This window comes from Thalassophryne amazonica, chromosome 10, assembly GCF_902500255.1.
Source record: "Thalassophryne amazonica chromosome 10, fThaAma1.1, whole genome shotgun sequence".
Lineage (NCBI taxonomy): Eukaryota > Metazoa > Chordata > Actinopteri > Batrachoidiformes > Batrachoididae > Thalassophryne > Thalassophryne amazonica.
In genome coordinates, this window is record NC_047112.1 from 81663759 (window position 1) to 81792102 (window position 128344).

Genomic DNA, 128344 nt, shown 5'->3' on the forward strand with positions numbered 1-128344 from the left:
TGAGAGCTTTGTGAGTGACTGACATGATACCCCCCACCTTTTCTTGTAATAGTGTATGGTGATCCTCGGATCCCCGGGTTCTTAGTTTTATTTTCAAGTACAAAGATGAACTCCACATTGAGCCGACTTTGTGAAAATGTAGCACCTACGCCGTACATGCAGTTATTTTTCTTTCTTCGGTCTCAGCAGCTCAGACGCATTTGCTCGAGCCCTCCAACCTAAATATTACTGAACTTTTTAAATTTTATTTTAACAATGTGAACCTTTTGCTCTGTTGTTAAACATCTGCAGTCTTTGCAAAAAAAAAAAAAAAAAAAAAGACATTAAAAGACTGAATCTGCTGTTGAACTGTTTCTTTGTAAAGTTTAATTTCTTATCTTGGCAGATGACAAAGAAACAGTTCTTTGACACATTCTGGAAAAGCACCCGATCTATGTCTTATTTGTGAACCGCTTTCATAAAAATTATAAAGGTAAATATTGATAAGTCATTTTATTCTCACATAGGATCTCACGAACGGCGGAACGTGTGACAAGTCGAGCAAAACCAGTTTGTCTACTCAGTTACAATCACAAAGGAAAGTTTCTGTGTAGGCTCTCAGTTGTCCAGGTGGTTTCCATAGTAGAGAAGCTTGAATCTTCGACTGGACTGGGTTGCTTGACGTGAGGACGTTTCGCTTCAAATCACAGAAGCTTCCTCAGCTAAAATTCTTGCTGGTAGTCTGACTTCTGTCTTGACTCTTGTAGAGAAGAATAAACCAGAAGCCAACAAAAGCTGGAGTTTTTTTAACCTAACCAGACCCCACCTACCGAGAGGCTGACTGCTATAGGCTAGTGACTAAACAGTAGCTCTAATTAGCCCTATTGTGCTCTAGTTAGCACTCTCCTAATGACAGGACGGAAGCCTCCCCTGATGGCTCCCTTGACGACTCTCTCCTGATGACGTGAATGACTCATTACCATGAACAAAAGACTGAAACTGCTTAGACCTGAGTACCACATTGTAAACAGGGGACAAAGCGTGTCTGAGACCCGCTCCGCGGTTAAGGCTGGGTTTCAACTGTTTTACAAAGAATGCTTCCTTGACACCTCTCTCAAACCATTTCTTCTCTCTGGCTAAGATTTTAACTTCCTTGTCCTCAAACATGTGGTTAGTGTCTTTCAGGTGGAGATGAACTGCAGACTGAGGTCCACTGGCGACCTCTCTCAACACCCAGCTGTAAATGGGTACCGGTCTTAGCTGGGGAAGTAACCTGCATTCAGAGCTCTCAAGTCTCACTCATTCACGGTGAGACTCACGCTTTAAAACGGTCCTGTCAGGTCTCATGCACTCAGCGTGAGACTCAATATGTTGTCACGCTCTCATGATAATGCATGACATTCCACCAAAATGACCTGCAAGACAAGATTTGTTGGAGCGTATCTCAACTTGAGAGCTATGTGCCTCAGACTGGCATCCTATCCATGAGGAATTGGAGATTCTAGGCCAATTGACGCTATGGAATCCGGAGATGAGCACCGTCACCAACAGGCCTCAGCGCCTATTTATTGGACTTACTAGGAATAAATGTAAGAACAGGTTTTTATGATGTCATAAAGTGGGAACAAATTAGTGTTTAAATGAGGGAGATGTACTTTAACATAATTTAACATACAAATACTTCATGAAGATATCACATTTTTTCCTATAGTGTGAGTTTTATGGCAATGACATATCCCAAAATCTTATTACTCTATCTTTTTTTATAAACTTGAGTTGTTCTTGTCACTATTATCTAAAAATTGCAACGTTACTCTTAAACGTTTTTAAATTTTTTAATCAATACATTAAAACTTCATTGTTGAAGTCGGTAACGGTTCTGCCCGGTGGCTGTGGCAGCAGAGCTGGTGTTCTCTGTGATGTAAGTCAGTGCTGTGTCTCGTAGAACAGGGTGGTAGTGGTGTAGGAGAACGGGCTGATCAACAGGGCTATGGTGTAGTGACGGTGACCTTCAGCATGGGCCTCAAACACCACCTATACACACAAACGGAGAAGATCGAATCACAAGCTGTAGGACACACACCCTACTGGGCTGAGCACCAAACCCATAACCCTCTGGGTACAACCCCACTTCTATAGTTCTTTATCTTTTTGGTGTTTCATCACAATGTCACATTCTGTGATTACATTTCAGTATTTAGTCAGAATCACCACTTTATCAGATATGTAACTGCTTTCTACACGGGAACAAATCGGTTCCTTATGTGTGTGGGTCCAGTGTTTGCAGTGAAGGCACCGTCATGTCACTCGATGGAAAAACTACAGCACAGCTGATGATCCATCTTTTCTGTGTGCCATATAATTACATATATTTGTAATAAAATGCTCACAAAGGAGGCATTTGCTCGTGCTAACTTTAGCTGTTAGCATGATTTGTGCTTTCATGCTAGCCACTTCTAAAAGATGACTAAAAGATTTTCAAGATGTTTTATTTTACAAATTAAAAAAAATCCACCTTCTTTGTGTTTATTGGCACATAACAAACCAGCTTTAGAGGTGCATACCACCACCTACTGTGTCTGAATACGAATCATGGCATTAATTATTTTAAGTCAATACAATACAGTACATGAAAGAATAATATGAAAAATAAAACAATGAAAATGTAAAATAAACCGGTTAATGCTATTAAGAAATGCAAATTTGATTAATTAAGTAATTATATAATATGAAAATATTTGAGTTGACTTAATGCAACCTTTAGCATGGGCGTTGGCTAAGTGGTTAGTCCGCTTGGTTTCAGAGTGGAAGGTTTCCGGTTCAAACTGCACCCCTGCCACTTTCCTCCATGTAACATGGAGTTGCGTCAAGAAGGGTCTCTGACGTAAAACCTTTGCTAGCTCAAAAGACAGATCCACTTTTACTTAACACTTTAATTGTAATCATGAGGTGCAAGTAGCATATAATCAAACTTTAAAGTTCTGGGAACAATTCACTTTTAGTATTCACAGTGTAATAGCTCTTGATAACTGATGATTTTATCCATTCCTCACAGTGAATGCAAACAAACACTGGAACTTCACAAACACCTGGTTGTCCACGGTGTCTTGACGTGTTCAGTGGGTTTAAACTCACATCAGCTCCTTCGTAGAATGGTGTACTCCCTGCGTTCTTCCAATAAGTCTTGGTATCAAACCAAACTCTATATACTCCTGTTGTGAATGCCTCCTCCGTGACTAAATTATGGACTTCCCCGGTCGTGTCTGTCACTCTGCAGTGAGGAGAGGTGAAATCTTAGAAAGTCCATCTGCAGCCTGTCCTTCAAACCCTCTGTCTACTGTGCGTTGTGTGTTCATACACACCCTTTAGTGATCTGTGTCCATTCACCATCTGCACCTTTCCGAGACACCTTCAGTGCCACTGAAGCAGCTGGTGTCCCTTTGACAGCATCCAGGATTTTCACCGTTAGAGGACAGTGTGTGTCTGGGTCCCCATGTGCGTCCTGCAGAATAAACACATTCCTTGTTCTCACCATGTCTTTCAAACAGGTCTTTGACTATGCAGGTACTTTTAGTACTGTTTGCTAATGTAGAACTAATGTTGTGTGTCTAGGAGTGTTGACAAGAAAGCAGTGTGTGTGTGGGGTCGCTTTTCTTTTTTATGAGCGGGACCGGAGCGGCAGGTGTTTTTCCATCGGCGATGCATGAGCATGTCCAGCCTGCAGCGGTCAGTTGTACGAGTGTTTACTTGCCTCGAAAAGTTACAGCTAGTTAACAGACTGAAGCTGTGGAGTGTCTGTGTTGCTGACGTTTGGAAATAAAGTCCAAGTTCAAGTGAGAAGCTGTGTTGTGCATGCAAATCTGTTGGCATCCATGTGGTGAGTGCCATAATCCGTACTGCCTACGTACGGATTTGGTTAATTCAATAGTAATTGAATGAAAATGTGCTGCTTTGAATCCGAACTGAGGCAGTACTCAGAGCGTGCGTCATCTGTACTGCTGGTGAATCCGCAGCCTGACCGCAGCGAAAGTTCTGCATGCACTAAAACCTCTACGGCGTGTCTGCGTGCTCCTAAATTCGTACTGAGGCAGTACTTACGACGTACGAATCTCCAAATTTAGCCCACGTTTTTGCAAGTAGACTGCACGGACGTGCAAGTACGGCGGGTTGTGACCACGGCTTTAGCAACACAACATCACAGTACTCAAGATTGTAAGCCTATCTGTGCACATGTGGAAATAATTAGTGGTTACTTATGTATATATTTCTAATCATTAGTGACGGATAAGCCGAAGCGTTTTGATGGTTCAGTGTTTCGAAGCATTTGATACCATTAAATATGGCGACATCTGCTAGCCAATCTTTAACATAGCAAGATGTCATGAAACAGACACTGTCATGTATGTTTAATAATAGGTTATTATAGGTTTAATAAGGTTCTATGTGCATCTTTAAATTTTTGATTAAAGACAAATATACAAAGACATTAATAGTATACTTGTGTTATAATGTGATTGTGCCATCATAAAATACTGTATGTAATAAAAATATAAATTGAGAAATGCTTGTGCAACTACGGACTTACGAAAAGTTTTACAAAATGATAGTAATTTGGGCCCTTCAAAGGATTTTATTTAAGCACAAGATCATTTCAGTCATGTTAGGTTTGAGTCTGTTCTTCTTTGTTACCACCTCTCTAGTTTTGGAGAAGATTCTCTCACACAGCACAGAAGTTGTTGGCATATGAAGATAGATTTTGTCCAGCTTGTAAAGAGTTGGATAAACACCTGCCTCCATCCTCCCTATCTCTTTGCAAATTCACTGCAGAAAATGCTTCTGGGGAGCATTAGCATAGCTAAAACCCTTCGGATTCTGGGGGGCAAAGCCCCCCGACCAGGTCCCTCTTGACCCCCAGCCATTTTAAGCATTTCTTTATTTTCCTCTCACATGCCTGTAAAAACTATAAAAATAAAAAACGTCTGTTATAATGTCAGTAATGCAGAATGAATTATTTCGAGAAAATTGAGAGACCATGTAGACATAGATCATATAGATATGGGGACATTTAATATTTATTTTATTTACTTATGTTTCTTTTGCTGGTGTAGGCCATACTGATCCCATTTAGAAACCGCCATGAACATCTACCCATCCTCTTCCAACACTTAATCCCCATGCTACAAAGTCAGCGGTTGCAGTTTGCCTTCTACGTCATTGAACAGGTAAAGCCTGTTTTCATCTGGTTTTGGTTGCTTGGTATTGCAATATTAAGGCAGCATTGAATAATTAACCATAGATCACTAGGAATCAATTATAAAAATGCAAACAGTACTTTCATTATAAAAATACAGAAAGCATGCATCGACTAAGTGGACTGGTGAAAAGGTGCAGAAGGTTTTTACTGTTTTGTCTACACTCAGAGGACTCAGTCATCTGTGTACAACATCAGGAATCTGAATGCGTGTTGCACATTTTGGATAAACTAAAAATGGTGTTTTAACATGAGTAGATATCATTAAGCAAAATTAACATTTACTGAAATTTATTGCATCTTCAGCTGACTACTAGTAAAATTTGCACAGATTGGAAATATGATGACCATGACCACCTACACTATGGTTAAATGTATATTTAACAAAAAACAAGTTGATCAGTAAGAACATTAGCCCATACTTTGACTTTTGTTGCTTAGCTAGCTTGAGGACCCCTCCCTTAATTTCCATGATGCCTTTGCCAGTTCCTTGTTGAATTATCTAACATTGACTCTGGCCCTCAAATCATTCACTGTACAGATTTTATATTGTTTTATATATTCTCTTCAAGAATAAAATTCCTCCACCTGAGTGGTGTAGCTAATGGCATGCCTTGATGCATTTATGCTGACTAATTAGCTTTAGAGGTTGGTGTTTCATTTTCCTTCATTATCCAGGTAAAGCATTAAGGACAATTATTTTTTACAGCACTGGCCCCCGCCATGATTATTCTGTTGTATTGCATTGTGCCTTTTATGTTTGGTGTATCATCATGGATTTTTATTTTTTGTCTTGTTTTTCAACAACAGTGTTCGAATGTTCTTGAGGCAGGTTGCACAAAAGTGTTTCACCAGTTTTCCTATTCAGAGTAACTCATGAATTGGATTACTATTAACCAATGGTGTAAATAGATTTGGATGTCATATGTTTAATTTCAGAAAGCTTGCAGTTACTCAACTTTTTCACTGGTTTTTGTTGGTATTAGAGTGGGAGCCAACCCTTCAACAGAGCAATGCTGTTTAATGTGGGTTTCCTCGAGGCCATGAAGGACTCGGACTGGGACTGCTTGATTTTCCATGATGTCGACCACATTCCTGAGAATGACCGCAATTATTATGGGTGTGGTCAGATGCCACGCCACTTTGCTGCCAAATTGGACAAATACATGTACATGTAAGTCTGTTTGCTACTAGTGGGTTTTCACCAGATGTCGCTAACAACCCAAGTAATCCACATATAGAAAGAAATCTAACTGTAGATGTCCATAAATTAAGTTATGTGTAATAATATGAAATGACACAGGGAAAAGTATTGAGGTGCAAAAAGGCATGGAAAGCCAAGGCACCAGGCATGGAAAGCCAAGACACCAGCTGAAATCTATCTAATTAGAAAGCAATCCTGCCCCTTGTCAGGGCAAATTAATATCAGCTGGTTCAGTCTGATGGCCTATAAAAATTTTTCTCATTGCCAACGTGTCACACAAGAAACATCTCATGATGAGCAATAGCAAAGAGCTTTCTCAAAATCTGCGCAACGTTATTGTACAACATACTGATGGCATTGGTTACAGAAGTATTTCTAAACTTCAGAATGTTCCAATGAGCAATGTTGGGTCCATAATCTGGACAGGGAAAGAACATCATTTCACCATAAACTGGCCACAACCAGGTGCTCCTCGCAAGGCTTCTGACAGAGGAGTGAAAAGAATTACCAGAAGAGTTGTCCAAGAGCCAAGGACCATTTCAGAAAGACCTGGAATTAGCAGGTATAATTGTTTCAAAGAAAACAATAAGTAATGCACTCAACCACCATGTCCTGTATTCACACTCAACACGCAAGACTCCATTGCAGAAAAAAAAGCACGTTGAAGCTTATTTAAAGTTTGCTGCATAACATTTAAACAAACCGAAAATTGAACTCTTGGATGCCATAATACATGGTCCCTCGTTTATCGCGGGAGTTACGTTCTAAAAATAGCCCCGCATATAGGTGAAATCCCTCGAAGTAGTCAGCGTTATTTTTTAGCAATTATTATAGACGTTTAAGGCTGTTAAAACCCTCACTACACACTATACACTTTTCTCAAACAGCCTTAACATTTTCTCACTTTTCTCTCGTGTATAAACACTCTCAAAGTTCAAACCTTAGTAGAAAAATAAGACCAACCTGTTTTCAGGCCCAAACATTTTTTTGAGAAATAAATCCATCCATCCATCCATTTTCTTCCGCTTTTTCCGGAGCCGGGTTGCGGGGGCAGCAGCTCAAGCAAAGCCGCCCAGACCCTCCGATCCACACACCACTCCTCCCAGCTCCTCCGGGGGAACCCCAAGGCGTTCCCAAGCCGCCGAGAGATGTAGTCACTCCGCGTGCCTGGGTCTTCCCCGGGGCCTTCCTCCCAGTGGGACGTGCCTCTCCAGCGAGGCGTCCAGGGGCATCCGGAAAAGATGCCCAAACCACCTCAACTGACTCCTTTCGGTGTGGAGGAGCAGCAGCTCGACTCCGAGCTCCTCCCGAGTGACCGAGCTCCTCACCCTATCTCTAAGGGAGCGCCCAGCCACCCTGCGGAGGAAACTCATCTCGCCGTAGATCGATCGGTAAATCGAGAGCTTTGCCCCCCTACTCAGCCCTCTCTTCACCACGACGGTCTGACACAGCGACCGCATCACTGCAGACGCTGCACCGATCCGTCTATCGATCTCACGGTCCATCCGTCCCTCACAGTCGTGAACAAGACCACAAGATACTTAAACTCCTCCACTTGAGGCAAGGACACTCCACCGACCTGAAGAGGGCAAAGCACCTTTTTCCGGTCGAGAACCATGGCCTCGGATTTGGAGGTGCTGATTTTCATCCCGGACGCTTCACACTCGGCTGCAAACCGCCCAGTGCACGCTGAAGGTCCTGATTTGACGAAGCCAACAGAACCACATCGTCCGCAAACAGCAGAGACGAGATTCTGTGGTTCCCAAACCAGACCCCGTCTACACCCTGGCTGCGCCTAGAAATTCTGTCCATAAAAATAATGAACAGAGCCGGTGACAAAGGGCAGCCCTGGCGGAGGCCAACGTGCACTGGAAACACTGGAAACAGGGACTAAAAATAGAACATTTTCCCATAAATAATTATGATGGCTTTTAGAACTAACGAATTTAATTTTAATGCTCAACCTACGAGGTGGACACATAAGAACTTATTAGTAGTAACTGACCAGTATTTCACAGTTCCTCTGATCGCGTCTCTTCGTCCTGGCACCGCGCCACTGTCGCGCCTTTTTCCACTGAGTAACACCTCGGTGCAGGTTGTCTTTTTCCGAGTGAAGAACACAGTTATGGGTAGTTAATGGCGCTCTTTTTTCTTCTGGGCGAGAAGTTTCTTATAAACAGACACGCAGAACACAATGCGCGTACTCTCCCTTTTTTTCCCTGTCATTCCAGCTATTATTACACATAGCTTATGGATGTCTGGTGAAAATTTCATGTCAATAGCACCTTTAGAAATAAACTTACTGAGAAAAATTGTGACGTGTTCAATACTTATTTTACCAGCTACAATGGACATGGTGCTGTGATTTGTTTTTCAGGTTTATAACTGTTTTATCTGTCTATCATCTAAAACCTGAAGATAATCAATTTGCACTGATTAAAAAAAAAAAAAATCAAAGGCACAACATTATTTTTGGAAAACTCAAAGAAGACAATGTTTTAGATTTTATATTTGACAAATTACTTAAATCATTATCAGTTTAGTTAATGATTTTTTTTGGGGGGGGGGGCTGACTAAGCAATGTGTAGTTCAACAATGCATTATCAGCCTTTACAAAAAATATATTTTTTTAGTGTGTAAAAAGGTTATCCTTGAACAAACAAGTGTGGGCGTTGAGCTTTTGTGTTCTCAGTTGGACTCCCAATGGAGCACTGATCAGACTTTCATTTTAATATGTCATGAAGGAGTGGGGACCTTCCATCGCCATTAAACTTGTTTTTGTTGCTTTCAGTCTTCCATACAGTGAATTCTTTGGTGGTGTGAGTGGACTTACCGTGGAGCAGTTTCGCAAGATTAATGGGTTTCCCAATGCATTCTGGGGATGGGGAGGAGAGGATGATGACCTGTGGAACAGGTGAGTCGACTAAAATTGGATGTAGAGTGATGTCAGTACTTCAAAACATATTTTAAGTCTTTATTGGTGTTGGCTGTATTTGATAGTAAGAAGCTTGTGATATATCCAAACAAGCTGATTGATTTAATTGGACTGACTGAAATTCAGCATGATTAGCACTCTACATGTCCTGTATTTCTGCTAGAAAAATGTACAGTCTTTCCATAAGTATTTTAATGGTGTCACAGATTTTGTCATTTTGTACACCGCCTCAGTGGTGTTGAAATAACAGTCAAGCTGTACTGTAATCCTTTTAATTCTAGGGTTTAACAAAATATAATCCATTAACCACTTGGCAATTACAGTCATTTTCATACATCATCCCACCATTTTTTTTTTTCTTTGGAGATCACAAGTAATTGGACAAATGAAATAAAGTGTTATTGTTAATCCCAATGTTTATTTTTACAGGGCAGTTTTTCATTGATACAAGTCAGGGAAAGGATACGTAAACATTCTCACTGAACAGTAACAGTATGGAACTGTATGGTAAATTTTTCAACATTAGGCAGTTGTCAAAAACTGAATGACTGTGCTAAAAAAAAAAGGAAGCCACCAAAACACCGGTGACAAATCTTAAGGAGATAGAGTTCTATGTCTTTGATCAGAGGAACTATGCATCACAAAAGTATGTAGTTGTTCATGACAAAGCAACTGTTTTTTTCACTCTCACAGTCCTGAGTTTACAAGTAAACCATGTGTTGGTGGTGTAAGTGGACCACAGCATATGTACTCCCAGGTCTACCGAAGACCATGCCTTTGTCACTGTATATTACATGTAACAATTGTCCTCTGTGTTTAATCCATCGTAATAACAATTAGATACCATGCAACCACCAGGAGTAGTGATATGGTAATTGGCAGGTCAGGGACCAACTCCAGGTCTACAAAAAATGGTCATTGGCAGTCAAAATGAGCATTTTACCTAATGTGTATGTGCTGATGGTGGGATGAAACCAGATAGACAGAACAAAAAGTAACTGTGTATTGGTGGAATTGAACCTTAGACCTTTTTGCTATGATGCAGGAGTGCTAACCATTCTGTCACTGCACTGCAGTATTGAAGAGGTGTAGGTTGTTGTTTATTCCAGTGTCAGAAACTGAGCAAGTTAGGTTTCTTAATGCTGAAGCAAACCATAAATAAGTACATGGTTCTGTATTGGCAGCTAATGGAATTGTTTTACCGGATAGCTGGAAAATTCAATTTATGTTCATCTTGTGTCTGTCTGTAGTCAAAATTGGTGGAGGGCACCCTACTGAACATTAAAAGAAATTACATTTATTTGGAGGCATATTTCCTGTTTGTCTTGGTACACTTTAATCAGTGCCATTCTAGCAATATTGGTATAACTAATTGTTTATGAGCTTCATGGTTCGTTTGTCTGTGGCTGGTTTAATCCTAACCTTGAGGGAGTAATGCATCATGGTTGTTCTGCAGGGTGCACTACGCCGGTCTGAATGTCACGCGACCCGAGGGAGAAATTGGAAAGTACAAATCAATTCCTCATCACCACAGAGGAGAGGTGCAGTTCCTGGGGAGGTGAGAGATGTTTTATTCTGAGATTCACAAGATATGCTCGGTTCCATTACAAGCATAAAATAATAGCATCCATGAGAATGCAGAAAAATCAAAGATTCATCTTTCTAAAGTTGGGTGGACACTGTACGATATTTTCAATCATTGTACTCAGCCCCAGCTCAAACTGTACGACAGAACCGCAGGGTGTAAAAGTTCAGAGCGCACGATTTATGTTCTCACACTGTACGGCCCGATGCTCTGATGCGATCTGACTTCTCACATTGTACGTTCAAAAAAACCACACGTCGGACTCGTGTTTCCAGAAGCAAAACGTGAAGAGAAGCTTCTTCTTTTTTTTTTTTTGGTCACACTTTATTTACATTTCTTGTTTTTCATCAAAGTTTAAAAAATAAAAAATACGAGACTTTACGTGAGTTGAAGAATAAGGGGGAAAAAGAAACAGAAGCTGCTCTCCCAAAGAGATGATCACTGTTTATGCTCTCTCCGGTGTTTTGCACAGGCACAGTGCGAGAGGTTGGGGTAAATCAGCGTGTAGACACTTGTAGTGCTGCTTCAACAGCGGGATACCCTCACGATGGCCGACCAGATTATCAAACAGGTTTGATTTTCATACGATTGCCGATCGGGAGGTGGTCGTGAGAGGTTAAACGCAGCTCATTACTCCATGTATACTACACAATGCAGATTAAACTGAAATGCGATCCAGAAACGAGTGAAAAATCGGCTGAAAAAGGGCCAAAACTCGCACAGTATAAGACCAGCTTAAGTGGGTAGCATTAGGCTAATGGAAGTAAAGTAGCAAGCAAAGTACAACAGTGCCCTCCAAAAGTTTTGGGTCCCTTGATATTTCACACATTTTAATTTGTTTATGGCATTTCAAATACTAAAAGTAAATCAGGCTTCTCATTATAAAAATTCTAAAATTATCTTCCTTAAACTCAAAGTAAATTTCTACAACTTGATATAATAAAAAAAGCCAAGACACCTGTAAATAATCTGTTTTACTGCCAGATTTCTTCAGACAAGTCAGGGGATGGATATGTGAACATTTCCAAGTTATATATTTCCAATATATATATATATTTTTTTTTTTTTCTTCTGTATGTATGAAAAACAATTCTCAAATGATACCCTTTAAACATACAGTGAAAACTAATCTCTACAACATGACATATATGAAATAAAAATATAAAAGCTAAAATAATGGGTTGCATAAGTAATTGCACCCTTTAGTTTAATACAAGTAAATCATCACTTTTCCAGGTAGTTTTCTTCAGAGAGGTATGAGGATGGACACATGAACATTTTCAAGACACTGAATATGAATATTTATATCAAGTAGAAAGAAATACAAACAGCACGGCACTGTGTGGTAAATCTGTCTGGAGGAGGTAGCTCTCAAAAAGTGAGTGACCAAGCAAGAAGGTGACTAGCGAGGAAAGCCACCAAGACACCCAGATAACCCTGAAGACGTTCTAGGCGTCTTTGGCTGGGATTGGAGAAACTGTGCATACTGCATGTTTTGCATTTGCATCAGCAGTTATACAGCTTAAAGCTACAGGGCCTTTCAAAGTTCACAAAATTGAGAAAATTTAGTTTCTACTGAAATCCAAGCACTTTAATGTAGGCTTATTTTTGTAACATGTTGCAAAAAATTACAACTCATTTGAATGAAGAGGGCATATTTATCGGTGGAAAATTCCATAGTGAATATTGTCTTTTCCTTCATCGCCATTGTTACTGAGGCTATAGCAGGATGCTAGTTCATTTAAGGGTTAACTGTAGACAAGATGGTGTGTCAGTCAGAACACAGGGATGAAGATACCAGACTCCAGCATGTCCTTCAGCAAGCTTTACTCCAGCTCATATTCATCAACATATTTCCAGATATATACAGATAGGGAGTCTGAAAGAACAAACCAAATAATAGATAATTCAAAACATTACAGCTCTGTTATTATAAACAAAATACATGTAAAACCCATACATCAACGCAGAAAGCTGTGAAATGGCGCCACCAAGTGATGCTGAAAAATAGCTACAACATGAGGACCATATGGACACAACTTATACCATAACTCATCCCTGCATAAACATAACAAAGAGTAACAAGTATTATAGCGTTAGATGACTCTGTAATATGCGAATGCACGTTTACAGGTTCCTACCTATGCATTATAAGGACCGCGACCGGTCACACAGACTAAACTTACATTTACAGCATGTTACCAGCACACAACATACACTTACTTTTTGTCAGTAACTCAGTGCTGAAAACATCAGCGATAGGAGGTGAAAGGAACTTATATTTAGCTGGACTACTTGGCTGTATCATGCTACACGTCTGAGAATACCAGGGAAATCAGAACTCAGTAACAACATGAGACCATGAACGTAACCTCGTGATGCTGAGCCTTTATTACAGCTATCATGTAGACTAAAGGCCCAGTCACATGGCACACAAGGATTCCTGAACGAAGGGGGAAAAAAAGTCACAATTTGTTGAGAAAAGGTGGACGTAAAGAGCTTTATCACCAAATAGCCTGCGAAGCAAGAGCGCAAAAGGGATGAAAGAGGAACTTAACAAAACGTAAGCTAGCGATCTCAACGCTTTAAACGAAATGCACCTGGAGCCACAGCTGGAGGAGTGTGTGTCTGCATCTCTGAGTTCCAAGACTCGGCGCTGGGTCGGAGCCATGGAGCTGTATATAAGAACTAGAGAGCGCAGTAGCGCTGAGCCGTGTGCCGACAAGGAGGCCATTTTAATTCCGGGCAAGTTAGTGATTTGCGTGCATAGACGTTCACTTAGTCTCGTCAAGAAACAGGTGGAATATGCCGGAAAGCTGCGCATGTTGGCAAAGCCACAAACAGAGGAACAAGGGAGACAATATTTCCTTCCATAAGTAAGTGGTTTTGGTTATTCTTGTCACTTTGTCCGTGATATTTGGATGATAAACAGCTGTATGTTTCCTGCCGTACCTGTGTCGCCCAATGACACAGACCATTAACTCTTCACTTATGTCTAGTTGATATTTTCCACTGCTAGACCAATGTGTAGTTAAAATATTTGTCGTTAGTGATTAAAATTGTTCGACAAGACTGGGGATTTTTTTTTTTAATTTGCACCTTAAAATAATGAGATTATAATGACCCGCACTGTGCCGCTCACAGTCTCCACCCACACAGAGAGATGTGTACCCACACCACTGACTTACCACTGACTTCATGAATGAAACTATATAGTAATGGTTTTAGGAGCCGCGCTAAGTTGAACACAGCAGCAGCTCAGCCTAGCAACATAGCTTAACAGCGCAGATCCGTGTAACTTTCAACACTAATATTTGAGAATGTGTATGTGTCAGAGTAAGTTTAATACTTTCCTGACATAATTTATGTAATTTAATTTTACTGGCTCAATATCCAGGTCAGAATGGCATTTTAACACGTATTTTGCGAGCATTTTTCTGAGTGTGTTCAGTCGCGAATCTCCATTGAAAATGCATTAACATCCGGGTACTTCATCAATATTTTGCCCGGTTACGAGACGTCATGTCGCTTTCCATGAAGGGATGTTTTCGTTTAGTGTGCAGCATTGGGACTGCACTCTCTTGTACTCATATACAGCTCCATGGTCAGAGCTCATAGCCCCTGAGTCCTGGAGAAATTGCAGACAAGCTGTGGAGATCTGTGTGCACGTCGGTGGACCACCTGCTTTGGTTCCTCGTCCAGAACAAAAGAGGGATCATCTTCATCATCAGAAGCCACAGTGTCTGTCGACACCCTGCACACTCCGTCTTGCTCCAATTTAAAAAAAAAAGGGTTAGGGTTAAAAAAAACTCTGGCATGCTGTGGTCATTGCTGTATCACTGTATTGTGTTAACTAAGCTAGATATATATTGATTTACAACAGAAAACTGTCAAAAGGGGGAATAAATATAAGTGTAAAGATGATTGAATATGTCAGAGCAGTAAATTGATCATTCCGTGTGAACGCGCATTGACTCCCCATGTGCGGTTATTTCAACCAGCTGCAGCTGATCCACAACATGAATTCTGCCTTCCAGAACAGTTCTTTATACAACCCCTGGCAAAAATTATGGAATCACCGGCCTCGGGGGATGTTCATTCAGTTGTTTAATTTTGTAGAAAAAAAGCAGATCACAGACATGACACAAAACTAAAGTCATTTCAAATGGCAACTTTCTGGCTTTAAGAAACACTATTAGAAATCAAGAAAAAAAGATTGTGGCAGTCAGTAACTGTTACTTTTTTAGACCAAGCAGAGGAAAAAAATATGGAATCACTCAATTCTGAGGAAAAAATTATGGAATCACCCTGTAAATTTTCATCCCCAAAACTAACACCTGCATCAGATCACATCTGCTCGTTGATATTGACTCTATGCCATGACATTGACCCTATGTGTCTTTTTGCAAGGAATGTTTTCACAGTTTTTGCTCTATGGCAAGATGCATTATCATCTTGAAAAATGATTTCATCATCCCCAAACATCCTTTCAGTTGTCCAAAATATCAACGTAAACTTGTGCATTTATTGATGATGTAATGACAGCCATCTCCCCAGTGCCTTTACCTGACATGCAGCCCCATATCATCAATGACTGTGGAAATTTACATGTTCTCTTCAGGCAGTCATCTTTATAAATCCCATTGGAACGGCACCAAACAAAAGTTCCAGCATCATCACCTTGCCCAATGCAGATTCGAGATTCATCACTGAATATGACTTTCATCCAGTCATCCACAGTCCACGATTGCTTTTCCTTAGCCCATTGTAACCTTGTTTTTTTCTGTTTAGGTGTTAATGATGGCTTTCGTTTAGCTTTTCTGTATGTAAATCCCATTTCCTTTAGGCGGTTTCTTACAGTTCGGTGACAGACGTTGACTCCAGTTTCCTCCCATTCCTTCCTCATTTGTTTTGTTGTGCATTTTTCGATTTTTGAGACATATTGCTTTAAGTTTTCTGTCTTGACGCTTTGATGTCTTCCTTGGTCTACCAGTATGTTTGCCTTTAACAACCTTCCCATGTTGTTTGTATTTAGTCCAGAGTTTAGACACAGCTGACTGAACAACCAACATCTTTTGCAACATTGCGTGATGATTTACCCTCTTTTAAGAGTTTGATAATCCTCTCCTTTGTTTCAGTTGACATCTCTCATGTTGGAGCCATGATTCATGTCAGTCCATCAGGGTGATTCCATAATTTATTCCTCAGAATTGAGTGATTCCATATTTTTTTCCTCTGCTTGGTCTAAAAAAGTAACCGTTACTGACTGCCACAATCTTTTTAACTTGATTTCTTATAGTGTTTCTTAAAGCCAGGAAGTTGCCATTTGAAATGACTTTAGTTTTGTGTCATGTCTGTGATCTGCTTTTTTCTACAAAATTAAACAACTGAATGAACATCCTCTGAGGCCGGTGATTCCATAATTTTTGCCAGGGGTTGTATAATCATTTGAATTATCTACCTGTTGCCACATGTATATAAGGGCTGGATTGCCATTTCTACACTCATATTGTTATATTTAATTTTAAAAAAAAGTGCACGCAGGAGCTGCTGCGTTCAAGTACCGTTGGAAATTACACAACTTTTTTGTTGTTTCAAATTCAGCAATTGCTTGTGGCAAAATAATTAATTGTATCCATGCAAAAGATTAATTTTGGCCGATATAAGGTGCCTGAGCCCAATGAACCTGACTCTCCACCCAGAAAAAACATCCAAGCAAATAGGCTGAGTTTGCCCTATAATTTCCAACGGTACATTAACGCAGCGGCATTAGCAGTGCACGCAAACCGGCTTCTGCACTGTGTGAAAACATTCAGCTGGTCGAATGAAGTCAATCTAAACACTAACGTTACAAAACCTAAGCAAACAATTAAAAAAAAACATCAAGAACGACAGCAAAAGGAAATACGGACGAACTGAGATTTTCATTGCCGTTCGTTCAAATTTTTCAGCGGTTTAAAAATCCTGACGAAGCGCCAGCTGCAGAACGAAGCTGAACAAAGGTTAAATGATGCCGTTGAAATTCAACAAAAGTCCAAATTTCTTGTTTCATTAGGGCTTCTTTGCCCTTCGTTAAGTGCCGTGTGACTGAGCGATAACTACAGAAGGAAGCACATGTGTGATGTTTTGAGATTACCTGTGACTCATCTTACGTTAACATCCAAAAGATTTCTTGTAAATCACCCTAATCTACCAGATGTTCATCATAGCATCTGATCCCTTGAATGCTTCCCACTCAGGTGTTGAAATTCTAATTTGTTTCCAGACAGCATGAATTTTGATAATATTGGCAATATAATAATATGTATATGTCACGGACATGAATGAGCAAAGCTCTTTAGCATCTCACCATGTCATGTAGGTAATTCAGGCCTTATTACCAGGAAATGCTTCTGGACAGCATTAGCATGGCTAAAAACACCTAAAACCCCCCAACTACAGCCTTTTGGCCACTCTCCATTTTAAGCATTTTTCTTTATTTGCATCTCACATACCTGGTAAAGTCCTCACTATCTCATTTACATCCTTCAGACTTTATTTTCAGTAAAGGCTTCCGGGTAGAATTAGCATGGCTAAAAACCATCGTCCAATTTACAGACTAAATAATCACTGACTGACCTCATGTGCTGTCAAGGTGTGCGCTGCCTCCCACTTTATTGTTCCCGGATTCAGTGTCAACTCAGTATTTAGTATTTCGTGTTTCAGTGTCAACTATGCACTGAATTCCTGTGAGATCTCCTCTTTTCACGTGAGATCACCTCTTTCTTTTTTTTATTTCTTTTCTTCTTTTTTTTTTTTTTTTATTGAGACAAACAAAATGTCACACAAAAACCTTATGGAGGATAAACATAGCAACGCAAAACAACATAATGAAAACGGAGTGGCTATTCGCCCAACCGTTGGTTCAATAAAGTAAATAAACATATATGCCCAACCACAACCAACCATTGAGCACGCTTGTAAGTTAACTTCCGCTTTCAACGTGGGGAAAAAAGGCGGATATTTTCTCGCCGGCTGTGGGAGGGTTCGCAGCCCGCGGAGGGGATGTGCTCTAAAGCGGATCTGTTTGGCTCATCACACCCAGGGAACTGTGTCAAACTAACACCATCTTACAGGCAACAAGCAGCATTTTGTTCATAAAAACAGTTTCGTCGTCATTAACAGGCTTCCGTTCAAAATACTTATGATGTTTGTCTGCTTTCATCCATTGCGGTGTTTTTTGCAGTAGTTAAAGATGCCACCGTTAAATGTGTCAAACATATGCCGCTTTTCACACCGCAATAGAGCCTTAAAAAAGTGGTGTAAAAAACGTAGTTTAGATGCGCAAAATGTGTCAAATACACAATCATGGTTGGGCGAATAAGGTGAGACATTATATTTATCTGCCCAACGGTTGGGCGAATAAGGTGAGACATGTTTATCTGCCCAACGGTTGGGTGAATAAGATGAGACATTATATTTATCTGCCCAATGGTTGGACGAATAGCCTTTGCCTAATGAAAAACAGGTAAATATCTTATGTTGTAGTTCCAGGAAGTGTTCAACATTTGACATTTCCTTTTTCACTGTGGGCTCAAAATTTGGCACTTAATGTTTCAGTGTCAACTTGCTACTGAATTCCCATGAGATCCCATGAGATCTCGTCTATTATTGATCCGGGAAGTGTTCAACATTTGACATTTCCTGTTTTTTGTGCTTAAAATTTGGGACTTCCTGGGACACAGTGTACCATGAGTGAGCTTCATGCCGCTGCACTTCGCTTCACTCCTGTTATGAATCCCTTATCTGAATGCTAAAGGGATAAAATTATAGTGGCACCATATAAAATTATTTTTATGGCTTAAATCAACCCAGTGGCACTATACAGTTTTGCTCAAAAGTTTACATACCTGGCAAATTCACTCATGGTTAGTGGTTGGATGAAGCCATTTATTGTCAAACAAACTGTGTTTACTCTTTTTAAATCATGATGACAACAGAAACTACCCAAATGAAACAGCGGTTGGCCAAATTGTTTCCTCAGGCAGTGTCACACCATCACCCGCTGACGTCTGCACGTAGAATTGGCGAAACTGATACAGTCACTTGCCCAGTTCCGGATCATTGCCAGTTCCAGATCAGTGCTGTAGTTTTTGCGCCGCCGTTTCTCATAATCAGCATGAATAAGCTAATACTTGGTACGAATGGAAAGATTGATGTTTTGTCTACAAACGACCACAAGCTCGACCGGATCCAGCCGTCCTTGTGATCAGCAGAGGAATCAAAACATCCCGGTGTCTGCGGTGTGCGCACTTTTTCTGACTCACTCATTCCTGCAAGTTTTAAAGTAACGATCTCTAAAACGTAGCAAAGGTGAGTTAGCCGTTTGGTGGTGTTGGTTCTAGAGTGGGAAAATACTTACTTACTTGGGTAGAAAATGTCAGTGTGTTATGTCTTGCTGTTTAATTGCTGCGCGCATTTTTCTCCGACGCAAAATTTGCCAGTTGCGGATCACTGAAGCAGCAGCCTCGTGTCTGTAGTTGTGAGCCATGTGGACTTTGGGGGTCATCTCATCATCACGAATGGACATGAATCTGGGGGCTTTTACTTTTTAATTCGGGAGAAATCTCACCTCCACACTTCATTTTTTGCTCGTAAAAACGTATAACGGCGCTTTTCGAAACGAAGGAAATTCTCATTTAATAAGTATAATTTATATCATTTTGTGTTCAAAACACATTCTCGGGCACAGTGTGTATCATTCTGCATTAGAAGGGCTCCAGCCAGATGCCAGGAATGCCACCAAAGTGAGGCAGAGTGTCGTGATCCGGAACTGGCAAAAGTGATCCATTTCTGGCAAATGTTTGCACCACACATAATGCGACTTCACACTTTAAGTAGAAGCGCTACTCCACCCAGACTTTTTCAGCTAAATAACATCCAAATACCCAATACAACAATACACAATAAAGGACATTCAGTTGCATTATGGTTCCGTATAGCGGGACTTTAAAAAAGGTGATCCGGAACTGGGCAACCGATAAGGTGCGGTGAACATTACTGCAGACATAATGTGTTGTTTATGAGCCACATTGGAGCATGTGTGAGATTGGTCGACCACTTGAGTCTGCAGGTGTTACCGCCATAGTTTACATGTTAGAAGATCTGTCATAAAAACTGAGTGAAATACCTCGCTATGGTTGCCTTCATTGAAAAGGGGTGAGGGTGCAGGCAGTTTCCTGTGCTGACGTGGATGAAGCTGGTCTGATTGTGTGTCTGTGTAGGTATAAGCTGTTGAGATATTCCAAAGAGCGCCAACACCTGGACGGCCCTGAACAACCTCCGTTACAGCCCCACGTGTCCCTCAGCAGCCTCTACAAGAACATCACAGTGGACCTGAGCCCCGAGCTCGCCCCCATTGCAGACTACTGAACTGCCCCGCCTCCTGCACCCCTCCGGTCCGGCCTCCCAGCGCCCTCTTCAGCTGCACACAGGCAGAGAGCTTGTGTGGCAGAGGAGGGCATTGGGGTACAGGAATAACATGTAATGCTGCCAAGAAAAGCTACCGGGGGGGGAGGAGGGGCTCCAAGCAGGGGTAAAAAAAAAAAGGCAGTGGCAAGTCTGCTAAGGTGAACTGGTGTGTGTGTGTGTGTGTGTGTGTGTGTGTGTGTGTGTGTGTGTGTGTGTGTGTGTGTGTGTGTGTGTGTGTGTGAGAGAGAGAGAGAGAGAGAGAGAGATTAGCTGCATGTCTTTCTGTCTGCCGGCTTTACTCCTGAAAGTGACATCAGTCTGGGTTTAGGGTGAAAGGAGCAGCAGCATCAAAGCCTTAACGTGGCAGAACCACAGCTCCTCGGGCTCGGCACCGCTTCACTTTTGATGTATCACTGTCACCTTAGAAGCCACCAGACAAGTTTCTGTTTCACTTTGTTGATTTATATATATATATATATATATATATATATATATATCATTTTGTTAGGTGACTGTTCTCCTTAAATACAAGAGCTTGTATATTTTTTTTTTCCTTTATACATTTCGAGAACATATTTATTTCCTGTGAGTCACTCAGTTGGATGAAGCACTCCCATCACACTCAAGTGTTTGCCGTTTGTTTTTCTGCACTGCTGCTGAATCCGCATGAACGTGTATGTAAATACTGGCCTCCAACTGCTCGAACACAAATATGTAAATATTGGCCTTTAAATGCTCGAGCGTATTACAGCGATATTCCAGTGAGGTTGAATTTTTATTTTGGCAGCTACCTTCTTTCTGAGGACTTAGTAAGCGTGAGTGGTTTTCTTCCTAACAGGAAGCTGTTCTAACAAATATGCGTATAGTATGGCTGGCTTAAAAGAAAAAAAAAAGAGGAAAGGGGAAAAAACAAGAAAAACAGACTGAAATATCCAAATCTCAAGATTTGACATTATCTTTTGCATGCCTTAATTTATTTTGTTTACCAGATTTTCTTTTCAGAGCTAAATCATTTCATCAAAGATGTGTATATTTTTATTTTGCCTTCGGTTGTGCATTTTCTTCTTTTTTGAGGTGCACTGTGTGAAAAGAGTTGCTGCTCAATAGTGAGGAGGCGTAACTGGACGCTGAGCTGCTTCACGTCTTTCTTCCACAACTGTGCACACAGCAGTGTCAGGTGTGTGTTGAAACAACATACTTCAGTGCAGGCTATTGTGTATTGGGTCACGTTCAGCTTTTTATTTTATTTTTTTTATATCCATGTGTGCGCGTGCTTGCTGGTCCGTGTGATAAAGCTCTTCATTGTACTGTACCGTGCACTATAGCATGGGGATTTGTGCTGGATGCTCTGGATGCCGTATGTGTCTGGAATACCCCCACCCCTTCCCTAAAAGCTCGTGAAGCCGGAATGAGAGAACGTCAGCTGAAGCGCCCAGCTGAAGCTAACCCTGTTCTTGAATGGCACCATAAGAATGTTGGGCTGTGAAAACTTTAATTTCTTAAAGCTTTGAGCACATTTAAGATCGCGAGTATAGGGAGATTGCTTTTCAAGTAGTTTGAATTTTACTGACGTTTTGTTGATTGTGTGTGTATATATGTGTATGTGTATATATATATATATATATATATATATATATATATACACACATATTTTATTTTTCCTCTTGTTTCTGAGTCAGAGATTCAAATCACATCTGCCTAGATTTGGCTCTCCAAACATTTCAGTGGAGTGTTCAGGGCTGCTGTTGGAGGGGAAAGGAATGTTTGAGATTTTAAGAATAAAGTTCCATTGTTAGGACAATATTTCAAAATTTAAACATTAAATAAGTATAATTTTTTTTGAAAGAAATTAATATTCTCTGGTGGAAAAATAAGGTAGCATTTTTGCAGTCTTTTTAATTGAGGAAAGACTTGTAATTTGAGAAATTGTTGAATTATTGCTTTGTTTTTTTTACTTCTTTCTAAAGTAGAATGTTTATTTTAATATATTGCAGTATATTAAATTATTAAAACTAAATTTTGATGGCCCTTTTTCAGAAATCAAATTGCATTACTCAATTGTAGTAAAGTAATAAAACCACAGCACGTTACAGACAAATAGACACAAAAAGAAATTGAAGCCCCATCCCTCAAAATCAGTGCATTTGTTTGACTTTTTGTGGCTCGGTTTTCTGAACGATGTTTTCCAAAGAAAATCGCAAGTTGGTTCTCACAGCAGTATGGCTATTATCGACATTTAAAGCTTTATTCTTTGAATATCTTTCGTTCTTTTTTGGGCTGGCCCTGGCGCTCTGTTGTTCCAAAAATATTCACACTGTCTTTTGTTTCAAAATGATCACATACACAGGACACTGAGATATAGATAGCTGTTTGATTTTTTTTTTTTTTTTATATACTTTGTGGACTCGTTTGTCAAAGCATTTCATTTGCACCATGTAGGTGTGTGTGTGTGATTAGCGAGCAGGTTGTACGTTTTGTGTGCCATTGTGGGGGTGTGAGGCACACTTGCGTAACTATGTTCTTAAATCAACTTGTTTGGTTCACAGTCAAAGTGCTTGATGGATAAAACCGAGAAAATGGAGGTCATGTTTGAACAGTCAAGGCCGGATTTATTTATGTGCAGTTTATTTTGTACGTATCACTCGAAATATTGAGCATGAGTACTGCAAGGACTTCTGGGAAAGACTGTGTTTAAAGCAGTCCCGGAATTGTATATTGACAGTTATGTCCCCAAAAGTGGATGGGGTTGAACCTGCGCACAGAAATCTGGCTGAGATTCAGCTACAGGATGGTAACTGCTGTGACACCACCATAGTGTATGTGTCCACTGAAATCAGAAAGAAAAATAGACTGAAATGTGGGTTTAGGTCAACTGTTTGTGTAATTCCTAACATGTCCAGCAGTCTAATCTTGGGAATGAATGGATGAAGCATTCACTGCTACTACACGTTTCTTACCTTCATGCCATACGTTTCTATAAGGCGATTAAAACGCCTTCTTGGGTAGACATTTGTATTAAGCAGGTACTGGATGGTGCTGTGAGTGAACTTTCTGGAGCAGTTAAGCTGGTGTTGATCTACTTCAGAACCCGGATTGTTGTCTTGGCGATAAGCTGGTTCAGGCCGATGCAATTACCACATAATATCACCACCGTGATATTTGTCCATATGGTATAATCATAACAGAGTTCTTGCACAGTAAATTTGATCATACTTTTGGTAATCTGGTGCTGATTTATCAACAGTGTAATAAAATAATGACCAGATTCAGCAACACGCTGTTTTTCTGCTCATGTATTCCGTGACAATTACGCAACATTGACTTTCATTGTTTTAACACTAAGACTGTTGTAAAATTACAACTTTATTCCTTGAAAGTGATTTTGTTGTGATATTATGGCTTTACTCTCACAACAGTCTTTCAGGGTAAAATTTGTGAAAAATTGAAGTGCAGCATGATTTACGGTATCGTTCTTTTAAGCCTTCACTTTGCTTGTTGTTGGCAACAACTATTCATTGTACATTACAGCTGGTGATACTTTCAAAGTTGTATCAATCGCCACCTCAATGCCGGTGTTACAACCCACTTATCCCCTCACCTCTTACATGTTTTAAAAGTATATCACAATTTGAAGACAATCCCTGAAGCACTTATTCTTGAAAACAAGTCCGTAATAGAAGTTATGTATCAGTTGAATAGCCACCAGGTGGCTGGTAGACATTCCCACTCCTTCACCTGGGCTTGGACAATTGCTTTGAGCCCTTTCAGACAACTTTTATGCATCTCCTTTGCAGAAAAAGTTCCCTCACAGCTCTGTTCAGACACCGCAGAAGTTTTACCTAAAAAGGATTGAGACACAATGTGCAAAGCAGAATGTTACATGTAATATTTGAGGTGCATCTTTCCACTGGTTTGTGTAAAGCATTTATCTCATTTTGGCATTGGGCAACTTCTCAATCACTTTACATAATGTGTTGGACAGTTTTTGCAAACGTTTGAAAAGCATCCTTTGAAGTGTCATTTCATTGTGTGCTTGGATTGATTGCCTTTTCAAAGTGTCATGAAAAATGTTTTGAAAACATTATTACTATGTCACACTTTCTGAAATTGTTGATGAAACATTTATGGAAAAGTTAACTTGTCACTTTTTGTTTGTTTTTTTTATATCACAGTGGAGTCTTCATTGGAGTACTGAAAGCAAAGGTTGCTTGTCCTGAGTAGTGGGTGAAGTCAGTTGAGGTTGCGTAACCAAAAATGGACATTGACCGATAAGGTATCCAGCAGGGAACATATGGCCAAATCTATCAGAGTTACTTAATTCTATGGTTTGTTCTGAAATCAGGGATCAACACCACAGAGACAGCATGGAGACAAAGTGACAGGGTGGTTATGCATGTAGCATTTAATTTCAGGTCATTCGAGAGTTTTCATGTTTTGGTTTTTTTTTTGTTTGTTTGTTTTTTTGTCATTTCACACTGAAGCCAAAACTGTGGCCCTGATGCCAAGTGCTAAATTGTTGAAATCAGTTTCTTGTTTTTTTTTGTTGTTGTTGTTTTGTTTTTTTTTTAGAGCAGAATTCTGCCCGAGTTGCATCTGTTCAACTATCTCAAAACATTTCATGTTTTTATTATACGACAGTTGTATTGATGTTTTTGTTTCCCATTTTGCAGTATTATTTGTGCCTTCATTTTTATTATAATTTTTTTTAATCTTTCACACTTTATGTTTTAAAGAAGAGATTAAAAGCTGAATTTCTGAAACTGGTGTAAATGTTTTTCCCTTCACATTCATAATGGAATGGAGTCAGTGTGAAACATTTTCATGACAGCTGGCCAAATAAAAATCCAAAACATGATCAACGACCCTCTTTGTACAACTACTCAAACTTTGGGTTTGGGTGCCTTGAGGACCATGTGCACAGTTATCAACAGAAAGACCCAGATACGTAATCTAAAAGACTTACAGTGGGGTAAAAAAGTATTTAGTCAGTCCCTGATTGTGCAAGTTTTTTTAACTTAGGAAGATGAGAGAGGTCTGTAATTTTCATCATTGGTAAACTTAAACTTTGAGAGACAAAATGAGAAATAAAATTCCAGGAAATTACATTGTAGGATTTTTAAAGAATTGTAAATTATGGTGGAAAATAAGTATTTGGTCAATAACAAGCAAGATTTCTGGCTCTCACAGACCTGTAACTTCTTTAAGAAGCTCTTCTGTCCTTACCTGTATTAATGGCACCTGTTGGAACTCATCTGTATAAAAGACACCACAGCCTCAAACAGTCAGACTTCAAACTCAACCATGGCCAAGACCAACGAGCTGTCGAAGGACACCAGGAAGAAAATTGTAGATGTGCACCAGGCTGGGAAGAGTGAATCTGTACAATAGTCAAGCAGTTTGGTGTGAATAAATCAATTGTGGGAGCAATTGTAAGAAAATGGAAGACATACAAGACAATTGATAATCTTTGATCTGGGGCTCCACGCAAGATGTCATCCTGTGGGCTCAAAATGATCATGAGAACGGTGAACAAAAATCCCAGAACTACACGGAGGGACCTGATGAAGGATCTGCAGAGAGCTGTGACCAAAGTAACAAAGGCTACACACTTAGAGAGGGACTCAAATCCTGCAGTGCCAGGCGTGTCCTCCTGCTTAAGCCAGTACATGTCCAGGCCCATCTGAAGTTTGCCAGAGAGCATATGGATGATCCAGAAGAGGATTGGGAGAATATCATGTGGTCAGATGAAACCAAAATAGAACTTTTCAGTAAAAACTCAACTAGTCATGTTTGGAGGAAGACGAATGCTGAGTTGCATCCCAAGAACACCATATCTACTGCGAAGCACGGAGGTGGAAACATCATGCTTTGGGGCTGTTTTTCTGCAAAGGGGACAGGATGGCTGATGCGTGTTAAGGCAAGAATGAACAGGGCCATGTACCGTATGCTTTTAAGCCAAAACCTCCTTCCATCAGTGAGAGCATTGAAGATGCAACGTGGCTGGGTCTTCCAGCATGACAATGATCCCAAACAGGAAACAAAGGAGTGGCTCTGTAAAAAGCATTTCAAGGTCCTGGAGTGGCCTAGCCAGTCTCCAAACCTCAACCCCATAGAAAATTTGAGGGAGTTGAAAGTCCATGTTGTCCAGCAACAGCCCCAAAACATCACTGCTCTAGAGATCTGCATGGAGGAATGGGCCAAAATACCAGCTACAGTGTGCAAACCTGGTGAAGACTTACAGGAAATGATTGACCTCTGTCATTGCCAACAAAGATTATGTTACAAGGTATTGAGCTGAACTTTTGTTATTGACCAAATACTTATTTTCCACCATAATTTATGAATTAATTCTTTAAAAATCCTACAATGTGATTTCCTGGAATTTTTCTCAATTTGTGTCTCATAGTTGAAGATGATGAAAATTACAGACCTCTCATCTTTTTAAGTAGGAGAACTTGCACAATCAGGGACAGACTACTTTTTACCCCACTGTAGTTGAGGACACTCTTTTTTGCATGATAATTTTAATTTTAGATAACGTACTTTGTTTTTTAACATTGCACACAAATGATTCTGAGCAAGCCGATAACACGACATCCTTCCCTATCAATATCAGAACATTGTTTTCACAGTAAAATTAACAGTATTGTTGAAACTTTTGTATATTTTGTAACATTTTGTATATTTACAAAAAAAAAAAACCTTTCAGATCTTTATTTTCATCTTGTTAGTATTAAGTATTTTGAATGTACCATCCGGCCTGTGGAGACCATATACCACATATTCATAAGTGATCAAAACGCATGTCATCAGTATCTTGGGGATGTAGTGCCCAGTAAATCACAGGTCATAATAGGTATGTTTTGATTTAAAGCTCTTTCATTCTCCCAAAATGTGTGGTATTTTGTCATTTACAGGAAGCTGGCCCCAGAATGGGTGTGAGGGAAGTTCCTCAAAACACTCCTTTCACTTTATTTAAAATATATATATCCCAAAGATCAGCAGAAGGAAGTCGGAACCACCATATATGAAATCATTCTCCCAACGTTTTCCACAATTTGCCTTATTCCAAAATGGATGTTTTTTTTTTTCCTCAAAATTCTATACACAGTACCCCATAATGACAATGTGGAAAACATTCATTGTGGAATTTTTGCAAACTTATTAAAAATATAAAACTAAAAATATGTACATAAGAATTCACAGCCTTTGTCATGAAGGACAAAATTGAGCTCAGGTGCATCCTGTTTCCACTGATCATCCTTGAGATGTTTCTGCAGCTTGGAGTCCACTTGGGGTAAATTCAGTTGATTGGGCATGATTTGGAAAGACACACACCTGTATATAAGGTCCCACAGTTGATAGTGCATGTCAGAGCACAAACCAAGCATGAAGTCAAAGGAATTGTTGTAGACCCCCGAGACAGGATTGTTTGGAGGTACAATTCTGGGGAAGGGTACAGAAACATTTCTGCTGCTTTGAAGGTCCTAATGAGCACAGTGGCCTATCATCCATAAATGGAAGAGATTCGGATGCACCAGGACTCTTCCTAGAGTTGGCCGTCCATGTAAACTGAGTGATTGGGGAAGAAGTGAAGGAGGTGACCAAGAACCCACTTGTCACGCTGTCAGAGCTCCAGTATTCCTCTGTGGAAAGAGGAGAACCTTCCAGAAGGACAGCCATCTCTGCAGCAATCCACCAATCGGGCCTGTATGGCAGAGTGACCAGAAGGAAGTCACTCCTTAGTAAAAGGCCCATGGCAGGCCACCTGGAGTTTGCCAAAAGGCACCTCAAGGACTCTCAGGCCATGAAAAACAAAATTCTCTGGTCTCATGAGATAAAGATTGAACTTTGGCCTGAATGTTAGGCATCATGTTTGGAGGAAATCAGGCACCATCCCTACAGTGAAGCATGGTGGTGGCAGTATCATGCTTATCAGTGGCAGTATCATGTTTTAATCATTATTTTATCATGTTCAGTACCTGTCACACTGTGTGTGTGTGTGTGTGTGTGTGTGTGTGTGTGTGTGTGTGTGTGTGTGTGTGTGTGTGTGTGTGTTGTGACAGAATGAATGAATATGATGCATGCAACCTACTGATCAAAATCAAATATCTGTTACATCAACATAGCTTTCTGTCTTGAAATTTAGTTAATTTTGTACCAGTTATTTTGTTTAAACTTTCTGCTATCAAGTCACCTGATTTTGGTTTTAAGAGAAATTTTCCAATTTAAACTATAAACTTAACATTATCACCAACATTTTTAACACTGTAATATAATTGCACAGTACTTCAAAGTAAAAAAAAAAAAAAAATGTTTGAAGATCTTCTCAATAACTCCTTATGTACGCTCTTGGCTTTGATGGACTTGCTTTCTTTCGAAGCCATACCATTGAGACATGTTTACACAACAGTAGATAAATAACTGTCGTTCTATCAAACAGGTTTTTTTTTTGGTTTTTTTTTAAAGATGAGTTGTCACGTAACAATAAGAATTTGTTGTTTGGATAGAATGATTCCATGTTTATTTTTGGCCTCTCTTAGCAAGATTACCTGGAACCAACAAAACAAGTTTTAGGAATGCCTTGTTAAAAAAAAAAAAAATTGTTCTGGTTGGCCATGACCTGAAAATGGGCAATTCAGATTTTTTTTCATGTAAGGCCATATGGTTCCTGGATAGTAGTACTATCAGTTTATTCTCCTGAAAGTGACCACCATTTCCAGAAAGGTGCACCATGCTTCTGGATTCCCAAGAAGTCAGCTGAAGTCTCAGCCGTGCAGCAAATGTGTACATGACTTCATCTTAAGGTGACTAAACAACACTTTGAATCCAATCTCAGTGTACCATGGCCTCCACAAAAATGTTTCGCAGCCATCTCAGGGTAGCACGTAGGGGTCAATGAAGATTCACATAGACAGTGGCGGTCCTAGAGTGATTTACTCCCCGGGCGAAACCCCCTGTGTGCCCCCCGCGCACACTAACATGGCCACCACCTCCGCCCCACCACCCATGAAAACACTAACTTCGTCCAGAACACCCACAATCCCACAAATTAACTCACAACAGCTATTTTCAAGAACAAATTTCCAGTTTTAATGACTACTGCAATAACAAACACAAAGAAATTGGCACAGTCTAATGTGTCATCATCCATGGACTTATCTGCAATGATCATCTCAAAAGTTTGCAGGAGGGCATCATAATTGTTTGTCACAGTGCTCACTATCCGTGATGTGAAATTCCATCGAGTAGGAGCATTTCTGGGCAACCTTGAGCAGCCTGCAGACTCAAGAAAAGACATCCTCTTTGTGGATTTTGAGAAAAATGTGGCAAACCCAGAGAGTGATGCAAAAAATATTCTGCACTCAGATAAGAATTTAGCCCCCTGAGACAGAACCAGATTCAGTCTGTGTGCATAGCAATGCACAAACATTGCACTGGGGGCTATTGCTTTAACTTTGGCCTGCAAACCATTGAGAGCTGAAGCCATGACAGCAGCCACGGCTTCTTCGTAAGGAAGACTATCAAATGACTTCGCCAAAATCCGGTCCACAACATGCTAGCTCGCTAGCTGGAACTGCTGCGAGGCTAGTGTGAAGTGTGTACGCCTGTGAGTGCTTTGTGACGGTGGAGGAGCTCAGCAGCACCCGCTGCTCGGTAGGGATAGAAACTGCGATAGAAGTCAGAATGATAGAATGTCAATGTCAGTGTCAATTTTATTTATATAGCACATTTACAACAGCAGCAGCTGCCCAAAGTGCTTCACAGTAAAAACAATATCAAAAACCATATCACCAAAACAGAGCATTAAAATTCCAAAATATACAAAAACACATAAAACCAGACACACACAGCTTAAATTGTATTAAAAGCCAAAGCATAAAAATGAGTCTTAAGAACAGATTTAAAAGACTCTAGAGATGGAGCGGCTCTGATGTGCAAAGGCAAACTGTTCCAGAGTTTAGGCGCAGCCACCGAAAAAGCCCGATCACCTCAAGTTTTTAATCGAGATCTGGGCACATTTAATAAAAGCTGGCTTTCTGACCTCACTGATCTGACCGGAACATAAGGAGCCAAAAGCTCAGAGAGGTATTCTGGAGCCAAACCATTTAAACACTTGAACACAAGCAGCAGGATCTTAAAATCAATCCTAAATGAGACTGGGAGCCAATGGAGCGAGGCTAACACAGGGGTGATGTGCTCTCGTTTCCTCATCCCCGTGAGCAGTCGTGCAGCAGCGTTCTGAACCTGTTGCAGATGCTTTAGAGACAACTGGTCCAGTCCACAGTAGAGTGAGTTACAATAATCTAAACGAGATGTTATAAGCAAATGAATAACTCGCTCAAAATCACACGCTGGGAGGTAAGCCTTCACTTTTCTCAAAATTCTAAGTTGGTAGAAACTGGCCTTTACCACAGAATTAATTTGGCTTGTCTATTTTGAAGGAGCTGTCAAAAATAACCCCCAAATTTCTGACAGAATCATGCACACAGAAAGACAAAGGACCAAGCACATCATATGAGCCAGTTGACCATGCAGGGCCAAAACTAACTATTTCAGTTTTATTCTCATTGAGAATTAGAAAGTTTTGAGCCAACCAAGTTTTCACTTCCTGCAGACAATTTACCAAAATAGTAAGAGAATTTGATGGGAGCTTAAGTGGCAGAAGTCAGTCTGCAAACACAAGCAGCTACAAAAAAAAAACACACCACAAATAGAAGCTAGATTTGTCGCTAGTCGTTTTTAACAAAGAAAATGCCGCTAAGAGGATTAGGAAAGTCTCGGATTCAACTCAGAACAGAATGAAAATGCTCCCATGGATGTTTACACCAAAAGATCGCTGATTCGCTCATTTCGCTGTCAATCAAAAAGGGATTCAGCCTCAGACAGATCATCCAATCATCATGCAGAAGCTGAGCGTCCGGGCCAGCCGAGGCCAGCCCACTGCCCCATAGACCCCCAGACATGCTGAGCGTCCGATGGACGGGACAAAGCCCAGCATTTATCCAATGACTCATCTCGTTTCGCTGCAGTCTTTGTGTCAATATTGAACTCTGTGGACGCTCAGCGTTCACACTGTTTAAAGCACTGTGAAGCTGCGGGAATGAGTGAGGGGAAAGCCGCGTCGTTACCAGTGATAAGAAGCTGATTCTGAACAAAAGTTGAGCGCGTTGTAACCACGAACCTCCCCGTCAGGACAACCCCCCCCTTTTTTTTTTTTTTTTTTTTTTACTGGAGAGGAGAATTTGACCGATGGTCGAACCTCGGATTCAGGAGGAGCAGTGTGGTTTTCGTCCTGGTCGCGGCACACTGGACCAGCTCTACACGCTCCATCGGGTGCTCGAGGGTTCATGGGAGTTCACCCAACCAGTCCACATGTGTTTTGTGGATCTGGAGAAGGCATTCGACCGTGTCCCTCGGGGCACCCTGTGGGGAGTGCTCCGGGAGTACGGGGTCCGGGGTCCTTTGCTAAGGGCTATCCGGTCCCTGTACGACCACAGCAGGAGCTTGGTTCGCATTGCCGGTAGTAAGTCAAACCTGTTTCCAGTGCACGTTCCAGTGCCCTTTGTCACCGGTTCTGTTCATTATCTTTATGGACAGAATTTCTAGGCGCAGCCAGGGTGTAGACGGGGTCTAGTTTGGGAACCACAGAATCTCGTCTCTGCTGTTTGCGGACGATGTGGTTCTGTTGGCTTCATCAAATCAGGACCTTCAGCATGCACTGGGGCGGTCTGCAGCCGAGTGTGAAGCGTCCGGGATGAAAATCAGCACCTCCAAATCCGAGGCCATGGTTCTCGACCGGAAAAAGGTCCTTTGCCCTCTTCTGGTCGGTGGAGTGTCCTTGCCTCAAGTGGAGGAGTTTAAGTATCTCGGGGTCTTGTTCACGAGTGAGGGACGGATGTAGCGTGAGATCGATAGGCGGATTGGTGCAGCATCTGCAGTGATGCGGTCGCTGTATCGGACCGTCATGGTGAAGAGAGAGCTGAGTAGGGGGGCAAAGCTCTCGATTTACCGATCGATCTACGTTCCGATCCTCACCTATGGTCATGAGATTTGGCTCATGACCGAAAGAACAAGATCGCGAGTACAAGCGGCCGAGATGAGTTTTCTCCGCAGGGTGGCTGGGCACTCCCTTAGAGATAGGGTGAGGAGCTCGGTCACTCAGGAGGAGCTCGGAGTTTGGACTATCTGTGACTGAATGTTCTGGAGTTATGAGCTAAAAACTGCAAGTTTCAATTACAGGGGTCACAAGTTAAAGTTGCTCCAATTTCAGTAAAAAAATTATGCAAATTATTGGTTGAAATAAAAGGATTAATAAATCGAATAGTTTTGACTGGGTTGAATGCTTAGTCTGGAAATTAAAGGTCAAGCAAGGTTGACATCCGTTGGATTATATGACATGTGACATATGTTACCCTGTAACAACTAAACACGACAGATGGTGCAAACTTTTCCTTTTTAGAACCCTATTAACCCAAACAATAATTTGTATAATTTTTTATTTTACTGAAATTGGAGCAACTTTAACGTTTGGCCCCTGTACAAACTGAAATTGACCTTTGTCACCATTTTTGCCATTTTTACCACATAACTCCAGAACATTCAGTCATAGTTGGTCCAAACGATACCTTTTTAGACTTGTTATGATGAGACAAATAATGTGGTGTATTATTTAACATGATTGGAGCATTCTAAAATTTTAACTGCTGTAATTCAGCTGCCACCCTGGGATGGCTGTAAAACACTTTTGTGTAGGTCACAGTACACTGAGGCTGTATTCTAATTGTCGTTTTGTTACCTTAACTGGTATCGAAAGCCTGCTTGATCCATGGATGAAAGTGGTTATGATGATCATGAGCTGTAATTTCTCTGAAATGCACAACCAAATGCCCCCCAGTGGAAGGCCACCCATGCCCTGTTCTCAGTGTATATCTGGAGTTGTGTCAGGAAGGGTGTTGAGTGTAAAACGTGTGCCAAATCACTGTATGGTCTATACCAGATCTGCTGTGGGTGAATCTCAACAAAAAATGGGCAACCAAAAGCCCAACGAACTTCTACAGAATCAGTCAATTCCCCACTGTTGCAACCTGTTGAGATGTAGGCGTTCCCTTGGCATTTTGCAGGTGCTGAGGCACCTATGTACATGTTGGATCGTACTCAGGAAAACTAACACTGCCACACAGCGCAAGTGATACTTGTCTTTTGAGTCTCCCCCTCAAGTGAGTATTCGATGTCTTTGGTACAAGGACAAGGTATCTTCAGAGGAACCACTGGAGTTGTAAACATTTTAGAGTCCAACGTTGTCCCACCTTCAATGTCAAAGTTTCCAGTTTCAGAATAAACATTACGACACAATCTGGAAAATTTGAATGAACTGTTTTGGGGCACACAGTTAGTCCACTTGGCTGCCAATGAGAATGTCCCCAGATTGAAAATACCTGTGTTCCTTTCACCTTGTATATCTGGAGTTGCATCAGGAAGGGGATCCAGCATTAAACTTGTGCCAAATCGACAAGGAGTAGCCAAAAGACATAACTTCGACAGAGTCCCCTTGATGTCTCACTTGTTTTGTTTTATATAAAAGATCCATTAGATATTTTGATGACTATTGTGGCTTACGTTGTATGCAGATTGTAGGGGCTGATTTTAAAAAGGTGGCATCTTTTACATGAAACTTGGATATAACCTGGAAATCCATCAATTTTCTATACCCGCTTACTCCAATTAAGAGTCACGGGAAGGCTAAAGCCTATGCCAGCAGTCATAGGGGAACACCCTGGACAGGATGTCAGTCTGTCACAGGGCTACCCTGATGTTATATCAATACAAGCAGAAATTGTCACCTTGTAGAATCCAGATTATCTTCACTTTTCCCAAGTGCATTATAAAAAAAAGAAAAAAAGACGCAGGCTGACGTGGACTAGCTTGGTGTTCCTTTGTGTTGCATGTTGACTCATTAAACTGAATGTGAGAGCTTTGTGAGTGACTGACATGATACCCCCCACCTTTTCTTGTAATAGTGTATGGTGATCCTCGGATCCCCGGGTTCTTAGTTTTATTTTCAAGTACAAAGATGAACTCCACATTGAGCCGACTTTGTGAAAATGTAGCACCTACGCCGTACATGCAGTTATTTTTCTTTCTTCGGTCTCAGCAGCTCAGACGCATTTGCTCGAGCCCTCCAACCTAAATATTACTGAACTTTTTAAATTTTATTTTAACAATGTGAACCTTTTGCTCTGTTGTTAAACATCTGCAGTCTTTGCAAAAAAAAAAAAAAAAAAAAGACATTAAAAGACTGAATCTGCTGTTGAACTGTTTCTTTGTAAAGTTTAATTTTCTTATCTTGGCAGATGACAAATAAACAGTTCTTTGACACATTCTGGAAAAGCACCCGATCTATGTCTTATTTGTGAACCGCTTTCATAAAAATTATAAAGGTAAATATTGATAAGTCATTTTATTCTCACATAGGATCTCACGAACGGCGGAACGTGTGACAAGTCGAGCAAAACCAGTTTGTCTACTCAGTTACAATCACAAAGGAAAGTTTCTGTGTAGGCTCTCAGTTGTCCAGGTGGTTTCCATAGTAGAGAAGCTTGAATCTTCGACTGGACTGGGTTGCTTGACGTGAGGACGTTTCGCTTCAAATCACAGAAGCTTCCTCAGCTAAAATTCTTGCTCTGGTAGTCTGACTTCTGTCTTGACTCTTGTAGAGAAGAATAAACCAGAAGCCAACAAAAGCTGGAGTTTTTTTAACCTAACCAGACCCCACCTACCGAGAGGCTGACTGCTATAGGCTAGTGACTAAACAGTAGCTCTAATTAGCCCTATTGTGCTCTAGTTAGCACTCTCCTAATGACAGGACGGAAGCCTCCCCTGATGGCTCCCTTGACGACTCTCTCCTGATGACGTGAATGACTCATTACCATGAACAAAAGACTGAAACTGCTTAGACCTGAGTACCACATTGTAAACAGGGGACAAAGCGTGTCTGAGACCCGCTCCGCGGTTAAGGCTGGGTTTCAACTGTTTTACAAAGAATGCTTCCTTGACACCTCTCTCAAACCATTTCTTCTCTCTGGCTAAGATTTTAACTTCCTTGTCCTCAAACATGTGGTTAGTGTCTTTCAGGTGGAGATGAACTGCAGACTGAGGTCCACTGGCGACCTCTCTCAACACCCAGCTGTAAATGGGTACCGGTCTTAGCTGGGGAAGTAACCTGCATTCAGAGCTCTCAAGTCTCACTCATTCACGGTGAGACTCACGCTTTAAAACGGTCCTGTCAGGTCTCATGCACTCAGCGTGAGACTCAATATGTTGTCACGCTCTCATGATAATGCATGACATTCCACCAAAATGACCTGCAAGACAAGATTTGTTGGAGCGTATCTCAACTTGAGAGCTATGTGCCTCAGACTGGCATCCTATCCATGAGGAATTGGAGATTCTAGGCCAATTGACGCTATGGAATCCGGAGATGAGCACCGTCACCAACAGGCCTCAGCGCCTATTTATTGGACTTACTAGGAATAAATGTAAGAACAGGTTTTTATGATGTCATAAAGTGGGAACAAATTAGTGTTTAAATGAGGGAGATGTACTTTAACATAATTTAACATACAAATACTTCATGAAGATATCACATTTTTTCCTATAGTGTGAGTTTTATGGCAATGACATATCCCAAAATCTTATTACTCTATCTTTTTTTATAAACTTGAGTTGTTCTTGTCACTATTATCTAAAAATTGCAACGTTACTCTTAAACGTTTTTAAATTTTTTAATCAATACATTAAAACTTCATTGTTGAAGTCGGTAACGGTTCTGCCCGGTGGCTGTGGCAGCAGAGCTGGTGTTCTCTGTGATGTAAGTCAGTGCTGTGTCTCGTAGAACAGGGTGGTAGTGGTGTAGGAGAACGGGCTGATCAACAGGGCTATGGTGTAGTGACGGTGACCTTCAGCATGGGCCTCAAACACCACCTATACACACAAACGGAGAAGATCGAATCACAAGCTGTAGGACACACACCCTACTGGGCTGAGCACCAAACCCATAACCCTCTGGGTACAACCCCACTTCTATAGTTCTTTATCTTTTCGGTGTTTCATCACAATGTCACATTCTGTGATTACATTTCAGTATTTAGTCAGAATCACCACTTTATCAGATATGTAACTGCTTTCTACACGGGAACAAATCGGTTCCTTATGTGTGTGGGTCCAGTGTTTGCAGTGAAGGCACCGTCATGTCACTCGATGGAAAAACTACAGCACAGCTGATGATCCATCTTTTCTGTGTGCCATATAATTACATATATTTGTAATAAAATGCTCACAAAGGAGGCATTTGCTCGTGCTAACTTTAGCTGTTAGCATGATTTGTGCTTTCATGCTAGCCACTTCTAAAAGATGACTAAAAGATTTTCAAGATGTTTTATTTTACAAATTAAAAAAAATCCACCTTCTTTGTGTTTATTGGCACATAACAAACCAGCTTTAGAGGTGCATACCACCACCTACTGTGTCTGAATACGAATCATGGCATTAATTATTTTAAGTCAATACAATACAGTACATGAAAGAATAATATGAAAAATAAAACAATGAAAATGTAAAATAAACCGGTTAATGCTATTAAGAAATGCAAATTTGTTTAATTAAGTAATTATATATATATGAAAATATTTGAGTTGACTTAATGCAACCTTTAGCATGGGCGTTGGCTAAGTGGTTAGTCCGCTTGGTTTCAGAGTGGAAGGTTTCCGGTTCAAACTGCACCCCTGCCACTTTCCTCCATGTAACATGGAGTTGCGTCAAGAAGGGTCTCTGACGTAAAACCTTTGCTAGCTCAAAAGACAGATCCACTTTTACTTAACACTTTAATTGTAATCATGAGGTGCAAGTAGCATATAATCAAACTTTAAAGTTCTGGGAACAATTCACTTTTAGTATTCACAGTGTAATAGCTCTTGATAACTGATGATTTTTATCCATTCCTCACAGTGAATGCAACAAACACTGGAACTTCACAAACACCTGGTTGTCCACGGTGTCTTGACGTGTTCAGTGGGTTTAAACTCACATCAGCTCCTTCGTAGAATGGTGTACTCCCTGCGTTCTTCCAATAAGTCTTGGTATCAAACCAAACTCTATATACTCCTGTTGTGAATGCCTCCTCCGTGACTAAATTATGGACTTCCCCGGTCGTGTCTGTCACTCTGCAGTGAGGAGAGGTGAAATCTTAGAAAGTCCATCTGCAGCCTGTCCTTCAAACCCTCTGTCTACTGTGCGTTGTGTGTTCATACACACCCTTTAGTGATCTGTGTCCATTCACCATCTGCACCTTTCCGAGACACCTTCAGTGCCACTGAAGCAGCTGGTGTCCCTTTGACAGCATCCAGGATTTTCACCGTTAGAGGACAGTGTGTGTCTGGGTCCCCATGTGCGTCCTGCAGAATAAACACATTCCTTTGTTCTCACCATGTCTTTCAAACAGGTCTTTGACTATGCAGGGTACTTTTAGTACTGTTTGCTAATGTAGAACTAATGTTGTGTGTCTAGCTCATTATGTGCTGTTAAAAAAAGAAAAGAAAAGTGCATTTTAAAATATTACGGCTAGCAGTTGCGCTATCATTTGGACTTAAATTATTTATATTTTCACTCGGTGCAAAGTGGTGGACACCCTAACGCAAGTGTCACTGCTAGTTTCCCCCTGACATAGATGTCATTTTTATGCCCAAGTGAGTGAATCCTCTAAATCACAGTGCCACTTGTCATTCTGTGGGCAATTTATGAGGCATGGTTGAGCACAGAGCTGGTGCATTGATATTGTCCGTCAACAGAAACTGTTTGCACCTTAGATCAACAAAAACTAGGTCTAAATTCCAGTGCTGTGTAAACAGCATTACCCTAAGACATCCCTTACATAAGGGGATTCACAATGCATGTACGCTCAATGGTGGGGAGTAACACAATACAGGTGAGCCCCGTTAACACACGCGAGGTGGGGTCCACAAAATCGGGCCATGAGTCATCTGAAACCACGAGTTAAGTTGACCAAAAAAAAAAACCAACAACCTTAAAATCAGCTTACCTTGCCATATTATAATACTTTCCACCATTTGAAGTGTGATTCCTTCCTAGATGGTGATGAGTTCTTCATCTGGAGTGGCTTCGGAGTCTTTTTTTCTTCTTCCGGCTGCAGATCAGTGTTGAAGGCTTCGTCAGTGAGGAAGATTCCTGATGACTCAAAGTTATTGGATGTGATTCTTTAGATCCTTACTGCCTGTTCAGATTGGGCCGAAATTTATACACGCGCCCATCTCACATATGTGGCGGGTGCGTGTATAAAGTCTGTATGCCTTTCCAAATCATTTCCAATCACCTCAATTTACCCCAGGTGGACTCCAATTGGAGCTGTAGAAACATCTAAAAGATGATTAGTGGAAACAGGATGCATTTGTGCTAAATTTTGAGCTTCATGGCAAAGGCTGTGAATACTTACGTACATGTGATTTCTTTTCTTTTTTTTTAAATAAAGCTTCAAAAATCTAAAAAAGAGAAGTTTTTTTTCACATTGTCATCATGGGGTATTGTGTGTCGAATTCTGAGGAAAAATGAATCTCATCCATTGTGGAATAAAGCTGTAACATAACAAAATGTGGAAAAGTGAAGTGCTGTGGATGCACTGTACATCCATTCCTGCATTTAAGGACTGCAACACATTAAAACAAACAAACAAACAAACAAACAAGCTAAACTTTAGATTTGGGCTTTTTAGGGCTAGTAATGAGGTTAAAAATAAATAAATAATGCTTCAAACAAGGGGCATCCACAGGTGATGGTAATCATGATTTAAAGCAGTATCCATAAAAGGCCAAGTCTTTGAGGAACAACAGTGGGCAGATGTTTGCCATTTTGCTAACAAATACATGGCATAATATTCAAGAAGACGTGGCTGTAATTGCTGCCAAATTTACATTGACAAAGTATTGAGCAAAGAGTGTGAATATTTGTGTACATGTGATTTCTCAGTGATTTATTTTGAATAAATTGAGGGGGGGGGGAACAAAACAAAACTTTTTTATGTTGTCATTATGGGTTGTTGTGAGGAGAATTGTGAGGGAAAAATAAATTTACTCCATTTTAGAATAAGGCTGTAACATAACAAAATGTGGAAAAAGTGAATCCCTGTGAATACTTTCTGGATGCACTGAATATTAACAAATAAAATGAAGCTGACCAGACAAAACATGAAATGTCTTGGATTCATATTGTCTGCAATGAAATAGAAGTCAGAGTAAATGTATGGATTGTGTTTTCCATATCTTCTGACTTTTCTTCATTTGGAGGTGCAGAACTGTAATTCCTAGCCAGTGTTGCCACAGTTACTTTGAAAAAGTAATCCAATTACTGATTACTCCTTGAAAAAGTAACTAAGTTACTTTACTGATTACAACCCCTGGCACAAATTATGGAATCACCGGCCTCGGAGGATGTTCATTCAGTTGTTTAATTTTGTAGAAAAAAAGCAGATCACAGACATGACACAAAACTAAAGTCATTTCAAATGGCAACTTTCTGGCTTTAAGAAACACTATAAGAAATCAAGAAAAAAAGATTGTGGCAGTCAGTAACGGTTACTTTTTTAGACCAAGCAGAGGAAAAAAATATGGAATCACTCAATTCTGAGGAAAAAATTATGGAATCACCCTGTAAATTTTCATCCCCAAAACTAACACCTGCATCAAATCAGATCTGCTCGTTAGTCTGCATCTAAAAAGGAGTGAACACACCTTGGAGAGCTGTTGCACCAAGTGGACTTACATGAATCATGGCTCCAACACGAGAGATGTCAATTGAAACAAAGGAGAGGATTATCAAACTCTTAAAAGAGGGTAAATCATCACGCAATGTTGCAAAAGATGTTGGTTGTTCACAGTCAGCTGTGTCTAAACGCTGGACCAAATACAAACAACATGGGAAGGTTGTTAAAGGCAAACATACTGGTAGACCAAGGAAGACAGAAAACTTAAAGCAATATGTCTCAAAAATCAAAAATGCACAACAAAACAAATGAGGAACGAATGGGAGGAAACTGGAGTCAACGTCTGTGACCGAACTGTAAGAAACCGCCTAAAGGAAATGGGATTTACATACAGAAAAGCTAAACAAAAGCCATTATTAACACCTTAACAGAAAAAAAAACAAGGTTACAATGGGCTAAGGAAAAGCAATCGTGGACTGTGGATGACTGGATGAAAGTCATATTCAGTGATGAATCTCGAATCTGCATTGGGCAAGGTGATGATGCTGGAACTTTTGTTTGGTGCCGTTCCAATGAGATTTATAAAGATGACTGCCTGAAGAGAACATGTAAATTTCCACAGTCATTGATGATATGGGGCTGCATGTCAGGTAAAGGCACTGGGGAGATGGCTGTCATTACATCATCAATAAATGCACAAGTTTATGTTGATATTTTGGACAATTGAAAGGATGTTTGGGGATGATGAAATCATTTTTCAAGATGATAATGCATCTTGCCATAGAGCAAAAACTGTGAAAACATTCCTTGCAAAAAGACACATAGGGTCAATGTCATGGCATAGGGTCAATGTCAACGAGCAGATCTGATTTGATGCAGGTGTTAGTTTGGGGGATGAAAATTTACAGGGTGATTCCATAATTTATTCCTCAGAATTGAGTGATTCCATATTTTTTTCCTCTGCTTGGTCTAAAAAAGTAACCGTTACTGACTGTCACAATCTTTTTTTCTTGATTTCTTATAGTGTTTCTTAAAGCCAGAAAGTTGCCATTTGAAATGACTTTAGTTTTGTGTCATGTCTATGATCTGCTTTTTTTCTACAAAATTAAACAATTGAATGAACATCCTCCGAGGCCGGTGATTCCATAATTTTTGCCAGGGGTTGTACTCTTTTTTAAGAGTAACTAAGTTAGATTACTAGTTACTTTCAGTAACTGCCAACAACAACCTGTCTGCCACCTCAACATGAAAATGATAACCAGTTTTGCCAATACTCACCTTTTTGGAAGTGCATTTTTAACAGTAAGGTAAAGTAAAATCCTGGCATTTTAAGTTGAACGTAAAAGCTATTTCCTGAAAAAAAAAAGTTGTAAAACATGAAACAAAGTCAATCTTTCTCGACTTCAATGAACATAAATACTGACAGCACTGTGATGGTAAACCTTACAATTTATAATCTGTATTGTTTATAAATGCCACAATTAAATTATTTCTGCCATTTTCTACCATTTAAATTCTTTCTGAAAATTTTAATTGTTGAAATTATAATTATAATAAAAATAATAATAATTATTATTGTTTTTATAAGTAGTAGTAGTATGAAAAAATGTCTTCAAAAGTGAACCTTTAAGCTAGGGGTGTTGTGGGGGCTGCATCCCTTCACCCCACCCACCCCCTTTCCGTCTGGATTTGCCCCTGGTTTGCCATCTGAGCAGGAAGAATGGATAATGTGTATTTATGCAGAAAACACGGCCAGATTGACAGGTAATAACGTTTTATCTGTGTTTTTTACATCACGTCATCCTTAGAAAGAGACTTTAGGCACATTTGGGTGGAACAGCATCAGTATTTGTTGTTAAGGCATCGCGGGTCTTTCACTGTTTATAGCAAAGACACTCAAAGCGGCACAGAGTTTTAAAGAAAAAAGCATAAACATGTCTTTATAAAGCTCAGTACAAGTGTGCTGCCGTGACCGCTTTTTGAGAAACGGCAACTGTTTTTCAACTCGGAGCTGCTGCACAAAACAGCGGATGAACAGCTCGCAGCATCAAAAGCTAAAAGTGGGTCATGTGTAGGGTTCAGCCGAACTCCCGACCGCTCCCTGCCCACGAGCCAGTTTAAATGCTGCGATCGACCCACACTGTTTCTGCGATCAACCCACACTGTCTGCAACTGACCGGTCGATTGCAATCGATGCACTGGACACCCCTGATTTATACTGTATAAAAATACAAAAATAGTAGTGACGCACAGTGACTAGCAGAAGTAACTTTAATCTGATTACTGATTTGAAAATATTAATGCATTAGATTACTTGTTACTGAAAAAAGCGGCCAGATTAGAGTAGTGTGTTACCGACATCCCTGTTCATAGCAATGCAATCTCTTCACCCTGACTGACAAGAGTATGAAATGCTGACTTAAAGGTAAATATGAGTTGCTGTGCTTATGTCACAGTACATGCAGATAAAAAAGGTTCACCCCATTTGTAAACTGTACTTTGAGCTGGCTTTAGACTGAATGTGGCAACACTACATCTGACTATGTAATTCACATCTTATATGTGGCTTTTAACTTAGGTTGTGTTTTTTAATCTGAAAAAAGTTTGTTTTTCTCATATTTCATCTCAAGCTACTGCTTAAAGTCATTTCTCATTTTTTTTCCAACACTTGTTCAAAGGATGTGACAGACTGGTGTCCTGTCCAGGGTGTACCCCGCCTCGTGCTCTATGACTGCTGGGATAGGCTCCAGCCCCCCGTAACCCTTAATTGAACTAAGCACATTTTCCCAAAGTTTGCTCAAGAAAGGCAATAAAAATGCTTATCTTTGTGTTATTTGAACTGCTGAGTTTATAGTTTGTTATTTGCAACCTGCATCTTCTCTCCTTCACCCCATGGCCGCCTGCTTGTAGAAGCTTGTTCTACATAAGAACTCTGCTGCACAATCAGGCCTACAAATGCACGTATTTGTCAATCTTACTTACGAGGGCTGTCAATAAAGTAACGGTCCTTTTTAGTTTTTTTCAAAAACTATATGGATTTCATTCATATGTTTTTACGTCAGACATGCTTGAACCCTCGTGCGCATGCGTGAGTTTTTCCACGCCTGTCGGTGACGTCATTCGCCTGTGAGCACTCCTTGTGGGAGGAGTCATCCAGCCCCTCGTCGGAATTCCTTTGTCTGAGAAGTTGCTGAGAGACTGGCGCGTTGTTTGATCAAAATTTTTTCTAAACCTGTGAGAGATATCGAAGTGGACACGGTTTGAAAAATTAAGCTGGTTTTCAGTGAAAATTTTAACGGCTGATGAGAGATTTTGAGGTGATTCTGTCGCTTTAAGGACTTTTCACGGTGCGAGACGTCGCTCAGCGCTCTCAGCCGCCATCGTCAGCCTGTTTCAAGCTGAAAACCTCCACATTTCAGGCTCTATTGATCCAGGACGTCGTGAGAGAACAGAGAAGTTTCAGAAGAAGTCGGTTTCAGCATTTTATCCGGATATTCCACTGTTAAAGGAGATTTTTTTTAATGAAAGACGCGCGGACAGGTCCGCGCGTCGGGACGCAGCCGACGCGACGCCCGCCACAGGAAAAACACCTCTGTTGAAAGCCTTAAGGACAAGTTGGAACATGTCCTGCTGTTAAACAATTTCTCATATACTCACTCCACTGAAAGCCATCAAAAGCCGCCTGGATTTTACAAATGGTTATCAACACGGAGGTGTTTTTCCTGTGCCGCCGCACCGCGTCGGCTGCGTCCCGACGCGCGGACCTGTCCGCACGTCTTTCATTAAAAAAATCTCCTTTAACAGTGGAATATCCGGATAAAATGCTGAAACCGACTTCTTCTGAAACTTCTCTGTTCTCTCACGACGTCCTGGATCAATAGAGCCTGAAATGTGGAGGTTTTCAGCTTGAAACAGGCTGACGACGGCGGCTGAGAGCGCTGAGCGACGTCTTGCACCGTGGGAAGTCCTTAAAGCGACAGAATCACCTCAAAATCTCTCATCAGCCGTTAAAATTTTCACTGAAAACCAGCTTAATTTTTCGAACCGTGTCCACTTCGATGTGTCTCACAGGTTTAGAAAAAATTTTGATCAAACAACGCGCCAGTCTCTCAGCAACTTCTCAGACAAAGGAATTCCGACGAGGGGCTGGACGACTCCTCCCACAAGGAGTGCTCACAGGCGGATGACGTCACCGACAGGCGTGGAAAAACTCACGCATGCGCACGAGGGTTCAAGCATGTCTGACGTAAAAACATATGAATGAAATCCATATAGTTTTTGAAAAAATAAAAAGGACCATTGCTTTATTGACAGACCTCGTATACTGGCCTGTTGAAAAATGTCTCCTGTGGATTTAAAAATCGCAATATCATTATATTCATTATTTGATGGCATGTGAATGACTCTTGTGTATTTGTTCATCACAAATACTGAACAATATAATGATAATAATACGTATGTGAAAATCTATATAATTGGCTCAGTACAGCACAGATAATGTATACAGCTTCAACACCAGAGGGCTACTGCTTTCGACACCAGAGGGCAGGCCTCACTGGGCAGTGGCCAGGCACATGGTGCCACAGTGATTCAACAGCAGCAGCAGTAGCCACAGCATAGACATGGTCAATCAAACTGCATTGTTCCCTGATATATTTATGGAATTCATCCTTTCACACTCATATTAAGGAGACTATGAGATACTTTATTCATCTATATCTCTGTATGTTCATGTTCTAGTGTGTTGGTTTGTGTGGACAAGTTCTAATCTTGTGGTATTGTTTTTGTAGTATGATATATTATACTTAGTAGCATTAGATTAGATTTATGTTGTCTCTTGTCTGCTGATTCTCTTTATATACACTGTGTTAGGTTGCCAGTGTCCCTTGTCACTAGATTGATTTGCATATAATCTTGAAAATGTTAGGTAGTAAGATAATATAGTTGAATCTTTGTGTTCTTTAGCATTTAGGTTTAGTTTGCATTCATCACTTCAATTGTGGAGTGACTTCCTCTTGTTAGCACTTTCTCTTGTTGCATACTTCAGTGGTGATCTAAACATTTTGACTGTTCTCAATATTATCTTATTTAGTTAACAATCTCTGTTGTCTTGAATTGAAAAATGGAGGCCTTGGGCAGCATGAAACGAGATTCTTCAGTGGATGGTGATGTCTGCATCATTTGTCAGGACTGCACTAGAAAGAAAATCTTGTTCAGGGTAGTGACAAAGGAAGGGCTACATTGCAGGATAGTGCAAGAGTCCGTCACAAGCTCAAAGATATGGAGAACAAACTCACAACTGAGAGGATATTGAGTTCTGATGAGACTTACTCTCAAATGGCATAGATCCTGTTGCAGTTGGTTCACCAACAAGACAAATATTAGGAGACTAGAGAAAAGGTCAATGTCTCAAGACACAGAGGAACCCATTGCAGGTCCCTCCACTGGTCCAGCTGCAAGACTCAGAAGTGCCTCCAGTACTTTCAAATGGGCTCTTTGCATATTCTGCCAGGAAGTGAAGGCTGACAAGACTCTGCACAATGTTGAGACCTTCAAGATTAATGAAAAAACAGAGGAGGCTGCAGAGTTTGATCGTGAACTGCACATTGCTCTTGCTGCTTGTGGTGATATCATGGCAGCATAAGCAAAGTATTAGAACAGTTTTACCCACATACGAACTTTAAAGACTTGCATATTTATCCAAGAAACGTGTTTCATTTCAAGCTATCATGCTTTTTTACTTCATTTTGCTCATTTGCTTGCCGTGGTCAAATCAAAGATGACTTCCTTTTTTTAGCGGTAACAATACCAGGCAGTCTCTAAATTAATTAATTTTTTTGCTAATTATGGTGTGAAGGAGTAGGGATACAGCTTTCCAACAGCAATATTTAAATTCAGCAGGTCAAATGACATTGAAATATAAGTTGTATTTTCTCATCCAAAGCAAATAGCACCACACTTCTGACAAATTTGATGAAGCGGGCAGCCATTTTGTTTTATGCAAATTAGGAGTGAAGTAGTAAATATACCGCTTGCCAACAACAATAATTGAACTCAGCATGTCAAATTGCATAGAAATAGAAGTTTATTTTTTTCTTCTAATGCAAACACAAGTAGACTTTTGAAAAGCTTCATGAAACGAGCAGCCATTTTGTTTTATGCAAATTAGGGGGAATGGGTAAAGATGGAGCTTGCCAACAACATTTGAATTCAGTGGGTCAAAATACATAGAAAAAGATGTTTAGTTTGCGTTTATAGCACATATACAACCAAAATTGTGCAAATTTTGATGTAATTGGTGGCCATTTTGCTTTATGGAAATTATGGGGTGAAGGGGTAAAGATACAACATGCCAACAGCAATTTTTGTACTTGGCAGGTCAAAATGCATAGGAATCAGTCTGTTGTCTGCTTTTAACAGAAAATGCCTTGGGCATGTTATACAAGCTTTTTTCTGAAAATGTAACCTTACTATTTACTATTGTAAACATTACGGATCTTTGAATATGTTATGGACTTACCCTGCAGATGTGGGCAGTTGTACAGAGATGAACAGTAGATACCAGAAGCAGACAGTGCAGCAGCTGAACCATGTTGGACCCTGAGTGACAAACCATCACACAGACTCAGACCTGTTATGATAGTGGTTGGACTCATCGTCCACTCCCTCACCAATCCAGCTCTGTTGACCAAGTCAATACCTGGATAATGAATAACTAACAGCTGGGAACAAAACAAAGCACAACCAGTCCAAAGGTGTTAACAGGTCTAGGAGTAATGTTTGTTTGTCTGGTAGGCCATGGGCCAGCATGGTCCTGCGTGCACCTACCCCCAACCCCACAACCCTATACATTTGGTGTCATTAGAAAGCTTAGGATGTCTAGATTACAAAAATAATTGTTATATACTGGGCCTCACTATGACATAAGACAACATTGGATTACTACACTGTCATTAACCGCCCTATTATGGAATACAAAACTATCAAAGAATGCCTGCGAGTAGCAAAAGAGGCCACACATGAAGTAGGTCAAGAGTATATCAATACATCCTTCGACATGGGAATTTGTATGAAGGCATACGACACAGGTGATCCAGATCCAGATTGGCGGATGTCAGAAATCTGTGATTGCTCTTGTTTCTTAATGTATGACCTTAAAGTGAAAGCACATACCATGGATTTACTTTAATGCAAAAAAAAAAAAAAAATACAAATACAAATATCAGATCAGGACTTGGTATCAATAGATACTCAATATTAAGTCCCTCAGACTGGGATCAGGCACAAAAACAAACAAACAAAAAAAAAAACACCAAATGACCATGCTTGAAGTCATGGCTAGTGAAGGAATCCAACAAGACACCTATAATAACTCTCACTGAATTGATGTACAATACAGTACCACATTGTTTCTATTTTGGAATGATTGCTTTGTATGAACTCCAAGAGATTTTTTTTTTGTTGTTGTTGGAAATTGTCTCGTTTTCATCCCAACCTGTTCAAGCAAAACGAGCCGTAAAAGTGAGAATATATTTGTGTTATATTAAAAAGTTCATATACTTATACAATCCATTATATTAGCTTTTATATTTTTATTAAAATTAAATCACAGTGGAGAGGTCTGTTTTCACTGAGAGTTTAAACAGTTAAATTTTAGGAACTGTTATTCTACAATGACTGGATTTTATTTTATTTGTCAATGTCAAAATGAAATTACAATTTGTAAAACATCCAACATATTCCCAAACTAAGTTAATGCTCAAGTCTATCTGACAGTTGATACTAGAGGTGGGACGAAGTCACCATCAAATCACTCTCAAGTCATGAATCAGCAAGTTCCAAGTCAAGTCTCAAGTCATAATGACCACCAATTGTTTGCAAGCTGACTTGAGACTTGACTTGGGACTTGCAGATTGATGACTTGAGAATGACTTGACAGTGACTTTGTTCCACCTCTGGTTGATAGTTACACTGTGCAATAGGTTTGACAGGCACCGATAGATCAAAGAGTTTTTCATCAATTAATATGTACAGAACAGAACAGCCGTTAAAAGATCTCTGGGCCTGATAGTGTTCATGATAAACATACCATGTACGTTCCCTGTGTGGACACAAAGCCAGGTGTTGGCGTGACACTATAAGTAAATGCATCTCATGTCTTCAGGCCAAAACAAATTCCTTCAAAGTGCCATGAGAACAAGACACCTCAGACATTCTCAACATTCAGTACATTACGAAAAGAAAATGTCACACACCTGTTTAGTATAAAACAACGAGCCATCTGTTTTCATATCCAGGCATGTGTAAATCACAGTGACACAATTGAATGACATATTTAAAGCCTGCAATTAAAAACTGAAATCAAAAGAAACCCGCCAAACATCACTGATGATCTCCTCATTATTGCCTGATGTTATAGTGCACCTACATTTCAAAGCATCAGGCATATAGAAAAATACTCCCTAACAATAAAATATCTGGAACAAGAGCAAACCGAGATTTCTGATGTCTGCCAAGCTGGATCCAGAACACCTCTAAAATTCAGTGGAGTCTTCCATGCCCTAATATCTATATTTGGTGCAAATTTGGTGAGAATCTGTGAAGTAGTTTTTTAATGTAATCCTTCAAAGCCTATATAAAGTGAAATCGTGATCCAGCATCCAGATCCAGTTCACCTCTAAAATTCAGTGGAGTCTTCCATGGCCTAATATCTATCTTTAGTGCAAATTTGGTGAGAATCCGTGAAGTAGTTTTTTTAATGTAATCCTTCAAAGCCTATATAAAGTGAAATCTTGATCCAGAATCCAGATCCAGATCCGGATCACCTCTAAAATTCAGTGGAGTCTTCCATGCCCTAATATCTATCTTTGGTGCAAATTTGGTGAGAATCTGTGAAGTAGTTTTTTAATGTAATCCTTCAAAGCCTATATAAAGTGAAATCGTGATCCAGCATCCAGATCCAGTTCACCTCTAAAATTCATTGGAGTCTTCCATGGCCTAATATCTATCTTTAGTGCAAATTTGGTGAGAATCCGTGAAGTATTTTTTTTTAATGTAATCCTTCAAAACCTATATAAAGTGAAATCTTGATCCAGAATCCAGATCCAGATCCGGATCACCTCTAAAATTCAGTGGAGTCTTCCATGGCATAATATCTATTTGTGGTGAAAATTTTGTCAAACTCCTTGAAGTAGTTTTCACATAATCTTGCTAACAGACAGACACAAATAAATAATTTTAAAAATAAATAATTTTATTAGGCCCTTGGCAAACATAATACAATCCATAAATTGAGCCCTTTTCCTATTTTAGCACAAGGCTGGAAAAGTTTACCATGACCTCTGACCTTGATGATTGACTAATTTTAACCCAAATGAAATTCCTTATTCCCATCCAAAAGCCCAATGTACCTGCCAAGTTTAGATCAAAATCAGATGTTAATATGATAGTTACATACATAGTTACACCGAGACCAACATGATCACAAGTACAGTGTACACCTACAGGTGGTGTTGCAAGTGAGTCTACATGTTGCAAAAAATTTTTTAAACACTTTCAAAGGTTTCCAGTAATATTTTTAAGTACAAATGCAAACCATCTTGAATATGAGGAAAAGTACAGGGCCCAAAAAACAGAACCCATAAAAATTGTAGTAAATCCTACAGTCTTACTTAATTGATCAAGACATTTGAAATCAATCATGACTTTTATTTAAGGTATCTCAAATTACATTTTGACTTATGTATATCTGAATTAAAGATATGTGAAATTACATTTAGACGAGTACGAATGTCACACTAATTTACATGCATGCAGAAACCAATAACCGATATCTATAAGGGTACTTTAAAAAGTTCTCGGCGTTTACTTAGAAAGTAAAGTATCTGGCGGCTCAGGATGTGACCTTCTTCTGTAAAGGGATAATAAAGCTTGAACCAAGTGCTTTTAGGTTCAGAGAGACTATGTTGAAACATAATGAAAGAACGATGTTCCTCCTGTGACATTTTCTAAGTGAGACCAAGAACTTTTCAAAGTGCTCTTGTACAATTCTGTAAGCCTGAAATTCTGAAAAATAAATCCCAAATGTCTGAATGAACTTGTGGAACTGTGAACTGGGAATATGAGTATGTAGATGTGAAAACGTAATTCTAGATGGCTGCTTTGCGCTCGCTGTCATCAAATCTTAGTGGTTAGCACTGTTGCCTCACAGCGAGAAGGTCATGGGATCGATTCCCATCTGTGGCCTTTCTGTGTGGAGTTTGCATGTTCTCCCCGTCTTTGCGTGGGTTCCCTCCGGGTGCTCCGGCTTCCTTCCACATCCAAAGACATGCAGGTTAGGTGGATTTGAAACTTTAAATTGTCTCCGTAGGTGTGTGTACATGCGGGTGTGAATGTGTTTGTTTGTCTATATGTGGCCCTGTCCATGGGTCAGAGACGCCAGTCAGAGATTGTTTCCAGCAAAACATTTTCTCATAAATACAAACAGTGGAAATGCCTCATGCCTTAAGAGCACTCAACAACTTCAATGGGAAAACAAAACAAAACATGGAATGTTCCAACTATAAATTCACTATATCCAAATCAGAATTTGCAACACACTACCTGATCATACGGCTGTACAAGTAAAAACACAAAAATAAAACATGCATTCCAAAGAATTACAATCTATTACATCATACAACATGCATAAAACCCTCAGTAATTAAATAGTGTCCTGACAAATTTGCTCATTAAAGACACAGATAGATTTCAAATTAAACATTTAACCTGAATAATGATTTAGCCAGTGGGGCAGCATGCTATGGGCACTGCAGTTACTAGATCTCAGTAGAAAAGAACACCTAGAGACATGCTCTCTCCATCAAAATGCCAAATAAAGGAATATCTTTTCATATTTGAGGTGGAGGCGATGGTCTAGTGGTTAAGCCTTGGGCTTGAGACCAGAAGATCATCAGTTCAAATGCCAGCCTGACCGGAAAATCACTAAGGGCCCTTGGGTAAGGTCCTTAATCCTCTAGTTGCTCCTGGTGTGTAGCGCGCGCCTTGCATGGCAGCAGCCTGACACTGAGGTGAATGTGAGGCATTGATGTGTAAAGCGCTTTGAGCATCTGATGCAGATGGAAAAGCACTATATAAATGCAGTCCATTTACTAATTATCATTTTAATGCACTGACTTCTCCATGCACGTGTTGACCCATATGGTTAAAAAATAAAGTAAGTCCCTTTGGCTGCCCTCTTGTATTTCACTCAGGTTCAACACAACAGATGTTGAACTGGCACAAGTTTTACACCGGATGCCCTTCCTTTATGGTATGTTCTCAAACTAAATGTTTTCATTGGCTTATCTTTTGAACCAGTAAAATATGTTCTGTCAGGAAATGACAAGGTACATGGTTAAACGGTTCAATTCCGAGTGTTGATTTAGGTGCCCGATTGGCTCAATAATACGTAGCTTAGTTCCGTCTAAACTTTGAATATATATATATATTTTTTTTTTTTTACAGACCAACCCTTCAAACCATGTTGTTTTTTTTTTCAATTGGCCCTGGCCCTCGAGTCCCACAAAAAAATCTGTAAACCAAAAAATAAACTAACTCTGGCCTTAGAGTCCAAGTCTCACAAGCATACAATCAAAAAGAAAGCACCAGGACCCTAATGACTCTGTCCATCAAACTCCTACAACAGTATTGGCATTGGCAAACACTTCTGTCTAGGGACCTCATGAGTCCATGAGCTCTCTCCAAGCGTCTCTCCACCTCAAAGCTGAGGACCCAGAAACATGAATGTCACTATTGCTTTCAAGGCATTCAGAAACACTTCTCATGGGTCTTCTGACTCCAGGAAGTCACTGAAATCCTGGATCTTAGACTTGACCAAGGACAATCGCAAAATCAGACACTCTGACTAATCACTCAGCTTCATAGATTCAAAAAAGTTCAGGACTGTCTGCAAAATCAAGGTCAGTAAACCTTTCCTCACTAATAGAGGTGCCTTAGCAACTGATCTTCACAACTCTTCCACTCCATGAAAGCACCAAACAGAGCTGATGCCAGAAGACATCCCTGACAACCAAAAAAAAAAAAAAAAAAAAAAAAAATCACTGGCATAAAATCAAAGACTGCCCTAAACCAGTTCTAAGAACTAACCCTGAATGAATGTTAAAAGGAGATTTGCACAGGCAAGACTGTGCCTGCAAAATAAAAGCATGAAACACTTGTTTGTACACCAGCCCTGTTATGAGATTATATATTGCATATATTACAAATCCACCTTGACAGCTCTGACCTTGGAGAGAACTGTGAAGATCACACACATCTAACCTTTTTTAACTGTCTTCTTTTTTTTTAACACATATACTTTGAAATAGCCAGCTTTTAGTCTAGTTTTAATTTTGTACACATTTTTGCTAAGGGCCTGACATGATAGCTACAACCAAAGGTTTGAATACAACTGAAAAGCCATCGCTACGTCGACATCTCCATTGTTTCATTCGGAGTTGCCACAGCAGATCCAAGGTGGAGTTTGCCCTTCCTGACATAACTTCACATTACGTGGAGAATGGGCAGGGGTGGCCTTGAATTGGGAACCTTCCACACTGGAAACAAGACCACTTAACTGCTTGGGCACCCCCCCGCCCCATCAATCTGGTCATTAGTATTATTTGGGATTTCTTTAATACATAGGTACAGTAGTGTTCAGAATAACAGTAGTGCTATGTGACTAAAAAGATTAATCCAGGTTTTGAGTATATTTCGTATTGTTACATGGGAAACAAGGTACCAGCAGATTCAGTAGATTCTCACAAATCCAACAAGACCAAGCATTGATGATATGCACACTCTTAAGGCTATAAAACTTGGCTATTAGTAAAAAAAAGTAGAAAAGGGGGGTGTTCACAATAATACGAGGTCTGTCCAAAAAGTAATGGACCTTTTTATTTTTTTCAAATCTATATGGATTTGAATCACGTGTGATTGCATCAGCCAAGCTTGAACCTTCGTGCGCATGCGTGAGTTTTTTCACGCCTGTCGGTTGCGTCATTCACCTGTGGGCAGGCTTTGAGTGAGCACTGGTCCAGCCCCCTTGTCGTATTTTTATTGTCAGGGAAATGGCAGAGCGACTGCCGCTTTGCTCCATGAAATATTTTTCAGAAACTGTTAGAGACAGCCAGTTGGAAACCATTCGAAAGATTCAGATGGCTTTCGATGGCTTTTCAGTTGAGTGAGTATCCGAGAAATTGTGTAACAGCTGGACATGCCACAACATGTCCTGTGAGACTTCCAACACGGAGGTGTTTTTTTGTTGTGCGCCATGAGCGGCTCCGTGCCGACGCGTGAAATCCTCCACACGTCTTTCATTACAAAATCTCCTGTAACAGTGGAATGTGCTGCAAAAGTGCTATGTCCAGCTCTCTTGCCATTTCTGTGGTAGTCACACGATGTCCCGGATCAACACAGCATTCAGTTTGGAAATGATCTGGTCGTTCCAGCCTGTCGATGGCCGCTCGGTGCGCCGCGTGCCCTCCGCCGCTGTGGGCCGTCTTTAATCCGGTTGTAATAATCCTTAATCTGTGTGACGCTGACAGAATCTTCACCGAAAGCCATCTGAATCTTTCGAATGGTTTCCAGCTGGCTGTCTCTAACAGTTTCTGAAAAAAATTTCATGGAGCAAAGCGGCAGTCGCTCTGCCATTTCCCTGACAATAAAAATCCGATGAGGGGGTTGGACCAGTGCTCACTCAAAGCCTGCCCACAGGCGAATGACGCAACCGACAGGTGTGAAAAAACTCACGCATGTGCACGAAGGTTCAAGCTTGGCTGATGCAATCACACATGTAGTTTTTGAAAAAAATAAAAAGGTCCGTTACTTTTTGGACAGACCTCTTAGTAGTGTGGCATTCGGTCAGTGAGTTCGTCAATTTTGTGGAACAAACAGATGTGAATCAGGTGTCCCCTATTTAAGGATGAAACCAGCACCTGTTGAACATGCTTTTCTCTTTGAAAGCCTGAGGAAAATGGGACGTTCAAGACATTGTTCAGAAGAACAGCATAGTTTGATTAAAAAGTTGATTGGAGAGGGGAAAACTTATACGCAGGTGCAAAAAATTATAGGCTGTTCATCTACAATGATCTCCAATGCTTTAAAATGGACAAAAAAAAAAAAAAAAACAAAAAAAAAAAACCCAAAACAAAACAGAGACGCGTGGAAGAAAACGGAAAACAACCATCAAAATGGATAGAAGAATAAGCAGAATGGCAAAGGCTCACCCATTTGTCAGCTCCAGGATGATCAAAGACAGTCTGGAGTTACCTGTAAGTGCTGTGACAGTTAGAAGACACCTGTGTGAAGCTAATTTATTTGCAAGAATCCCCCACAAAGTCCCTCTGTTAAATAAAAGATGTGCAGAAGAGGTTCCAATTTGCCAAAGAACACCTTAACTGGCCTAAAGAGAAATGGAGGAATATTTTGTGGACTGATGAGAGTAAAACTGTTCTTTTTGGGTCCAAGGGCCACAGACAGTTAGTGAGACGACCCCCAAACTCTGAATTCAAGCCATGTGCATATCATGAATGCTTGTGTTATGTGTCGGACGCAGCCCGGAGAACCGACCAGCGTTTGAAGGACCCAGTATGAAATAAGCAGAGCACGGTACAAAGGATAACTAAATTTAATTACATAACAGTGATGTGGAAAAATACAACAAATGAGTGCGCGGTCTGGCATGGTGGAATGCCGGTGTGCTCCCAGCAGCACTAACGGTCCGGAGCCAGAAACAGTTCGGACCCAAGGACCCCGCCAACACCCCCCAGGTGGCTGCGACACCCATGGAACACCCTGTTCACATACTCAAACTGCAGTGGAAGCTGATTAAATGACTAACATAACAGCTCAATACCATAAGGTGTGAGGGACACCACATATACTGACTGTACAAATGTTAGTCACAAAATCTAACGTACCTCAGGAAGTGTGCTGACGAGCGTGAGACCTCACCCCCTCCTCTTTCACAGACCATGGTGTCAAACCTGGTACAGTCTCTGCATCCACTGATGATGAGATGGCTCTAGAGACGACGATCTCACCCGTCTGGTCACAAGATCGAGTCTCTGGCAAATACACACTGTGTACTCCAGACTTAAATGCCACCATGCTCCAATCCGTGTAGATGCACCACAGCTGTGAGTCCTGACGAGCTGCACATGATCAGCCTCAGGTGATCAGGGTGAGGTCCTGATGACTCAGCCACACAGCCACTCAGTCCTAAACGCGCGCCACCTGGAAGGAAAAACAAGAGACAGCACAGAAGACAGAAACAAAAGGCAGCCAGGCCCCCCCAGCCATACAACAGCTTGGTCTTGTTGGATTTGTGAGAATCTACTGAATCTACTGGTACCTTGTTTCCCATGTAACAATAAGAAATATACTCAAAACCTGGATTAATCTTTTTAGTCACATAGCACTACTATTATTCTAAACACTGCTGTCCCTGCTGCAGGAACAGTCCATCGAGTGGCTCGATGACCCCCCCCCCCCCCCCGATGGTGAACTGGATGTCTGCATGGACTCTCGTCAGTTGTTGTTGTGTTGTATTCTGTATTGTAAACCTTACTGGTAGAATGGCCCAAGCAGAGAGTCACCCCTTTGAGTCTGGTCTGCTTGAGGTTTCTTCCTCAAATCATCAGAGGGAGTTTTTCCTTACCACTGTTGCTCTGGGGGTTGGTAAGGTTAGACCTTACTTGTGTGAAGCACCTTGAGGCAGCTTTGTTGTGATTTGGCGCTATATAAACTAAATAAAAATAAAATTAAATTGCACCATTTTATGCCATTTTATAACCTTTGTTTCATAAACACTTTACCAATGGCAAATCTGCAAATATTAAGACATTAGTTCCTCCCCAACACTGTAACATGTCTTTTGATCTTTCATTATTAGTTGATAACCCAGCCGCACACTTGGAGTCTTATCTTTAGTGTCTGGCATTAATGTTCACGTTTGCACATTTTACAGCTTAAGTCTTCATAATAAGCAGCTACCAAAAAATCCTAAAGTTGCCAATGTGGCTTCAAATTGTGATGTAATGCATGAAATATTACTGTTGCTTACACTTCCCAGATGGGCTTTTTGGGCTTGGGGAACTGCTGCCTGAGCTCCTTTTTTTACTCTTTCTGGATTTGTTGCATGGGGTTTGTTGAATGACTTGCTGAAGCTGCACAGAACTCACAGGACTAGAAGTTGCCTCTGTTGCGTGGATGTCACCAGTAGGCTGAGAGACCTCAGTTGTATCACTTTGCCTGGGGTCTATCCCTGCTGCTCCTCCAGAGATAATTAGACTCTCATCTTGAATATACCCGGGGTAATTAGACCTCCTGGAACCTTTGCCCACTTCAGTAAAGCTTGTAGGTCCAGTCTCTTCTGAACCTGGATCTGCTTCCAAAACTGAAGAGACAGTTTTTTCCACAAGTCCATCCTCTGAAAAAGATATAGATGATGTCTGACCTGTTACACTGGAGAAATTATACAATTCTCCTTCAATCTCCTGGTCAAAACTGAGTTCTTTTCTTGTTCTCAAAGGTAATTCTCCATGGTCACTCCCAACTTCATTTTTAATATTAATTGTGTTTTTGACATCTTTTACTTTGGTATTCTGGTTTGAAAAATTAAATTCCTCACCTTCAGATACTTGTCCATACATTGCCGACTGATCACCAATGGCCTCTTTATTTTCATTAAACAGTAAAACCTGTCCAGTGGCCACCTTGGATGATTGCACTTCCTTTGAAGTTGTGTCTATGTCATCTGAATACTTCATATTTGCAGTACTCAGACACTCTTGAGCTTGTATTCCAGTAGGATCTGGAGTCAATCCTTGGCTAACTTCATGGGTTGTGGACACAGAAGGCAAAGGCATTTCTTGACATTCACTCTCATGTTCTCCCACCTGCTCCATCTCTGTAGAAGAAACTGTCAAAGGAGGACCATTTGCAGGTTCAGTCTCCACAGAGCAAGAATCCTGATTTTTTATTGTGTAAGGCTTAACAGATTCTTCTTCTTGTTTTCCACTGTCTTCATCTTCACCTGAGATGCTGCTCATTTGCTGTACAGGTGATGAAATGTTCTCCATATTATCCTTCTCTTTTACTTTTTCTGTGTTGTCTAAGCTGGACTGATTCTCAAATTGGGAAACAGTTCCTGCTCCATCATTCATATCTGGCAAAATAATATTTCTCAGGACTGGCAAGGTATCTTTCTCCAGACTGACATGTTCTTTTGCTGTGTTATCCATGTTGCCTGAGTTTAGCTGATCCTCTGACTGAGAACCTGTTTCTGATATAACATGTCTTTCAGACTCTTCAACATTATCCTCTGAGATAATAATATGTTGCTGTGTGGATAATGCTACCACATTATCTGCATAATCTGAGTTGCTCTGATCTTCATATTGGGCAATTCCTGATGCAAGTTCTGTTTTATCCTGGTCATTCGAGTACTTATTTTGCTGCATAGACAACTCAGCTTCCTCCATGGAATAATTATCTTTCATTCTATCATCTATGATATTGAGTTGAACTTTAATTTTAGAACCTGCTTCGTATTTATCTTCTCTTGCAAACTCTTTAGTTTCATCATCTGGGAAGTTAATGTGTTCATGTGTAGGTGGTGTTACTTCTTCTTCAACAACATATTTTTTTCCATTGCTTATGTTGATATCTGGGACTTCGATGTGACAATCTGCCCCTGATGCAACTTCTCTTTCAACGTCCTCATCTTGGTCATCTATGAAAGTAATATGTTCATGTGCAGGTGATGTTACTCCTTCTCCAGCAATGTCCCCTTTCTCTCCATCACTTCTGTAGACATCTGGGTCTTCAAAGTGACAATCTGCCCCTGATGCAACTTCTCCTTCAACCTCCTCATTTTGGTCATCCATAAAGGTAATTTGTTCATGTGTGGTTGGTGGCACTTCTTCTCCACTAATGCCCACTTTCTCCCCATCATATATGTTGACCTCTGGGTCTTTCAAGTGAGAATCTGACCCTGATGCAACTTCTCTTTCAACATTCTCATCTTGGTCATCTATGAAGGCAATGTGTTCATGAGTGGGCGAAGGCAGTTCTTGTCCAATAATGTCCTCTTTCCTGTTGTCTCCATCACTTATGTTGACATCTGGGTCTTCAAAGTGACAGTCTGCCCCTGATGTAACTTCTCTTTCAACGTCCTCATGTTGGCCGTCTATGAAAGTAATATGTCCATGTGCAGGTGGTGTTACTTCTTCCCCAGTAATATCCTCTTTCTCTCCATCATGTATGTTGACCTCTGGGTCTTCAAACTGAGAATCTGCCCCTGATGCAACTTCTCTTTCAACATTCTTATCTTGGTCATCTATAAAGGCAATGTGTTCATGCGTGGGTAATGTTACTTCTTCTCCACTAATGTCCACTTTCTTTCCATCATGTATGTTGACATCTGGGTCTTCTAAGTGAAAATCTACCCCTGATGCAACTTCTATTTCAATGTCCTCATCTTGGTGGTCTGTGAAAGTAATATGTTCATGTGCAGGTGGTGTTAGTTCTTCCCCGGCAATATCTTCTTTCTCTCCATCACTTATGTAGACATCTGGGTCTTCAAAGTGACAATATGCCCAGGATGCAACTTCTCTTTCAATCTCCTCATCTTGGTCATCTATAAAGGTAATGCATTCATGTGTGGTTGGTGGCACTTCTTCTCCACTAATGTCCACTTTCTCGCCATCATGTATGTTGACGTCTGGGTCTTCTAATTGAGAATCTGCCCCTGATGCAACTTCTCTTTCAACCTCTGCTTCTTGGTCATCTGAGAAGGCATTATTTTCATGTGTGGGTGGTGCTACCTCTCCAATAATCTCCTCTTTCTCTCCATCACTTATGTTGGCATCTGGGTCATCAAAATGACAATGTGCCCCTGATGCATTTTCTCTGTCAACATTCTCATTTTGGTCATCCATGAAGGTAATATCTTTTTGTGTGGTTGGTGGCACGTCTTGTCCAATAATGTCCTCTTTCTCTCCATTACTTATGTTGACATCTAGGTCTTCAATTTGCAAATATGCCCCTGCTGCTTCTTTCCTTTTGACATCATCATCTCGATTACCTGCGAAGTCAATATGTACATGAGTGGGCGGTAATACTTCCCTAATAATGTCCCCTTTCTTTCCATCACTTATGTTGACCTCTGGGTCTTCTAAGAGAGAATCTCCCCCTGAACCATTGTCTCTTTCACCGTCTTCATCTTGATCATCTGAGAAGTTAATATGTTCTTCTGTGGGTCGTGCTACTTATTCTCCAAAACCTTCCTCATTCTCTCCATCTGTTATGTCAACATCCAGGTCTTCTACGTGAGAATCTACCTCTGATATGTTGTGTTTTTCAGTGTCTTCATCTTGATCATCTAAAAAGTTGATTTGTTTATGCGTGGGTGGTGCTACCTCTTCTCCAATAATACTATTTTTCTCTCCGTCACTTATGTTGACATCTAGGTTGTCTAAATGACAATGTGACCCTGATGCAGTTTCTCTTTCAATGTTCTCATCTTGGTCATTTATGAAGGTAACTTGTTCTTGTGTTGGTGGTGGTACTTTTTGTCCAATAATGTTCTCTCTCTCTTTCTCTCCATCACTTATGTTGACATCCAGGTCTTCTAAGTGAGAATCTGCCCCTGATGCATCTTCTCTGTCTACATCGTCATGTCGATCAGCTGAGAAGGTAACATGTTCATGTGTAAGTGGTGCTGCTTGTTCTCCAATAATGTCATCTTTATCACTTTTACCAATATTGACATCTGGGTCATCTAACTGAAAATCTGTCCTTGATACTTCTTCTCTTTCAAAATCCTCATCTTGGTCATCTGAGAAGGTAATGTTTTGCTGTGCAGAGAACCCCGCATTGTCCACAATATCCTTATTTATATTTTTATCATTTGTTTTACTTGAATTATGCTGAGAACCTGGGCTTGGTGATGTTTCCCTTTCAGTCTTGTCGCCATTGTCATCAGACTCGATAATATTTTGCTTTACCATCTCTCTCACAATGTCTTCCTCTATGTCTCCACTGATTATATCATCATCTGAGATAAACCTATCCTCAAACTGAGAACTTGTGGTCGATGCATCTTCTCTTTGAATTTCTTCAACTTGGTCATCAAAGGGGCTTGAGCCATGCGTAGATTCCACTCTCTCATCATCACTTATACTTTGATCTGGATCTACATCAACCTGATCATGGTCTTTTACTGATAAGTCACAGCTGGATTCTGCTGCTGAAGTGGCTTGAACATCAGAGTTTTCACCTTTCTCTGTTGCAGATTCATTAAGCGTGTCATGTGTTAAGTGCCTCTCGGATTCAGAGAACATATTCTCATCCCGCTGTCCTTCGAGGTTAGCTGTAACTATTTTTACTGCTGTTGTCTGTAATGATGGCTTTTCTTCTGCAGCTACTATATCTTCATTTACTTGATCTGTATTGGTCTCATCCTGGACATGGTCATCCACACGATCTTCTTGCATTGCATCCTCATCAAGAATAGTCCTTTCCTTACAGGCATAAACACTGGCTCTTGTACTCTTTGTTGGGCTTGTCCTTAATAATTCATCACACAATTTGTTTACTTTCACAGTAGACTCCAATGGTTGTCTCTGCTCAGCCTTTACCTCTTCTGTGAAAACAGCTATTTTCTTCTTTTTCTCATAAATGTGGATAGAACCAGGAACAGCAATATCCAGACTTGCTTTTGCAGGGTGTTGCTGTGTTTGTCTAACATCTCCCTCCTGCTCACTTCCACTCTGGTCTGCAACTTCATCTGACCGTAAACCTGAGTCAGCTGGACTGTACTGTTTTGTCTGATCTTCCACGTATGTAAATCCATTTTCTGGAGCTTGACGCATTTTGTCACTGTTTGTGTGTTCTGCTATGTTGGACTGGTCAAATGTTCTCAGTGGTACGACTGACTGTGGGAAGGATTTCAAACTCCCTTCATCAACTTTCAGAGTCTTTTCTGGTACTGCTTTTAGATCATCTCGCTCATTTATCATTGTGGTTCCACTATCTTTGAATACAGCTTGGATATCTTCAGTGTACAGGGATGCCCCCTGCGCCGTTGTGGAAGTGAACATTTCTGAAAGCTCATTGTCGGGTTTGTGTTGAGGTAATTTGTTAGTTATATCACTCTCTGCTTTCAACAAGTCTTTCATCACCCCTTTTTTTGATGGCAGTGTAGGTTGAGTGGTTTTAGAATTAGTAAAGGCATTGATAACATCAATGGTCCTTTCTCTCCTTGGATAATCTGCTCTACATGTTCTTGAAACCCTGCTGTTGTGGTTTATTTCTTGTAATGGTGGGAATCCTTGAACTTGGCTTACACTAACATGTCTAACTCCAGCTGGCAAAAGTCCAGTGTGACTCATCTCTGGATTCACTGCAATTAAATTTTCCATCTGTGGCTGCCCAACACCAACCCCTACAACAGTGACTGGCCCAAAACTATGATACCCTGTTTGTCCAACCCGTGTTTGGCCCAAATTATTCGTTACTGCAACAACATTCCTTTTATTTCTCACAATGTGTCTTGGCAAAATGCTGTACACACTGCCCTGGGCTGCTAGGCCTAAAACCCCCTGAGGAGGAGCAGCCTCGTTTATCAGGATATCACCTCTGGGCAAAGTGCCCTGAGGTGAACCTGGGATTGACCTGTGTGCCTCACTTGGCCTTCTCTTATCCTTTACTAGCATGTAATTGCCGTCAGGGTCTGGCCCAACCATTTTCCATCCATCCGCAGGGATTGAACCCTGGGACACAAATGGACTCCGAGGAAGCAACAAGACAGGACTGACTGGACTAGTAGGGCTGCCTGTGCTTGTGGAACGTCTACGGCTCTCAATACCTTGTAAAAATAAAGGGGAACTCTGGGCTCCACTAACTAAAATGCCCGAAGTAGAACTGTGGAGCCCACTGACTGCAAGACCCGTGGAGGAAATCTGATTCCCACTGACTACAAGTCCTGAAGAGGGGCTTTGACCACTGACTACATATAGGCCCTGCGCATTGACTCCATCAGCCATCAGAACAGTGTTCTGGAGCTGTGGCTGAACTACATAGCGCATGGGCTGTAGTACAGTGTTGGTAGTGTAGTACAGTGGCTGCTGCTGTAGTACGACTGTCTGAGGAGGGTGGGGCAGAGTGGTTGAACGAGTAATATTTGAGGAATGACCAATATTAGTAACCTTAGAGTGAGGCAGTGTCATTATTGAAGGGTCACTGCTTATTTTGGTTACCGATGATTTGGAAATGTTGGCAGAAGACACCATATTATCCCTTATCACATCAGTTTGCATTGAGTCAGTGATGCGCTCGTTTCTTGGTTTGACAACTGTCTCACCAATGTCAGTTGTGGCTTTTAAAGAACTTCCAGTATTGTGTGTCATGGATGGTTGATGTGTTGGAGGAGATGGAGGGCAGCATATTTCAGCCAGGGTCTTGAACTTTGGACCCAAGTCATTGAGGAACTGAAGACCATCATCAGGATCAACTAGGCTGCAGCAGCCCACTGAGCCTGCAGGGGAGCCCTGACCATCATAATCATATGTCAACAGATAGTCCTTCGCTGGCACAGCAAATGCTGCTTTCTGTTTAGGACAAAGAAACATCATGAAATGAGCATGTCAATAAACTGTAATTTGGGTAAAAACAAAAAACAAATCAGACATACAAAATTAATACTCTACCTGTGAGAAGTAATCATCAAGGAATATGTCAGGTAAGGCGATGTCTTCATACAGAGCCGCCTTGCGAGAATTATGGATGCCAAATGAATTCTGCAACAATGTAGTACTAGCAGTGCCACGGCTGAATGTATCCCTTGGATACATCCCAGTGGGATTGTCGACTTCTAGCAAACTCTGGCTATTTTCGTTAAAGTTCTGCATAAATGCACCATAACTTGTAGTCGTCTCTTGAGTGCCCCTCATTTGTGACTGCTTGGTGTTGCTGTTTGCTCCCTCAACTTTCTTTTGGGCCCCAAGCACTAGAGGGATACTTTGGAGTGGCACTTCCTAAAAAGAACAGAACAAAATATTAAGTATCTAAAATGTACTTGCATGAAGATATAAGTGAAACTGAAAGGCACGAAGCATGTTTAAGAGCACAGAAACAAACAATAAATACAAGACTTAAACTACTTCAATACAAATGGCTAACAAGGACATATATAACTCCTGAAATACTTCACCATATCTCTAATAATATTCCCGACACTTGTAATAAATGTGGTAACTTTAAAGGAACTCTTGTACACTGTCTTTGGGAATGCGCGACAATTCAATTTTTTTGGAAAAATGTAATTCAATGCTTAATGGAAATATTTAATATAAACATTCCACTTTGTGCAAAATTATGTATATTAGGAATATATCCCGATGGCCTACTGCAAAAAAAAAAAAAAACTTACTGCCCCCTGCTGGAATGGCGTGTGAGTTGAGAATGTAATTATCAATGTCGATTGTTCACTCTTGTTACATAATATCCATAATTTCTCTAAAACCATTAGTCCTATCAACGTTCTGTTTTGGCACCGTTCATCCTTGACTGAAAATGCATAAGCAAACTAAACTGTAAATGTCAGCTCTACCAGCCCAGTCTCATATTTTTTTTGCTCCCGTGACGAAATGAGTCAAATTTTCGTGCCGGGTTTTTTTTAACTCACGATTCCTAACCCTACTCCTACCCCCGATCCTAATCTTAACCATAACCTAATCTTACTCTTTCCCCCCACCCTAACCATAACCACCCTGACCCCCCGCTTCACTTTTAATGTCGTGCAGCCATCACGGAATGAATTACAATGAGTTTGTGCTGCTGTGACAAAAATGAGGCACTTTTTGTCACAATATCACAAACCAATAGGTTAATGTATATTTCGTGCTGCAGAATCACGACTTGCCATGAGACCAGGTTGGCTCTACACAGTTTCTCCGTGACTGACGTTATATACATGCACACACGTACACACGCATTCACGTATACAGACGCCACTTGGCTTTTAATATATAGATGATTTACCGCCCCCTGCTGGAATGGCATGTGAGTCCAGAATGTAATTATCAGCATCCAATGTTCATAGTTGTTAACTAATATCTGTTTCTCCAAATATATTCATCCTATCAGCTGACTGTTTTTCACAGTGTTCATCCTTGACACAAAATACATAAACATACCAAACGGCCAATGTCAGCTCTCCCCAGTTTCTCCGTGATCAAACACACAGATACACGTACACAGAGGCCACTTGGCTTTTAATACATATACTAGTGTGGTCCACCTTCATGTTTTCTATTATCCCCATGAAAAAAACATATAAACTCTCTTCTCAGATTCATGTTTTGATCTCAAATCCAAATGTACATTCACATATAGTAATGTAGTGGGCAGTAAAAATCTACTGAATTGGCCTCGTCATTACAATATATTCAGTAATGACTGCTTGCAGCATCTGTATTTTCAATATGCACACTCATATTGTAAAACAGGAGTGTCATACTTTAAAAAAAAAAAAAACACACACTCACTGGAAAAATACAAGTTGGTGAAATTAACTGAAGTCTTGAAAAATAACAGCCTCTTTTAAAAAGATGAAGATCAGGGGTGGGCAACTTGTTCCAGAAAGGGCCAAGAGGGTGCAGGTTTTCTTTGCAGCCACTGACTCCACCAGGTGATTTCACTGATTAATATCACTGTGAGCAGATGGAATCAGTTAATCAGTGAAATCACCTGGTGGAGTCAGTGGCTGCAAAGAAAACCTGCACCCTCTTGGCCCTTTCTGGAACAAGTTGCCCACCCCTGATGTAGATGCACAGTATTCCATTGCTTTTCTTGCCAACACTGAAATTTGGTTTCTATTAAACACTCACTCTGAAGCTGGGGTTATGTCTAAAAATGAACTAACATTTAAATGGTAAGGTATCTGTCAAAAAAGACAACAAGCATGTGACCTCACCTTGTCCTCCCCTTTGCATTCAGTGTGGTAAGATATGAGATGCTCTTTTGTCTCAAAGGGGATATCACTGAACTGATCAGGAAAGATGTTGTTTTTTCCTCCACAGTCACAGAATAGCAGCAGAAGAGGAACGACTGCAGAAAAAACCCCAATGAGTTTATATGTATTCAACCCACTCTTGGGATAGTTGGAATTTTTTTTAAACAAAAGAACAATGTTGAGCACCAATATGCACCATTGTAAATAAGTAAAGTTTAGAAGTAAAATATAAATAATGAAAAATGATGTGATGATTGCTGTGGAAATGTGCATTATGTGTGCTTGACATCATACAAAACTGAGTGTGAACAAGTTTTTTTCCCCCCCAAACACTCACACAGCAGGAGGCACAGTGCAGAGAGAATGAGGCCGATGGCTGGAGCACCGAACTCGGTTGTAGTTTTCTTGGCACCCAAGCGTGCGAATGACTCACAGCTCTTTACGTATTCACATGTACAGACGTGAATACTAAAAACCTCACTGGATGGGCAGGACAAACCCTGAGCATCTGCCACCTCCACCTGCAGCTCATGTAAACCTGGCCACAAGGCTTCAGTGGAGTGAAACGCTGCAGTGGTCGCTGCAGAGACAGAGGAAAGGAGCATACTGTGTGTTATTACCAGGGTAGTAACAGTAAGAGTGATCTGGCTCAACTACATTCCAAAATTCATCTGTTTACATCCATTTCCTGCAGTGGGTTCCACTTGTGATCTTGCAAGGGTAGTGGAGCCTGTTTCAGTATGTGTGTGTATATATATATATATATATATATATATATATATATATATATACACACACACACACACGAGGTCTGTTAGAAAAGTATCCGACCTTTTTATTTTTTTCAAAAACCTGATGGATTTGAATCACGTGTGCTTGCATGAGCAAACCTTGAACCTTTGTGCGCATGCGTGAACTTTTTCACGCCTGTCGATTGCATCATTCTCTGGTAAGCACCACCAACAACAAACAAACAAACAAACAAAACGTGAGACTGGGTTGTAGTTAACTATGAGATAATGGAGGAACAGGACCGCCTGCCCAATGAAACTGCTTTCCAGTTGTTTGTCTTGTTGCTTATGACCCCTGAAATGGAATTATTGTGTATAAAAATGGTGCTAATTCCAGAATGGTGAATACACTATTTTTGTTTAAATCCAGAGAATTAAAGCTGAAAATCTGGACTATACGGACATCTTCTCTGTGGCATTTCAAATCTATTGTGATGGTGTACATAGGAAAATTTATAAAAATTGTGTCGCCAGCAAAAAACATGGATTTGATGGTCAGCATTGGGCCAAAACTTTGACCTTGGCTTTTGATCTTGACCTTTAACCAATATTTCTCAAAATCAATTCACTTTATTCATGCTTGAACCTCAATCAGCTCACTAAGTTTGATCAAAATCAAATAAAAACTCTGAGTTATACTGATCACATCCATACAGGCACAAGGGGACACTGCAACAAAAAACATTAACCCTTTTTGTTATACCAGTGCTGCTGTGTGTAACAAAGACCTTCCAAAATTAAAAGTTGCAATCTCTCACTTCAATTTTCAGTGTGGCAGATTGTCCTACCATTGATGATTTCTACTTCCCAGTTTCCCGTGGTCCCATCAGGAATGATTCTGAAGGTAAATGGATCAGCAAAGGGAGGCATGTCCTCGTCAAATGCGGTGACATATACAGTTTTCTCATCAGAGCACAAACTGCTGTTGGCAGTGGTCAGGGTGGGACAGTTGTCATTGTGGTCAGTAACGTGAATGGCTATCGTCCCTGTGGCCGTCTTATGTGTTGCGTCTGAAGATTAAAAGAATTAAAACAGCTGAAACAGCATGCAAATTACAAAAATCACCATGGAGATCCATTCTGTGCTATAAAGCTCTGGCCAGTAATGTAAAACCTGTTTCATACAATCCTGGGCCCTGAACAGTGCATAGAAAAGTTTCCACAGTGCAGCTAGAAAGTATTCACAGCACTTTACTTTTTCCACATTTTGTTTTGTTGCAGACTTTTTCCAAAATGGATGAAATTAATTTTTTCTTCAAAATTCTACCCACAGTACCTCATAATGACAATGTGAAAAAAGTTTTGTTTTTAATGTTTGTAAATCGATATATATAGAAAAAAAAAAACAAGAAATCACATGCTGAAAATAATTGGCAAAAAACCAAAACAAAACAAAAACAAACTGGAACAAGGCTGTAACATTACAAAATGTAGAAAAAGTGAAGTGCTGTGAATACTTTTTAAATGCACTGTAAATGCTGTTGCACCAACAAAAATTACTATGTGTGTAAATACAAATAAATAAATTAATTAATAAATAAATAAAATGGGATTCTGGTCATACATATAGCACTACGTTTTAGCTGTTGATTAATCTGACATGTTCTAAACCACATGCCTGTGCACATTCATGGGCATTTGTGTATATATATATATATATATATATATAAAACTCTAAATTAACTATATGATAAAAAAATCCGCTTGTTGCCTGGGTTCTTTACTGGAATAATGGGTAAGAGAGTGAAGAAAATCAACTTTTGTGAGATGGACATCGAGGTGTTTGTGTGTGGGCATAGCAGAGAGACAACAACAACAACATTATTATTATTATTAATAATAATAATAATAATAATAATAATAATAATAATAATAATAATAATAATGGTAATGACAATAATAATAATTATTATTATTATTGGTTTCAGTGTGGAAGGTTTCTGGTTCACCCCCCCCACCTGCCATGTGAAGTTGCATCAGGAAGGGCATCCAACACAAAACTTCTGCCAATTCAACATGCAGATCCACCTGGAATTTGCTGTGGCGACCCTGAGTGAAAACAAGGGAACAGCTGAAGGGACTTACTAGAAAGAAGACTCTTCAGTGAAGCACCTAAATTTGGACATCATTGAACCATCACCGAGGGGTTCTGACATTGCACTCTAAGAAATTGAATGCAATATTAACTTACTCTAGTTATGTCAGCCAGTTCCACATAACTTGAATGTTTAAATGGAAGCAGAATATACAATTAATTGTAAAAATATTTACAATTAATTGTATATTTAGAATTCACACACACACACACACACAATTCTGGCAAAGGTTTTCTGTACAGTGCAAAACATTATGTAACTGTACACTGTCATACTTTGCACCTGGGTGTGTTCAAGCTGTCAGATTTACACCAGGCTGTTATGATGATATGGTTGACACATCCTGAGTCACAAACTGGGTTGACTGGTTCTCTCAAAGTGCACTTTGTCTCATTTCATTATGTATATTTAGTACTTTGAGTATGAGCTGCTAACCTATGGCAAGTGTCATCATGATTAGGAAGTAAATCAGGAATTTTTTTTTTTTTTTTTCAGCTTCTCCCATTTTGCACAAGGCAATCACAGCAGATCTGCTGTGGCTCTGCATTGCTTGGTATAAGCTTTAATCTAGATCCCCTTCTTGTTGCAACTCCAAATGTACTGTGGGACAAGAGCGTTCTTGAACCCACACCTGCCAGGTGCATGCACCGCATGCTGTAGGTACCAACCCAATCTCATGCCATTTCATGATGTCATGTATTGCTATTTATCCCCATTTAGAACATGGAAATTAAATGCTGTTCTACATGTTAAAGTGACAGAACATGTAGGTAATATTACCTTGGCTTATGGCAAGAATCTTGGCAATGTATGTCCCATTTACCAAGAATGGTGACTCTCGATCTGGTAGCTTGTTGATCTTAATTTCTGCAGTTTTGTCATCAATGGTAATCCAGTTGTCTGGGTCATAGGCTTTAGCATAGCTGAAGAACAACAAATGCAACATAAACAGATTTTTTTTTTTTTTTTTGGTGATTCAGTGAATGCTTCATTGTTGGCTTACCATCCTATCTCTTAAGGGTTGATTTACCTGACATTTTCAGCCATTGTTCCTGTGTCTGGGTCAATAGCAGCAAATGTTGTGATTATACCATCTTTGGGCACATCTTTTGGATCTTCTGGCACAGCAACATTCTTTGTGGTGGGCTTGAATACCGGACCCTCTGGTAAATTATTTACTGCAATCTTGATTGGATATGTTTTTCCTGGTGCACCTTGCTTTGGCTTTGTTTTGGGCTGTTTTGGTTTAAGACCACCGCTTAATCCAGGCTTAAGACCAACTCCAGGGCCAAGACCAATTTCAGGTTTAAGTCCAGCATCCAGACCAGCATCCAGACCGGCATCCAGACCTGCATCCACACCTACATCCAATCCTAGATCCAGACCCATGCCTGCACCCTGGTCCACACCAACTCCAATCCCTGCTTCTGCTGCACCACCAACTGCAACCCCACCCTCTCCAACAATAACATCCACATACATTTTAATAGCATCACCTTCATAAAAAGGAGCTTCATTTGTTATCATCAGGTCAAGATCAAGATTCTGCACTTCTTCAAAGTCCACAGCCTGGTGGAATGAGGAACAAGAAGTACAGTACAAAGGTTGAGGAATTCTCAGTCTGGTGAATTGCAGTATGAGTAATAATTCACAATAATGACTAAAAACAACCAAAATTAAAAAATGTTAAATCATTATTAATACCTTGATCAGCTTTAGGATGCCCTCATTTTTTTGTTTGTCTGTCTCAATGGAGAAGAGTCCATCCTCATTTCCTTTGGTGATGTTAAACACTGCCAGCCAATTGGGTGAGCATTCAAGGTCTTTATCCAAAGCTTTAATTATCAACACAATGACATCAGCAGTATTTTCATCCACTGCCCCAGTGTACTGCAAAAAATAGCAGGTATCTTAAAGTGAAAATAATATATTTATGAGCACGCACAGTCTTGAAGAAAAATACTGCATTTTGCAAAGCAGTATGATCCCAAAATATTTCATATTTGTGTGGCCAACTTCATATCTTTTGTTAATATACATCTATGCCTGTATTTACAGCCTGCAACACCTTCTAAAAATTTTTGGGACAGGGTTGCTGTGCTGTCATGTTGAGCAGCTACATATCTCTGATCCTCCTGCTGGAATGGCAGACATTTCTGGCATCAGGGTTCTTGTAGCCGATTCGCCAGTAAACTGTGACCCACCAAGTGTTTGTGAGATCTCAAAGGCTGTCAAACAGCTGAGGGCAAGGAAAGCTACCTTTTTGGTAGAAGGGCCTAAGCAGTGGGTCACCCCTTTGAGTCTGGTCTGCTTGAGGTTTCTTCCTCAGTATCAGAGGGAGTTTTTCCAAGGGGAGGTGATGGTCTAGTGCAGGGGTGGGCAATTAATTTTTACAAGGGGCCATATAGGGAACCTGAATTATGTCCGAGGGCCACACCATTGATAACTTGGCTGTCTCCCATTACAAATTTTACAAAAAAATTACTTGTTTAATAGATTTTATAGGTAATTTTTATTATTGTAATAATATGTAGATATTTAAATATACCTAAATAAACCTCTCTAATGATTTGCAACACACAAGCTTGACATTTTTAATATATGTAATAATAATCACAGACCTCATGTGGGCCGGACAGAGACATGCAAAGGGCCGCATGTGGCCCTCTGGCCGCAGTTTGCCCAGGTCTGGTCTAGTGGTTAAGTGTTGGGATTGAGACCAGAGGATCCTTGGTTCAAATCCCAGCCTGACCGGAAAATCACTAAGGGCACTCAGACAAGGTCCTTAATCCCCTAGTTGCTCCTGGTGTGTAGTGAGCATCTTGTATGGTAGCACCCTCACATCAGGGTGAATGTGAGGCATTATTATAAAGCTATGGAAAGTGCTATATAAATGCAGTCCATTTATCATTTACCACTGTCACCTGTGTGCTTGCTCTAGGGGTTGGTAAAGTTAGACCTTACTTGTGTGAAGCAACTTGAGGCAGATTTGTTATGATTCGGCACTGTATAAACAAAATAAATTGACAAAAAAAAAAGAAAGAAAATCCGCACAGCGGTAAAGCTCCCAAAATCTTTAATTGACCAAAAGCAACGTTTCAACCCTGAGGTCTTCTTTAGGCAACTGAAGACCTTCAGTTGTTCAGAAGAAGATAGTTGCCTGAAGAAGACCTCAGGGTCGAAACGCTGCTATTGGTCAATTATAGATTTTGGGAGCTTTACCGCTGTGCGGTTTTTCTTTCTTTTTTTGTCTACTATTCTTGATTATCCTGCACTTGGGCTAATTAGGATTGGATGTGTGCACAACTACTATTTTTATTTTAAAGTAAATAAATTGAAATTGAATTGAAAGCTCCAGGGATCTGGAGCTGAGGTCCTCCAGGAGGGTGGAGAAGCTGCTCTCCTGCTATTGCAAACAATCTTTATTTCAGTCATGTATCATCCCTACAGATCAGGAGAAAGGACTTGTGCCAATCTGGAAAGGAAAGGGTGATCACATGGATTGGAACAACTATAGGGGTATCGCGCTGCTCTCTGTGCTGGAGAAGGTGCTTGCAAGGATTATTCTTAATATGCTTCCATTCTGGCTACTTGCTGCACAGTGACCGGAAGAGTTTGATTTTACATGCAAGATGTCAACCATCAAAGGCATTCTAGCCCTGTGTCTACTCACAGAATGCAATCATGAATATTGGTAGTGCTTCTTCACTGCCTATGTTGCTTTTTGAAAAGTGTTTGATTCAAGTGATTAGACAGCTCTTTGGGACATCCTAAGAATATTGTGGGATCCCCAGGACATTACCGGACATCAAAGCCACCCGATATACAGATACTGTAAGCGCTACATCTGCATTTTTCCCAGTCAAAACTGGTGTTTGTCAGAGATGTGTTCTGGCTCCGACACTGTTGAAGGTGATGCCTTAATATGTTTGGTACTAGGTCCCTTTGAAGGTTCCTTGGCTACTGCTGGAATGACTGTGACAAACGTGTGGTTATTTGGAGAGACTAAGATAAGAAGTATCACTTGCATTGTAAGGGAGTGTCAGCTTTGACATTTTGGCCATGTGGTCCATTTCTCTGTGCATGAGCCAGCGTGCAGGTGTCTGAGTGTTGAGGACCCCAGTAGCTGGAGAAGGCCAAGAGGACACGTACGTTTTGCCTAACTGTGGTATACAGATGGCTGTTTTAGAGATGTCGGGATGGACCAGTTATCTAACTGTGTGGTTGCCCATGTAGTGAAGCGCATGCTTCCAGACTTGACTTGAGTGCCGAAGCACCCGGCGGGAACCCACACAAATACAGGGAGAACATCCAAACTAGACACAGAAAGGACCAGGTGGAAAGTGATCCCAGGACCTCCTTGCTGTGATGCAACCGCAAGGCACCCATATCACTAACTGATGAGTTATTAAAAAAGATCTCTGAAGAATTTTTGTGAAGGGGGAAACTAGCTACAGAGTCCAAGACCATTTTCTACCAAGATGTAAACATGTTTATTTCAGATGTAAAGTTTAATATGGAGAGCTATGAGGAGTGACTTGCTTTTGGATCCTGCCTCAAGCAGCTATTCCAGGAATTGCATGGCCCCATTTTTCTCCACCGCAGAGCAGAAATGAATGTAGCTGTCCTGGTGGCTGTATGTGTGTGTGTGTGTGTGTGTGTGTGTGTGTGTGTGTGTGTGTGTGTGTGTGTGTGTGTGTGTTTGCTCACCGCAGAATCTTTCAGAGTGGGCACATTGTCATTGATGTCCAAGACTTTGATCTCTACAGTCCCTGTGCCTGTCAGTCCTCCCGGTGCTCCTCCCATATCAACTCCTTGTACAATGAGTTTGTAGCTGTCATGAGTCTGTCAGATGAAAACCATGAAAGTAATTACTCATTATCTGCACATCCTTGGGGAATTTATTTGTTTCTGACCGCCAACCTGACTCCCCATGTTCACTGAGAGTCCCATCAGATGAGATGCTCAAAGAGGTTAACATAGCTGTGGTCATTCTCCACAGTACCAACATCACAGAGCCCAGTGTGTCCTGACATAAAAGGCGCTGCAGACTGCCCGGGGTGTGTGTGTGTGTGTGTGTGTGTGTGTGTGTGTGTGTGTGTGTGTGTGTGTGTGTGTGTGTGTGTGTGTGTGTGTGTGTGTGTGTGTGTGTGTGTGTGTATGTGTGTGTGTTGGATGTAGGTGTTGGCATTATTATACGTGACACTGCAGGTCATACCTGCAGACATACCATGCCAGATTCATCCCGAGGTTCCCTCATATGTGCTCAAATCCTTTTGGATCCCGTTTTTCCGCCATTGGAATATGTAAATTGTGGTCCTCAGATAACACATGGACCGCCGTCGGATAGGTGTCCCATCTCGATGGCGCCCAGAGAATTCTGAACATGTGCGTCACACTCGGGGCTGCCGGCTGATCTTGACCAACTGTGTCGACTTCCACAGATGGCTGTCAGAATGTTTTGGAACTGAAATCCGACACTCTTCGGATGTGCGCCAATTCATAACTCCGACGGCACTCTGCGTGATTCCAGCTATGTGTGACGGGGGGTATAAAAGATGCCAGGCAAGGTGTCCGTCAGCTAACCAAGGTGCAAATATATACACTCAACAAAAATATAAACGCAACACTTTTGGTTTTGCTCCCATTTTGTATGAGATTAACTCAAAGAGCTAAAAGTTTTTCCACATACACAATATCACCATTTCCCTCAAATATTGTTCACAAACCAGTCTAAATCTGTGAGAGTGAGCACTTCTTTGCTGAGATAATCCATCCCACCTCACAGGTGTGCCATATCAAGATGCTGATTAGACACCATGATTAGTGCACAGGTGTGCCTTAGACTGCCCACAATAAAAGGCCACTCTGAAAGGTGCAGTTTTATCACACAGGACAATGCCACAGATATCGCAAGATTTGAGGGAGCGTGCAATTGGCATGCTGACAGCAGGAATGTCAACCAGAGCTGTTGCTCGTGTATTGAATGTTCATTTCTCTATCATAATCCGTCTCCAAAGGTGTTTCAGAGAATTTGGCAGTACATCCAACCAGCAACACAACCGCAGACCACGTGTAACCACACCAGCCCAGGACCTCCACATCCAGCATGTTCACCTCCAAGATCGTCTGAGACCAGCCACTTGGACAGCTGCTGAAACAATCGGTTTGCATAACCAAAGAATTTCTGCACAAACTGTCAGAAACCGTCTCAGGGAAGCTCATCTGCATGCTCGTCGTCCTCATCGGGGTCTCGACCTGACTCCAGTTCATCATCGTAACCGACTTGAGTGGGCAAATGTTCATATTCGCTGGCGTTTGGCACGTTGGAGAGGTGTTCTCTTCACGGATGAATCCCGGTTCACACTGTTCAGGGCAGATGGCAGACAGCGTGTGTGGCGTCGTGTGGGTGAGTGGTTTTCTGATGTCAATGTTGTGGATCGAGTGGCCCATGGTGGCGGTGGGGTTATGGTATAGGCAGGCGTCTGTTATGGATAAAGAATCAATCAATCAATTCAATCAATTTTATTTATATAGCGCCAAATCACAACAAACAGTTGCCCCAAGGTGCTTTATATTGTAAGGCAAGGCCATACAATAATTACGTAAAAACCCCAACGGTCAAAACGACCCCCTGTGGGCAAGCACTTGGCGACAGTGGGAAGGAAAAACTCCCTTTTAACAGGAAGAAACCTCCAGCAGAACCAGGCTCAGGGAGAGGCAGTCTTCTGCTGGGACTGGTTGGGGCTGAGGGAGAGAACCAGGAAAAAGACATGCTGTGGAGGCGAGCAGAGATCAATCACTAATGATTAAATGCAGAGTGGTGCATACAGAGCAAAAAGAGAAAGAAACACTCAGTGCATCATGGGAACCCCCCAGCAGTCTAAGTCTATAGCAGTATAACTAAGGGATGGTTCAGGGTCACCTGATCCAGCCCTAACTATAAGCTTTAGCAAAAAGGAACGTTTTAAGCCTAATCTTAAAAGTAGAGAGGGTGTCTGTCTCCCTGATCTGAATTGGGAGCTGGTTCCTCAGGAGAGGAGCCTGAAAGCTGAAGGCTCTGCCTCCCATTCTACTCTTACAAACCCTAGTAACTACAAGTAAGCCTGCAGTCTGAGAGCGAAGCACTCTATTGGGGTGATATGGTACTATGAGGTCCCTAAGATAAGATGGGACCTAATTATTCAAAACCTTATAAGTAAGAAGAAGAATTTTAAATTCTATTCTAGAATTAACAGGAAGCCAATGAAGAGAGGCCAATATGGGTGAGATATGCTCTCTCCTTCTAGTCCCCGTTAGTACTCTAGGTGCAGCATTTTGAATTAACGGAAGGCTTTTCAGGGAACTTTTAGGACAACCTGATAATAATGAATTACAATAGTTCAGCCTAGAGGAAATAAATGCATGAATTAGTTTTTCAGCATCACTCTGAGACAAGACCTTTCTAATTTTAGAGATATTGCGTAAATGCAAAATACATATTTGTTTAATATGCGCATTGAATGACATATCCTGATCAAAAATGACTCCAAGATTTCTCACAGTATTACTAGTGGTCAGGGTAATGCCATCCAGAGTAAGGATCTGGTTAGACACCATGTTTCTAAGATTTGTGGGGCCAAGTACAATAACTTCAGTTTTATCTGAGTTTAAAAGCAGGAAATTATAGGTCATCCATGTCTTTATGTCTGTAAGACAATCCTGCAGTTTAGCTAATTGGTGTGTGTCCTCTGGCTTCATGGATAGATAAAGCTGGGTATCTGCGTAACAATGAAAATTTAAGCAATGCCGTCTAATAATACTGCCTAAGGGAAGCATGTATAAAGTGAATAAAATTGGTCCTAGCACAGAACCTTGTGGAACTCCATAATTAACCTTAGTTTGTGAAGAAGATTCCCCATTTACATGAACAAATTGTAATCTATTAGATAAATATGATTCAAACCACCGCAGCGCAGTGCCTTTAATACCTATGGCATGCTCTAATCTCTGTAATAAAATTTTATGGTCAACAGTATCAAAAGCAGCACTGAGGTCTAACAGAACAAGCACAGAGATGAGTCCACTGTCTGAGGCCATAAGAAGATCATTTGTAACCTTCACTAATGCTGTTTCTGTACTATGATGAATTCTAAAGCCTGACTGAAACTCTTCAAATAGACCATTCCTCAGTTAGCTGTTTTACAACTACCCTTTCAAGAATTTTTGAGAGAAAAGGAAGGTTGGAGATTGGCCTATAATTAGCTAAGATAGCTGGGTCAAGTGATGGCTTTTTAAGTAATGGTTTAATTACTGCCACCTTAAAAGCCTGTGGTACATAGCCAACTAATAAAGATAGATTGATCATATTTAAGATCGAAGCATTAAATAATGGTAGGGCTTCCTTGAGCAGCCTGGTAGGAATGGGGTCTAATAGACATGTTGATGGTTTGGATGAAGTAACTAATGAAAATAACTCAGACAGAACAATTGGAGAGAAAGAGTCTAACCAAATACCGGCATCACTGAAAGCAGCCAAAGATAACGATACGTCTTTGGGATTAGCAAAGAAAGTCATGAAGTCATTACTAGTTAAAGTTAGAGGAATACTCGGCTCAATAGAGCTCTGACTCTTTGTCAGCCTGGCTACCGTGCTGAAAAGAAACCTGGGGTTGTTCTTATTTTCTTCAATTAGTGATGAGTAGTAAGATGTCCTAGCTTTACGGAGGGCTTTTTTATAGAGCAACAGACTCTTTTTCCAAGCTAAGTGAAGATCTTCTAAATTAGTGAGACGCCATTTCCTCTCCAACTTATGGGTTATCTGCTTTAAGCTGCGAGTTTGTGAGTTATACCACGGAGTCAGGCACTTCTGATTTAAAGCTCTCTTTCAGAGGAGCTACAGCATCCAAAGTTGTCTTCAATGAGGATGTAAAACTATTGAAAAGATACTCTATCTCACTTACAGAGTTTAGGTAGCTACTCTGCACTGTGTTGGTATATGGCATTAGAGAACATAAAGAAGGAATCATATCCTTAAACCTAGTTACAGCGCTTTCTGAAAGACTTCTAGTGTAATGAAACTTATTCCCCACTGCTGGGTAGTCCATCAGAGTAAATGTAAATGTTATTAAGAAATGATCAGACAGAAGGGAGTTTTCAGGGAATACTGTTAAGTCTTCAATTTCCATACCATAAGTCAGAACAAGATCTAAGATATGCTTAAAGTGGTGGGTGGACTCATTTACATTTTGAGCAAAGCCAATTGAGTCTAATAATAGATTAAATGCAGTGTTGAGGCTGTCATTCTCAGCATCTGTGTGGATGTTAAAATCGCCCACTATAATTATCTTATCTGAGCTAAGCACTATGTCAGACAAAAGGTCTGAAAATTCACAGAGAAACTCACAGTAACGACCAGGTGGACGATAGGTAATAAATAAACTGGTTTTTGGGACTTCCAATTTGGATGGACAAGACTAAGAGTCAAGCTTTCAAATGAATTAAAGCTCTGTCTGGGTTTTTGATTAATTAATAAGCTGGAATGGAAGATTGCTGCTAATCCTCCGCCTCGGCCCGTGCTACGAGCATTCTGGCAGTTAGTGTGACTCGGGGGTGTTGACTCATTTAAACTGACATATTCATCCTGCTGTAACCAGGTTTCTGTAAGGCAGAATAAATCAATATGTTGATCAATTATTATATCATTTACTAACAGGGACTTAGAAGAGAGAGACCTAATGTTTAATAGACCACATTTAACTGTTTTAGTCTGTGGTGCAGTTGAAGGTGCTATATTATTTTTTCTTTTTGAATTTTTATGCTTAAATAGATTTTTGCTGGTTATTGGTGGTCTGGGAGCAGGCACCGTCTCTACGGGGATGGGGTAATGAGGGGATGGCAGGGGGAGAGAAGCTGCAGAGAGATGTGTAAGACTACAACTCTGCTTCCTGGTCCCAACCCTGGATAGTCACTGTTTGGAGGATTTAAGAAAATTGGCCAGATTTTTAGAAATGAGAGCTGCTCCATCCAAAGTGGGATGGATGCCGTCTCTCCTAACAAGACCAGGTTTTCCCCAGAAGCTTTGCCAATTATCTATGAAGCCCACCTCATTTTTTGGACACCACTCAGACAGCCAGCAATTCAGGGAGAACATGCGGCTAAACATGTCACTCCCGGTCCAATTGGGGAGGGGCCCAGAGAAAACTACAGAGTCCGACATTGTTTTTGCAAAGTTACACACCGATTCAATGTTAATTTTAGTGACCTCCGATTGGCGTAACCGGATGTCATTACTGTCGACGTGAATTACAATCTTACCAAATTTACGCTTAGCCTTAGCCAGCAGTTTAAAATTTCCTTCAATGTCGCCTGCTCTGGCCCCCGGAAGACAATTGACTATGATTGCTGGTGTCGCTAACTTCACATTTCTCAAAACAGAGTCGCCAGTAACCAGAGTTTGATCCTCGGCGGGTGTGTTGTAGAGTGGGGAAAAACGGTTAGAAATGTGAACGGGTTGGCGGTGTACACGGGGCTTGTGTTTAGAACTACGCTTCCTCCTCATAGTCACCCAGTCGGCCTGCTTTCCCGGCTGCTCGTGATCTGCCAGAGGGAAACTAACGGCGGCTAAGCTACCTTGGTCCGCACCGACTACAGGGGCCTGGCTAGCTGTAGGATTTTACAAGGTGCGGAGCCGAGTCTCCAATTCGCCCAGCCTGGCCTCCAAAGCTACGAATAAGCTACACTTATTACAAGTACCATTACTGCTAAAGGAGGCCAAGGAATAACTAAACATTTCACACCCAGAGCAGAAAAGTGCAGGAGAGACAGGAGAAGCTGCCATGCTAAACCGGCTAAGAGCTAGTAGCTGCGCTAAGCTAGTGGATTCTTAAAAAACACACAAAGTGAATAATGTGTAAATAATTTAGAGGTGATTCAGCAGAGGGAGTGCTTTAGTTAAGGCACGTGAAGATTACACTGTGAAACAAATCGTTAACTAGATCAATCTAACTGCACAGATTAAACAGCTAACAGATACAGCAAAACACCGCTGTGCTCCGGAACAGGAAGTGATACAATACCGCAGTGAGAGCCAACCACCAGTAGAGGCAAGCAAGAGCTCGCAATCAATCAACACAGGTGCATTTTATTGATGGCATTTTTAATGCACAGAGATACCGTGACAAGATCCTGAGGCCCATTGTTGTGCCATACATCCAAGAACATCGCCTCATGTTGCAAGGATCTGTACATAATTCTTGGAAGCTGAAAATGTCCCAGTTCTTGCATGGCCGGCATACTCACCGGACATGTCACCCATTGAGCATGTTTGGGATGCTCTGGACCGACGTATACGACAGCGTGTACCAGTTCCTGCCAATATCCAGCAACTTCGCACAGCCATTGAAGAGGAGTGGACCAACATTCCACAGGCCACAATTGACAACCTGATCAACTCTATGCGAAGGAGATGTGTTGGACTGCATGAGGCAAATGGTGGTCACACCAGATACTGACTGGTATCCCCCCCAAATAAAACAAAACTGCACCTTTCAGAGTGGCCTTTTATTGTGGACAGTCTAAAGCACACCTGTGTACTAATCATGGTGTCTAATCAGCATCTTGATATGGCACACCTGTGAGGTGGGATGGATTATCTCAGCAAAGGAGATGTGCTCACTATCACAGATTTAGACTGGTTTGTGAACTATATTTGAGGGAAATGGTGATATTGTGTATGTGGAAAAAGTTTTAGATCTTTGAGTTCATCTCATACAAAATGGGAGCAAAACCAAAAGTGTTGCGTTTATATTTTTTTTTAGTGTATATACGTATATAGGAAGTGATAGTCTAGTGGTTAAATGTTGGGCTTTGGAACAGAGGATCCTTGGTTCAAATCCCAGCCTGACTTGGAAAATCACTAAGGGCCCTTGGGCAAGGTCCTTAATCCCCTAGTTGCTCCCGGTGTGTTGTGGGCACCTTGCCACAGTTTGCCCCCTTGCATGGCAGCAACCTCACATTGGGTGAATGTGAGGCATCGATATGTAAAGCACTTTGAGCATCTGATGCAGATGGAAAATATGATTTTTTTTGTTTCATTTAAAAGGAGGAGGAGTAACAGGAAGACAGAGGACGGGAAGTAGAGGAACAGTAGTAGCCAGTAAACCAGTATTGATCAGTATGCCTGGTATTTATATTTGTGTATTTATATTTACGTATATTTGCAAACTGCTTTTTTTTTTCTTACTTTCACTTTTGATTCTCTGTGTGCTTCTTACCCTGTGTGCTCCTATATAGTGCTGGAACTTCAATTTCCTGAGGGAGTATTCTAATCTAACATAGGCTATTAACAGTGTAACATTTGAATGACATTTTTCAAAAATTTACAGCAACGTATTGGCAAAAAGTTTGTGATTTGCACTGACTGTTTTTTAAAACGATGATTTGTTGAGGGATTACCTCTCTGTCCAGTGTGGGCTCTTTAACCATCAGTTCCCCTGTCTTTGCATTTATGCTAAACATTTCTCCAGTTCCTGCTGGCTCTTGACTAATGATGGAGTAGGAGATCTCTGAATTAATTGTTCCTTCTTGATCCTTATCTTTCCCTACAATGTGCATAACATGGGTTCCTGCAGAGGATCACAACACAAAACCACAGTAAGTGGAAATGATTAAGTTAATGTGTAATTTGAAAATACAAATCTTTGGAACAATCTAATCAGCTCATCTACTCTTCATAGAGTATTCTTACTATTCTATATTATAATAACCAAGTAGCCTCTGTGTGCGTGTATGCGTGTGTATGGCTTTGATCACTGAGAAACTGGGGAGAGCTGACATTTGCTGTTTGGCATGCTTGTGTATTTTGGGTCAAGGATGAATGCTGCAAAAATGGAAAGTTGACAGGACTAATATCTTTGGAAAAATTTGCAATAATAGCTAACAACAATGAACAATGGATGTAGTGTTGCAATGCACCATGGCAGTTTGGGGTTTTAATGTTGTTATTGTGGTTCATGTTAGTTTAACAGTGTTGTTAGTGTTACTGATTTATTGTGTTTTGTAGTTCAACTGGTTTAGTCAGTTTAGTTAATTGTCATGTTGCAGTTACCATGAGTGAAAAGCGTAGTGCTTTGATGTGCATGCATGCATGTGTATAACTTCGATCATGGACAAACTGGGGAGAGTTGACATTTGCTGTCTGGTATGCGTATGTATTTTGGGTCAAAGATGAATGCTGCCAAAACAGAAAGTTGATAGAACTAATATTTTTTGGAAAAACTACAGATATTAGCAAACAACACTGAACAATGTTATGATTACATTCTGGACTTACACACCATTCCAGCAGGGAATCATCTATATATTAAAAGCGGCCGCGCATGTGTGATTTTATTTAGTAAGTTCAAGTTTACTGTTCATTTGAGACAACACCATTACATTGGTACCCATCTCATGACACCCCGTGTAAAATGTAAACAGGACAAACAACTTCTAAACTTTTTAAAATAGTGAAATCTGTAACTGTTGCTGTTCAAGTACCTGGTTTGCTGACTTCTGTGACGCTTCCAACATGCAGCTCAAAATAAGGAGCGTTGTCATTAATATCCACAATATAGACCATTAGTGGAATATTTTCCTCTGCTGGAGTCCCATTTCGGTACCTAGCACATCCTGTTAGCTATGTGAATGATATAAGGAATAGATACACAATTAGGTACAGGTATGCAGAAGCTAATATTTGTATTTTTTTTAAACTTCATCTATGACAATAAACAAACAAACAAACAAACCAAAAAAAAAAACAGAATGGAACATCCATCCATCCATCTTCTATACCCAATTAAGGGTCATGGAGGGCTGGAGCCTACCCCAGCAGTCATAGGGCATGAGCTGGGGTACACTATGGACATGCTACATCTCACAAAGCAAAGCTTTAGAGTACCCTGCTGAGTTTTGTCCATTCGGTACTTTAACATTTCTCATAATCCCCCTACACTTCCCAGAATGCACCGTGGTGCCAGCAGAGTTCTGGTGTTTCAAAGCCATGTAAACAATTCCTAGCAAGGATGTGGATGGCGCTGATTCAGCGACTTCACAAGCGATTATAATAATGACACGTTCTCTCAAATTGAGAGGGTTATCTAGAGGAGGTGTAGCACCTGTGATGACCTTCTGCTGTGCCTCGATGTTGTCTTGTTGTCTATACTTGTGGTGTGTTTACATTGTGCCCTAAACCGGAACTCTGCTGAAACCGACCTCTTGAGTGAGTCACGGACTGCCAGATGGTGTGAGATTCACAACTGTGAATACTTAAATCAACAAGAGCGACAACGACAACAACAAAAACTTCTCTGTTAGTTCTCGGTGCAACGGTGATGTCTAAAATATGCCAATAGTCATCTTGAACCAAATACTGGTATCCCGACTTAAAATGTTGTAATTCTTCAGCAGTGATTCTGCCTTTCTCTTTTATGTTTCTACCTCTTCACACCTTGGGGCCAATGCTTAACTGGCTGATCAACGATCTGTTGATTGCAGTCATGGTAAACCTGCTTGGTCAAAAATTATAAATAGTGGCATGTTATGGGGACAGACTAGGCAAGTCAGACCTGTCCAATGGGTAGTCTAAAACTGAGGTGGTTTAAGTGTGTTAGTCCTGGCCTAATTCTGTGCTTCTGTGCTTCAATACATGGTCAGGAGGTGACGCTTGCATCAAGAGAATGTCTTTCCAGGCTATCAAGCTTGAGCAAAGGGCAAAAACATTCAGGCTATTTTCACGGCAAGTACTTTGTACCCAATGTTAGTGTAGATGGTATGCTATGGGAGCAGACTAGGCAAGTGAGTTACAACAGATCTTATTTGACATATTTTCAGCCTGCAGGTTTAAAGATTAGTGTAAACCTTTCTGTCAGTCAGATGACATCCAAACTACTGTACACATAATCTGAATGTGACTTGACCGTCTTCTCAAATGGTTTGCAACATACTATCAATGTGACATCTGCAATTTGTGGGTGTCAAGAGTGTAATGTAGTATGGAACAATCAGCTATTACAGTTATGATATAGTAAATGAAATAAAAAAAATTGTCAAGTACGTTGGTTTTACAACTGCTTCATCACTATTATATTGTTTTGAAGAAATCATACAAAATCTCCACCTTATTTGATCCAGATATTGAATCTGAAGGCAAAAATTTAAAAAACATTTGATCCCCAAAACAGTAAAAATCAACCACGGGTGTGTTTTCTGTTGCTCCACATGCATAGAAAACATTCTGACTGAAATTACTGAGAGGACTTACGTTGAAATACGGATATTGCTCACGGTCCACGACTGCAGTGACAGTTACGAAGCCAGTGTCAGGGTTCACCTTAAAGAGGTTAACTGGTGGCTTGTCGGCTCCTGGTCCAGTAAGACAATACTCCACGGAAGCCAGTTTATCATGATCTGAGCGTATCTAACAACAAAACACAGAGAAATAAAGCATTTCAAATGACCATAAGTATCAATGATTATAAATGGGAAATGTTTCTTAAATAATGAAATGTTTCAGCAACATTCTCAAAATCACACACTGTTTATCTTTACAGATAGATAGATAGATAGATAGATAGATAGATAAAGAGAGAGAGATAGACAGAAATGTGCCTACACTCCAGACAGATTTGAATGAATGAATGAATGAATTTATTCAAGCACACACAGTCAAAAACAACAACAAAAAAACTTACAACAAAGAAAGAAAATGGATTTACAATGCATGGGGGGTAAAAAACCCCATCTATTCCCACTCCATCTTCAACCACTTCAATCTCTTCAACTTAAGGGACACAATCCGGATGCTACCAAACAAATTTACATTTACAATGGGCAACACACAAAACTCATCCTTCTTCAGCAGATACATATCTTGAAAACATCATGTCTTTATACTGATTTTTAAACTGAGTGATATTTGGACATCGTTTGAGTCCCTCCGTCAGGTTTTCCATATTCTAGGGCTACACATGGAGACACAGAAACCTTTCCTGGTCGTCCGAGCACCAGCAATTTCAAATTATACAAGCCCTGTAAATTATATTTTCCCTCTCTCTCAGTAAACAGTTCTTAAATTCGAAAGGGCACTTGTTTATTTTTCACTTTGTACATTAATTGAACAGTCTTGAACAAAATCATATTGTGTAGTTTTAATATTTGAGATTTAATGAACAATGGGTTGGTGTGGTCACGATAACCTGCATTATGAATTGTTCTTAATGCTGTTTTTTCAAATCAAATCAAATCAAATCAATTTTATTTATATAGCGCCAAATCACAACAAACAGTTGCCCCAAGGTGCTTTATATTGTAAGGCAAAGCCATACAATAATTACGTAAAAACCCCAACGGTCAAAACGACCCCCTGTGAGCAAGCACTTGGCGACAGTGGGAAGGAAAAACTCCCTTTTAACAGGAAGAAACCTCCAGCAGAACCAGGCTCAGGGAGGGGCAGTCTTCTGCTGGGACTGGTTGGGGCTGAGGGAGAGAACCAGGAAAAAGACATGCTGTGGAGGGGAGCAGAGATCAATCACTAATGATTCAATGCAGAGTGGTGCATACAGAGCAAAAAGAGAAAGAAACACTCAGTGCATCATGGGAACCCCCCAGCATTCTAAGTCTATAGCAACATAACTAAGGGATGGTTCAGGGTCACCTGATCCAGCCCTAACTATAAGCTTTAGCAAAAAGGAAAGTTTTAAGCCTAATCTTAAAAGTAGAGAGGGTGTCTTCTCCCTGATCCGAATTGGGAGCTGGTTCCAGAGGAGAGGAGCCTGAAAGCTGAAGGCTCTGCCTCCCATTCTACTCTTACAAACCCTAGGAACTACAAGTAAGCCTGCAGTTTGAGAGCGAAGTGCTCTATTGGGGTGATATGGTACTATGAGGTCCCTAAGATAAGATGGGACCTGATTATTCAAAACCTTATAAGTAAGAAGAAGAATTTTAAATTCTATTCTAGAATTAACAGGAAGCCAATGAAGAGAGGCCAATATGGGTGAAATATGTTCTCTCCTTCTAGTCCCTGTCAGTACTCTAGCTGCAGCATTTTGAATTAACTGAAGGCTTTTCAGGGAAGTTTTAGGACAACCTGATAATAATGAATTACAATAGTCCAGCCTAGAGGAAATAAATGCATGAATTAGTTTTTCAGCATCACTCTGAGACAAGACCTTGCTAATTTTAGAGATATTGCGCAAATGCAAAAAAGCAGTCCTACATATTTGTTTAATATGCGCATTGAATGACATATCCTGATCAAAAATGACTCCAAGATTTCTCACAGTATTACTAGAGGTCAGGGTAATGCCATCCAGAGTAAGGATCTGGTTAGACACCATGTTTCTAAGATTTGTGGGGCCAAGTACAATAACTTCAGTTTTATCTGAGTTGGCTTCATGGATAGATAAAGCTGGGTATCATCTGCGTAACAATGAAAAATTAAGCAATGCTGTCTAATAATACTGCCTAAGGGAAGCATGTATAAAGTGAATGAAATTGGTCCTAGCACAGAACCTTGTGGAACTCCACAGTTAACCTTAGTCTGTGAAGAAGATTCCCCATTTACATGAACAAATTGTAATCTATTAGATAAATATGATTCAAACCACCACAGCGCAGTGCCTTTAATACCTATGGCATGCTCTAATCTCTGTAATAAAATTTTATGGTCAACAGTATCAAAAGCAGCACTGAGGTCTAACAGAACAAGCACAGAGATGAGTCCACTGTCTGAGGTCATAAGAAAATCATTTGTAACCTTCACTAATGCTGTTTCTGTACTATGATGAATTCTAAAACCTGACTGAAACTCTTCAAATAGACCATTCCTCTGCAGATGATCAGTTAGCTGTTTTACAACTACCCTTTCAAGAATTTTTGAGAGAAAAGGAAGGTTGGAGATTGGCCTATAATTAGCTAAGATAGCTGGGTCAAGTGATGGCTTTTTAAGTAATGGTTTAATTACTAATTAATAATTAATTAATAACTAATTAATTAAGGTGCCAGCTTCACTGCGGATACAGCCGGTATTCCACGTCTCCAGACTCAAACCCTGCCACACCTCTCCCCTCTGTGCCCCTGGACCGGCGCCGCTGCCTGCCTGGATCATCGACGGGGAGCCGGCTTGGACTGTGCGCCGGCTCCTGGACGTTCGTCAAAAGGGCTGGGGATTCCAGTATTTGGTGGACTGGGAAGGATACTGACCCGAAGAACGCTCCTGGGTGAAGAGGAGCTTCATCCATTTCTACGCCCGGCACCCGGACAAGCCTGGTCGGGGGCCAGGAGGCGCCCGTTGAGGGGGGGGGTCCTGTTGTGTGGGCCGCTGAAGAGGAGGTACTGCTGGCCCACCACCACCAGATGGCACCCTGCTTGAAGTGCGGGCTTCAAGCATGAGAGGGTGTCATAGCAACCGGGAGTGACAGCTGTCACTCGTTATCAGCACCAGCTGTCACTCATCCACATCACATCACCACCACCATAAAAGCCGGACTGCAACTCCACCTCCCCGCCGAGAAATCAGCTATCAGAAAAGGTAATTTCTCTGCTAAACGTGAACCTGCATTATAGTCTGGACTCTTTTTGCAGCCGTATTCCTGTGGTGTTCCTTATCCGTTGGATTGGCGTTAGGTGTGATCAGCGACGGCTTCGCTCCACACTCCATCCAGATAAGTGGTTAGACAGGAGCTGCACGAGTGTGTGATTGGAGGTGGAGGTGCTCCCTCCCAAAAGAATACAGACTGTGGGATTACTGATTGTGCGAATTCACACTCATCACTAGTTTTTCTGTTCTCTGCCAGCAGTACCAGGTCTGACAGCTGGAGACGGTGACCACCTGGGGACCCAGGACTTGGCGGCTCCGGTGTTCTTCAGATCTGTTGGCGGTGAAGGCCGTGTGGGATCCGGCTTGGCTCAGGACGGATGTCTCCTATCCTCAAGCCTGCCCACACGTCACTCAAATCTGTAATTCGGTGGTACCTAAACTGTGATTGTCTGTATTTCGTTGTGCACTACAACATTAAATTGTTACTGTTTGGCTTATCCATTGCCCGTTCATTTAACGCCCCCTGTTGTGGGTCTGTGTTCCTACACCTTCACAACAGTAAAGAAGGAATCATATCCTTAAACCTAGTTACAGCGCTTTCTGAAAGACTTCTACTGTAATGAAACTTATTCCCCACTGCTGGGTAGTCCATCAGAGAAAATGTAAATGTTATTAAGAAATGATCAGACAGAAGGGGGTTTTCACGGAATACTGTTAAGTCTTCAATTTCCATACCATAAGTCAGAACAAGATCTAAGGTATGATTAAAGTGGTGGGTGGACTCATTTACATTTTGAGCAAAGCCAATTGAGTCTAATAATAGATTAAATGCAGTGTTGAGGCTGTCATTCTCAGCATCTGTGTGGATGTTAAAATCGCCCACTATAATTATCTTATCTGAGCTAAGCACTAAGTCAGACAAAAGGTCCGAAAATTCACAGAGAAACTCACAGTAACGACCAGGTGGACGATAGATAACAACAAATAAAACTGGATTTTTTTGACTTCCAATTTGGATGGACAAGACTAAGAGTTAAGCTTTCAAATGAATTAAAGCTCTGTCTGGGTTTTTGATTAATTAATAAGCTGGAGTGGAAGATTTCTGCTAATCCTCCGCCTTGGCCTGTGCTACGAGCGTTCTGGCAGTTAGTGTGACTCGGGGGTGTTGACTCATTTAAACTAACATATTCATCCTGCTGTAACAAGGTTTCTGTAAGGCAGAATAAATCAATATGTTGATCAGTTATTATATCATTTACTAACAGGGACTTTGAAGAGAGAGATCTAATGTTTAATAGACCACATTTAACTGTTTTAGTCTGTGGTGCAGTTGAAGGTGCTATATTATTTTTTCTTTTTGAATTTTTATGCTTAAATAGATTTTTGCTGGTTATTGGTGGTCTGGGAGGAGGCACCGTCTCTACGGGGATGGGGTAATGAGGGGTTGGCAGGGGGAGAGAAGCTGCAGAGAGGTGTGTAAGACTACAACTCTGCTTCCTGGTCCCAACCCTGGATAGTCACTGTTTGGAGGATTTAAGAAAATTGGCCAGATTTCTAGAAATGAGAGCTGCTCCATCCAAAGTGGGATGGATGCCGTCTCTCCTAACAAGACCAAGTTTTCCCCAGAAGCTTTGCCAATTATCTATGAAGCCCACCTCATTTTTTGGACACCACTCAGACAGCCAGCAATTCAGGGAGAACATGCGGCTAAACATGTCACTCCCGGTCCGATTGGGGAGGGGCCCAGAGAAAACTACGGAGTCCGACATTGTTTTTGCAAAGTTACATACCGATTCCATGTTAATTTTAGTGACCTCCGATTGGCGTAACCGGGTGTCATTACTGCCGACGTGAATTACAATCTTACCAAATTTACGCTTAGCCTTAGCCAGCAGTTTCAAATTTCCTTCAGTGTCGCCTGCTCTGGCCCCAGGAAGACAATTGACTATGGTTGCTGGTGTCGCTAACTTCACATTTCTCAAAACATAGTCGCCAATAACCAGAGTTTGTTCCTCGGCGGGTGTGTCGCCGAGTGGGGAAAAACAGTTAGAGATGTGAACGGGTTGGAGGTGTACAGGGGGCTTGTGTTTAGGACTACGCTTCCTCCTCACAGTCACCCAGTTGGCCTGCTTTCCTGGCTGGTCAGGATCTGCTGGAGGGGAACTAACGGTGGCTAAGCTACCTTGGTCCGCACCGACTACAGGGGCCTGGCTAGCTGTAGGATTTTCCACGGTGCGGAGCCGAGTCTCCAATTCGCCCAGCCTGGCCTCCAAAGCTACGAATAAGCTACAGTTATTACAAGTACCATTACTGCTAAACGAGGTCGAGGAATAACTAAACATTTCACACCCAGAGCAGAAAAGTGCGGGAGAGACAGGAGAAGCCGCCATGCTAAACCGGCTAAGAGCTAGTAGCTGCGCTAACCTAGCGGATTCCTAAAAACACACAAAGTGAATAATGTGTAAATAATTTAGAGGTGATTCAGCAGAGGGAGTGCTTTAGTTAAAGCACGTGAAGATTACACTGGGAAACAAATCGTTATCTAGTTAACTAGATCAATCTAACTGCACAGATTTAACAGCTAACAGATACAGAAAAACACCGCTGTGCTGCGGAACAGGAAGTGATACAATACCGCAGTGAGAGCCAACCACCAGTAGAGTCAATGCCAAAAGTCTTTTTTGAAGAATGAATAATGGTTGCACTGTAGTTATAATTGTTGCTCCACTGTAGTAATAACTGTTGCCCCAAACTTCAGCACAGTAAGTCAGGTAGGGTGAAATCAGTGAACAATACAAAGTATGTAGTGCTTTGCAATCAAGAACATGCTTTGTGTTATTTAATACTGCAATACCCTTTGATGCTTCCTTTTGAACATGTTGAATATGAGCTTTCCAATTTTTTCATCAATAATGACACCTAAAAATGTATTTTCTTTGACAAATTCTATGTTTACCTCTTGTATATTTAGCTGAATTTGTATGTCTTTTTTATAATTTCCAAATAACATTAATTTAGTTTTTGACAAATTTAATGATAATTTGTTAATATCAAACCATCTCTTTATTATTACAGTTCCTAAATTCCTAAATTTCAGGTCCCAATGACCCTGTGAAATGCTGATGCTGTAATCACTCCTATGTGTGTTTGTGTCTGTGTGAACAAAATAACTAGAAAAAAAAGAAGGGGGGGGGGGGGGAGCACCCATCAGGATGAATTTTCACCAAATTTGGGAGAAACATTACTTGTGTCAGTGTTTCCAAATTATTGTTTTGAACAGATCAAGGTGAAGCAAAATCCCCCCCCCAAACACACTCAATTACCATAAGCTCTCTGCAACCAGAGTGGCAAGAGATTTGATGAAAAGCTGACACTGATCAGTAAAATGTTTAAGCTGCAAAGAAGTCGTAATATGAAATCATATACGGTAAAACAAACAAACAATAAAACCCCACCTTACTGAACTGTGTGTGATCCCTTGAAGATGCTAACAATAAGCATGAAAAACATATACAGTAATTCAATATGAGGGGAACGTGAAGAGTATGTGTTAGCCCTCTGATGCTTTTGATTTCTCTGTGTGATGTCATCCAACTCATTTCTAATGACGTCCACCAAAGATGGAATAAAATCGTTTATTTATTTTCTGTCTTCTTTTAGCAGGATTACATCAAAACTACTGCACGGATTTTGATGAAATTTTCACCACAGATAGATATTAGGGTATGGAAGGGTCCAAGAAATTTTGGAGGTGATCCGGATTCTGGATTAAGATTTCACTTTAGATAAGATAAGATAAAACTTTATTGATCTCACAGAGGAGAAATTCACATGTTACGTCAGCTCTTAAAAAAACACACAAGATGGGTGCAAGTAGAGGAAAATGTTCATCAAACAGTGTGTGCAAGGATAAGCAATAATAATAATACTTGTAACAGTACAATAAAATAAGAAAATTAGGTTTTATATATATATATATATATATATATATATATATATATATATATATATATATATATATATATATATATATATATATATATACACATACATACACATACATATACATACATACATGCACATATACACATATGCACACACGTACACACATACCTATACGCATACACATATACATATGCATATATATGTGTATGTACATATATAAGTACATATGCATATATATAAACATGATTGGGATTGAAAAAGAGATAGGAGCATCTTATTTACAATATGTGAAGTGGAATTTAGATGTGATAAGGTGACATTAGTGCTGGGATTTGTAAACGAGTTGTTATTGCACATGATTTGTGGACATATTATTGCATGTGGTTATTTCACAGTGTTATTGTACAGTCTTTATGTAGGCTTTGAAGTATTATGTCAAAACTACTTCATGAATTCTCACTAAATTTGCACTACAGATAAATATTAGGGCATGGAAGACTCCACTGAATTTTGGAGGTGATCCGGGTATAGATTGGCAGACGTCAGAAATCTCCATTTTCTCTTTTTATCTGATGAAACAGCTGCTGTTTCTGCACTCGAAGCACAGCTGTCCATCTCTGACCAGTCTTTGGGATCCAGTTTGTCCTTCTAGTTGTGGAAAGCAGTAAACTGTAGTTTGCATGTGCCGTTATAGCAAGCATTAAATTTTCCATGTTCCTCCCATTGAAATTACCAAAAAATCTGATTGGCAAAGTATCTCACACCTCCAACAGGTGAATGCAGCTTTTCAGATCCAAAATCTCACCCACATCACTCAGTAGGAGGAAATAGTCCTTCATGCGTGCCATGTTCGCATTTGTCATGTTTGCACAACACCCAAAACAAATGTCGTGCACTGATGCAATTAGGAATGCTTTGTTACACGTGGCACCATAGAGAATGGTCTTCCAGGCACTGGAGCTTTTCTTCAGAAATCTGAACAAAAGTAGAGCTCCACTATTTGACCGTCTAACTTGCGTTTATCATTGCTATCAACCGAATCCAACTGCTGAGCATTCAAACAAGTTGTTTCACTGCAGGGTTGGTGAGATAACAGCTGCCAGGAGTGTGACAGGAACCAGTTCAGAGCTTAATGCTTCTGACATTTCTGGAAGTCATCCATCAATTCATCATGTTGCTTTAACCCTCAAGCGACCAAGCTATTGTAGCAACTAATATGACCGATTGACCCATTTGACTTTATATTGGAAAACGTCTACAGGCCCCTTCACACATAACACAAAAGATGCAGAAACCGAAAGAAAATCTGCAAATCAAACACGAAATGGGGAACCACAAACCATCGTGCATGTGCAAGAACACAGTGCGAGCAGCTGGAGGTGTTGCACCATATTGCGCTGCTTGATGTGGAGAAAAATAAAATGAAAACCAGCTGTATAATTAGTGAATATCACTGAGTTGATAGAAATAATAAATAAAAGGGGACGCAATACAGAACCCCGCTGTTAAATAACCCTGTTAAATAAAAAAATTAATGCCACTCACGGGATTCGAACCTGCAGTTTACAAAAGCTCTGTTTAATAGACAGAAACTTTACCACTGCACTAAAATCACTGTTTCATAACAAGAGCATAAAATGGGTAAAATCAACAAGGAGATGAATGTATTTTTTTTTAAAAAAAAAAGAGAAAAACAGTGCCATAATAACTGACAAAACAATGTTTGGTTACGGTGTATTTTTGGTGATACGTGACTGAAAGTGGTGTATTTGTGGCACTGTTGGCTTGTCATATTGTCATAGTCCTGCGGTGCGCATGTTACGCGTGACATTCAGATCGCCTGCTGCATGATCTGATGGTCTGTTTCACATGGAGTAGTCTGCCAAGGTGCACTGTGTGCGGCTGCTGCAGCCCGGCTGTGTGCGCTCAGATGTGGCTGTCCGGCCCCCATGTGATCATGTCTGGAAATTCGTATCAGCATGTCATGACAGCATGACAAGTGCGCACTCCCCCTGCACGCCACATGTATGTGTGTGTGTGTGTGTGTGTGTGTGGGGGGGGGGGGGGGGCATGACACATGTGCACGCCATGTGTGTTGCTTTTGCAATGCCACACTCGTGGGGGCACTTAGACAAATTTCACTGCCAGCTCGAAAGTGATTTTCTGCTCACTATTTTTGTTCTGCCAGCGCGAACAGCACCACGTTTTTTATGTGGCCAGCGAGTGGTGTTGGATGTTCGTGTGTGACACCAGGAATTTGGTCGACACCTGCTGTGAGAGGCATCAAATGGGCTCTCACAGGGCACATTCTGTCTTTCGGCTGCTGGTGTGTGCAAATAGTTGTAGCAACAGGTGTACGAGGCAATTCCTTCTCCGTGCGCTTGTCAGCTTCAATCGTGTTATATGTGAAGGGGCCCTACATAAATGGCTGTTTTAGGGTTCTTCATATTTATTTCACTCTCGAATATATTTGTCCATCATCCTTTTAATCCTCACTCTGGGCATCAAGAATCAGTCGCAATGCTTGTGCAGCTGTAAATCTTGCTATTCTTGGTCTGTTAGCCATGCTTCCTTGCAAAACAGTAAAATAAAATGATTACAGTTGGCAAATACCATCTGAAGCTATAATGTCGACATCTTCCTGGTGGGTCATAAGTGACCCCACACACGTTTGGATTATACATGCTACACGGCGCGGTCGATCCTTGCAAAATTCTATGAACAAATGCAGGACAAATAGATTGACAAATTCATGGTAGGAAACTTTTTTCCAATAAAAATGAGAAAAATGTTGGACAAAAATGTATGCCCGGGGTCATAAAAGACCCCAATCAGTTGCTTGAGGGTAAAAGTAAATAAATAAATTCCACCACACCTTTTACCCAGTTATTTTGGTACATTGTGATACCACATCTGAAAAGGGTGATGAATCTGATATTGATTAAGATAATTCAAATTACCTTGGCAATAAATGGATACCGTGTGTAGTCTTTGTGCTCCACCATTCTGGCAGGTGGACTAATCCACTCTCTCTTCTGCCTCCTATGCAGGTTTTTCTGCCGTGTTCTTGACTCTGTAGTGAGCACCTACAAATATAAACCAGATACAAACTGTAAATTAAATGCCACTGAGCAAAAAAGATTACAATGTTGACAGCAAATTGTACAGTTGTGTGTAACACTGGCTCGCTGCAGTGTGAAGTCGAATAGAGGAGGATTTTAGTATTAAAAAGAAGACTGAAAGTTCAGCTACAATTTGCCAGTAGGTACACCTGAGATGTAAGCCTAGATTTGATGTTTTGGTGAAAGAAAGCCCTCCTCTGTACCACTTCATCATGAACCTGTATAACTGGGGATACAAAATCCAAAACATGCACAGTGCACAATGTCGCCAATCACAGCAGCAGAAGCCTGTAACTTCTTCTGGGTTGTCTGGGTGTCTTGGTGGCTTTCCTCACTCTTCTCTTTCTTGCACAGTCACTCAGTTTTTGAGAACTGTCTACTCCACACAGATTTACCATAGAGTGTCATACTGTTTGTTTTCTTCATAACGGATGTAAATAAAGTGTAAGACATATTCAGTGACTTGGAAATGTTCATGTATCCATCCCCTGACTTGTCTGAAGAAAACTGGCAATTAAACTGATTATTTACAGGTATTATACCAAAGCGGCTGATTACTTATGCAACCCACCATCTTGGCTTTTATGTTTTTACTTAATTTATATCAACTTGTAGAGATGTACTTTCAGTTTGAGTAAGGAAGATAATTTTAGAATTTTTTATATTGAGAAGCCTGATTTACTTTTTGTATCTGAAATGCCATAAACAAATGAAAATGCGTGAAATACAAAGGGGCTGAATACTTTATATATATATATATATATATATATATATATATATATATATATATATATATATATATATATATATATATATATATATATATATATATTACCAAATCCCACTAAAATGTAGATATAACATGAAAATGTGGAGTTTTGTGTTTATGCATTCATAATAAACAGTGCCATATCCACTTTCAGATAAAGCAGAAAGAGTAAGATTAAGATAAAATAACTCCCAAAGTCAGTAAATTCTGTGAAATACAACTGAATGTAAACTGTACAAATCTGTGTGACAGGCAAAAAGGGATGGGAATGTCCATGAATTTGGAAATGCAGAAATGTTAATTAATGGGTGTGTACAGTTTTTTTGTACAGTTTTTATTTTTTGGAAGGTGAACCCTGCTGTTCCTGCTAAGTGCACATGGAAGCTCAGTGCTAAGGACCTGTTTAAAACAATTATTCTTGAACTTATTTGTTTAAATAAATACACAACAGCACTTAGTTACTTTGCTATAAATAAACAGCCAAATTAAGAATGAATAAAAATCCAAAGCTTAATATAATATCAACAACAACATCAGTAATAATAATAATAATAATAATAATAATAATAATAATAATAGTGGTTACCAGTACACAGTCACAATCATAAAAAAAAGAAAACATCCAAAATGATTAGTACTAATGTTACCAATAATAATAACACTTCAACCCTACTTTATAATGATTATAATACTGTATCTGATGTATTTTTGAAGTAAAATAACATTATGAATTGGGGAGGTGATCTTCTAGTGGTTAAGCGTTGGGCTTGAGACCAGAGGATACTCGGTTCAAACCCCAACCTGACTGGAAAATCACTAAGGGTCCTTGTACAAGGTCCTGAATCCCCAAGTCGCACCCAGTGTGTAGTAAGCACTTTGCATGGCAGCACCCTGACGTGAGTGCATTTGTGTGAATGTGAGGCATCATTGTAAAGCACTTTGTACTTCTGATGCAGATGGAAAAGTGCTATATACATGCAGTCCATTTACCAATTTACCATAACATTAAATACTAGAAAATTAAACAGCAAGAACATCAACAATCTTTTGTTGCATGCAAAACAATTACAGCACAATAAATGTAATCAAAATATTATAAATAGTTACTGTTTAATAAGGTATTATAAAAAAATATATTTTTTAACTGACAGAATTTAACACTATGGCACATGAGTAATATCCATTGAAGGGGAACTGTAGATCATCCACTACACTCTACGGGCAATGCATCAAGAGAGCTGTTGTGAAGTGAATCCAATGAAGCATGTTGTAATATCATCTGCACTAATTGAGATTAAGTGGAAACCAATCCATTTGAAGTGCAACTGGCTTTCATGTATCAACAAGCACATTTAATAATGTTTCACAATGTGTCAATACTAAAAGCAGGCACAGCTTGAGGGTGAACATACTCACCAAGGCCAATATTAACACCATCAGCATTCCAACTGCAACCGAGAGCCTAGCCATGGTTGCAAAACCATGTGCCAACCTTCCCTTTTTTCCTTCTCTCTTTCGTTTTTCTGAGGTGAGTCCACGGCAGGATTTTAGAGGCAGGTGATCCAAACAGAACGAACACCTGTGCCTTAAATTAATTCTCTGACAGACACACCTACTGTATATCAACCTTAACATCTTCCGTTTACAACTAAAGCCACTCCTTTATGTACATCCCCCCTCTTTCCTTCAACTTTCCCTCCCCTTACTTAAATGTTACATTGCATGTTTTTGTAGGCGTGTCTGCTTCTGTATTTGAAAGATTGCCGTGAGGCCTCAGCTTGCCTGTTGCTTATTTAAACAGACTAACAAAGATGGGCAGCAACAGTGTAAAAAATGTCAAGCCCAAATTGAAATGATCAATGTTTTCAATGCATATTTATTATGAAGAGGAACAGCTCCAGCCCTCAAATTTGGAAAGTCCACAAAGTTCACCACTATTCTTGAGGGAGCTGCAACAGAGACTGTCGTTGATTGTCTGAAATCGCCAACAGTCATTGTTTCTGTGTTTATTACTTCAAAGCAATGGTATTATGCTAAATTAGATTTTATCTATATTTTACAGTTAATTGTATGCAGGGACTGCCATTTTATACACAAAATTTAGGTGTGACACATCTTTTCCTGCTTTAGTGACACATCAGCATTTTTCTCAGTAAATATATTTCTGAAGGCGCTATTGATGTGGAATTTTCACCAACTTTTGGTAACAATCCAGCTAATCCACACATACAAAGAAATCAAACCATAGATGTCCATAAATTAAGTTATGTGCAATAATGTGAAATGACTGAGACAGGGAAAAAGTATTGAACACCTGAAGAAAGGGAGGTTCAAAAAGACATGGGAAGCCAAGACACCAGCTGAAATCTATCAGTAATTAGAAAGCAATCCTGCTCCTTGTCAGTGCAAATTAGTATCAGCTAGTTCAGTCCTAAAGTGATGGCCTATATAGAGCTGTCTCATTACCAAGGTGTCACCCAAGAAACATCTTATGCTTTGGTAAAAGCAAAGAGCTCTCTTAAGATCTTTGCAACCTTATTGCTTAAAAACATATTAATAGCATTGGTTACTGAAGGATTTCTAAACTTCTGAATGTTCCAGTGATCACTATTGGGGCCATAATCTGGCAGTGGAAAGAACATTATTTCATCATACACCGGCCACGACCAGGTGCACATCACAAGATTTCTGACAGAGGATGGAAAAGAACTGTTGTGGAAAGCTTCAGAAAGAATAGGAAGTAGCAGGTACAATTGTTTCAAAGAAAAAATATGTAATGCACTCAACCACCATGACCTTATGCAAGGTCACATCACAAGATCTCATTGATGATGACAAAGCATGTTGAAGCTTGGCAATTAAGCTTGGCAACGTCGCCAGGTGGCCTAACTCTTGGGTGCTGCTGGGGCTGCCCATACATGTCTTCTACTGGAATAGGCTGCGAAAGGAGGTATGGGTTCCAGCTGAGGATGGTGGGTGACAAGCAGGGAATCTAATTCCCTATATGAGCTGTACTGTATTGATGATGACAAAGCATGTTGAAGCTTGTTTAAAATTTGCTGCACAACATTTAGACAAGCCTGTGATATACTGGAAGAATATAGTCTGGTCAGATGAGACCAACATTGAACACTTGGGATGCCATAATCCACACCATAAATTGCACTACACATCACTACAAAAACACCATGCTGATAGTAAAGTTTGGAGGTGGGAGCATCATGGTGTGGGGCTGTTTTCAGGATCTGGCAATGGCAAATTTTATATAATTGAAGGATGAATGGAAGGATGGAAGGATGAATGGAAAAATGTACCGAGATATTCTTGATAAAAATGTACCAGGATGATGAAGATGAAACCAGGGTAGACATTTCAACAAGACAAGGAAACTCTGAACTGGTTTCAGAGAATGAAAAAAGAACCCCTGCTAGAATGACCAAGCCAATCACTTGACTCAAATGTAATAAAAAAAACCTATGGAAAGAACTAAAGATCAGAGTTCATAGAAGAGCAGCACAGAACCTTCAAGATTTGAAGACTGTCTATGTGGAAGAACAGGCCAGCTCTGAGGTGGATCTGCATATACCTTTGGCACAAGACTTTAGTGGATGCCCTTCCTGACACAACTGCATATTCAACCCAATCTCATGCCATTTTGCGATGACATCATGAAAAGTAAATCAATTTTTTGGTTAGTGCACAAATTCATTTTGTGATGGTATCACAGGGGGTCTATGGGGGTTATGGTTAGGGTTAGGGAGAGGGTTAGAAACAATAAAATTAAGTTAAAAAAAAAAGAAAAAAACTACATCCATAAAAATGTGATTCATTTCGTAAGGAAAACATGGAAAAAAAAAAAAGACTGGGCTGCCATATTACATGGAGAACGGGCTTTGAAATGGGAACTTTCCGAAGTAGAAACAAGTGGTTTTAGCCACTTCGCCCCCACCCCTGCTTTGTGCTTATGGCTATTAATATGCTCAAAATCCTCATTTACATAATGCTGTCTACAGTGCCCTCCAAAAGTATTGGCACGCTTGATATTTCACACATTTTACTTTGTTTATGCCATTTCAAATACAAAAAGTAAATCAGGCTTCTCAATGTAAAATGTTTCTAAAATGATCTTTGTTAAACTCAAACTCAAAGCAGAGCTCTACAACTTGATATAAATTAATTAAAAATATAAAAGTCAAGAAGGAAGGTTGCATAAATAATGGAACACTTTGGTATAATACCTGTAAATATTCAGTTTTATTGCCAGTTTTCTTCAGACAAGTCAGGGGATGGATACATAAACATTTCCCATATGTCTTGGAGTTTATTTATCAATTATGAAGAAATACAAACAATATGACACTCTATGGTAAATCTGTGTGGCGTAGACAGTTCTCAAAACCTGAGTGACTGTGCAAGAAGGAGAAGAGTGAGGAAAGCCACCAAGACACCCCAGAAGAAGTTATAGGCTTCTGTAGCTGTGATTGGAGAAAGTGTGCATAGTGCATGTTTTGTCTTTTGTATCCCCAATTATACAGCTTCACGATGAAGTGGTATAGAGGAGTATTTTCTTAAAAAGAATACCTGAAAGTTCAGCTACAATTTGCCAGAGGTACATCTAAGATACAAGCCTAGATTTGATGTTCTGGTAAAAGAAAAACCTTTTATTGTGTAAGAGTTGGCCAGGCACTCCAAATCATATTTTATTAATTTAAAGTAGTTGCACCCCAAATGTAGCATGGCACATCACAAATAAGTCTGTTAAAGAAAAAGGCAAAGACAAATATTTTAAAATATGGATATATTGGAATATGCTTTGCAATATATTAATCAATGAATGTAGAAATCAACAATACAAAGAAAAAAAAATTAAACTTGAACAAAGGTTACGGGCATTGAGGGCATTCAATCAAATTATAATGATATTCTGAGAAAGCCAAATACATTTAGTCGGAAGAAATGAAGGTACATTTTTTTTTAAGTTTGTCCAAGTTTTGCTTTTCCCATATATCTTGAATTTCATTTATGCTGTTTCACAGTGACTAGTGTACAACTTGGATGTGCTGAATGTTTAAACATTACTTTTCAGCATATGAAATTGTATTTTTTCAAAACAAACTATAATACTGCGCTGTATGGCTTGACTTTTTGTGGTTGACTTTATTTATTTAGTGGTGCATATACAGGAGAGATACTCCTTATCATTCAAACAAATTAGCTCACTTTGATTTATTTGCTGTGACACATTCCCAGTAAATTCTCCAAAGTAATTATGACTCACAAAGCAAAATTCTTTCTTGAGATCTACTTGGCAACACAGCTGGGTGAAAACTGGAATTCATGTCACGAGAGTGAGTCACGACTCCAACAAATTTAAAGTGAAAACACTATTTCGAACTCATCACCCCTCATTCTAAATCTCCATGGATGTGTTTTAAATTCAGTTAGATTAAAATAAATACCTGAAAAACTCTATTCATTTTGATTGTGCTCTTTGGTTGTGACCTTTGTCGTGGTTTAGGTGTGGCTCATGTTAAATGATAGACAAGTTCATCTTTAAGGTTTAGCAGCTAAAGCTTTCGAAAACATGATTATCCTCCGACAGCTTCCTGAAAGACAGGAATGATCTTGCATAACAACAAACCTGCTGGGGTGTATAACCTCTTGAGACAACCATCTGATTCTTTTTAGTTCACATATTTTGTTTTTGGTGATATAAAGTGATGTAGATGTGCAGAATAGACAGAAAGCCTCAGGTAGGGTGACCAGATGCCCCGAATTGAGATGGTTTCCGGCATTGTTACTGACAGTCAGGCTTCAGTCTTGAAATGCATGTTTGGAACACACCATTTTTAAAACACGTATTTCAAAACTGAAGCCTGACTGTCAATAGCAATGCCGGTGTCGCCGACCGAACGCTCCCCCCTAAAAGTTGGTCTGGCCTACCTTCACTGCGCATGCGTCATTTTGGACCACAGCAGCATCATTTGTGAGCATCAGCAGCGTTTCACTGATCATCACCTCGTTTCTGCTTCAAACTGCACTCCAGTCGTCATCTATCTCAGCAACAGATATCTGAAGCTTTTGTACAACAATCATTTCCACAACAATTCAGCATTATTTTATAATAAAAGATGGGGAAGCGATCAGAGCACCACAGCTGATGTGCTGCTGCTGCGCCTATGTCATTTCAGAGCGTCAGTAGCGACTCACCAATTAGCGCCTTGTTTCTGCTTAAAACAGCCTCATTTTTGCTTAAAACTGACTTTAGAATGATTTAAGAGGTTTTATTTTGTCTTCTGGTGGTTAATAATCACATTATTCCCTTTGATCTCTTTGGCTGTAGAGCCAGACTCAGAGTAAGTCTCAGACATGCTGCTGTTGTCCAAAATGATGGATGCGCAGTGAAGGCAGGGCGGACCAATTTTTAGGGGCGGACTGTTCAGCTGGGAACACCGGAAACCATCTCACTTTGTGGCATAAAGTGGGACATCTGGGCACTCTAGGCCACGGGCAAGAAAAATGGTATTTTCCAGAAAACAGCAGAGAAAACATTGAGGATTTGTCAGAAGATTTGGTAAAAATCATGAAGGCAGTGTGGCCAAGGTGGCCAAGTGGTTAATGCGCTTGGTTTCAGTGCAGAAGGTTCCGGGTTCAAATCCCACCCCTGCCACATTTCTCCATGTAATGTGGAGTTGCGTCAGAAAGGGCATCCGGCATAAAACCTGTGCCAATTCAACATGCAGATCCACCTTGGATTTGCTGTGGCGACCCCGAGTGCAAACAAGGGAGCAGCTGAAGGGACTTACCTTACATGAAGGTAGTATAAAAAATGTGAAAATCACATGTGAAGTGTTGTGTGGGCCGCTGAAGAGGAGGTACTGCTGGCCCACCACCACCAGAGGGCGCCCTGCCTGGAGTGCGGGCTCCAGGCACCAGAGGGCGCCGCCGCCCCACAGGAGCAGCCTCGGTAACAGCTGTCACCCATCACCTGAGACAGCTGACGGCAATTATCACTGGGGTATATCAGCAGGACGGCATCTCCACCTCATCGCCGAGATATCGTTTCTACCGGAGAGGTAACATATCAAAGCATACTGAGTACACAGTTTTGACTGAGCTAGTTATTGGATTACTGTTCCAACGAGAGGTGGAGGGACCTTTCCTGCCGTTCGGAGTTCTGGGTGCAAACGCGCCCCCATCTAACTGTTCTTTTTCCCTCGCCAGCAGTACCAGGTCCGACACGCGGAGGCAGTGGCCACCTGGGAGTTCGGGACTTGGCGGCTCCAGTATTCCCGGGGTCCTGTGGCGGAGGAAGCCGTGTGGTTCCGGTCTTACCTTGGAGAGGCGTCTCCTATCTTCGAGCCTGCCCACACGACACCTTTGTGTATTGACTGTTGTCCATTTCTGTAATTGGTTGTATTCGTTGTGCACATTCACAACAGTAAAGCGTTGTTATTTTGACTTACTCCATTGTCCGTTCATTTGCGCCCCCTGTTGTGGGTCCGTGTTCCTACACTTTCCCAACAGGATATCTCGGCCAGCGTCATGGATCCCGAGGGGCGTCAACCGGCTGTTGAACGGCCAATGGAAGAACAAGGCGCACAGGCGTCCGCAGGAGGGGTAATCGGTGAGTTGCAGCGGATCCTCACCGCTTTCACGACTCGGTTAGACTTGATGGCCGAGCAGAACGCCCTCCTGAACCGCAGGGTGGAGGCTCTCGCCGCGCAGGTGGAAGCGCGCCCTCTGGGCGCCGCTGCGGCTCTCCCTCCCGTAGACCCTGTACGTGACAGCGACGTTCCACTGGTTGTCCAACGACCCCCCCCACCATCCCCTGAAGCATACATAAGCCCCCCAGAGCCGTACGGAGGCTGTGTGGAGACGTGCGCGGATTTCCTTATGCAGTGTTCGCTCGTCTTCGCACAGCGTCCCGTCATGTACGCGACCGACGCTAGCAAAGTAGCTTATGTGATAAATCTGCTTCGTGGTGAGGCACGCGCTTGGGCTACCGCGCTCTGGGAGCAAAGTTCACGGCTCCTTCTGACATATGATGGGTTTGTGAGGGAGCTCAGAACAGTGTTCGATCACCCTAATAGAGGAGAGACCGCTTCAGCCGTGCTGCTGTCAATGAGACAGGGGCGCCAGAGCGCAGCTGCTTATGCAGTCGACTTCCGCATCGCGGCTGCGAGGTCCGGCTGGAATAACACTGCCCTCCGCGCCGCCTTCGTAAACGGACTGTCATTGGTCCTCAAGGAGCACCTGGTGGCTAAGGACGAACCGCGGGATTTGGATGGGCTTATCGATCTTGTCATACGATTAGACAATCGGTTAAATGAGCGCCGTCGGGAACGAGACGAAGGGCGTGGCCAGGCACACGTCGTCCCTCTCCCTTCCGGTTCCAACCGCGTTCCGCCCTCCCCACGCTCCACGGCCCCTGCGCTCCGTGCGATCACAGCTCCCCCTGCTGACGAAGCTATGGACACGAGTAGGGCAACATTTAGGGCACCGGCCACACAGAGGAGGCTGGCCCGCGGAGCGTGTTTGTTTGTGGCTCGATTGAGCATCAGGTACGAGACTGCCCGAGCGGTTAAACACCAACGCCCGCCCCTAGACACTGGGCTAGGGGGGGGCCGAGACGTTCACGTGGGACACACCCACATCGCCACACGACTCCCAGTTACAATCCTTTTTGAGGATTTAACCCTGAAGGCCCCAGCACTGGTGGACACGGGCTCAGAAGGGAATTTGCTTGATAGCAAATGGGCCAGGGAGATAGGGTTCCCTCTGGTGGCACTTACCTCGCCTGTGCAGGTACGGGCACTAGATGGCTCCCTACTCCCTCCAATCACTCACAAGACACCACCAGTAACTCTGGTGGTGTCGGGGAATCACCGGGAGGAGATCGAGTTTTTTGTAACTCCGGCCACCTCCCGTGTGATTTTAGGTTTTCCCTGGATGTTGAAACACAATCCCCGGATCGATTGGCCGTCCGGGGTAGTGGTCCAGTGGAGCGAGACCTGCCATCGGGTATGTTTAGGTTCCTCGGTTCCTCCCGGTTCCCAGGCCAGGGAGGAGGTCAGAGCCCCGCCCAATCTAGGGACGGTGCCGGTGCAGTACCATGACCTTGCGGAGGTGTTCAGCAAGGATCTGGCACTCACCCTTCCCCCGCACCGCCGGTATGATTGTGCCATTGATTTGGTTCCAGGCGTTGAGTTCCCGTCCAGCAGGCTGTACAACCTCTCACGACCTGAACGCGAATCAATGGAGACCTACATCCGGGACTCTTTGGCTGCCGGGTTGATCCGGAATTCCACCTCCCCGATGGGTGCGGGTTTCTTTTTTGTGGGGAAAAAGGATGGCGGATTACGTCCATGCATTGATTACAGGGGGCTGAACGAAATCACGGTTCGTAACCGATACCCCTTACCATTGTTGGATTCGGTGTTCACGCCCCTGCATGGAGCTAAGATATTCACCAAGCTTGATCTTAGGAATGCGTATCACCTGGTTCGGATCCGGAAGGGAGACGAGTGGAAGACGGCATTTAACACCCCGTTGGGTCATTTTGAGTACCTGGTCATGCCGTTCGGTCTTACAAATGCTCCCGCGACGTTCCAAGCATTGGTTAATGATGTCTTGCGGGACTTCCTGCACCAATTCGTCTTCGTATATCTAGACGACATACTCATCTTTTCTCCGGATCCTGAGACTCATGTCCGACATGTACGTCAGGTCCTGCAGCGGTTATTGGAGAACCGGCTGTTTGTGAAGGGCGAGAAGTGTGAGTTTCACCGCACCTCTTTGTCCTTCCTGGGGTTCATCATCTCCCCCAACTCCGTCGCTCCTGATCCGGCCAAGGTTGCAGCGGTGAGAGACTGGCCCCAACCCACAAGCCGTAGGAAGCTGCAACAGTTCCTCGGCTTTGCAAATTTCTACAGGAGGTTCATCAAGGGCTACAGCCAGGTTGTTAGCCCCCTGACAGCCCTGACCTCACCAAAAGTCCCCTTCACCTGGTCGGATCGTTGCGAGGCCGCGTTCAAGGAGTTGAAACGGCGCTTCTCGTCTGCACCCGTTCTGGTGCAGCCCGATCCTAGTCGCCAGTTAGTGGTTGAAGTGGACGCCTCGGACTCAGGGATAGGAGCCGTACTGTCCCAGAGTGGGAAGACCGATAAGGTCCTTCATCCGTGTGCCTATTTTTCCCGCAGGTTGGCCCCGGCTGAACGGAACTATGACGTCGGCAACCGAGAACTCCTTGCGGTGAAAGAGGCTCTTGAAGAGTGGAGACACCTGTTGGAGGGAACGTCCGTGCCATTCACGGTTTTCACTGACCACCGGAACCTGGAATATATCAGGACCGCCAAGCGGCTGAATCCCAGGCAAGCCCGCTGGTCACTGTTCTTCGGCCGTTTTGACTTCCGCATCACCTACCGGCCCGGGACCAAGAACCAGAAGTCGGATGCCTTGTCCCGGGTACACGAAGACGAGGTCAAGGCGGAGTTGTCGGATCCACCGGAACCCATCATCCCGGAGTCCACTATCGTGGCCGCCCTCACCTGGGACGTAGAGAGAACCGTCCGGGAGGCCCTGGCACGAAGCCCGGACCCCGGGGCTGGACCAAAGAACAGACTTTACGTCCCACCAGAGGCAAGGGCTGCAGTCCTGGACTTCTGTCACGGCTCTAAGCTCTCCTGTCATCCAGGGGTGCGAAGAACCGTGGCAGTTGTCCGGCAGCGCTTCTGGTGGGCGTCCCTGGAGGCCGACGTCCGGGATTATATCCAGGCCTGTACCACCTGTGCCAGGGGCAAGGCCGACCATCGCAAGGCTCCGGGACTGCTACAGCCGCTGCCCGTGCCTCATCGCCCCTGGTCCCACATCGGCCTGGATTTTGTCACGGGCCTCCCGCCGTCCCAGGGAAACACCGTGATCCTCACGATAGTGGACCGATTCTCCAAGGCGGCCCACTTCGTGGCCCTCCCGAAGCTCCCAACGGCCCAGGAGACAGCGGACCTCCTGGTCCACCACGTCGTCCGCCTGCATGGGATACCATCAGACATCGTCTCCGATCGCGGTCCCCAGTTCTCCTCGCATGTCTGGAGGAGCTTTTGCCGGGAACTGGGGGCCACGGTCAGTCTCTCGTCCGGGTATCACCCCCCAGACCAACGGGCAAGCAGAGCGGGCCAATCAAGAAATGGAGCAAACACTGTGTTGTGTGACAGCCGCGCACCCGGCGGCCTGGAGTACTCATCTGGCCTGGATCGAGTACGCCCACAACAGTCAAGTGTCATCAGCCACCGGCCTCTCCCCCTTTGAGGTGTGTTTGGGGTATCAGCCCCCGTTGTTCCCGGTGGTTGAGGGAGAGGTCGGTGTGCCCTCGGTCCAGGCCCACCTGCGGAAGTGCCGTCGGGTGTGGCGTGCTGCCCGTTCTGCTTTGTTGAAGGCCCGGATGAGGGCGAAGACCCATGCAGACCGGCGGCGGACCCCGGCCCCTGCGTATCGTCCCGGGCAGGAAGTGTGGTTGTCCACAAAGGACATCCCACTACAAGTGGCCTCCCCTAAACTACAGGACAGGTACATAGGACCGTTTAAAATCCTCAAGGTCATCAACCCCGCCGCAGTGAGGCTTCAGCTTCCAGCCTCACTGCGGATCCATCCTGTATTTCATGTGTCGAAGCTCAAGCCCCATCACACCTCGCCCCTCTGTACACCCAGTCCGGCACCACCACCTGCCCGGATCATCGATGGCGAGCCGGCTTGGACCGTGCGCCGGTTGTTGGACGTCCGTCGGATGGGTTGGGGCTTTCAATATCTGGTGGACTGGGAGGGGTATGGTCCCGAAGAACGCTCCTGGGTGAAGAAGAGCTTCATCCTGGACCCGGCCCTCCTGGCCGACTTCTACCGTCGCCACCCGGACAAGCCCGGTCGGGCGCCAGGAGGCGCCCGTTGAGGGGGGGGTCCTGTTGTGTGGGCCGCTGAAGAGGAGGTACTGCTGACCCACCACCACCAGAGGGCGCCCTGCCTGGAGTGCGGGCTCCAGGCACCAGAGGGCGCCGCCGCCCCACAGGAGCAGCCTCGGTAACAGCTGTCACCCATCACCTGAGACAGCTGACGGCAATTATCACTGGGGTATATCAGCAGGACGGCATCTCCACCTCATCGCCGAGATATCGTTTCTACCGGAGAGGTAACATATCAAAGCATACTGAGTACACAGTTTTGACTGAGCTAGTTATTGGATTACTGTTCCAACGAGAGGTGGAGGGACCTTTCCTGCCGTTCGGAGTTCTGGGTGCAAACGCGCCCCCATCTAACTGTTCTTTTTCCCTCGCCAGCAGTACCAAGTCCGACACGCGGAGGCAGTGGCCACCTGGGAGTTCGGGACTTGGCGGCTCCAGTATTCCCGGGGTCCTGTGGCGGAGGAAGCCGTGTGGTTCCGGTCTTACCTTGGAGAGGCGTCTCCTATCTTCGAGCCTGCCCACACGACACCTTTGTGTATTGACTGTTGTCCATTTCTGTAATTGGTTGTATTCGTTGTGCACATTCACAACAGTAAAGCGTTGTTATTTTGACTTACTCCATTGTCCGTTCATTTGCGCCCCCTGTTGTGGGTCCGTGTTCCTACACTTTCCCAACATGAAGAGTCTGTTATGCAACTGTGAATCAGGCATGTATCTGTAGCGTTATTTATTATAACCAGAGAATTGAGACTCATAAGGGAACAGAAATATGACCTTAAATCTATGATGCACTCAAAACATTTTATAGACTTCTAAGCTATTGGAACTGTTTCTTTGAGGCAGGAGACTTTACATATACAATTTCATGACATTGTGTGTAGATGTTTCGCAAGAAAACTCAACATGTTTAACCAGAAATATGACCCCTTTAACTTTTGGTCTGTTGGGCATAACCAGTAAAATACTCTATAAAGCAATACAGTTACTGATTGGATTGTTATTCTGTTGTTCAAGTGCATGTCTTTCTAAGCAAGTTGAAAGTTAGCCAGTTGGCAGAGAAATCAAAGGAAATGCTGCAACATGATTTCATTTAAACATTGATCTTGTCCCAGTTTCAGTTACAGGTCTCTTTACAAATTGAATATTCACTGTGGAAAAAATAAACAATTCAATGAACTGTATTTATAAGGAACTTTTGTACTCAAAGTGATTGACATACATGCCTCACCTTCACATTCTGATGTCAAGGTGCTGCCATGCAAGGTGCTCAGCTGCATACCAGGGCAAGGTCCTTAATCCCTAATGATGGATAAATGGAAAATAGATATTGTGTGTGTGCAAAACACCAAGTGAAAGGGAAGTGAGGCCAGGCACATTGGAGGTGTGTTCAAGTTGTTCTATAAAATCTTCTTCTTCACAGACTAAGGTTAATTATGGAGTTCCACAAGGTTCTGTGCTAGGACCAATTTTATTCACTTTATACATGCTTCCCTTAGGCAGTATTATTAGATGGCATTGCTTAAATTTTCATTGTTACGCAGATGATACCCAGCTTTATCTATCCATGAAGCCAGAGGACACACACCAATTAGCTAAACTGCAGGATTGTCTTACAGACATAAAGACATGGATGACCTCTAATTTCCTGCTTTTAAACTCAGATAAAACTGAAGTTATTGTACTTGGCTCCACAAATCTTAGAAACATGGTGTCTAACCAGAGCCTTACTCTGGATGGCATTACCCTGACCTCTAGTAATACTGTGAGAAATGTTGGAGTCATTTTTGATCAGGATATGTCATTCAAAGCGCATATTAAACAAATATGTAGGACTGCTTTTTTGCATTTACGCAATATCTCTAAAATTAGAAAGGTCTTGTCTCAGAGTGATGCTGAAAAACTAATTCATGCATTTATTTCCTCTAGGCTGGACTATTGTAATTCATTATTATCAGGTTGTCCTAAAACTTCCCTGAAAAGCCTTCAGTTAATTCAAAATGCTGCAGCTACAGTACTAACGGGGACTAGAAGGAGAGAGCATATCTCACCCATATTGGCCTCTCTTCATTGGCTTCCTGTTAATTCTAGAATAGAATTTAAAATTCTTCTTCTTACTTATAAGGTTTTGAATAATCAGGTCCCATCTTATCTTAGGGACCTCATAGTACCATATCACCCCAATAGAGCGCTTCGCTCTCAGACTGCAGGCTTACTTGTAGTTCCTAGGGTTTGTAAGAGTAGAATGGGAGGCAGAGCCTTCAGCTTTCAGGCTCCTCTCCTGTGGAACCAGCTCCCAATTCGGATCAGGGAGACAGACACCCTCTCTACTTTTAAGATTAGGCTTAAAACTTTCCTTTTTGCTAAAGCTTATAGTTAGGGCTGGATCAGGTGACCCTGAACCATCCCTTAGTTATGCTGCTATAGACTTAGACTGCTGGGGGGTTCCCATGATGCACTGTTTCTTTCTCTTTTTGCTCTGTATGCACCACTCTGCATTTAATCATTAGTGATTGATCTCTGCTCCCCTCCACAGCATGTCTTTTTCCTGGTTCTCTCCCTCAGCCCCAACCAGTCCCAGCAGAAGACTGCCCCTCCCTGAGCCTGGTTCTGCTGGAGGTTTCTTCCTGTTAAAAGGGAGTTTTTCCTTCCCACTGTTGCCAAGTGCTTGCTCAGAGGGGGTCGTTTTGACCATTGGGGTTTTTACTTAATTATTGTATGGCCTTGCCTTACAATATAAAGCGCCTTGGGGCAACTGTTTGTTGTGATTTGGCACTATATAAATAAAATTGATTGAATTGATTATTATGGTATGAATGGGATGAGAAATGCTGGTGGGCTTATTCTAAAGTAAATGTATATTAAATGGATATTAGAGGGTGATGAGTGTGAAGTTGGAAGTTGATGGGGTGGTGATGAATGTCATCAGTGCATATGTCTCACAAGTAGGTTGTGAAATAAAGGAAAGAAGATTTCTGGAGTGAATTAGAAGAGATGGTACAGAATATATCCACACATGAAAGACTGATGAGTGCAGCAGACCTCAGTGGACATGTTGAAGAAGTGAACAGTGGCAGTGAGGAAGTAATGGGCAGATATGGTATCAAGGATAGGAATACAAAAGGGCAGATGGTGGTGGATTTTGCAAAAAGAATGGAAATGTCTGTCATGCATACTTATTTTAAGAAGAAGTAGGAGGAGCACTGGGTGATGTGTAAGAGTGGAGGAAGGTGCACACAAATGGACTACATTCTTTGAAGGAAATGCAACAAAAAGGTAGAGACTGTAAGGTGACGGCAGGAGAAAGATTTTTTTTTCCGCTATCCACAAGGTCGTTATTGTAAATAAGAATTTTTTTCTTAATAACTTACCTGGTTAAATAAAGGTTAAATCAAAAATCAAAAGACAGGCACTGGATGGAGGTGAAGTGAATTTGGGCAATTGGAAAAGCACAGTGATGAGGGAGACAACTTGGAAGGTGCTGGTGTGACATCTGGAGAGTGGACAAAAGACAAAGACGTAGTGGAATGTATAAGAAGAAAGAGGTTGAAGAAAAGATTTTGGGTAGTTGAAGAGATGATGAAAGCTACTGTAACTGTTTCTTTGAGACAGGAGAATTTCTATATAAACTGTTATGGGATTGTGTGTCTTTAGTGAGGGCGAGACACACACACACACACACACACACACACACACACACACACACACACACACACACACACACACGTATATGTGTGTCTATGTATATGTCCGTCCCCTGTCCTAATGTCACCTTGGAATTGAGCCAAGGCACACATATACTTATACACATATACCTGCACATATACTTTGACATATGGAGAGTGACAGAGGCTATTGAGCATTTTAGTAGCAGTAGTAGTACAGCACACAGAGATTCGATGGTGGGCTAACCTTGTACCACTTAAAACTTTACTCTTACAGAGGCAGCTCAAATGGGTTGGACATACAATACGCATGCCGCCTAATTGCCTACCAAGACAGGTATTGTATGGAGAACTCTCCAAAGGCAAGCATTCTGTAGGAGGTCAGCACAAGTGAACAAAGACCAACTGACGACTAACTTGAAGGACTGTGACACTGAGCCAAGAAGGCTGGAAGAACTAGCTGAGAACAGGTGCATCTGGAGACAGCTGTGCTCATCAAGAACTTGCACCTTCATTACCAGCTATACTCAGAAGGCAGAAGCGAGAAGGGAAAAACGCCACCAACCAACTCAGCATTAGGGCCAATACGTCTGCGATATGTGTGGATGTGTGCTTGCTGCCCGAATTGGCTTGGTCAGCCATAGAGGAACACACCACAAGTGAAAAAAGCATGGAGTGACATCATCATCAACAACAATGGACTGCCTTAAGCAAGTAAGCAAGCAGTAGTAGTAGTAGTAGTAGTAGTAGAAGTAGTTATGGGCCCTTTCACACATAATACAATTGAGGCAGAATGGCGCATGAAGGAGGAGTCAAATGGCACTTGTGGGAAATTGGAGCCGCACTCGAATGCCTCGTACAGCAGTCGCACACATTCATTTGGGCACAGCACTCTATATTCACTGGAAACGCATTCGAACAGTGGCCAAGATGAGGTCGCACTGCCATCTGATTGTGTTTGCAGCATTTGAACGGCATGTCGTACTCAACAAAAATATAAACGCAACACTTTTGGTTTTGCTCCCATTTTGTATGAGATGAACTCAAAGATCTAAAACTTTTTCCACATACACAATATCACCATTTCCCTCAAATATTGTTCACAAACCAGTCTAAATCTGTGATAGTGAGCACTTCTCCTTTGCTGAGATAATTCATCCCACCTCACAGGTGTGCCATATCAGGATGCTGATTAGACACCATGATTAGTGCACAGGTGTGCCTTAGACTGCCCACAATAAAATGCCACTCTGAAAGGTGCAGTTTTATCACACAGGACAATGCCACAGATGTCGCAAGATTTGAGGGAGCGTGCAATTGGCATGCTGACAGCAGGAATGTCAACCAGAGCTGTTGCTCGTGTATTGAATGTTCATGTCTCTACCATAAGCTGTCTCCAAAGGCGTTTCAGAGAATTTGGCAGTACATCCAACCAGCCTCACAACCGCAGACCATGTGTAACCACACCAGCCCAGGACCTCCACATCCAGCATGTTCACCTCCAAGATCGTCTGAGACCAGCCACTTGGACAGCTGCTGGAACAATCGGTTTGCATAACCAAAGAATTTCTGCACAAACTGTCAGAAACCGTCTCAGGGAAGCTCATCTGCATGCTCGTCATCCTCATCGGGGTCTGACCTGACTCCAGTTCGTCGTCGTAACCGACTTGAGTGGGCAAATGCTCACATTCGCTGGCGTTTGGCACGTTGGAGAGGTGTTCTCTTCACAGATGATGCGAAGGAGATGTGTTGCACTGCATGAGGCAAATGGTGGTCCCACCAGATACTGCTGGTATCCCCCCCCAATAAAACAAAACTGCACCTTTCAGAGTGGCCTTTTATTGTGGACAGTCTAAGGCACACCTGTGCACTAATCATGGTGTCTAATCAGCATCTTGGTATGCACACCTGTGAGGTGGGATGGATTATCTCAGCAAAGGAGAAGTGCTCACTATCACAGATTTCAACTGGTTTGTGAACAATATTTGAGGGAAATGGTGATATTGTGTATGTGGAAAAAGTTTTAGATCTTTGAGTTCATCTCATACAAAATGGGAGCAAAACCAAAAGTGTTGCGTTTATATTTTTGTTGAGTATATGTAGGCTGGACATATTGTGTTGTGGCCGAGCAGCTGCACAAAATCATCGGCCATGTCAAACCATGACTGAATGATGTAATCAAGTTGTTGAAGGAAGGTGAAGGAAGTTGTTGAATGCCGGATGAATGGCCAGTCGACCCACTCATGGCCAGAGTCAGCTGGAGTCCAGGTGCCACCCACGAACATCCAACACCACTTGTGGGGCACTTAGAAAAGGCGGGGCCATTCGCGCTCCCAGCACGAGAGTAGAGAGCAGGTGGCATGCGAGTGTGTTGCAACCCCCCCGCAACACAGATTTCATGAGGAATGTGTTGTCCCCCCATGCCATGATCGAACATTGTCAGATGCGGCTGAGATGGCTGGAGTTGCAGGCACTCATGCTCTCGTCAGTTCCAGCAGACAGTGGCTCAGTGCAGATGACGTGTTAAATTAAAAACACAGAGAACAGGAGAATTAAATAAATATATACAACAATAACTACATACATAATTACATAACACATATGTAAAATAAATAATCACATAAAGGAATAGAGTGTAAATTTTTCTTTGAGCTAAGTTCGTTTGGTAAGGTGGGTGTGTCCGCACCAGCCACTGCTGTTGGGATCTGTAGACTTGCGAGTCATAGCTGGAGAACACATACCATTCCATGAAGGCTTTGACCTGACAACACTGCACCGTGAGGCGTGTGTTTGAGCATGCTGTCATCATGTGGAAATACATAAAAACATCAGCACCCACAACATCAGGCTGTCCCATGTGAAACGAATTGTCTGATCATGTGTACAGTCAGCTGGTGATCTGACTGTGACATCACCCACATCAGCTATGGTCCAGTGGTGTCCTTCATCGCACTGCTCACTGGACACACGATGCCAGCAGATTTGGACATAATAAGACCACACTGCTTCATTCATGTCATTTCATGACTGTACGTTTTCACCATGGGTCATATACAGAGGAACAGAAGGATCATACTTGTATTGTCCGTTCAATAAAAGGGATTAAATATAAGAAATTACTGTGTTTTTTGTTGGTGTGTGGTCCCCCCCCCAAGTAGCGGCACGATGTGGTGTCACACATTCCAGGTGTTCACACTGTGTTCGTGCGCAAGCACGAACGTGCACAAAACCATTGCCGTGGTATTGTGCACGGCTGTCGGACCGTGTGTCCTTCCTGACAGCAGGTGGAATGTTTTGTGATCCCTATTTGGTTTTTTGTTTGCGGTTGTTCGGCCGCTTCCTGCTTCTTTCACTCAACTTTTTGTTGTGTGTGATGGGGCCATAAGGAGAGAGACACTTTTGTGCTGTAGAATTGAGCCAATTCTGCCACACATATACTTTGACATATGAGGGCTGACCATATGTTTTCAGAAATTAGGCAGCATATCAGTATACTTTGACATATGGGGACTTGTCCTTATGCTGTATAGACTCCATTGACTCTTAAAAAGCAGCTGAAGACATTTTTATTCAGACAAGCTTTTAATTATTTTGTTGTTTTATGCTGTATTCTGTTGTTTTATATAGTTGTGATATGTTATATTTTTATTGTGAAGCACTTTGTGATTTTTATCTGTGAAAAGTGCTATATAAATAAAATTTACTTACTTACTGAGAGCATCTCAGTACTACTATAACTACTAGTAGTTAAGGGGAGATACACTTTCATGCTGCATCATCATTGGAAAGTGTGCTAAAAGGTTGGTGTCACTTTTCTATTCTCTTCTTTTTCCTTTGGACTTTTTATCTCTTCATTTTTGCAAGTAGCAGTAGCATAGTAGTAGTATGATTAGTAGCAGCTGTCTCTTCATCAGTTCGCTTTAGTTGCATCCAGTACTCTGAAATCCAGGATAGGTAGGAGGTGACAGCTTTGTTGGTGAAAGTGAAGTTTTCATTTCAGTCTCTGAATCACACCTACCCTGGGGCGGGTAATCAGCAAGTAATAATTATAAAGTCCTACAAATGACTGAGGCTCCTTAAACATCAACACCATTGCTGATAACTGATCTACAGTGGGGTAAAAAAAAGTATTTAGTCAGCCCCTGATTGTGCAGGTTCTCCTACTTAGAAAGATGAGAGAGGTCTGTAATTTTCATCATAGGTACACTTCAACTGTGAGACAAAATGAGAAAAAAAAAATCCAGGAAATCACATTGTAGGATTTTTAAAGAATTTAATTGTAAATTATGGTGGAAAATAAGCATTTGGTCAACCACAAACAAGCAAGATTTCTGGCTCTCACAGACCTGTAACTTCTTCTTTAAGAAGCTCTTCTGTCCTCCACATGTTACCTGTATTAATGGAACCTGTTGGAACTCGTTATCTGTATAAAAGACACCTATCCACAGCATCAGCCAGACTCCAAACTCAACCATGGCCAAGACCAAAGAGCTGTCAAAGGACACCAGGAAGAAAATTGTAGATGTGCACCAGGCTGGGAGAGTGAATCTACAATAGTCAAGCAGGTTGGTGTGAATAAATCAACTGTGGGAGCAATTGCAAGAAAATGGAAGACATACAAGACCATTCATAATCTCCCTCGATCTGGGGCTGCACGCAAGATCTCATCCTGTGGGGTCAAAATGATCATGAGAATGGTGAACAAAAATCCCAGAGCTACACAAAGGGACCTGATGAATGACCTCCAGAGAGCTGGGACCAAAGTAACAAAGGCTACACACTATGCAGAGAGGGACACAAATCCAGTGCCAGGCGTGTCCCACTGCTTAAGCCAGTACATGTCCAGGCCTGTCTGAAGTTTGCCAGAGAGCATATAGATGATCCAGAAGAGGACTGGGAGAATAGCATGTGGTCAGATAAAACCAAAATAGAACCTTCTGGCAAAAACTCAACTCATCGTGTTTGGAGGAAGAAGAATGCTGAGTTGCATTCCAAGAACACCATACCTACTGTGAAGCATAGGGGTGGAAACATCATGTTTGGGGCTGTTTTCTGCAAAGGGGACAGAGCGACTGATCTGTGTGAAGGGAAGAATGGACGGGGCCATGTATCGTGAGATTTTAAGACAAAACCTCCTTCCATCAGTGAGATCATTGAAGATGCAACGTGGCTGGGTCTTCCAGCATGACAATGATCCTAAACACACCACTCGGGCAACGAAGGAGTGACTCTGTAAAATGCATTTCAAGGTCCTGGAGTGGCCTAGCCAGTCTCCATACCTCAACCCCATAGAAAATTTGTGGAGGGAGTTGAAAGACTGTGTTGCCCAGCGACAGCCCCAAAACATCACTGCGCTAGAGGAGATCTGCATGGAGGAATGGGCCAAAATACCAGCTACAGTGTGTGCAAACCTGGTGAAGACTTACAGGAAATGTTTGACCTCTGTCATTGCCAACAAAGATTATGTTACAAAGTATTGAGTTGAAGGGCAGCACAGGGGTTAGTGGTTAGCACTATTGCCTCACAGCGAGAAGGTCATGGGTTCAATTCCTGCCTGTGGCCTTTCTGTGTGGAGTTTGCATGTTCTCCCCGTGTTTGTGTGGGATTCCTCCGGGTGCTCCGGTTTCCTCCCACATCTAAAGACATGCTGGTTGGGTGGATTGGAAACTTTAAATTGTCCATAGGTGTGCGAGTGGGTGTGGATGTGTTTGTCTGTCTGTGGCCCTGCGACAGACTGGCGTCCTGTGTTGGGTGTACTCCGCCTCACGCTCTATGACTGCTGGGATAGGCTCTAGCCCCCATGACCCTTGATTGGACGAAGCGGTTGAAGAAGAGTGTGTGTGTGAGTATTGAATTGAACTTTTGTTATTGACCAAATACTTATTTTCCACCATAACATAAAAATCCAAAATCCAACAATGTGATTTCCTGGATTTTTTTTCTTATTTTGTCTCTCATAGTTGAAGTGTACCTGTGATGAAAATTACAGACCTCTCTCATCTTTCTAAGTAGGAGAACTTGCACAATCAGGGACTGACTAAATACCTTTTGGCCCCACTGTAATTAAATCTTCTATTATGTAGAAGATAGAATTGTGTTACAGAAAATCTGTTTTAATGTATTGTAGAAATGGGGTAGGGTTATATAAGTTTATACTTTTGCTTACTCCTTTTCAAACATGGAAATATGAAGATGTAAATATTATGAATGTGGTTGACTTTTGTAATGACATAAGTGACATAAAGAAAGGCAGAGATGTGGCTTTAATTCATAAATCTGGGGTTATCTTAACAGCTCTTGGTGGTCCAAAATATAACTCATTTGAAAACTTGGCTCTCTGCTCTGCTCGCAATGCCATGTGCAGTCATGATCATAAGAATAAATAAGAGTGAAATAAGTGTTTTCACTTTCTTGTGCCATTCTTGTATTTTTAACGTATTTACAATTATATTATGCACTTAGATTGAACTTAAAATCACTCATGCTTTTAATATAAAAATGATTTATTGCCCCCTCCTGGAATGGCGTGAGTCCAGAAAGCAGTTAACAACATGCACGCACATCTGTTGTAAGCAAGTGGTTTTAATTTAACAAACAAAGACAATGGCTGAAGACATTAAAACCACTAAACATTTCACTCATGGTACCAATGTGAAAGTTAAGTCACTCATGGTAATAGCAACATGAGACTTATCTAAACTGACTAAAGCAATTGAGCTACAAAAACAATAAATTGATAACACTAACACTGTTTAACATAAACCACAATAACAGCATTTAAAACCTCAAAACCCCAAACTCCCATGGTGCATTGCAGCACAGCATCCATTGTTCATTGGTTAGTTAAAATTGTTAATTTCCCTCAAAATATTTGTCCTATCAACTTTCCGTTTTTGCCGTTTTGTATTGCATGCCAAACAGCAAATGTCAGCTCTCCCCAGTTTTTGCGTGATGAATGCCAAACACATGCATGCACACAGACGCCACTTGGCTCTTGTAATATAGATCTTAACTAATCGGCCACCATGTAATGTAATTTAGCGCAGTTCTGTTCTTAAACATACAGTTAACACAAAATTTTGGGCTTTTCAGTTCCTAGTTTGTAAGAAAAATGTTTAATTTTCTGTAGGCTGGTGTCCACATCTTTACAGATCTATGCTCAAACCCAGAACAGGATGACCCACAGAGATGGAGGAGACAAACAAAACTAGGGTACATTCCAATCCAAAGTGATTTATTTACAGGTACAATCCCAGTAGTAAAAAGCGTGTTATGGTTAGAGGTCCGAATGGGACCGGTTCAGGCGATGGACTCAAATGCTGGGAGCAATGATGAGAGCAGGTGTGAACAAAAGGAGATTTATTTACAATAATGAATAACAAAGGATTAAATATGCTGAAGCTGGAGATGGTGCCTGCAGAGCTGAGACAGGGCCTGCTTGTTGTGGTGGGTGGAGCTGCAGTGAAACAGGACCCAAGCTTGGGAAGTAGGGAGTGGTCTGAAATCCAGGACAGATGGGACAGGAACTGGATCCAGGTGGAACGCACAGAGCTGAGGATGGAGGAATGTTCTGAGAAGACAAGGAGAACAAATGTGAGTGAATGCATTCATAACACGGGCAGCCTTTAACAGACTGTTCAAAGGAGGCTTAAAGCAAGAACGTTCACAGAGGTCAGAGGTCAGCCACAGCGCGTCTTATGCCGCAGTTCAATTAAGCTTGAATTGGCTTCAGACATGATTTGGAAGTGCTTAGTAGTTCTGCATAACAACAACTTGGTAATGCACAGTCACTGACAGGAGCAGAATGAGAGGTGGAATCTCACAAACTCAGAGACGGCAGAAACTTAGCTGAACATGCAGAGAAGCACGTTCTGAGGCTGAGTGCAAATGAGCAGCAGCCCAGTTGCGAGTTCTAAAGTGCCGTTGTAGTGCAGGTAGTGGCGTGGAGGCCAAGAGACATTGCAGCATGGATGTTGCGCAGGAAGTCATCTGGAAACACCAAAGAACAAAGTACTCTATTGCAGAAAATAGAGAGGCCACATTACCTTTGAGAGGAGCTGTGGAAAGCTCAGAAGTCACATTCAGGGCCAGAAGTCAGAGCACATGGAAGCAGCAGCAATAATAATAAAAAAAGCAATAATCGCACAAAATACTCATGAAACCTGGAGACACAGAGATCACAGGGCAAAAATGAGAATCAGATGGCAAGGAACCGAGCACAGGTGATGACTTAAATAACAAACAAGACACTTAATGCAGGTGCAGTAACTAAGGAGGCCGAGGAAGGACAAAAAGCATGTGAACACTGAACATAAGGTGACTGAAAATAAAACCTGACTCAGGGCAAGAACACCTGGAAAGGAAACTAAATGACCAATGGGATACAGAACTAAGTGGAATCGTGATCACACAATAATGGATAATCAAAGGTGCAAGGGACACATATAGCAAAGCCCCAAAAACATAACCACCAAAAGAAAAACCAACCACATGAAATCAGAATAACACAAGCAAGAAGTACCAAGAAAGCAATAACCCAGATGATCAAATCCACATACAATTAATACAATAATAAAGACAACTCAAAAACCCAGCCAAACGGGCTGATGGGGCAGAATCACAACAATCCAGCATTAACATCTGCAAATCATCAGACACAAGGGGGTTATTCCCATTCTATTCCAATTCCATTGTTTGCACGGTTTATTTTTCTGTAAGTAATGCGGTTGGTGAATTTTACCGTAGCAACAGCGTCTTCATGCCAACCTGGAAATTCTGTGAGCAGACCCACATAGTTCTCCATCTCGTCAACTGCACTGAGTAATTCCGTATCAGAATCCACATCAATACTTTCGTATGATTGATTAAATTCACCCATTTTGGTATCGCCGTCGCTGCACTAGTTTCTCTCGCTCTCAGCTGACAGCGCCATTATTGACATCTGCATAGCAACGCGGTCGGAGCACGGAGAAATACATCAAATGTGAAAGGGTTGAATATTTTGCCACTGTCAACGCTATATTTTATGGTCTGAAATCTCACACGATTTGCAAAACGAATGTAATAGGATTAGAATATCGCGTTCGATACCTCTCAATGATGAGCTTCTTTCTCTGCTGTTTTCCATGATGAGCACAATTTCACGTGAGGCTTTCTTGAGAGCAGTCTTTTTGAACAGAATTCATTCCTTATGCCACTGATGAAGTGATCTCACAGTAAGGAGTGAAATTTTGCACTGAATTCATACTCATGCTAAGGACTTAGCTGTTTGGTTGCACTGATTGAACTGGAATTGTTCCACTACCTATGGATTTAGTTCAAAATGCCTCTTGAAAATGGCTAATGTTTCATCAAATGTTTTGCCTTTTGGATTATTGGACTGCACCAAATTCCTCACGCGTTCTTACCAGCACCGGCGACCATTACACTTCGCAATGTAACTACTTGCCTTTCCTCAGCTCTGTCATTTGCCTTGAAGAACTCTTCCAGTCATTCCAAATACACCGACCATTGTTCACTTTCGGACTTGAACTCGTCGATTCTCCCAAACAGAGCCCCTCTACTCACACGTATGACACCAAGTGTTTCACATTCCCCGTATACAAAAATACATATTTTGATTCCTTTTTATCCCCAGTGGCAGTTGTAGCATACTGAGGAGAGCGAGGCCTGGATCCAGAGTGAAAATCTGACAGATGCATTTTTGCCCAATGATAAAATAAAAATCGTACGTGTCTTATTATTCAATAATCTTCATTCTTTTATTCGGCTTTTTCTTATCATGCACCCACTCTGTGGAACAGTCTTCCTGCGACCATGAGACAGTCGGAGTCCATGGACATTTTTAAGTCAAGACTTAAAGCCTATTTTTATTCTCTTTCTTATGAATAGTTTTATTTTTTATCTGTTTTATTCTTTTACTTCTGTTTTTAATTATGTATTTGAATTTTTTAATTTTTATTTATTTATTTTAATTTCTTATGTTGAACTGTTCTATGTGAGGTGCCTTGAGATGGATTTTGTTGTGATTTGGTGCTTTATAAGTTGATTAAATTGAAACTGAACAACATTTTATTGAGTCTTAAAGTAAATATATATGAAATTGGTCACTGGATCCTTAAACTTTGGACATAATAAACTCTACATGGTGGTTCCTTGATCTCGGGACATAAAAAGGAATAAACAAATCTGCAGTTTTTGTCAAAAGCATTTCTTTTCAGACATTATTGGCATGAATATATATAATTTTGACCCCTGTATAAACTGAACTTGACCTTTGTCACCATTTTTGCTGTTTTGACCCCATAACTCCAGAACATTCCGTCATAGATAGTCCAAACTATACCTTTTTGGAATCGCTATGATCAGACAAGCAATGTGATATAGTTTTCAACATGACTGGAGTATTTCTAAAGTTTGATCTCTGTGTAATTCTTCATTGATCCCTACATGGCTACAGCTACCACCCTGGGATGGATATCATACATTTTTGTGTAGGCCATGATACACTGAGGCTGGATTCTAAGTGTTGTTTCTTCCCCTAAAGTGGTACTGAAAATCTGCTTGGCCCATGGACTAACAAACATCCAAGAATTTTGGGGAAAAAAAATGAATTAGGTTATCAGCATAAAAAATGAATCTGTTCCTATGAGCTCAGCCAATGGGGATTCTCTTTTGCCCACCTTGATGAAGTGTTGCCTCATGAGCTAGGAGTCTGATGAATGGAAACCACAAAAATGTATCATTTGATTAAAAATCTGGGTTCTTGGCAGCATGTGGCAGTTGACCACATTCTGAGTAACAGGTGAAGGTTTTTAAAGGTGAAATTTTAAAGGTGAAGGTGAAATCCCTAGTGAAATATGTTCCGACGACATCAGCTAGTTGGAATTCCTCTTTGGCTGACCTAGTAGAGTGTTGGCTTCATGAGGAAGGAGGCTGGTGTTTGAATGCCATCGGAAGATGCAAGGATATGTCACATATGCTTTTAAATATTCAACATTTTGCCTCTAACTTTTGAACATTGATTTAGGACCATATGTGTTGAGTAAGAGTTGGCAAAAATGGTTGATCATAAGTAGAAAGGTTGGTGAACAAGTAAATCAGTAAATAAACTTTCTCTGCCGCTGACCAAGGCAGAGTCTCTAGTCCTAGTGGTTGGGTTGTGTCTAACTGTAACTAGGATGGGTTAAATGCAGAGGACAAATTTCATTGTATGTATATGTACAATGCCAATAAAGGCTCTATTCTATTCTATTCTATTCTATTCTATTCTATTCTATTCTATTCTATTCTATTCTATACACCCATGTGACCCTTAACTGGAGTAAGTGGGCATAGAGAATGAATGAATGAATGAATGAATGAATGAATGAATGAATGAATGAATGAATTACAACTAAAAATCACGTCACAATTTTTATAATGAGTTTTTAAAGGCAATTACAAACAACTTATACTAATTACTACTTAAAGACAGCATGTCAGTAATAAACAAAGCAAAGTAATGTAATGTCCCCCCACAACACACACACAATAAAAAAATGTGCACAAACCCAATCACCAAAAATAGGCCTTGATCAGCACTCAATATGTTGTAGCAGTGATAAAAGATCAACACAATAGTTAATGATAGCTACAGAAAAAAAATTGGGTACAATAACATTCATGTTCTACCCAACCATGTGAACATCACCACCCCTTTGCTTTAATTCTTGTTTAATTTGTATCTGTCTTGATGGCTTTACATATTTTACATATTTACCCTCCACCAATATATACAAGTTAACAAAGTGCTCATGTAAACAACAAGCAAAAAAACTTTAATCGGCCTCACTGTTTTTTTTCCTCTAACAATAGATCCAAATTCCAAAGCCCCGTTATGCTGTTGTCTACCATTCTGATCTTTAGTCTGTTTCTGATCTGGGATCAGATTGAACTGTTTATTGTTTTAGTGTTTGTATAATTACAATTCAGTGTTTCAACATTTGATATGAGAACAAGGGTTGATTAGATTAGATTACATTAGATAGAAGTTTATTGATCCCTTGGGAAGACTCCCTCATGGAAATTAAGGTTCCAGCATCATTGTATAGCAGCACACAGGGTAAGAAGTACACAGAATATCAAAAGTAGAAGTAAAAAACAATGTAAATATAAATACACAAATATGAATTCCAGACATACTGATACTGGATTGGGATGACTAGTCATAATAGTTGACTATGATTAGCTCGTATCCAGCTAGTCAACTAGTTTTCCACTAGTTGACTAGTTGGATATTAGGATGATTTTCTTTCAAATTTAGGGCATATTATTAAGAAAAATAATCTGATTCAATAACTCTATAGATGATGTATGTCTATGATTTCCATGTTTGTTTCATGCACTTCTATTGTGGGATTGATTTGCAATGCCTCCCGCCTTGAAAGTGATTGCTTTTATTTTGAAGAATCCTGAAATCTCCAAGACTTAATACCATGTTCTCTTGTTCCATTTGCAAATTTTTGTTTCTGTACCTTAAATGAAGTCAGTTTGTGAGTTTCACTGGTTAAACTTGCTTATTTAATATCAGAATTAGTAATGACTAATAGGCACCCATCAAGTAGACTAATGATTTTCATTAGTCGTCTCAACCCTAATGAGACCTACTGTTCTTGCTCTAAATTGTGTCCAAAATTCATGAAGGTTAATCAAGTTAGGTTTAGATAGTTAGACCAAATATGAAAGATTTTTCAACCTGTAGAGCCTCCTCCTTGAAATAGTTTTATCACATATGGAAAAGCACCCATTACCTTCAAAGGGAAGCAAATAGAGACAGGCTGACTCTGTGCCAATTGGCAATGATAAAAATTATTTTCAATCAAACATGACGGTGTTTAACGATTGTCATATATCCCAGTTATGAACAACCTGACTGACCTTCTCTTATAAGGTTTAGGTGGCACAGGGATTGACAGAAAATGTGAAGCACTATGAATCACAGGTTCAACAGCATTTAACAAGTTTTGTTGATGTGTCATGCACGTTGAAGGCTTCTCCACTACAGGGCACTGTTGCATACTCTGTTTACACAGTGCATCTGGAAAGTATTCACATCACTCCACTTTTTCCACATTTTGTTATATTACAGCCTTATTCCAAAATGGAGTAAATTCATTTGTTTCCTCAAAATTCTACTCACAACACCCCATAATGACAACATGAAAAAAGTTTTAATTTTTGCAAATCATTAAAAAAACAAAAACAAAACAAAACAAGAAATTGCATGTACATGAGTATTCACACCCTTTGCTCAATACCTTGTTGATACACCTTTAACAGCAATTACAGCCTCAAGTGTTCTTGAATATGATGCCACAAGCTTGGTGCACCTATCTTTGGGCAATTTGGCCATTTCTCTTGGCAGCACCTCTTAAACTCCATCAGGTTGGATGGGGAGTGTCAGTGCACAGCCATTTTCAGATCTCTCCAGAGATGTTCAATCACATTCAGGTCTGGCTCTGGCTGGGCCACTTGAGGACATTCACAGAGTTGTCCTGAAGTCACTCCTTTGATATCTTCGCTCTGTGCTTAGGGTCATTGTCCTGCACTGAATAAAGAAAATACTTGAACCAACTTAATTGAATTGTTTCAATTGGTAACACCTAAATGAATTACGTTCTTTGAAATTAACTTAATAATTTAAGTTAATAAATTAGATTACCATGTGTCTTGAAAGATGAACCATCACCCCAGTCTGAGGTCAAGAGTGCTCTGGAGCAGGTTTTTATCCAGGATGTCTCCCAGTTCCTGTGGCTGAAAAACATCCCCACAGCTTGATGCTACCACCGCCATGCTTCACTGTAGGGATGGTGCCTAGTTTCCTCCAAACATGACACCTGACATTCACGCCAAAGAGTTCAGTCCTTGTCTGATCAGATCAGAGAATTTTGTTTCTCATGGTCTGAGAGTCCTTCAGGTGACTTTTGGCAAACTCCAGGTGGGCTGCTATGTGTCGTTTGCTCTGGCTTCTGTCTGAGCACTCTACCATACAGGACTGATTGGTGGATTGCTGCAGAGATGATTATCCTTCTTGAAGGTTCTCCTCTCTCCACAGTGGAAAACTGGAGCTCTGACAGTGAGCATTGGGTTTTTGGTCACCATATTGACTAAGGCCCTTCTCCCCCAATCACTCAGTTTAGATGGGCATCCACCTCTAGGAAGAGTCCTGGTGGATCCAAACATCTTCCATTTATGATTGATGGAGGTCACTGTGCTCATTGCGACCTTCAAAGCAGCAGAAATGTTTCTGTACCCTTCCCCAAATTTGTGCCTTGAGACAATCCTGTCTCAGAGGTCTATGGACAATTCCGTTGACTTCATGCTTGGTTTGTGCTCTGACTTGCACTGTCAGCCGTGGGACCTTATATGTACACAGGTGTGTGCCTTTCCAAATCATGTCCAAGCAACTGAATTTACCCCAGGTGGACTCCAATAACCTGCAGAAACATCTCAAGGATGATCACTGGAAACAGGATACACCTGAGCTCAGTTTGGATTTTCATGGCAAAGGCTGTGAATACTTAGGTACGTGTGATTTTTTTTTTTTAATAATTTGCAAAAATCTAAACAAAACAAAACAAACTTGTTTTCACATATTCATTAGAGGGTATTGTGCGTAGAATTTTGAGGAAAAAACTAATTTCATCCATTCTGGAATAAGTCTGTAACATAAAATCAATATGGAAATAGTGCATAATTTCTGGTTGACTTTTTGAATAGAATTTCAATCTGACAGCAGCTGTACATCTCATATTCATCTTAAATTCTTATTCATTTTAAAATTCTAAAACCAAGGTCTAACACCTGGTTCTCAACCACCGTGACCTATGTTTCAGCAAGCCTTCATTTGCTTTGAACTATTACCATTCCAGCAGGTAAAACATTTATTTGCATCTTAATCACAATGCATGTGTATACAAGCATTCCTTTTTGCACGTGATTGAGTGGTAGAGTGATGTGCTTGACATTGCTGTTGCTCTAACAGTCTTAAAAGTGCAGGCGCATCATGTTTTGCATGTGTATTATCCATTGATTTGCGATATGGGTTCAGCAGGACTAACTGCTGTGGAGTTGGAGTGCAGTCCTTTTTAAATAACAAATATGAAAAGTATTATTTTATAAAGCAACTTTTTTACCCATTTGCATTATGTTACTACTGTAAACCTTAATAATCTGTAGTTTCCAGCATAGTTGGGAATTGTCACATTGAACATTATTTTAGGTAATCACAAATGGGAGATACAACTGTGAATAATAAATATGATAAACATCTGCACACTTATTTTATTTATTTATTTTTAGAGTTTTAATAAAATGAAAAATGAGAATAGTTGACCCAACTTAAAAAAAATAGTTAGAATTAGTAAAAACTGAATGAATTAAATTGTTTGAACTTAACTTTGTAAGTTAGATCAACTCTAACTTACAAACTTAAGTTCAACTTAAGTTAGCTGCAGCCCGTCGCAAAGGACAGCAGGCACACACACATGCCTCACAGTGGACAGTTGTAACTTCATGTCCTTCAAAACAGAGTATGTGTTCTCCAGGTCCAGAGATCTCAACAGCAGCGGCTGTTCGTGGCCATTATATGATCATTTTTTTCGTTATGTAATTGTGTATGTAGTTACTGTAGTAGTTATTTATATACCCGTCCTGGCTGTGGTCTCTGTGTTTTTAATGTAACACGTCGTGTGCACTGAGCCATCATTTTCAGCTGTCAGTGTGTGGCTGGGTGGCGATCAGCTGAGAGGCACCTTGCCGTGCTGTATGCACTCAGACGTGGCTGGCCGCTCCCCATGTGATCATGTCTGTACATAAATATCAGCATTGTTAGTTATTTGCTATGTAATTGTGTAGTTATTGTAGTAATTATCTATATACCCGACTGGACATAATAAGAGCGCACTGCTTCAGTCATGTCATTTCATGACTGTACGTCTGTGACCATGGGTCATATACAGTGGCACAGAGGGATAAGAGGGATTAAATATTAGAAATTGCGACATTTTTTATGGGTGTAGTTTTATTTATTTAATTTTTTTTCCACAGCAGTGCCACAATGTGGTGCCACATGCTCCAGCTGCTCGCACTATGTTTGTGCATGAGCGTGCACAAAACTGCCGCAGTGGGATCATTCATGCCTGCCCGACCGTGAGTCCCTCCCGATATTGACTCGATGCTTTTGGGGTTCGCTCATTCGGGCTGTTTCACTGTCAATTGTACCTATTTGTGCTATGTGTGAAGGGACCCTAAGGCCTGCACAGGCATGAAGCTGATGAGAGTCTAAGACTCTCCCTGGATGAGTTGCTACTCTGACATAGGTTATTCCTCCAGCTAATGTTAGTACCCATTTACACCTGGGTGGACTGAAACAATGCAGATGAAGTGTCTTCTCCGGGGAGACAGATAGGGAGCATGGCCAGGAATCAAACCCAGGTGTATATATTGGCATCCTAACTCCTGATCCTGCTTTATCTGATACCTTTAGGGAGCATGGAGTGAAAACTTATTTCAATATTTTCCCCCCCCCAAAAGTGTACAACATAAAGCAGAACAAATTCCGATGTTGGATGGTGAAGAAAATGCAAATGGGGGGTGGGTGAATTAATCTTGCATTTGCTTTGACTATAATTTCATTGCAGACAATTTGAACCCAATATATAATCAGGTTTTGTGTGCTTATCTTCATTTAATATCCATTCCTGCATTTAAGGCCTGTAACACATTCAAAACAAAAAAAGGTGGGATGCTAAAACAGTTTGTAGTGTCACATTTCTTCTCACAACACTTAAAAAAAACACTTTTTGGCACTGAGGATACAAAGCGATCAAGCAATTCAGGTGTTATTTTGGCCCTTTTTTTTTCAAATATGTCTTAAGGTGTGCAACAGTAAGGGAGTTGTTGCATTTTTTTGTTACAAAATTATATTACAGGTCAGGGCTAGAGGCAGGGCAGTCCAGCATCTGTTCACTCTTCTTCCATAGCCAAGACTTTGTAATGTGTGCAGGATGTGATTTTGGATTGTCTTGATGAAAAATGCATGGTGTCCGGACACCATGCATTTTTTCTAGTCAAAAGTCAAAGAAAACAAATATGTTTTAAGGCGAGATTTAAAGACTAGAGGTGAATCTGCCTGCCTGATACAGAGAGGCAGGTCATTCCACAATCTGGGACCAACAACAGAAAAAGCTCTATCACCTCTAAGTTTGAGCTTAGTCCGAGGAACTAAAGCTTGATCTCATGACCTAAGAGAACATGAAGGGGAATAAGACACGAAAAGGTCAGACAGATACCGTGGGGCAAGATCATTGAGACATTTAAAAACAAACAATAAAATCTTAAAATCAATACAATAACGTACTGGCAGCCAGTGAAGGGAAGAAAGAACGGGCGGAATATGGTCATACTTCTAGGATCCAGTTAAAAGACGGCCTGCAGCGTTCTGAACCAGATGCAGCCGTGCAAGTAAGGCCTGGCTAATACCGATGTACAGTGCATTACAATAGTCCAGCCGAGTCACGACAAAAGCATGAATCAAAATCTCCAAGTGATGCCTTGAAAGTGAGGGTTTTATCTTAGCTAGCTGCCTCAAGTGAAAGAAACTTGCCTTCACAACAGCACTGATTTGCTTATCAAGTTTAAAATCTTCATCCATTCTCACACCAAGGTTAGAAACAGTAGATTTAATACACTACCCCATTTATCAAGCTTCCATTAACACAATCTAGGACAGAAATTTGAAAGGCCCTGTAGCCTTAATGATATTGTGCAATGTAGACTGTTTTTAAACATTTCAATAATTTTCTCACACACCTGATGACAATTTAGAAATCCTCTGTCCATCTTTGCTCTTCAAAGACTCAACCTTTCGTGGATACTGCTTTTGTACTAAATCATAATTAGAATTATCTGTTGACATTGTATATGTTTGAAATAACACACCCTCAGTCATCTTCAACCACTTACTCCAATTAAGGGTCACAGGGGTGGGGGGGCTGGAGCCTATCCCGTCAATCATAGGGCATGAGGCGGGGTACACCCTGGACAGGATGCCAGATTGTCACAGGGCCACATGTTTAAAATAACATCGTTATTTAATTTTTTTTATGTCATTACTTGCCCTAAAGTGCCCCATTCCATCTTTTTTGTGGAATGTGTTGTCAGCCTGAAAAGCA

General features: G+C 41.3%; 4 protein-coding genes and 1 long non-coding RNA gene across 5 annotated transcripts; 2 read left to right on the plus strand and 3 right to left on the minus strand.

Moving 5' to 3' along the window:
- Window positions 1–1590: 1590 nt before the first annotated feature.
- Window positions 1591–3514, minus strand: LOC117518139 (transthyretin-like). The gene is made up of 3 exons (XM_034179199.1): window positions 3342–3514; window positions 3115–3250; window positions 1591–2013 (listed from the first exon to the last, which is right to left on the minus strand). Exons 1-3 carry the CDS (start codon window positions 3512–3514, stop codon window positions 1906–1908), a joined length of 417 nt encoding a protein of 138 aa, XP_034035090.1. The 3' UTR covers window positions 1591–1905.
- Window positions 3515–5091: 1577 nt separating this feature from the next.
- On the plus strand, window positions 5092–21297 carry LOC117519051 (beta-1,4-galactosyltransferase 6-like). Its single transcript, XM_034180360.1, has 6 exons — window positions 5092–5201; window positions 6217–6404; window positions 9226–9348; window positions 10826–10927; window positions 20218–20590; window positions 20650–21297. Exons 1-5 carry the CDS (start codon window positions 5154–5156, stop codon window positions 20363–20365), a joined length of 609 nt encoding a protein of 202 aa, XP_034036251.1. The 5' UTR covers window positions 5092–5153; the 3' UTR covers window positions 20366–20590; window positions 20650–21297.
- A 14668-nt stretch (window positions 21298–35965) lies between these two features.
- Window positions 35966–38354, minus strand: LOC117518140 (transthyretin-like). Its single transcript, XM_034179200.1, has 4 exons — window positions 38334–38354; window positions 37718–37857; window positions 37491–37626; window positions 35966–36388 (listed from the first exon to the last, which is right to left on the minus strand). Exons 1-4 carry the CDS (start codon window positions 38352–38354, stop codon window positions 36281–36283), a joined length of 405 nt encoding a protein of 134 aa, XP_034035091.1. The 3' UTR covers window positions 35966–36280.
- A 3801-nt stretch (window positions 38355–42155) lies between these two features.
- On the plus strand, window positions 42156–46713 carry LOC117519057. Its single transcript, XR_004563156.1, has 3 exons — window positions 42156–42239; window positions 45988–45990; window positions 46703–46713. It is a non-coding gene; the product is annotated as an uncharacterized LOC117519057 (long non-coding RNA).
- A 9395-nt stretch (window positions 46714–56108) lies between these two features.
- Window positions 56109–91473, minus strand: LOC117518141. Its single transcript, XM_034179201.1, has 15 exons — window positions 91390–91473; window positions 83405–83560; window positions 81640–81778; window positions 80557–80726; window positions 72832–72966; window positions 69826–70011; window positions 69152–69690; window positions 68902–69044; window positions 66815–67036; window positions 65573–65815; window positions 65197–65330; window positions 62930–63256; window positions 59503–62830; window positions 57133–59451; window positions 56109–57093 (listed from the first exon to the last, which is right to left on the minus strand). The coding sequence occupies exons 1-15, from the start codon at window positions 91471–91473 to the stop codon at window positions 56267–56269; spliced, it is 8952 nt and encodes a 2983-aa protein (XP_034035092.1). The 3' UTR covers window positions 56109–56266.
- Window positions 91474–128344: the final 36871 nt, after the last annotated feature.

Bases quoted from the DNA above. Each gene is read 5' to 3' on its own strand.
- LOC117518139 (XM_034179199.1), bottom strand. From the start codon at position 3,514: ATGGTGAGAACAAGGAATGTGTTTATTCTGCAGGACGCACATGGGGAC. The intron at 3,251-3,341 runs GTGTGTATGAAC...TCCTCACTGCAG, and splicing joins TGGACACAGATCACTAAAGG to AGTGACAGACACGACCGGGG. The intron at 2,014-3,114 runs GTGAGTTTAAAC...TTGTGTGTATAG, and splicing joins CATTCTACGAAGGAGCTGAT to GTGGTGTTTGAGGCCCATGC.
- LOC117519051 (XM_034180360.1), top strand. From the start codon at position 5,154: ATGCTACAAAGTCAGCGGTTGCAGTTTGCCTTCTACGTCATTGAACAG. The intron at 9,349-10,825 runs GTGAGTCGACTA...GTTGTTCTGCAG, and splicing joins GATGATGACCTGTGGAACAG to GGTGCACTACGCCGGTCTGA. The intron at 10,928-20,217 runs GTGAGAGATGTT...GTGTCTGTGTAG, and splicing joins GAGGTGCAGTTCCTGGGGAG to GTATAAGCTGTTGAGATATT.
- LOC117518140 (XM_034179200.1), bottom strand. From the start codon at position 38,354: ATGCATTGTGAATCCCCTTAT. The intron at 37,627-37,717 runs GTGTGTATGAAC...TCCTCACTGCAG, and splicing joins TGGACACAGATCACTAAAGG to AGTGACAGACACGACCGGGG. The intron at 36,389-37,490 runs GTGAGTTTAAAC...TTGTGTGTATAG, and splicing joins CATTCTACGAAGGAGCTGAT to GTGGTGTTTGAGGCCCATGC.
- LOC117518141 (XM_034179201.1), bottom strand. From the start codon at position 91,473: ATGGCACGCATGAAGGACTATTTCCTCCTACTGAGTGATGTGGGTGAG. The intron at 69,691-69,825 runs GTATTAATAATG...TCATTCCACCAG, and splicing joins GCATCCTAAAGCTGATCAAG to GCTGTGGACTTTGAAGAAGT. The intron at 69,045-69,151 runs GTAAATCAACCC...GTTGTTCTTCAG, and splicing joins ACAATGGCTGAAAATGTCAG to CTATGCTAAAGCCTATGACC.